The sequence below is a fragment of the Mixophyes fleayi genome, chromosome 8 (assembly GCF_038048845.1).
Source record: "Mixophyes fleayi isolate aMixFle1 chromosome 8, aMixFle1.hap1, whole genome shotgun sequence".
Classification (NCBI taxonomy): domain Eukaryota; kingdom Metazoa; phylum Chordata; class Amphibia; order Anura; family Limnodynastidae; genus Mixophyes; species Mixophyes fleayi.
Genome location: NC_134409.1, coordinates 37,821,105 through 37,965,283, shown reverse-complemented (window position 1 = coordinate 37,965,283; position 144,179 = coordinate 37,821,105). Strand labels below are relative to the sequence as shown.

Here is a 144,179-nt window from a genome sequence, read left to right as displayed (position 1 = left end):
TTATTTAAGGTTCAGGTTGCAGGAATTGTGTCATGTTTAGTATCATTTTAATCCCCTATTCATCAGCAGCTGTCCGGTTCATTCGCAGAAGAGATCGCACATTGCATACTCTAGTTATTGATGTTAGGGAATAAATGATCAAAGTGATACCAGCTATAAAATGCTAAATAGACTAGTTGAAACTGGAGTCTTGGTGGGAAGAGTCGGAGAACAACCCCTGGAGAGATGACCCCCACCTTTGGATATTTTGGTTTGAACTGGCCTATGACTTGCAGCACTCTAGACCTTCCTGATACCTGGACCAATAGAAGCAAGCCACACCATCTGCATTATTTTCACTGTAACACTGAGTGTATATAATACAGCTCTAACGGATACCAGGGCAGTCTTTCTGACCACAATATTCTGGAGTGAAGTACTGTACGCTGGTACCATTGGGAGAGCAGCTTAGCGAGCGCATGCTGGCGCGGTATGTATGTATCTTTTTGGTATTGGCTGTACTGTGTTATAATTAGGTATTGAACTGCTAAATTTTACATCTGCTAAAATAAATTACTTTGTGCTTTGGAAACACAATACAAGCGCTTGGGCAATGCTTATTTGAAAACGATAAAATTACTTTAATACTGGACATGATTATAGCTATTCCACGCAAGACACGCTGCCCAAATGGACTTATGTTCGAACATAAATCAGGCCCTCCGTGGTCCAAAGACCATGTTCTACCATATATGGTGAACTTGTCCAAAGTTGTAGCTCTCTGGTCATTGATTTAATCACGGACATCACAGGAATCAGACTAAATATGGACCCACTTTTATTCCTCCTACGCAACCCTATGGAACACATAAAAAAATCTACTGACAAAGTAATGTCTCACATAACGAGTGTGGTTAAACTTTTAATCACTCATTATTGGAAACGGTACAACTGCCCTTGACGTCCAGGAATTATTAAACACGTGGTTTGTATCTAGCATGGAATATATTTCTAGTTTACAGAAAAATTCAGTAAAGATATTTCAGAAAATATGGGAACCATGGTATTATTATCTCTTGGTACCTTTGCTGGGAAGCACCTAAACACCATTGAATATTGTCAGTTCAGAAGTTATTTCCTTGCCACTTACCCACCTATCACATCCTTAATTTAATTTTATTTGAAAGGAACATTATATAACCTGTGTGAGTTCTGTAACTCTGATATACATATGCATATTGTTGAATGTGTCTAAGGGGTCTATTTATTAATATTGGGTCATTTTGAAGATTTTCTATCATGATCGTAGAAAATCTTCTACAGCACAACTTAACAAGAAAATGTCACTTGGGCAACTGAGCAATGCTCTGCTCCTGTCAGAAACGTAGAGCTACCTGCTGATATCGGCACAGCCTAACTGGAGGCACAGAGTCTAACGCGCCTCTGTTCTTCATCAGGGACCCCTGCAAGAGAGTTTGGGTTTAGCTGCGAGAGACGCAAAGGTCGTGGTTCTCCAGGAGGGTAATCAGTGCGTTAGATGGAGGTAAACGGATAGTTAGGGAAGCCGAAGTCAAGCCAAGCGGTCTGTGAAGTATACAAGGAGCATCCAAATGAATGGTCAGGCAGGCAGGAGTCAAATACCAGAGAGGACACTCAGAGCCATAAGGAGAATCCAGAAGTCGTTTCAGATCAAGCCGAGTCAGGAACCGTGGAGACAGAACAAACGCAAGGAGATAGCATTAGTGCCTGGAGCTGGTTAGACCTAATACTCTGGCACCCTACTGGTGCCAGAGTGATCCTTATGTAGGGTCAGGAGGATGTGTATTTACCAGTTGCGGTGACGTAAGCAGCCGCCGCCGGGTCCCTGAACAACGTCCTGTTGCCTAGAGATGGGATGCGCATGTGCAGAAGAAGCCGCCAGGATTAATGTGTCTGGTTGCTAGACACATTCAAAGTTCCCTTGTGATACTGACTGGTAGCAGTAAGAGGAGACTTACTACTTGCCAGGCCAGTTAGGGCTCAATCTGTGCAGGCTGGAAGATTCAATTTTTAAAAAAGTTATTAAAAAAAAATTACTTTAATAAAGACGGGAAAAAAATAATAGAGCATTTTTTCCTTTGGTAATAAGGAGTGCAGCAGCTGTACTTGGTAAAGAGGCTTACCATGCAAAAAGCTCTGCCGGAAAGTTCTTTGTTAAATAGGAAAAGCCTGTTATTGCTGTACCTAGGGCTTTTTACCTTAATATATAGACCCCAAAGTCATATCATCTATTCTATGTGACTAATAAAAGATTATTATTATTATTTTATTTTGTTATATTATTGTGAAAATCAACAAAATATTGGTTATTAACATTAAGTCATTAGACTACAATGGAAATATCCTTGATAATATATACAGTTTATAATCTATGTACAACCAGTTATTATATTTTAATGTTAACCTGTGTGAGATCTGTATCGTGCATACCTATACATATAGCTGAATGTTCCTTTGTCATCCATTATATGTGACTTGTATTATATTGTTCTATTACTGTGAAAATCAATAAAATATTGGTTATAAAAATTGCATTGCCAACAAAAAGTATTATTGATTTTTGAAACTATTAGGTTTGCAATGTGGAAGGGTCATAATTATTGGTTTGCTTCTTTGTTTGTTTTTATCATTACACTGCTGGCTTGGCTCTGTCCAAGATGCGGGGGGCTGATCTAACTGACTCCCACTGTCTTTATTCTCATAATAGAGTAGTCGGCACATTCCCCTGTGACAGGAAGGGCTTTTTTTAAAAAAAATAAAATAAAACACCGTATACATATGTATGTAACAATAAACACGATTGAACATTACTTTTGGTGGTTTGTTAAATAACAATATTCACATATTTACAACACCCGTGAGGCGGTTCGTACAATTAACTGAGAAAATAAACATCAAGTTCTGCATTAAAAATATGCATGAATACACCAAGAGATGCGTATTTGTTTAATGACTCTATTGGATAGAGAATAGCGACTGAAAGACGGGGAAGGAAGGAAGGGGGGTTGAGCTTCACTTGTTCCACTGAATTGATAGAGTTCAAAGGCAGCACATTGTACATTCAGACCACAGCAGGTAGTTTACTCTATACTTATGAGCCAAGGAATAAATGATCTCATCCATTGACATATAGAAGTCCAGGTGTGCAAACCATTCTTTTATAGAAGGAACTATTGGGGATCTCCAGTGGACCGGTATCACAGCCTTTACTGCACTACTGAGGTACTTTACACAGAACTTTTTATATTGGGAAATTGGTATTTTGATATCGTTGAGTAACCAGTATTTTGGACAATTAGGTAACTCAATTCCCACAGTTGCTTTGGAGATAAGTAAGACTGTATCCCAGAAAGATCTGAGAGACGTGCATTCCCACCAGGGGGTAAATGTATCAAGCTGAGAATTTTCTGGCGCGTTTGAAATACCAATCAGAATCTAGCTATCATTTATTTAGTACATTCTACAAAATGAAAGCAGGAATCTTATTGGTTGCTATAGGCAACATCTCCACTTTTCAAACCCGCCGGAAAACTCTCAGCATGATACATTTACCCCCAGATATGTAATGGAGTGCCCGATGCCATTTGACAACTCCAACAAAAATCTGAGACCCCATGGAACATTTTAGCTAGTAGGCTGGGACACCGGTACCACCGAGTCAATATTATATATTGCATTTCAATCACCCTCACATAGACTGAACTTCGTTGGGTACGCTGGAGTATGTCCCCCCCATTCTGGTTCAGGTATAACTGTATCCAACTCCCATTCCCAGTCCTTAGTGAATATTGTATGGAATGAATGCTCAATGAAGAGTCTATATGGAGGAAAAGGTATGTCTAGGGTATTGTGGATTGGTGCATAAGGACTCAGATTGCATGAGTGTCCTTCCCACCATCTCGCGAACACAGAGGGAGCATGTGAAGTGTCTTAGTACTGCCGGGGTCTTATACAGTGTTTGCGGTTTTGCTTGCCATCAGTAATTTTCTGTTACTGACCACTGCTGCTGGTGCCTCTTGGGTACTAAATGTTCGCCAATCATGTCAACTGCGCACCAAAATGGTGTCTCCAGTTGTAGGTGAACAGGTAATGAGAGGCACAAATGTTGGGTAAAGGTTTCCAGTTGGTAGATATTTTGAGACAAGTAATGAGAGGTATAATGCTGCAGTTTTGTTAGTGGCTTAGTATATTAGTATATTAGTAGAAGTTTTTATATTGGATTCTGTAAAATACAGGCTGCCAATGATGGAAAGGAAAAATTTATTTAGTTGCTGTATTTAAAATAGATTATATGGATGAAAATGTGGTTAGGGGAAGACAAGTAAGAATGACATTGTAATAGTCAATATGAAAGATTACAAGTGCATGCATTAAAATGTTTGCAGTGTCTTGTGTGACATATGTGTGTATTCAGGAGATGTTTCTTAGATGCATGTAACAGGATTTGGATAGAAATTGGATGTGGGAAACAACGGAAAGTTCTGAATCAAGAATGACACTTGGAACTTGAAAGGTTGTTAGGGTTCAGCTGGTTGCTTCCTGCTTCTTGCCGTCTATTAAGTGTAGGCTGCCATGTAGCTCAGACTGTCTCCCTCTGGAGAACTGTTCCCTGCATCCTTGATTTTGGTAAATTCTGAGCTGTGGTGTAGGTGTGCCTTCCCTGAATAGCTGATTGGTGAGCTGCTCTATTTAAAGACCTCTCCTGGTTTCATGCCTTTGCCAGTGATAAAGTTGGAATACATGCAGCTTGTCTCATATCTTGTCCGGTTTATCTTGTCCAAGTTTATTCCTGACCTTGCACTAATACCTGGTTCTGCATTATTTGTATTCTGATGTCTGGATTGCATCCTACAAATCTGCTGGGTTCGGGCTCTGCTGTATTGGACTCCTTATATTGTGTGGCATCAGTCAAGTCTATTTCTGTTTGTCTTCTGGCTTCTGTCTACTGGTCTGCATCTACAAGCTATTCCCATATAGCTCAACTCAGAATCCCCACACATTGTGGTAATTATCCTTTGCACTCTAGAGGGGCTTCTCTGTGATTACTGTACCCTGTGTTAATTTACACCAGTCTTGCTTCAAGAGACATTCTATATTATCTTAAAATGAAAAGTTGGGGTGCTCCCATGTTTGCAGTCTTATTTAAATAAGATTGTACTGAAATATTATCTTCATATACCAAATAAGAAAACAGGAAAATTGAATAATAAACGGTGCATACACTTAGATCAAACAATATCAAGTCAGATAAAATATAGTCTTTCAAAATATAAGAAAAGTGTTAGATTCCACTGTCAATTGGCACACTATATGAAGTGAAATCAAACAATACAATCTTTGTTGTTTAAAGTTGATGGTGAAAAGCAATTCACCCAATTGTTAAATTGGGTCACACCGCAGTCCCTATAGAAGTCTATGGGGACTGCAGTGACCAACATTAAACAGGTTAAGGATAAAGAAATCTCTGGTTTCTCCTGCTTGTACTCCTTGATAAATTCAAAGTAGAGCTGTGATGGCCATTGTCTGGAGAAATCAGCTGTATTCTCCAGATGTTTGGCTCATCATAGCTTAGTAAATAGACCTCTGAGATTGAGGTGGTAAGAGGACAGCCAAGATAAAATGGCAGAAAGGAACATGGCCCAACACAGATGGTGAGAGATCTGGAGAGAACAGATACATTTGGGTATCAACAGTGCCTGTAAGTACCAATTGCCTAGTGCCAGGCTGTAGAACTTTTTAAAACTGAGTTCCAATAAAGAGCTGCTTATCATGTGTGCAAAATGGAAGTGGTCCACGGCATCAAATACCTGTTATATTGATTTCTATGGGGGAGGGCATAATATTGATATATTTGGATGGACATCTGCTTTAATTTACCAACCACTACCAGTTTTTCTTTCTTCAGTATTTTTCAAGGGTAACATAAAGTGACATTGGTGTATTGGTTTCTATATGGGGAACTTATACAAGAACTGAAAGTCAAAATGGGATTTCGCTCCATATGCGTTGGCCCACCACTTGCTCAGAAGAGCATAGAGTCTACCTATGGGGACTACAAAAATTCACCCTCAAAATATGTTTTGCTATAGGGCCCAACAAATTAGTGTTCATATGGATTATTTAATGTCTCTGGAACTGTATTAATTTCAAACGTGTTTTAGTTGGTTTAGGACAGTGTCACGCAAGGCTTATCTATGGAGGTGATACCACTCCTCAAGAGGCGACAGGCCTATATGAAAGTGAACCGCTCCTCCTTTTATACAGAAGTAATTAAGATGCAGCATGCAATCTTTATTTGAATCACACTAGTGGAACAGGGGAGAAGCATTTCCCCTTCAATCCAACCAGCCAGCACAGGAGCCAGTAATTGCTATGAATTTCTGTGTACAAAGCGCCAATCCAACACCTCACTTGTCTTTCAAACTACAACAGCTTGGAGTTTGTTCCAAACATCTACTACTCTATTAGTAAAATAATATTTAAACCCCTGAAATTTCCCTACCTCACCAAACGTTAATGGTTTTCCCTTGTTCTAGGACTTGAATTATTCTGGAAAATACTGCTCTCCTGAACCTTGTTGAAACTTTTTTTGTCTTGAGACAGCAATGCTTCCCTTCCAACTTCTGAAAGACCTGGGGGTAAACGATTTATGATGGCGGCCCTGGTTTTCACTGTTGGTTTCAGGCCTCCCTCTATCCATACTGCTAACTGCACACTCTACTAAGCACTTGTAGTTTTGGAGGGTTACAACTGCTTACAGTGGCTGCTTGACCTGCTCTATTGAACACTCTTACTATCAGTTGATATGTAACTATTTTGCTAGTTTTTATAAGTTGCTCTCACATATTTACATTGTATCTTGTATATCCAGTGTATTGAGAGGAAGCTGCCAGGCTGTGTCCTGTTGGAAAGTGTAAATCTGTTTTGGGTTCTCCCCATGAATGCATATTACCCCAGTCTGGTTAAATATATAAATACACATGATTAACAATATTTCAATGGTTGTGCTGACATAGAACTTACATGGACCACTTGGATGGACTTTCTGGCAGTGAATTGTTTTTGGACGAGAGCTATATTCAGGATTGTCATCGTGGGCATGTTCTTCCACAGATCAGTCTCCCTTTCCCTCCCTGCTGTAGGTTATAGTCTCACTTGGGTTTGTTCTGCCATAAAGGATAGGACCTGGAGTTTCTCCCCAGTGTTTCTATGTTTCTAGCCTTTAGTATTTAAGCTAGTTTTCATTTAGACATTATATACAGTGACAGCCGTCTGGTTGGGATGTGACGTCCTTTCTTTACTGCATAGTTTTATACTTCACTAGCTACCATCTATTACTAGTTCTTCTGATCCTCCTGGTAATAAACGTTTATTGTTTGAATGCAGATATCATTTTGGGTATGTAGACACTACAACATATTTTATTTGTGTACTTTTATTAACTTTATGGCACCTTTTTCCCAGGTGATGGGTTGCTGTGAAACTTGTTTGCATATTACAAACTTATTAAGTATATACAGTACCACCATAGCACCAATGTCATATACACTCCAATTGTAGCCCTATAGTCCTCCTTTTATCTGGTCTATGTGCACAGTAATAGAATCCAAAGTGATTACTAAATGAGAAGCTTCCTATATTTTGTTATTTCCCACATTTAATAATAGCCTGTGTCAGAATAAAGGCCCTGTACCAGTCCGCACACCTCCACAACAGCTCATGTTTTGAGGATTTCTGTCTGTAGAAACAGGTGGGATATTTACTGACCCGGCCAAATAGATTAACTCACTTGTAATGATTAAAGAGATCCTGAAAACATGGGCTGTTGGGGAGGAGTGAGGACTGGAGTTGAGAAACGCTGCCCTATATGCTGAACACCACTGTATGATCATTTACAAATACAATTGTTTTTTCCTTACATTCTGACCATGAGTTACCTGTGTTTTGATGAAGGATAAAATGGACAATGGACAGTATAAAGACACACGGGAGTTTGCATCTGATGTTCGGTTAATGTTTACGGATTGTTACAAGCACAATCCGCCAGATAACGAAGTGGTGAACCTAGCCAGGACGTTACAGGTAGGTGACTTGTGTTTATTAATATTACATAGTCTCCATAGGCCCACACAGGAGAGGGTTACGGATGTCTTGTTTCCCTCTCTATACCCCATATATTGAATGGGTGGTTTGTGTTTTTTGTTTTGTTCCCCTCGTGTTCAAGTACAGCTGATACATGAGCATTTCACACACTGGCTTCTCTTTTCAGGGCAGTGTGATTTCTAGACTGTCCTGCAGCCTTGTACTCTTACCATGGAACATCTCAGACTTCTACTATCCTTATTTTACAGTACAAGAAATTAACACTGATATGTCTATAGTAAAGCATCGTACACTGTCAAACTCTGTACCTTTTGTCACATTACACCATGGAAATTGAAATAAATTAAATCAAACCAGCTTTATTCACACATCTTGCCTTACAACATTCAACTAACAGGAAAAAGGGAAACTGTTTTGAAAATTAATAAAAAATGAAAAACTAGAATAACAGGGTTGGAAAAGTATCAGTCCTCTGATTTAATACTTTGTAGAGCCACCTTTGCTGGAATTATCTGTTTGGATACGTCTCTACCCGCTTTGTGCACCTAGATTGGGGAATACTTGTACATTCTCCTTTGCAGAATTGTTCAAGTTAAGTTACATTTTTTGGTGTGGGGTGATGGCCTGGTCTCCAAGGCCATCCAGAGACTTTCTTTGGGATTTAGGGCAGGGCTCTGACTTCACCAGTCAAGGATATTCACCTTCCTCTCATTATGCCACTGCAAGAAGTTCTATCTTGGTCTCATCTGACTATATGCTAGATGCTTCTTTCTTGTCACACTGTCATACAGGGCAGCTTTGTGTAAAGCTTGTCATATAGTTGTCACATGCACAGACTGACCAATCTCGGCCATAAAGACTTATAACTCCTTCAAAGTTGCCATTGGCCTCTTGGTATCTGATCTATATTCTCCTGGCTCTGTCATCCAGTTTGGAGGGGCGGCCTGATCTAGGTTAGGTGTTGGTGGTTCCATACGCTTTCAACGTCTTAATAATGCTTTGAACCGTGAGGGAGAGTAAAAGCCTTTAAAATCTTTTTGTTTCCTTCTCCTAAATTGTGCCTTTGCACAACTTTATCCCAGAGCACTTTGGAACAGGGCCGGATTTACCACTAGGCAACCTAGGCAATTGCCTAGGGCCCAGCGGTCCCCAGAGGGCCCTCCCAGGGGCGGCAGTGAGACCACCCTTTAAAAATGGACCGCTACTTATGGTCCAGTGCTATATGCTTGCCCCCTCCCCCGGGCTAAAGTCTGCCAGCCAGCCCCTGAATAGGGGTATATGTTATGCTAAAAAACTATAGTGCTATGGATTTTTTCAGGGAGGGGGCCCCAAACCAGTATCTTGCCTAGGGCCCCATGAGGTCTAAATCCGGCTCTGCTTTGGAAAGCACCTTTTTAACCATGGTGAATTCTTTGCCTTTACCGGGCATTACTAGTAGTGGAATCCTCAAGGAACCGCTGGTTTTATTGTGAAGTAATCAAAACCATTACAGTGGATGTCAGGTGGTGGCCAGTTAGCCTGTTGTGTAATATGCAAGGTTATTAGTTGTACCTGAGCAAGTTTATAATGGTTAATCTAAGGGTATGATCACTTAACCAAACCAGGTAATTTACTATTTATATTATTTATTAAGAATTTTTGTAAATATCTTTACTTTGTTGAGGGGATTACTTTCTAAATACAGCTGGAAAAATTTTGATTTAATCTATTTCAATTTCCATGGTGTAATGTGACTAAAGGTAATGATTTTGATTATTATACTTTCTCTAGGCACTGTATCTCACCACCCTTAGGTAAAAGTCCTGTGAGCACGCCAGAAAAATGTAACTTTTTAGTAAATTCCATCCATGTTGAAAAACAAAGGCAAATTATCTCAGGGTGTGTGGTGTGGTTTTCTTTTTTAAGGAAAATATAGCTCCCTACCCAAGAATAAAATTAAGAGCCTGATTCATTAAGACGCTCAAATGAATGTATTGTGCATTTAAAAAAAAAAAAAAAATGCACGCAATTTGGGCAAACATATCCTGTTTATTCAACTAGTAATGGATTCTGAGAAACGTCTCTTGAATACGGTCGTAGGTACGCTCTGCATATACAGCACTTGTCGTATTGAGACAGACACCATACACTGCAGGATACATACAATACATATGTGGAATATAAAGACCCAGCAGAACACAGAGGAAAAACGTATGCAGTTATTATCACCTGTTAATCATATAGTCATTAATGAGAAAAACATTAAAATTCCCCCCATGAAATACATTACATCATAATGTTGGTAATGTCTACTGTACATAAACTGCATTGTTACAGTTGATTGCAAACCCATGTTCTATCATACATACACATCCATCATCACTACCACTCTACACTTACACCTGCACTGTAGCTGGTGCAAGTGATACGACTGATAAACCTGTACCTTAGAGATGCCCAAAGACGCTGCTGTGTGTTTAAGCTTGGCAGGACCTTACTGGACTTCTGACTCCGTACATACACCCCTTCCCTCCCTCGTTTCACCCATGCAGTTTAACACAAAATACGGCTTGTATCGGCATTTACGTTCCTTAATGAATCGGGCCCTGTATCTTCTCTTTTTTTATATTCTATTTGAAATGAATTTCTGCTGACACCTTTTTCAGTAGTTGAAATGGATTATACTCTGTATTAATTGATATACATGGTATTGAGTATATTGTTTTTGAGTGGGTTTAATTTTCAGGATGTTTTTGAGATGATGTTTGCCAAAATCCCAGATGAGCCTGTTGATAAGGCCACATACCCACAAGCCACGCTCAGTAGATACAAGCCATCCTCCAGCGACAGCACAGGCTGCTCAGACAGCTCCTCCTCAGTTTCAGAAGACGAGAGAGCCCAGCGACTGGCCTTACTACAAGAGCAGGTCAACTTGTGTTCTGGGGAAAGGGATTGCATGCGGGCTTTAATTTGGCGGAAAAACTACCTTATAAACCTTTTCATACATTGTCAGAGTTCAAAATAAATTCATTGTATAAGGCTAGTACAATTGATAAAGCTAACTTTACCCACCTGAACCTTTTCTTGCTTGAGGCAAGAACTGGAAAGCATCCCTCATACTAGTGCAGTGTACACTGTCCAATCCGATATTGTCATGTTAATAAGTATCTCTAACAAAGGAAAAGCCAGACAATTAGCTCTTCTGTAAATTAATACCATATATTCTGTTGCCCCTCTGACACAGCTGCATGGCCATAGGTCCACCGCAGCTTGAGCCCCCATTTTCTCCACCTTTTTGTATCTTTGTTTCCCAAACTACCTGTGGGACATAACTGTCTCTACCATAAATCCTGGTGTTCCTCGTTCTACAGTCGCTTCTGACGGTGTCTTAAACATTTTTATATATAAGATGTTCTATATGTGGATTTAATCTGTTGTGTTTGTATACTTTTATATACTGTGGGAAATATTTATCACATATAGGTTTTCACTGTTCTCATGTTCACCACCTCCAAACCTTTTATTACTTGTTCTTTTGTATTATGCTCCAATTGTTTGCTCTTAAGTGTACATTAAATCTGAAGTGCAATTTCCCTTTAAGAACTACTAATATTTACTTTAATCATTTGTTCCTGCACGTTGGCAGAACTGAAGATGTTTTACCTTTACTCTGGGGCTGAGTTCTGCTATTCGTAATTATCTGCAGAAGGTGGCTCAGAGGCTGACTGCAATGTCCTTTAATGTGATTACTGATGGGCATTTTTCCCTACATACAGCACATTGCCTAACGATCACAAGCTTTATCTTCAATATCTCTTGGTTTTCGTAAGCTTGTTACACTTTTACATGTGCTCTATGGCCAAAAGTATGTGGACCTAATTAGTTGATTTGGCCATTTCAGACACACCCTTTACTAATGGGTGCATAAACACAAGCATACAGCCATGTACTCTCCATAGTCTAACATTAGCAGTAGAATGGGTCGTACTGAAGAGCTCGGTGACTTTCAATGTGGCAGTGTCCTAGGTTGTCACCTTAAGTCAGTTCGTCAAATTTCTGCACTGCTAGAGATGCCCTGGTCATCTGTAAATGCTGCTATTGTGAAGTCCAAATGTCTAAGAGCAACAGCAGCTCAGTGACAAAGAGGTAGGCCACACAAGCTCAAAGACCGGGACCGCCGATTGCTGAATCACATAGTGCGTAACAATGGTCTTACAACATTCACTACTGTGTTCCAAACTGCCTCTGAAATCAACGTCAACACAAGAACTATTAAACGGGAGCTTCATGGGTTTCCATGGCCGACCAGCCCCAGACAAGGCTCTGGTCACCATGCGCAATGTCAAACATCAACCGGAGTGGTGTAAAGCACACCGCCATTGGGTTTTAATGCCCATGGTTTTGTAATGAGATTTTCAACAAGCCATATGTATGTGTGATGTTCGGGTGTCAAAATACTTTTAGCCTGATTCATTAAGTAAATTTGAGCAAAATATTGAGTATGTTTTCTTACTCAAGTCGTCTGGACAAAACCATGTTACAATGCAAGGGGTGCAAATGAGTTTATTTTGCACATAAGGTAATTACTGTTTTTTTTCATGTAGCACACAAATATTTGATAGCTTATTTGTACACTGAAATTTAAAGTTGATCTAGGACATGTCCTACCCCAACTATAAATCTGCCATCACATTTTAAATGTACCTCCCCCTCCAATGCAACATGGTTTTGCCTTACTTGCTTACTTTTGTATAACTTTCCTTATTGAATCAGGGTCATAGTGTATATATTTGTGAATGTTATTCGTAGTCCTGTCTTTCACCTTTGCAAGCTTGTATTATAGGTTTAGTGGTCTTTTTGAAGGTCTTTGTGATGTCACTGGTTTGTTATGCATCACAGAGACCTCCAGGTGACCATTATATTGTGTGTTCTAAATACACTGGTGGAGACTTCTGCCTTGGTTGTACATGAGCACCTTTAAGCTTTAGTAGAAGGACCTCCGACTAAAATTCAAAGAAAGACAAGAAAAATAAAACCTTAAAGGAGAAGAAAAAGAAGCTTAAAAAGAAAGCTCTCCAAAATAAAAAAATAAATAAAACAAACGGAAGGAAATGAAGAAGAAATCTGTACTGAAGTAAGTTGCACTTTGTCCATCCAGATTATATTACGAATGGTACATTTGTTTTCTTTTCTTTATTTTTTTTGCCTTATTTTGTGTATAATACACAAGTCATAATAAATGTGTGTTAATAATATCTGAACAAATAGTGAGTTTTGATGTCATCACTTTAGTGTTCATTAGGGATACTTATGTATCATGTAGGATGATGTGCCCTCAACTGTACGTTATTAGGATGTTAGAAGTCGCTACTGATTTCCATGACAATATAAAAAGCATACGAGTGTCCAGATTTCCATGACCTATATAAAATAACTCTGTGATCATATGGGCACAGAACTCCTCAGTGCTTTCTGTTTTTTCTGTTATATGGGTGTAGTTTAGGCAATCATTCCGGTTGATAGCCTCTTATGGGATATGTTTATTCCCTTGGACACTCCAAATACATACTGGTAGTTTAATCGGGTGCTATTAAATTGCCCTTAGTATCTCTGTGTGTGTGTGTGTATGTTAGAGGATTTAGATTGTAAGCTCCAATGGGACAGGGACTGATGTGAGTGAGTTCACTGTACAGGGCTGCGCAATCAGTGGCGCTATATAATTAAATGATGGGATATATATATATATATATATATATAATATATAAATATTTTATTTTATTTTTTTTACACACACTGCGACAGGATATAAACTATTGGCCTATTAAAGCGGCATTGCCACCCATAAAAATATCTTCCTAAGGTGGCCCCTCCACCTCTGGCCGGAGTATTTGGGGCTGATGCATTCAGTCATTTAATTGGTTTGTGTTAACCAACATTAAATGACTGTGGAGGGGGTGTGTGAGTGAGAGGACCAGTCACAAGCCGCAATCTCTCTTTCTCTCCACCCCCACTCCAGATTTTGCTCTGTACAGATGGTACATTCAGAAATGTAAAGGTAGCTACACAGATTTACATAATTGGCCTAATTGCTGAAAGACTGAATCTGATCCCATTAGTGGGTGTGTTGCCATAGACAGTGGTCACCCACTGTCTGCACTTTTGTCAGAGAATGATTTAAATCCACACTGAGCTCAAACATTCTTGGTCATCTATTGTGATCTGGGAACCCCTCTCTCCCCCTCAGGCATGATTCTTGGACACTTGGGGGTAAATGTATCATACCCCGGTTTTCTCAACTCGCGGGAGATCAGCGTTTTCGCAGCTTTAAATTTAAGCTACAAAGACGCCGATCTCCCGTGAGTTGAGAAAACCGGGGTATGATACATTTACCCCTTGGAGTTTGATCTGAATCATCCAAACTGACTAACAAAATTAACACATGTGCCCATCATAAACCACATTAGGAAACTTTCAGTGAAAATGTTTTTGTAGAATGAAAACTCTTGTACATTTTTTTTGTTTTCTATTATATTTTTGATCTTCATTCACCACATGAAATAGTTTGTTTAAAGAGCCAAAAGATGGAAATGTTTATGCACTCTTGGGGCTAAATTTATCAAGCTGCGGGTTCGAAAAAGTGGAGATGTTGCCTATAGCTACCAATCAGATTATATTTATCATTTATTTAGTACATTCTACAAAATGACAGGTAGAATCTGGTTGCTATAGGCAACATCTCCACTTTTTCAAACCCGCAGCTTGATAAATGTACCCCTTGGTCTTTGTGTAAAGTAGAACACAGTTGTTTTATGTAAGTCTACTAAATATAGAACTGAAAGGCTTGCAATCTATAAGTTTTCTTTTATGTTTTAGCGATTCAAAGAAGAAGAAGAAAAAGAAGCCGTCAGTATCTGACGATGAAGATCACGTCAAGCCTATAAGTTATGATGAAAAGAGACAGCTAAGTTTGGACATAAACAAACTGCCAGGAGATAAGCTGGGTCGCATCGCCCATATCCTCCAGTCTAGGGGGGTGTCTCTGAAGGACTCCAATCCTCAGGAAATTGAAATAGATTTCGAGACCTTGAAACCATCAACTTTGAGACACTTGGAAAGATATGTCATGATTAGTCTCCGAAAGAGACCCATAAAATCAAATGGTATGTGCAATGGATAGAGGACCTCTCTATGAAAAGGAGAGAATTTAAACGAATATTAATCCTATTTATTTTATTTGCAGCTGAAAAGTCCTCAAAATCGAAAGATCAGCTGAAAAAGGAAAAGAAACAGGAGCTGGAGAAAAGACTTCTAGATGTCAGTGGGCAACTAAACTCCGCCAAGAAACCTAAAGTCTCAGGTTGGTTCAGCTTGTGGCTATTTCTTATCTTTCAGATAATTAAATTGTAAAATTCTAAGTTACTTGACTAGTATGTGTTATGTCTTTGTGGAGGCCTAGTACTGTAGCTGCTTTTTGTATTCAGTATTCGTGTCCTGGTTAAACGCATGTCCCAATTTTGAAGTTGATGAGGATTGAACAACCAGTTGTAGCCAATGCAATCGTAGGATGATCACAGCAGTATAGAGTATTGCAGGAGAGGAGTGTGGTGATCTTATGGGAGGCAGAGTGACCGGTCTACTTGTGTGATTCAGAACTGGGCACCATTGGCATGACATGAGGAACGGTGGCTACCAGGAAGCCAGAGACAGCATTTGATGTTGGAGGAAGCTGCTCTGGGAAGTGATGTGGGACTGCTCCTAGTACTGATGCAGGAAGATTGTGATGTCAAACTCGCCAATATATAAAACAAAGTTCATACATTTTACCTGTTTCTATTTATGCGTTAAACAAAATGTAAAGAAAGAAGCATGTGACATACTGTAAGCGCTGGTCTATCAGAGCTTTGTCTCATTAATACGTACTTTTAAAAATACAAAATGGTGATCTAGGTGCTAAACTAACAAAAAGGTCTGTTTGTGAGAGATGCAACTCAATTTGTCTACTAGGTCAAGTTGTTATTTATCCTTGTTCCATAGGGAATTGAATTTAAGTTGGGTTTTCCACCTTCAGAAAATGTTAATTTTGTTTTTCTACCTGCTCATTTGTGACTTTCTGGCCTTCTTTGTATTTCACCAAGATTATTGTATCATCTAATCATACTGCCAGGGCCATCTTAACAACATTATGGGCCCGCGGGCAAAGCAGTGCACCGGGGCCCCTAGATATAGATATAGATATATAGATGTATACAGATATAGATATATACAGATAAAGATAGATAGATGTACTTGCTCAGTGACCCTTGTAGGTTTTTTTTTGCAGGTTTTTTTCTTTTGCAGGATTATTTATTCTCATTAAGAGCCGTGCCTATGGGGCCCCCTTGCACATAGGGCCTCCGGGCAGCTGCCCATTGTGCCCAATGGAAAAGATGGCCCTGCATACTGCAGTTTGTTTTTGTGTGTGTTTTTTATTGTTGCTCTTGGAAGACCCAGAACTAATCTGGGGATGCATTTGTGCCAATGCCCACAGCAGTGCCCAAGGGCAGACATTAGCATGTGCCTGAGCGTTATATAAAGGACTTGCTGAAAAGCACACAAACAGAGGATATGTATTCGGTAAAAGTTGCAGAAACCAATAAATTTAAAGCCGATGGAAGCTGCCAAATCTATTTTAATAGCATCTCAACAGTTCACAAATTATCAATTGATTTTGCAGGAAATTGAATGCATTGGTTGTATGGTAGGGAAATTAATTATTGCAGAAATTAATTTGAGGGAGAAATAGACCCAACAGTCATAATTGTCCATATTAACTTTTAAGCTCCAATCACTGACCCCGAGCACAAGTGCTGCACCTAGGGGGGGTAGGGGGGGTGGGGGGGGGGTGCGGCGGCCCTGAGCACATGTGCTGCACCTAGGAGGTGGGGATGCGGCGGCTGCCCCGAGCACAAGTGCTGCACCTGGGGGGATGCGGTGGCGGCCCCGAGCACATGTGCTGCACCTGGGGGGATGCGGTGGCGGCCCGAGCACATGTGCTGCACCTGGGGGGACGCGGTGGCGGCCCCGAGCACATGTGCTGCACCTGGGGGGATGCGGTGGCGGCCCCGAGCACAAGTGCTGCACCTGGGGGGATGCGGTGGCGGCCCGAGCACATGTGCTGCACCTGGGGGGATGCGGTGGCGGCCCCGAGCACATGTGCTGCACCTGGGGGGACGCGGTGGCGGCCCCGAGCACATGTGCTGCACCTGGGGGGATGCGGTGGCGGCCCCGAGCACATGTGCTGCACCTGGGGGGACGCGGTGGCGGCCCCGAGCACATGTGCTGCACCTGGGGGGACGCGGTGGCGGCCCCGAGCACATGTGCTGCACCTGGGGGGACGCGGTGGCGGCCCCGAGCACATGTGCTGCACCTTTTTTAAAATTTCAGATACTCCAAATGGTATGTTAGTATAATGTTTAATCTCTACACAGTGAGTTGTGTATCAACTTTCCAATTGTTTGTTGCTTGTCCTGCAGATGAATCGGCTGCCGTCCCACAGGTGATTGGAGGTCCAAGTCGTCTGAGTGAGAGCAGCAGCAGTTCCTCCTCCACCTCTGACAGCAGCAGTGATTCCAGCTCCTCTGATAGCAGTGACTCTGACTCAGGTTAGATGACAACCTGGCTTTATTTAGTAGGCAATGAGCTGATCTATCTAAAATGGGACTTGGGAAAGGCTTAAATGAAATCTCAGTATATACTTTTCATGCCGGTTATGAGTTGGTAAACCAGATTTTCTTTTCTGATGTTAACTATATTTCACTCTCTGGACCATAATGTACAAGTGCATGTTTGGTAAACCTCTGCGTACATAGCCATTAGGCGATTGCAATTCATACTTTCCAACTAAAGATAACATTTCTCAGAAGTTCAACTTGAACCTAGGACTAAGCTTCTGTGTTATTGCATAATACATGCAAACTGGCGTTAAATACATGTGATTTACTAGTGTTTTTAATGCTAATAAAATGCATGTAGATACCTAGAACAGTAGAAACCGTTGTCTCTAGTGTCCCAGTATCCGTTGCCACCGTTACAGGTGTTTTGCCAGCGTTAGTTTTTGGAACCCATCCTGTTCTATCCACATGTGTTTACTGTGGATAAACCTATTCTGGAACTTTTATGTGAATTCCAGATGCTACTAAAAGCATCCTCACAATGCTTTATCACTTGTGTTAGTATTTTGTAACAGTAAAAACACAACACCAATGGGTACTTGGCCAAAGGGTCAAAATCTGCTATTTACAGCCCAAGAGCATTTGCTTTAAGCCCACTCCTATTATATAACATGACTTGCTCTCACAAGACTGGGCAGGTTAAATGATGTTTGGGACAATTCTCCTCCTTTTTGTAAACCACAATAAATAAATATTTTGGTATATAAAGTTTTTCTGTAAAACTGTTTAAAACCTAATTCCACTGCTAGTGATTTCATACAGATTCCACGTACAGCAGAAAAAACTAAATCTACATACCCATAAGTATACCTCTGTTTCACCCCTTCTGCATTAAAACTGCTTAGAATAATTGGTTTTGACTGTGTCATAGCAAATGTAGATCAACACCAAGCTGCCAAACATATTTCATCTTTAGTAAAATGGGATAATATATATATATATATATATATATATATATATATATATATATATATATATATATATATATATTTGTTTATTTATAATAACTTGGCGACAACCTTTTGACTATTGAGCGGTGTTAGGACAACGAGGCCCAGTTTGAGAGATACAGTTTGCTTAAGAGTGCATTAACTAATTCAAAATATCACATTGTAACCCCTAGCTTATAAAATAGGCATTATGAAATGTCCCATCTTGTTAGGCCATTTCTTTTTTTTCAATGTCATTCCAAGCTTTTGAGTATATTCTATTTGGTTTATGTTAAAATTTTAGTTGCTATATCATTTTGTAATTTCATTTTTTGTTCTATTGGCGAACATGTTGGGTGCATTATGTTAATCATTAATTGTTGGCCTCCTTCATTAAAGTGTTTATGATTGTTTTTATTATTAAACTTAGATGCAATCAACATATTGGTGTCCTTTATTTTTATTTATGTTCTATTTTTCACCTGTTGTATTCTTTATTTTAAGACTAAAATGTGTTTTTTGTAGATTCTACTATTTTTCAGGATCTGACATCAAGATGGTCTCAAGCTTGCCATCACTGAAATTATTTAATTTGAAATCTAAGAAAACCTCTATTGTAACCTGAAAAATATTTGGCAGAAAACCCAGTTTTATAATGATTGTGTGTATGGGTTTGTAATACTGTTCCGTGTTCGGCATTTTAGGGTCCCTAGATGGTGCTGTTAACTAAGCTGTTCAGTTTTATTCTCTTCTGGTCTTTTATGTGATATCCTAAATTGCAGCTTTCAGTTATTTTATCTTTAATATGATCTACCTTGGGGCAAGGATACAGACAACCTTTTTAAAATTACTTTTTTAATACATAAATGATTTAACTGTTACGCTAGGAGGAATCTGAATCATATCAGCAGGGCAGTGGTGCACGCAGGGGGGTGTTTCTGGGTCTCCAGAAACCCCTCCCCTCCGCTAAAGAAGTGCCCCTACCTAGCGGCACTGTACTATATAGCAGCCGCGGCGCTGTCAAAGAAGCGTCTTTGACAGCGCCGCGGCTGCTGTATAGTACAGTGCTGCCGAAACAGCTCTCTCGCTTATTTTCTTTTTGGGTGGGGGGGAAACCCCCCCCCTTAAAAATCCTGCGTGCGCCCCTGCAGGGGTAGGTAAATCAGGATGATCACCAGGCAGTGCATTACTAACCATATTGTAGAAGACCCCAGGATACATAGTTGGATGCAAAATGATTGTAAATTACGCTACAAAACAGTGTATGACAAAATAGCGCAACAACTCTGCATCGGCAGCATATGCACCCCGTTTACTCCAAGTCATCAGCTGCAATTGCCTGAATACGTCCTTACTGTACTCTGCATACGTTAGACTGCCCCTTTCCTCCCCGCGTTCTGCCTCTCCAGTCGTAAGGAGGCGCAAGTGCCAGATACGGCCTAGTCTGCATTGGTGCATATGTGGGCAGAAGAAGAAGTCCTGTAAACGGGAATGGGAGGATGTAATAAGAGTGGACGAGAGACGCAGATCTTGTGCAGAACGGAGATGTTGAGTTGGAAGATATTTTTGCACAAGTTATGAGATGTATGTTGGTGTAGCATTGTTGATGGCCTTGTAGGTTAGTAAAAGTATTTTTTATATTGGATTTGGTAAAAAACGGGCAACCAATGTAGAGACTGACAAAGTGTTTTAGCAGAGGAAGAATGATTTGCAAGGAAAAGTAAATCAAACTATCTTAGAGAGGCAGATAGCGGGATTCATGTACGATGCAGTAAGAGCAGATGCGAGGTCAGCACTCCCCTTTGAGATGCATCTTATTTTTGTCTCTTTGAAATACATTCCTTAAAAATCACAAGTTCTGCGCCTACACCGGACTATGTAGTTTTCGAGTTGGTAAAATGACTGATTGCACCTGATGCATCTGTACACTAGATTTATGGATGCGTCGATATTAAGAGGTGTATAACTCAACATACAGTAGTCAGGGCCGGATTAAGGGGGGGGGCACAGGGGGCAAGTGCCCCTGGCCACCCTCTCTCAGGGGGCCCCCCGGACCAGGTGTGTTGCTGCCCCCAAATGTCGGCAGCACAGGGTTCCGAGTGTAAGTGCTCTGTCGGCACTATCAGCACAAGTAAAGCTTTTGCTTCTTTTTTTTTTTGAGTGTTCAGGGCTTCCGTAGCTGCCGTGTAGATGACAGTGTGAGGAGGAGCAGAGAAGAGCTGCCCTGCCTGTCAGGCATAAGGTAAGTTAAGATCTGGGGGGGGAAGGGAATGTGTTTGTAAGAATGAGTAATGTACATAAATATAGTGTGTGTAGATATTGAGTGTGTGTGTGTGTGTGTGTGTGTGTAGTATATAAACTATAGTATGTGAGTGTGGGGGGGCAGTATATATATAAAGTGTGCATGGGGGCGGTATGTTAATATATGTAAGGGAAGAGGGTTCTTAATATAGTGTGGGAGGTAGGCTATTTAATGGCGGAGTGCTGGTGGGGGCTCATTATTTAATGAGTGCGATTTTATTTGTGGGGTGATGGTGGGGCAATTTAATTTAATATTGGGTCCTATTAATTTAAGATGAGGTGGTTTGGGGCTATTAATTGAACATGGGACTGATTTTGGGAAGGAGGGCTAATTATTAAAGGGGTTGCTATTGATTTATTAACAGGACTGTTTGGGGATTCCTAAAGTTTATGTCCCTTTTTTACCTTTTGTTTTTCAAAACAGGGCCCCGACATCACAGAATCTACACAAGCAGCAACTGAGCTTAAGACACCAGCAACCACAAGTGGTGAAAAGTGACAAGAGCAGGTAGGAGAGAGCAGGACCATCTTCCAACTGTCCTCATTATAGTGGGACAGTCCAGAATGTGGGTCACTGTCTCACTTAGTCAGGATTTGGTCTGACTACAAGGACAGTTGGGAGGTATGTATTAATTCACACTCTTATGCTGTGATGGCAGAGCTGGGCGCACCTAACAGTAGTGCACACAGTATTGCCTGTTTATTTGTCTAAAATGAAGACCATATTACACAATAGGGGGCCCCCCTGTCGTAAGTGCCCCGGGCCCCCCAGAACCTTAATCCAGCTCTGACAGTAGTGGAACCGGAAGTGCTCAGATGTTTGTTTGTGCATAGACAAACAGACAAGTTTACATTCAACCCTAAATCTCCCTCTGCAATGTTTTACAGAAACTGAGGCCTGAAATAGGGGATGATTTGTCTCCATTAGACTCTAAGTCATCATACCCACTGATGCGCAAGAGTGTTTTACATCAAGGCAGTTGGATGCACCCATTCTGCTGTGGACACAGCTGGCAGTCTACAGCGTTTATTGGTTCTTATGGCAAATGTGACCTCCATAAGTGCTAAACCGTAGGATGCACCTAAATGGTACATTCTACATTTCACGTGCATCCTATAAATGCATACAAAGGTCTCGTTTACTGTAATGATCTATAGTCAGGCGCACCGAGGAGGGGAGCTGTACATAATACCGGGGGCCCCGACATGCCTGGGGGGCCCGGTCTTCACCTGAAGCAGCTAGGTATATTTACACATAAGGTGGCGCACACACCTGGTGGAGGGAGTGGGGGGTGTACGGGTTTGGTTAGGGGAAGGGAGCTGTCATCTGCTCCCAGTCCCTGGACAGCCTGCAGAGTGCAAGATTTCATAATCTTACGCGACTAATAGTTTCCACTCTGCACCAACACAGTACAGGTAAGGGGAAGGGGGTCATAATGTGTCTGGGGGGTGTGGCGTGATGTGTCTGGAGAGGGTGTGATAAATGGGCTGGGCAGGGGGCATCAGCCCCCCGGGCCTGTGTTATAGCTGGGTCACTGGGCCACCTGCGTCTTTTTTTTTTTTTTTTTTTTTTTTTTTTTTACCCTTTAGGCTGCTGAGTCGAGTCTTGGCCCCCTGGGCTAAAATTTGCCAGCCCCCTCCTGCCAACATTCCAGGATCCATACAAGATCCAGTACAAAGTTGTGAAAGCTGCAATATCAGGTAGGTGAGAGCAACACCGTTTTAATACATAATATGTGCTGTATAAAGAGGCACAGCCATGTCCCATGTTGACCACGCCCCCAACACTGTGACCACGTCTCTTTGGCAACGCCACAGCCACACTGCCCTTTCCCTGCTCTTCTATGTATGGAGGGGCGCAATAACTTACTGTACTGGGGCCCCAGATTCCTTTTGGCGGCCCTGTTTGTAGCTATATTCATGCTAGCTGCATCCAAGTGCAGTTGACACTTCTGCCGGCACTGGGAACTGCAGATTCATGTAAATTTATGTGTATTTATGACATGTTAAGATTCTTGCAGACCGCAGCATCAGATCTAGTAGAGTCATTGACCCCCTGTGGAGTAGTATACACTGCACCTTATTGACATGTAGACATTATTCAACATCTGACTTTTACACATAATTGTATATTCTAGTATAATCTATTTACAGGGCCGGATTAAGGGAATGGAGGCCCCTGGGCTAAGGGGGCCTCCATTCCCCCGTGAGGGCCCCCCCCCCCCCGTGATCGGAGCTGCCCGAGCTGCCCGCGCGCCTTTCCACCGGCACTTACCTCCTTCTCCGGCGCGCTGTGCTCTCTTTACTGAGGAGATCTCGTGAGAGTGAGACTCACGAGATCTCCTCAGTAAGGAGACTACAGCGCGCCGGAGAAGGACTGCAGGGAAAGTGCTCAGCAGCACTGATCACACCAGGGGCGCCCCCGACCGATCAATACTGCTGCTGAGCACTTTCAAGGGCCCCCTGGATGCCATAGGCCCCTGGGCTGTAGCCCAGTTAGCCCTATGGTTAATCCGGCCCTGTCTATTTAGCATTCTCCTAGTCAGACTATATGACTGCACTTTTTTCTGCACATTGTGGTCTATTGAATAGCTGACAAAATTCTCTATGTGCAAATTACAAACCGATAATAAAAATCTGATTGTGGGTTCACTTTCCAATTTTACCTCTCAATTTATATCAAGCCTGACCCTATTAATTTGCGCTGTGTCTGCTTTTGCTTTTCTTCATCACGACTGCTGTCAGCGCCTTCGCTTGCTGGAGGAAAATGCGTCTCAGTGTTATTTAAAATGTCACAAAAATATATAACTGTTTTGGGTAAAATTGAATAATTTATTTGTTTTCCACTGTGCAAACGTCTGCCCTGGAATGCAATTAATTTTGATACACTGATGTATGGCACAGTCATTATGCGAGCCAAGAGAATATTTCTGCCTAATAAATAGCAAACGTTAAGTTTATTTGTTCATGGAAAATGTAACATTTGCTTATTTGTTGCACTGCCTGCCATTAATACTGCAGAGACAGATGGAAAACTATTTATAAAACGTGTTTGTCTATTTATTGAAGGGGGAAAAGCTCCATCCCCAGCCAGGGCTGCAATCAGGGGGTACAGGGAGTACAGCAGTTGCTCCTGAGATGTGAGGGGTGGCAGGGGCGCATGGAGGATTTTTAAGGGGGTGTTTCCCCTCCACTCCCCCCCCCCCAAACAAAAGGCGAGAGAGCTGCCGCGCATGCGCTGCAGCTCCGTTTCGGCAGCACTGTACTATACAGCAGCCACAACGCTGTCAAAGAAGAGTCCGCAGCAGTGCTTTATACAGCACCGCCGCAGACACTTCTTTGACAGCGCCGCGGCTGCTGTGTAGTACAGTGCCGCTATGTAGGGCACTTTTTTTAGCGGAGGGGAGGGGTTTCTGGAGACCCAGACACCCCCCCTGCGTGCGCCCATGGGTGGGGTGTTGAATCTGTGCTGATTTAAAGAATGCGGCAGCGGGCCCCTTTGCAGACAGCACGTCCACCTCCACTCCCAATATGTAGGAGCCTCAAGGTTGTCACCAATTGCTCCAGTTCAAGGCCCCCAGGTGCATAGAGAGAGCGATGGCTTACTGATAGAACAAGGCAGAAGGCTCCCTGCAGCATCAAGGATGTCATGTAATTAATAACGTCACAAAGATGGCAATGGAGAGGAGCCGAAAGGAGCCAGCAAGAAGTAGTAGAGCGGTAAGTAAACTACTGCAGGGGATAGATAGGACCAGGGATGGGGGGCAGAGCCAGATTAACATAATCGGATTGGGGGCGGCTCTGCCCCTATCTGTGACAGTCAGGGGCAGTGAATGAAGGGGAGGTAATGGCAGTGACTGCCATTGCCTCTCATTCATTCAAGTTAGACAGGTGCAGCTAACAGCGAATCTGTTGCTGGTAGCTGCCCCGTTGTCAGTACGGGCGCAGCATGCTGCTTACTGAAGATGTCTCGTGAGACTATTATACTCTCGCAAGCAGCACGTTGCCCACCACACCCGCTCAGTAATGCCACCCGGAGCCTGCAGGCAAGAGGAATGGACCAGGTAAGTGCTGTTTTTCTATGTATTTAGAGGGAGGAGAATCGGAGGTGATACATTGGGGCTGAGGGGGGGTATCGTGTCTGGGGGTTTGGAGATGAATTTGATGCAGGGGGTCGGGGGCCTTTACAATTACAGTACCCTTAGCCCAGGGGCCTACATTGTCTTAATCCGTGGGGTGACTGAAGAGAAAGGGGGGAGACAAATGTTGGTTAGAGGATCACTTAAAAATGTGGATGGGGTGAGAGAAGGTAGGAGGGGGCCCTACCAGTTACATTTTTACTTTGCCCTGTAAGAACTGGTGGCCACCCTGTCTCTGGCAAAAACTGGTGCTTTCGCTGGAGACAGTGCTTCACCTTATGAATCAAAGGGTCACCGCTGGCAATAGAGGTGCCACAGCCGATGGTAGCCTCTGCTGGCGATAAGATTCACCAGGTCTCACCAGCGACAGCTTTGCATGAGGGAAACCTATTTAACAGGTACTGCAGCAAGTCTTCATCTGTTATCGCCATCTCAGGATGGAGACAACAGAAGTAACAATAAAACTGTAAATAAAACATTTTTTTTCCAATGATTGTAAAAAAACAAAAAGGAATATATCAAAATTAACCCAGACTAGGGCTTTCAGTGCCTTTCATTTCATTTCAACAGGGCATCCGAGAACTGGCTCTCCAGGTGACACATACGTATAGCACTTCATGCGGTCAGTGTGAAGAGATAAGTTAACCCTTACTGCTTGGGGCAAGCTCAGTATTCCTCAGCTTTCTCTGCGAGATTTGTAAATAGATTTAAGGTGATAGAAAATCATTCTTATCGGCACATTTTTTGTAAATAGCCTTTAACCATTTATATGTATATACTGTGGTATGTTCTACTGCCACTTCTCCTATTGCCATCTGACATTATTGTAATTATAGATATTCACTGACCCCTGTGTTTTGATTTTGGTTGTGGATCTGGATTAACTTTGTGTTTTGGCTTTGGTCTTGGCAAAACCGCCCTCGCAAGTCTTGGTTTTGGATCCCTATTTTTTTTTTCTAAAATCCCCTATTTTTTTATTTTTTTTGCTAAAATCACATAATTTGGCTTTTTTTTTATTTATTCATTTATTTTTTGTTCCCACATTATTATTAACCTTAACATTAATTTCCAGTCAGTTTTTGTCAAGTGACAAGAACACTACTACCCCTTCTGTTTCTGTATGAGCAAAGGCACTGGAGAGTGACAAGAACACTGCTACCCCTCCTGTTTCTGTATAAGCCATGGCACTGGATCTCCTGGGGAGGGAGGTACTTATGAAATCCAAAACCCATGAGATCCAACAACCCAGCAATGATGTTTTGACTCGATTCAGATCTGAGGACGCGCAAAAGTACGGAGTCGGCTCGCGAGCCTACTCGGATCCCCTAGGTTCGGGTGGGTTTGGTTTTCAGAACCAAGCCCGAGCATCTATAATTGTAATGTTATCCCATTCCATTCACTTACTATATATACAGTGGTGGAAGTGGGGGTGTATCCGGTGGTATGTCATACCGCCACTTCTCCTACTGCCTTCAATGTAATACTATCACATTCCAGTCACTTACATTCCCATTATATTTTTCATACAGCCACTTCTAAATTTCCCCTTCAACCACTGTGTATCTATGTAACAAATGCCAGTCCCATGACTATATAAAAGCACAAGGAGAATGCGGTTATACAGGAAACAGACTTCTAATATCCTTTTTTATTTTACAGTAAACCGGGTACATTATTCCTTTATGATACACAAGTTTTAGTTTGAAACCAAGCAACTGGTTTGTGTGAGGAGATTCTCCTGTCCAGTTGTGCATTACCTTCATTGACCTTCTGAAAGTGTTCTATGTTAGGATGCCATAGGCAAAACGAGGGGGTTTGCCCCTGGATGCACAGCCTAGTCATGTGACTCTAGTAACACCATTACTCTCCAAATATAAGTGGTGACATCACTACTTGCCAAATAAAAGGTTATATTTGACATATATTTTATGCCACTTGTTTTTCAAAATATCTATTTATCTATATTAGATATCTATCTATATTAGATATCTGTGCATATTCTAAGATCTTATTTATGTAGGATTTAAGTATATAATGTCATCAATGCTTATAATGTAATTTTGAGACAGATTACAGGAGCAAACAATGGGATATTCTTGGGGATAGGGAAGGCAGCCTGTCTGTGTCTTTTTACCAACTTTTGTGGTACTTCAACAAAACTGTTTACCACATTTCCCAGCAAGTACAATAACTGGAAATTGTATAAACACAGGAGACCTTGACCATGAAGCATAACTACTATAATTTATTTAAAAACCTGTAATAAATGTTTACTCATGCAGTTCATAGACTGGAAATGCCTCTATATTTAAAAGCTGTCACTTCTTAGAGACCGCTCTGTAAACTGTGACAGTTGGTAAGTATATATTCAGTATATCTGGTGGGGACGCCTGTCCTGTGCTTGTCTGTGGTTTTCATTTTCACAGTTGAAAATGTATTTTACATTTTTAGTCAACAGTCCACTATCATAATGTTATGGTTCATCGCTGCTAGGTAAATATATCAATGAAATAAAATACAGCATCAGAAACAAACAATAAACTTATAACACAAGCTGTAGCTCATAACGATCAATTGGTCATTAGCACTAACCAATCTACTGTCAAATTAATGTAACTATATACTTAACTAATATGGGTTACATCTGTGCTACTTGCATGCATCCAATATATGTTCATGTGGGGCTCAAACTCCATCCTAATGCCCAGGCTACAAAGCATTGCGGATGCTAACCGCGTTAGACACTTACCTTAATTTTGATAATTTAACATGTTCACTACTAAAGCACTTTTTTTTTTTCATTTAAACAAATTAAATTTTTATTTGAAATTTTTTGGGATGAAAGCAAAATAAGGAACATACACAATAGGGGAAGTAAGGGTAGGGAAGACATCAGGGCCTACTAAAGCACTTTTTGACACTGATAGTCCAAAAATGAATGGACATAGTTTCAAGGAAGCCTTTGCTTGTCTGCTTGTCGTTGCCTGCATTCAGAAGTATTAAATGGGAATGCTCTATAAATACATGACAAACTATTTATGCTGATGCACATTTAACATATTGTTGAGGTTCTTTTTCATTAAGTGGCATATTTTAATACAAGCCATTTAAAAACCCAAATCAATTGCTCAAGATGCCTGCGTTTGAATTTGTAGCCATGTCATTCTGGGAGGAAACCACAGATTATTAAGTACATGGAATAGCTTCTCGGTACATAATAAAGTTTCTGCAATTAATCTTTTACTGTGTGTATATATTCTGAAGATGGGGAAATATTTCATGGGCAATCTGGAAGCCTTCTGCATAGCAGGTTTCTAGCACATAAGTAATATGATCTCTATCTTTTATTTGCAGAAACGCCATACCCAAAAGAGAACGTCCCTCTTGTAAAACAAGACCAGGTAAATTCTAACCTTCAGCTGCCTGCAAACATGTTCTTTGAAAAACAGAAAAATCTCTATATAGGCTCCTAATAATTAGCAAGCAGTTGTAAAAAATGTTTTGGTTAGAGGGCTCTTTCCATACAGGGTGTTCTGTACTTCTATAAGTGTTTTATAGCTGTGGTACTCACTATCCCGATGAAAGAAACCCTGACAGTTTATGTGCGACTTGAACACTCCGAAGCTGACGTGCCCGACCGAGTTATAATTGCGACTGTTAAATAAAAAAATAAAAAAAGATGTTTCATAGCAGGGTCTATGCGCGAAACGCATAGACGCAACAGTCGCAATTATAACTCGGTCGGGCATGTTGGCTTCGGAGTGTTTAGGTCGCACATACTACTGTCGGGGTTTCTTTCATTGTTACAAGGTCCCCCACCCTTTTATAGTACAGCTGCTAGTATAGTACACAGCTACAGCTAGCAGTATGATACCCGGCTTTTGACAGTGATGCAAAGGCCTAGGAAAGCTAATTACTATTGTCGCAGCAATACATCCTCTGTTTATTATCTGTTATCTATTTTTACTATGTGACCTCACGTTTCCGTATATCAGCAAAAGCTTGCCTGGCGAAGGGTTAAATTATTTTTGCCAAGGAGTCTACGCGGTTTTAATATAAAACCTGCTTAAAAAAAGAGAACCTTTGAACATTATCATTCAACTTGTAGCTTCCTTACCAGTTCAGCTTTTAATGAATGTTTGGTGCCTGGGTCACAAGGACAAAGTCATCACAAAAAGCTGTCACTGATATTTGAACCAGTGTCTCAAGTTTGTTACACAATCCCTGATTTTAGATTAACTTCTAAAATGTATAATGTTGGTATCATGGTATGTTAAGGTTTCCAGATATAATATTTGCTTACTAGAGCAGTTAAAATAGGTAATAAAAACCACTGTGCGCAGCTTAAACATCATATTTCAATTTTAGAGGAAAGCTTGATTTGGAAATGCATAAATACCCTCAATTTTGTTTAATGCATTTTACTTTAATATCCTTTTAGTTAACTGACACTACAATATCCAGAGACTTCACCTTTGCCATGCCTTCCTGTTCTAAACAAGTCCCATTGGTCGGCCATCCATGGAAATCCTTATTGCAAAATCCAGATGAATTTCCAGATGAGATCCCATTCTCACCATTACGTAAGGAAAACCTTGCTTGGATAATTATATGCTCTCTGCAGATGTTTGATAAGCTTGGATCTTATGTTGCTATGAGTAAAGTATATACTGGATGAAGGAGTGTCCTTTTACTTTTATCCAGACGTACTTATATATTGAAAAAATACAAAACCAAGAAACAAAACAAAAAATCAGTGATATTGGCAAGTAGTGTAATGGGCAGACATCCAGCCAGTGTACAGACATCCCGCTAGTGTACAGAACAGTAGAACCACTGCTAAAAGCAGGCACCTAAACAGCCTGCATATTTATTTATCTCTCTCGCGCACCCTCGTTTGTCTCACGTGTTTAGGTGTGACAAGCGGTTAAATACAGCAACCTCATCTGGTCTATCTAGTAATGATGGTTTTTTTGTTTTTTTTATTTCACACACTTAATGTTCATCCAAAACTGCCACCACCAACGCTTGGTTTCAGCGATCACACTTTGAGGAAGTCCCCTTAACGTTAAATCAACCAAAGTTATCATTAAACAGACAATACCCTGTATTTCCGTTTTGTAGTGCTTTTATTAACCAAACTATCGAGCATTTTAAATTTAAGAACATAAACGCAGAACATCGTTAAATGGAATTTAATATGGCAAAATTGACCCAATGCTTAAGATAATATAACCTACAATATTAAATTGCAAACAAAGTTTTCTAAAATAAAAAGGAATAAATATAGAACCTGAAAACTCACTTTGTTTCGTGTACCTGCACCTGGGAGCGGTTGGAAAACTGGTCAAATCTTCATATAGTGACCTAAAAACTTGAATCTTCAACTCAACCCTCCTATCCTGTGAGGTAACTAGAAGAGGGCTGTGGGGTTTTCAACAGCATTTTATGACTTCCACTACACACACAATTCAGCATGAATTCTTAAAAATGACAGATTTCTTGGCCTATACATCCTAGAAATATTTTACCTCTAATCAATCAGTGCAGTTGTCATAAACAGCAGCCCTTCAGTCTAGCAGACTACACACACAGCCTGTTGACACCTCCTTGCTAAGTGGCAAGACCGACGCAATGACAAATAGCATCCAGCTTAGAAGAAACTGCGCAAATGCATAGGAAAAAAAGGTAGATCAACACAAAACAAAATTTATTGGGGAGGGTGGGGGCACACATTCATATAGTTATATTTTTAGGTGATTAACCATGGCATGTGACTTTACCAGTTTCAATGATGGAGCTAGTAAGTCCGAAGACAGAGCTCACCATTCAGTACAGTTCCATTGTCTACCCTTTCCTTCCACCATAATCCCCTATATCTTCTCTCCAATCTTAATCAGCAGAGTTAAAATAATCTCCTAACTTTAAAATATGTTCATACCTTATATATAAATATGTTTATACCTTGGCAAAACCATGCTGTATTGAAGGGGGAGGTAAATAGAGCTGTCAAGTATTTGTGTGCTTCATGACAAAAATGCCAGCATTGTCTTTATGTGCAAAATAATAAACTAAGTTACACCCCTTGTATTGTAACATGGTTTGTCCAGGATCAAATTTACTCTTTTTTTTTTTTTGCCCTGCTCTGCTTAATGACTCAGGCCCCTAGTGTACAAAATGTGCTAAAATCCTTGAAGGTGTGCGGCTTCCTTTGTTTTATTGGGCGTTAGGAAGAACAAAAATGTTTCCTATGGGTAGCACAATCTATAGAGAAAAAGGGGGGCTCCATAGTGCAGTCAATCTTTTTTTTTTTTTCATTCAATAATTACCACCCTGGTTGAACATAAGCCTAGCAGATTACCACAATAAACTCCTCTATTGTATTTGCCTATACCATCTCTGTGGGGAGGCTATACCACCTATCTGTTACCATTTTGGTGATGTAATTTTTTCTCAAACCTACAATCCTCCGGTTTCAGTGTCCTGTTCTTCTAAGACTTATTTTCCCCTTTAGAATGTTTTCCTCCTGTACCTAGTTTAAACCCTTAATATATTTTAAAGCTTCTTTCATCTTACCTGCCTCCTTCTCAAGCCATATACCTTTAGATCCCTGTACTGTTAAGTCACATTACTAAATCTCAATTACGTGAACAAAAAGTATAAGGGCAGGACTGTGGCACACTTGTTAATTTTGTTTCTGCACAGCCCTGGGGCAGGGGTTTTATTTCAACCAGGGTAATATATCCTTGTGGAGTTTGGTTACATGGGTTTCCTCTGGGTAGTCAGGATTCCTCTCACAGCACAAATATCTCTAGTTATATAGTGTCTCTGTGTCACACAAAGGATAATAAAATAAAAGGGAGACAGGGGAACTCTGTGTCATACTATTTTTATAGGAACTTTGAGTGGAAGAGCCTGGTACTTCCAGGGATGCTTCTGGACTTGAGTGAAGGTTCTTAATGCTCAATACTCAATGAGAAAAAGGCCAGAGAAGTCAATGTCTTTTATAAAGTATGAAACGTGAACAGCCATCACAATGCAGTCAAAGGCTTTCTGCGTGTCCAGACATAGTAATAACATGGAAATTTGTTCCGTTTTTTTGCAGTATGAATTAAATGTATTCCTGGTAATGGGACATGCCTATCTCTCGGGTACAATACCCACGTGGTTAATTAACAAGTATTTAGTCTATAGTCAAAAATTAAAAGAATTTGTTTTAGTGTTTTGATGACTTAATATCACCATTGGCATATGGAGGTGTTAAAACCATCAAGTTAAAGATAGGAGACTTTTGGTAATGAACATGGAAATAGATATTTTAAAGTTTGGTTGTGTATTTTATGAAGGTTAGAATGTGGGAGATTTAGTTAGAAATTTGTAATAGTTTCCGAAGGTTTCCATACCAGTGATTTATATGAGAGAGAGCCTTGGTTAGTTTTTATTGAATAACTTCTAGACAGGCATCTCAGTTTAGTCACTAGGGGGTAAATGTATCAAGCTGAGAGTTTTCCGGCGGGTTTGAAAAGTGGAGATGTTGCCTATAGCAACCAATCAGATTCTAGCTATCATTTTGTAGAATGTACTACATAAATGACAGCTAAAATCTGATTGGTTTTTCAAACCCGCCTGAAAACTCTCAGCTTGATACATTTACCCCTAGGAGTCTGTTGGCCGTATTGCTCTCCGTAAAATATTTGTTTGGTCTATTTCAAAGACTTCTCAATTTGTTGAGCTTCAGTCAAGTTGAGTCCCTCCGTTTAGCAGGCTTTGAAGCTTTAGATTGGTGTGAATGGTAATAAAACAAGTAATATCTTAAGTGAGGATTTTGTGGATTTCATATATCAATTAGGGAGTCTTGTTACACTTCTAAGATGTTCAATATGAGATCAATAAAGGGACTGTGAGGTGTCTGTTGTTGATAAAGACTGATCTGTAGGTACATTCTGTTGTGGTAAAGGAGAGCGTCCTTAGTAGACATCTCAAGGCCCCAGTGATGACTTATTTCTCAGGCTGTAGGTATGATTACCAGCTAAGGTGAATTCAGTGTTTTACTCCAGGAATTGGAAAAGGCACCTTAAATAATCTACTAGTTTAAGGGGTTATATGTTCTGAACTATCTCTGATGCAGATATTCCTTCTGCTGCAATATTATTGGTTCTCTGCAGCGTTTCTCTATAGTGTTCTCTGAAATCACTCGAGTCACTTCCTTCATTTAGGACTGAAATTTGGTCTATTCAAGAAATTGCCTTTTTTCAGATAACTTTCTAGTCCTTTAAGTCTACTTTACCAAGTCTATCTGTCTGAGTTGAAATTGGAATCCGGGGGACGAGACTTGAAAAGTGGCATCATCTTAATACTAAAATAGAAATTGACCCTCAAACTCTAGTTAAGTGTTTTTTTTGTACCTCCTTTTCGCATTTTTTGGAGGTTGTGTGGAATTTCGGGTGGTGCACACTAGTATGTACTTTTTTTACTTGCTGTCGGTGGCTATCAGAACACATAGTTGGACAGATGTTTAAACAATATACCGTACTCCCTGTATTTCTAGTAATCATATATTTATTTTCAAGCATTCAACCTCCAGATATGCTGAGCAACACCTTACAGGCAGATATGAAGCTCTTGTGATGACCAACTAATTAATTAATCTGTCACTGACTCAAAATGTATGTTTAAAATATATGTACCGTATTTCCCCATGTATAGGACGCTCCACTGTATAAGACGCACCTATATAAATCATGTGAAAAAATTGAGGATAAACATTATCCTCAATTTTTTCACAGAGTATTTGTGCAGCTTATACAGAGGAGAGACAACGCTATAGTGAATTCTGACTTACCCTGTCAGATGCTTCCTCTGTCTGGTAAAGTCTTCTGTCTGATCCTGATGCTGGAAACCCGATTAAGGTCCTCTCTGCGATGTCCGGATGACCTTTCAGGACCTTGTCAAGGTCCTGAAAGGACATCTGGACATCGCAGAGAGGACCTTAATTGGGTTTCCAGCATCAGGATCAGACAGAGAGAAGACTTTACCAGACAGAGGAATCATCTGACAGGGTAAGTGCTACTACCCCTGTATAAGACGCACCCAGTTATTAGACCCAAAATTTTGGGGAAAAAGGTGCGTCTTATACATGGGGAAATACGGTATTTCCAGCCTACTTCTCCTCCTTTCTAAGTTAACAGGGCTGCAGGGATCACCAGTTCATCATATCAGACTCTCAAAATCAAATAGGAAAATAATCTAGTGGTCAGTTTTACTTGACGGTTTGTTAAATAAAAAAAAGCCAGTTAAGTAATTATTTTTTTTATTTTAGATCCTGTCTCAAACGGTTCACGTAAACCTGATGCAGAAAATAGTCCTTTGGGATCCAGCATTCCATCCAGCCAAGGATATTGCAATGTGAAGCCTCTACCAGACAAGGTATTTTCATTTAAACTTGTAGGGCCTGAGCCATTAAGGAGAGCAAAGCACAAAAAAAGAGTATCTTTGCACCTGGGTAAAACCATGTTGCATTGGTGGGGGAAGTAAATTGAAAATACGAGAAGAGATTCATAGTTGGGGGTAGGGCATGTCCTAGATCAACTTTAAATTTCAGTGCAAAAATAAAACTATCAAGTATTTGTGTGCTATATGAAAAAACAGTCAGTATTTAACTTACGTGCAAAATAATAAACTAATTTACACCCCTTGCATTGTAACATGGCTTGTCCTGGAGAATATTTACTCTTCCTTAATGACTCAGCCCGTATAGTTTTTGCAAAACTGGTTCCCATGAAATTCTTTGAGCAACTAGATCTTGATATGTATGAACATTGTAAAACGTCATTGTCCTCCGTGCAAATGAGCCAATCCTGTGCGATATTACACAGAAGTATATACAGGACATCAGGGGATAATCTATGACTACAGTGTCCATTTAAAGACATCAATATTTATCAGAGTCAGGCATCGGGAGCAGACTGAACCTCATAATTTGTCCAACGCTAACACCATCATCTATCGTGATCAAACAAATCTATGAATGTGTGATGCAGAATGTATTGTCTGTGATTAAGTGAAGGGTAGAGTGATGAGCAAATATAAGAGAGAGCAAGTTATGAGTGAGCATAAAAGTGTTATGATGGAACTTCACCACATCATGTGTCAATGAGTTTTTACTTTTAAATAGAAGCTTGTTGCCAAAAGGAGCTGCTTGCTGCTGCTATTTCCACCATGTAAAATGCATTTTTCATGGTTTATTCTCCAGCCAATCAAAGAACAGATAATAACAGAACATACCAATCTATTTTTCATGTGGGTCACAGAAGATGATTGCATACAGCGGGTTCTTGCTGCACCGTCTGTTTCATTAGATTCCCCCTCCAGCCAATAAATAGAACAATTGACAAAAACAAAAAAGGTGATATGTGATGTACAATGCAGTAAATTACAGCATCAGGTATCGCTCATCATTCTGACTTGTTATAGATGGGGATAGTTATCTCTCTTTGTAGATAAACTATTGAAATCTCACACATTCCTCATAACTTGTCACTATTACTCCTCAGTTGTCGTTACATATATATATATATATATATATATATATATATATATATATATATATATATATATATATTTATTTCACTGTCTACATATCCTAATTTATTTTTTATTTTTTTTCTCAAGACAACAAAGGTGAAAACCCCCTTATGCTGGGCAAGTTTTTCAAAAGCTCCTATTACCACCCCTGTGGCCATAAAGTCATCAGGCGAAATCTTCCAGCAATTCAGAAAGGCCGCATTGGCCAAAGAAGAAACACAGAGAGCAATGAAAGCCCAAGGAGTAAAGAGACCGCGGGAATCACATGTTGACACTGGAGACAGCCCCTGGGCTGGAGTCGGCAAAAGTTAACCCTTTCCTTGCAAAAAAAAATAAAAAATTCCAACATATAAACAAAAGAAAGTCACAATTGTCCTGGAAAAATTACAAATAATATTTGCTGAGAATACAGTGAAATATCAAACACCTGAAAAATAGGTTTGAGCATTCAGGTATTTAATGCCTCCAGCCAGTAGAATGTTAAATAAATAAATTGTTCAATAAAAATTGCACTGCTTCACCAGACACGAGGCAGGATCATTGTCATCCATAAACTAGAGAGAGAACGCACAAATTGTTCTAATAATTGCTCAATTTCATTGATTACTACAGATCTCTATTTTTGCAAAGATCAATATTTGATTTTGGCACTTAATCGGGATATAAGGTAAATGCTAATAAATCTGAAATCATCCCACTGCACCTATTGGAACATACAAAATCTTTTCAAACTATACTTTAATTTCCAGTGGAAAAATGAAGTAATAAAATATCTAGTGTTAATAATTACTAAGACTTGTGAACAACTTTTCAGAACATATTTCACACCTCTCATTGCCAAAATGAACCACGATTTAAATGCCTGGGTAAAGCAACAAATATGGACAGTAAAAAGAAATGTGATCAAGATGAATGTGCTCTTGTTATAATACTGGTATGTTTTCTTTAAGACCTACAGAACCTGTTTGTAGTGGTCTTCACCTATAGCAGTCACCGTTCTTATAGAGCATGAGTTCCTCACCAATACTTGGGTGCCCCAAGGTTTAAAGCTCTAGCTAGTGCATGCTTAGATTGACATGTATGGTAGAGGGTAGAACATGACACTAGGAGGACCAAGGAGATCAAGCACCAGTGTCTAGGAAATGTCCAGAAAGAATGGTGTACAATGGAAGTCCAATCCAAAATTGAAGTTAGGGCAGGCAGAGTTCTAGAAAAAGTTTAACGGTCACAGCAGGCTGAGTTCAGGCAAGATTTAAATGCATTTCAAAGGTCAGTTCAGGCAGAGTACGAGCAAAAACAAAAAATCCAAGCTAATGTCAAAATCCAAAATATCCTAACGGGACTATAGAGAACAGGGAGTAGATGTATCAAGCTGCAAGTTTATGGTGGGTTTCAAAATTGGAGATGTTACCTATAGCAACCAATCAGATTCTAGTTATTTATTTAGTACATTCTACAAAATAATAGCTATAATCTGATTGGTTGCTATAGGCAACGTCTCCCCTTTTTCAAACCTGCCACAAACTCGCAGCTGGATACATTTACCCACAAGACACACCAGTAGAGATAAACTATAATCAGCACAGGAAGAAGGAAAAAGAAGCCTTTTAAAGAACAGGTATCCAATTGCAGCAGCCTAAACAATGATTGACAACTGTGTCTAAGATGCAAATATTAAACAATTAAACAGCTGAATCCAATGATGAAACTACCTGATCACCAAGAAAACAATCTGAATTCACATTAATGATGACCCTTAGATACATTGTGGCACCATGGACTGATGATGCAGCCTGCGTCTCTGCCAGATCCTTCAGCTACCGCATTTCATATGTTTATTTCAGAACCTCCTGATCGATGTGTCCAATCAAGAGATAGCCCTCAAAAGACATGTGTTAAAGTTATCTGGGTCAATAGGAGACCAAGTCTAAAAATATCAATGCTGGCTAAATCATGGGTATTGGGCGGCATGGGTTTCTCCTTGTTCCAAAGATGGTATAATATTACTCGATTTCGCTGTCTTTTAGCTTGGCATACTACACACAATGCAATCAGATGGGCAGACACTGAGAATGCTCTTTTTTTTTGCAAAATAACTCCCTGTAATACATCCCATGGCTTCCCAAGAAGCTTAGACCAATAACCACAATGCAAATTCCTGCTGTAGCCCTTAATTTGAAGATTTAGGATAGACTGAACTGTAATCTCCCTCTATCAGAGCAGCCCTTTCCATTGATACCACATCTAAGGGATCACACTTTTGTCTTACCAAGAAATGGCTAAAATATGGATTGAGAATGGGGTCACACAACTTCATCACCTAGGGGTAGATTTATCCAATCTTCTAGAAAGGAAAAGTGGAGGTGTTGCCCATAACAACTAATCAGGTTCTAGCTGTAATCTGTGTAGTGCATTCTAGAAAATGATAGCTAGAACCTGATTGATTGCTATGAGCAATCCCTTCCCTTCTCTTTTTTTACTAGGTTTGCTAAATCTGCAACTTGGAGAGTTTGGACTTCTGCAGACTATGGGGAAAAATATACATTTCCAAACACTAAAATTTTACCAAATACCTAAAAATCCAACACTTTGTATTTTACATTTTAAATGAACAGTCCATGAGAAAATTATGACCAATCAAGAGAACTTGCACTTATTACCCTAATAATAGAGATACAATTTCTCTTCTATATCATACACATCTGGCACCAAATGGAAAAACAGCTGGAAACACAAATCTGCTAGGGAAACAAATTTAGGGAGACTATTAGATATGGAGATTAGGGATACAATTAGACTCAAGGGATTTAAATGTTCCATAAGTGGTCTCGTCTCAGAATATTTGCATCGCATTTCCCCAAATGTATCTGACCAATGCTAGAGACTCTGGGTATGACTCGTGTCCAAATACAGCTTGCACGTTGAATTTTAAAAAGAGCAATGGAACTTGTGTGTACTTCTAAAAGTATTCAAATTTCAAGACATGTTTCAATTTGAATCTCGTACCCTCTGCCTAAACAGTACTCACTGTACACAGAACAGACGCAGCATACGCAACAAATAAAAGTTCACATTTGAATGCATAAAACTATATCATTTGATCATAAAACAAAATAACCACTGTTATCAGTGTAATCAGTTATATATATATTAATTTTCATATTTTTACATTAAATGAATAAAGATGGTTTCAATGCGTACTGTACATATAATGCTTTTTATAATCTGTCTTAGTTGCATACAGTTGTTCTGTGATAGCCGTCTATGCCATGTTAGTCATCACTATCAGTTGGGATTTACACCTGCCCTGTAGTGGGTGCAAATTATACGGCTGAAAACAAATGTTCTTATGACCCAGGACTTGAACCAGCCACATCCGCGTAGGAACGCCCTTACTGTACATGGGCTACTCTACGCTACTCCTCCTCTATCCGACTCTCAAATCATAGGCAGTCGCAAGTGTCTTTTGCCTTCAGGGATGAAATGTGTGCAATTACTTTCATTGGCATAAGGTCTGTTTCTGGACATGATTACAGCTATTCCACGCAAGACACGCTGCCCAAACGGACTTATGTCCCAACATAAATCAGGCCCTCTGTGGTCCAAAGACCATGTTCTACCATATATGGTGGGGTGTAGAACCTATTTACGATACTGACTACCCCGACAGATGACAGCACGACATGAGGAGCCCGACTGAAGAGTAGTCCAACCTGCAAAAAGAAGTACTTACGGGAATGCAGATGTCTTTAAGGCGGCGATGGAGGAAGCCGCCTGTCATTTAGGAATATTAAGGTTGATCATTAGGGTTAACCCTAATCTTAACCCTAATATCCCTAACACCCGTAACCCCGAAAATAGTACTTACGTGTCATAAATGACAGGCGGCCCCCTCCATCGCTGCCTTAAAGGCAAGTCTCGCTGGAGGATGACGTCATTTTCGGGAGCCGGCAACACAGCGAGTCGTCATCTGAACACATCTGCATTCCGGTAAGTATTTCTTTTTGCAGGTTGGACTACTCTTCAGTCGGGCTCCTCATGTCGTGCTGTCATCTGTCGGGGTAGTCAGTACCGTGAAACTGACTACCACCGATATGGTGACCTTGTCCAAAGTAGTAGCTCTCTGGGTATTGGTCATTATTTAATCACGGACATCACAGGAATGAGCCCAAATATGAACCCACTTTTATTCCTCCTACGCAACCCTATGGAACACATAAAAAAATCTACTGACTAAGTAATGTCTCACATAACGAGTGTGGTTAAACTTTTAATCACTCATTATTGGAAACGGTGCAACTGCCCTTGACGTCCAGGAATTATTAAACACGTGGTTTGTATCTAGCATGGAATATATTTCTAGTTTACAGAATAATTCAGTAAAAATATTTCAGAAAATATGGGAACCATGGTATTATTATCTCTTGGTACCTTTGCTGGGAAGCACCTAAACACCATTGTATATTTAAACCCCTCTCAGTTCAGAAGTTGTTTCCTTGCCACTTACACACCTATCACATCCTTAATTTAATTTGATTGAAAAGGAACACTATATAACCTGTGTGAGTTCTGTATCTCTGATATACATATGCATATTGTTGAATGTGTCTAAGGGGTCTATTTATTAATATTGGGCGATATTGAAAATTTTCTATCATGATGATAGGAAATTTTCTACAGCACAATTTAACAAGAAAATGTCACTTGGGCAACTGAGCAATGCTCTGCTCCTGTCAGAAACGTAGAGCTACCTGCTGATATCAGCACAGCCTAACTGGAGGCACAGAGTCCAACGCGCCTCGGGTCTTCCTCAGGGACCCCTGCAAGAGAGTTTGGGTTTAGCTGCGAGAGACGCAAAGTTGGTGGTTCTCCAGGAGGGTAACCAGGCCGATAGATGGAGGTAAACTGATTGTTAGGGAAGCCGAGGTCAAGCCGAGCGGTCTGTGAAGTACACAAGGAGTATCCAAATAAATGGTCAGACAGGCAGGAGTCAAATACAAGAGAGGAAATTAAGAGCCAAAAGAAGAATCCAGAAGCAGTGTCAGGACAAGCCGAGTCAGGAACCGTGGAGTCAGAACAAACGCAAGGAGATAGCATTAGTGCCTGGAGCTGGTTAGATCTAATACTCTGGCACCCTAATGGTGCCAGAGTGATCCTTATGTAGGGTCAGGAGGATTATTATTATTATTATTAATATTTATTTATAAGGCGCTACAAGGCATCCGCAGCGCCGTACAGAGACAAACAAAATCACAATACAATGGGAGACAGCACAGTACAGTAAACACAGCAACTCAGTACGCTCAATGCACAGCTAGAGAGGGCGGGGAAAGGGGAGGGAGGATCCGAAAACGACGGGGCCCAAGAAGGGGGGCGCGGAAGACAGGGAGACCCCCAGGGGGGAGGAGGGAGCGAAAGTGGACGTGGGGTGGAGGACCTTTGAGGAGGAGGGCTAAGTAGCTGGAGAGCAGAGTTAGAAGTGGTGGAAACAGGAGGAGAGATGGCCCTGCTCAGAGGAGCGTACAATCTAAGGGGAGGGGTGGACAGACAGAGAGACGCAGGGGAGAGAGGGAGAGTAGGGGGACAGAGGCAGAAGATAAGGTAGGAAGTTAAGTGGGAGACAGAAAGGCTTTAAGAAAAAGGTGGGTTTTTAGGGCCCGTTTGAAGCTGGACAGATTAGGGGAAGTTCTGATGGAGGGAGGGACCTTGTTCCAGTGGAGGGGGGCAGCGCGGGCGAAGTCTTGGATACGCGCATGGGAGGAGGTTATAAGGGGGGAAGAGAGGCGACGGTCAGAGGCAGAACGGAGAGGGCGGGATGGAGCATGAATAGAGAGGAGGGTGGAGATGTAGGGCGCAGTGGAGTTGGCGAGGGCCTTGTAGGTGAGTGTGAGGAGCTTAAAGAGGATTCTGAAGGGGAATGGGAGCCAGTGAAGGGCTAGGTAGAGGGGGGAGACAAAAGAGGAGCGGCGAGAGAGGAAAATAAGCCTAGCTGCAGCGTTAAGGACAGATCGAAGGGGATCGAGATGAGAGTGGGGGAGGCCAGTGAGGAGGAGGTTGCAGTAGTCCAGGCGGGAGATGATCAGAGAGTGGATAAGGCATTTGGTGGCATCTTGGGAGAGGAAGGGCCGGATGCAAGCGATGTTGCGCAGCTGGAAGCGGCAGGATTTAGCAAGAGAGAGGATGTGGGGGCCAAAGGAGAGAGAGGAGTCGAGGATGACACCAAGGCAGCAAAGTTGGGGGACAGGTGAGATAGAGGTGTTGTCGACAGTGATGGAGAGGTCAGAAGGGGATGGGGTATGAGAGGGAGGAAAAACTATGAGCTCAGTTTTGGCAAGGTTAAGTTTGAGGAATCGAGAGGACATCCAGGAGGAGATGGCAGAGAGGCAGGCGGACACCCTAGAGAGGAGGGAGGGAGAGAGATCAGGAGAGGAGAGGTATAGTTGAGTGTCGTCAGCGTAAAGGTGGTAGCTGAAGCCGAAGGAGCTGATGAGTTCACCCAGGGAGGAGGTGTATAGAGAGAAGAGTAGGGGCCCAGAACAGAGCCCTGAGGGACCCCAACTGGAAGGGTGGATGGGGGGGAGAGAGACCCAGAGGTGGTGACAGAGAAGGAACGGTGAGTAAGGTAAGAGGTGAACCAGGACAGGACTGGGCCGGAGAGGCCGAAAGACTGGAGGGTGTGAAGGAGGAGGGGGTGGTCAACGGTGTCAAAGGCTGCAGAGAGGTCAAGGAGGATGCGAAGGGAGAAGTGGCCCCTGGCTTTTGCAGAGAGGAGGTCATTGGTGACTTTAGCCAGGGCAGTTTCAGTGGAGTGGAGGGGGCGGAAACCAGACTGGAGAGGATCAAGGAGGGAGTATTCAGAAAGGTAGGAGGTGAGACGGCTGCAGACGAGCCTCTCAAGAATTTTGGAGGCAAAAGGGAGAAGAGATATGGGGCGATAGTTCGAGAGAGAAGTGGGGTCGAGATTAGGTTTCTTAAGAATGGGGGATACGAGAGCATGTTTGAAGGAGGAGGGGAAGATGCCAGTGGAGAGGGAGAGATTAAAGAGGTGAGCGAGGTGGGAGCAGGTGGTGGGGGAAAGGGAGCGAAGAAGGTGGGAGGGGATGGGATCCAGGGGGCAGGTAGTGGGGGGGAGGATAAAATGAGAGAGTGGACTTCCTCGCCGGTGGTGGGACGGAAGGAGTGGAGGGGAAGGTGGTTGGGGGGGGAGGACAGAAGAGTGGGAGGGGTGGAAGAGAGAGTGGAGGAGGAGATTTCAAGTCGGATGGCCTCGATTTTAGAGGAGAAGAAGGAGGCGAAATCAGAGGCAGTCAGGGAGGAGGGGGTGGGGGGGAGGGGAGGGGGCCAGGAGAGTGCTGAAGGTGGCAAAGAGGCAGCGGGGGTTAGAGGACTGGGAAGAGATGAGGGATTTAAAGAAAGATTGTTTAGCGAGTGAGAGGGCAGAGCTGTAGGATGAAAAGATGAATTTAAAGTGGAGGAAGTCAGTCAGGGAGCGGGATTTTCTCCAGTGACGTTCGGCGGAACGGGAGCATTTTTGGAGGAAGCGGGTAAATTTGGAGTGCCAGGGTTGGGGTTTGGAGCAGCGGGGGTGGACGGAGTGGGCAGGGGCGACCGCGTCCAGAGCGGAGGTGAGGGTGTGATTGTAGAGGGAGACCGCCTGGTTGGGGCAGGCCTGGGAGGAAAGGGGAGAAAGGAGGGTATCGAGAGAGGAGGACAGAGAGGCAGGGTCAAGAGCATCGAGGTTGCGTATGGACAGAGTAGGTTTGGGCAGGGGGGGAGCAGGAGAAGAGGAGAGAGAGAAGGAGAGGAGATGGTGGTCGGATAGAGGAAAGGGAGAGATGGAGAAGTCAGAGAGATTACATAGGTAGGAGAAGACAAGATCAAGGGAGTGACCAAGGCAGTGGGTAGAGGAGGAGGTCCATTGGGTGAGACCAAGGGAGGAAGAGAGGGTGAGCAGTTTGCTGGAAGCAGGGTAGGTGGGGTTGTCGATGGGGATATTAAAGTCACCGAGAGTGATCGAGGGGAGATCGGAGGAGAGGTAGTGAGGAAGCCAGCTAGCAAAGTTGTCAAGGAAGAGGGAGGTGGGTCCAGGGGGGCGGTAGATGACAGTGACGCGGAGATGGATGGGGTAGAAGAGGCGGATGGAGTGAGCTTCAAAAGAGGAAAAGGAGAGGGAGGGTTCAGGGGGAATGACACGAAAAGTACAGGTGGAGGAGAGGAGGAGGCCAACTCCACCGCCAGGGCGGGCACCAGGCCTGGCGGAGTGGGTGAAGGAGAGGCCACCATAGGAGAGGGCAGCGGGGGAAGTAGTATCAGAATCGGAGAGCCAGGTTTCAGTAACGGCAAGAAGGTTAAAGGAGTTGGATAGAAAGAGGTCGTGGATAGCAGTCAGCTTGTTGCGGACGGATCTGGCATTCCAGAGGGCACAGAAGAAAGGGGGAGAGGAGAGGGGGGAAATGGGGATGAGGTTAGCAAGATGAGCAGCGCGCGAGGGATGGCGGGGAGGAACGGGAGAGGTAGGGCGGGGGGAGAGTATGGGTATGGAGTGAGAGCGGGGAGGCATAGTAGGGAGAGAGAGTAACAGAACAGTGAGATAGTGGGGACAGTGAAAAACAGGTAAGAACAAAGGCAGGAAGACAATGAAAAGGTGGAAGATAATAACGAATTAGGGGCGTGGAGGGCATGGAACAACAGTACAGTGAGAAAATAAGGACAATGAAGACAGGTAAGAATGATAGCAGAACAGTAAGATAATAAGGACAGCGGATAACAGGTAAGAATAAGCAGGGAGACAATAGCAAGATGGAGGACAATAACCAAATAGGGCGTGGAAGGCAAAGAATAATAGAAGGAGAGGTAATAAGGACAATGGAAATAGGCAAGAATAATAACAGGTAAAACTAGTTGCTGGTAAATATAAAATCAGGAAAAACAAGATAAAGGCATATAAATAGTAGAATAATAACAGGTAAAAAGTAGAAACTTGTAAATGTACAATCAGGAAAAACAAAATAATGGCATATAAAATAATGTTTTATATGCAGTTGATGCAGTTAAGCCAGGGATTCAGCAGGAGAAGGGTTAACTGACAAGCCGGGTCGGTACACAGTAGATCAGTTGGTGCAGATAAGCCAGGGATTCAGCAGGAGAAGGGTTAATTGACAAGCCGGGTCGGTACACAGTAGATCAGTTGGTGCAGATAAGCCAGGGATTCAGCAGGAGAAGGGTTAATTGACAAGCCGGGTCGGTACACAGTAGATCAGTTGGTGCAGATAAGCCAGGGATTCAGCAGGAGAAGGGTTAATTGACAAGCTGGGTCGGTACACAGTAGATCAGTTGATGCAGATAAGCCAGGGATTCAGCAGGAGAAGGGTTAACTGAAAAGCCGGGTCGGTACACAGTAGATCAGTTGGTGCAGATAAGCCAGGGATTCAGCAGGAGAAGGGTTAATTGACAAGCCGGGTCGGTACACAGTAGATCAGTTGATACAGATAAGCCAGGGACTCAGCAGGAGAAGGGTTAATTGACAAGCCGGGTCGGTACACAGTAGATCAGTTGATGTAGATAAGCCAGGGATTCAGCAGGAGAAGGGTTAACTGACAAGCCGGGTCGGTACACAGTAGATCAGTTAGGATGTGTAATTACCAGTGGCGTTGACGTATGCAGCCGCCGCCGGGTCCCTGAACATTGTCCTGTTGCCTAGAGACGGGACGCGCATGTGCAGAAGAAGCCGCCAGGCTTAATGTGTCTGGTTGCTAGGCAACCAGACGCGGCTTCCGGGCAGAGAGAAGGCGGCCGTCCCTGTGTGAACGGGCAGACACAGGGACAGTGCCTGACGGTTCCCTTGTGATACTGACTGGTAGCAGTAAGAGGAGACTTACTACTTGCCAGGCCAGTTAGGGCCCAATCTGCACAGGCTGGCAGATTCAATTTTTTTTAAAAAGTTATTAAAAAAAAAAAGGACTTTAATAAAGACAGGAAAAAAATAATAGAGCATTTTTTCCTTTGGTGATAAGGAGTGCAGCAGCTGTACAGAGGCTTAAATTTGGATACTCCTTGTGTACTTCACAGACCGCTCGGCTTGACCTCGGCTTCCCTAACAATCAGTTTACCTCCATCTATTGGCCTGGTTACCCTCCTTTACTTACTGTAAAGAGGCTTACCATACAAAAAGCTCTGCCGGAAAGTTCTTTGTTAAATAGGAAAAGCCTGTTATTGCTGCACCTAGGGCTTTTTACCTTAATATATAGACCCCAAAGTCATGTCATCTATTCTATGTGACTAATAAAACATTATTATTATTATTATTATTATTATTATTATTTTATTTTGTTATATTATTGTGAAAATCAACAAAATATTGGTTATTAACATTAAGTCATTAGACTACAATGGAAATATATGCATTTACCATCACCTTACTGTCTTTGAAATATCCTTGATTATATATACAGTTTATAATCTATGTACAACCAGTTATTATATTTTAATGTTAACCTGTGTGAGATCTGTATCGGGCATGCCTATACATATAACTGAATGTTCCTTTGTCATCTATTATATGTGACTTGTATTATATTGTTTTATTACTGTGAAAATCAATAAAATATTGGTTATAAAAATTGCATTGCCAACAAAAAGTATTATTGATTTTTTAAACTATTAGGTTTGCAATGTGGAAGGGTCATAATTATTGGTTTGCTTCTTTGTTTTTTTTTATCATTACACTGCTGGCTTGGCTCTGTCCAAGATGCGGGGGGCTGATCTAACTGACTCCCACTGTCTTTATTCTCATAATAGAGTAGTCGGCACATACTCCTGTGACAGGAAGGGCTTTAGTTTTAAAAATAAAACAGCATTTACATATGTATGTAACAATAAACACGATTGAACATTACTTTTGGCGGTTTGTTAAATAACATTCACATATTTACAACACCCACGAGGCGGTTCGTACAATTAACTGAGAAAATAAACATCAAGTTCTGCATTTAAAAATATGCGTGAATACACCAAGAGATGCGTATTTGTTTAACGACTCTATTGGATAGAGAATAGCGACTGAAAGACGGGGAAGGAAGGGGGGTTGAGCTTCACTTGTTCCACTGAATGGATAGAGTTCAAAGGCACCACATTGTACATTCAGACCACAGCAGGTAGTATACTCTATGATTATCAGCCAAGGAATAAATTATCTCGTCCATTGACATATAGAAGTCCAGGTGTGCAAACCATTCTTTTATAGAAGGAGCTATTGGGGATCTCCAGTGGACCGGTATCACAGCCTTTGCTGCACTACTGAGGTACTTTACAGAGAACTGTTTATATTGGGAAATTGGCATTTTGATATTGTTGAGTAGCCAGTATTTTGGACAATTAGGTATCTCAATTCCCACAATTGCTTTGGAGATAAATAAGACTGTATCCCAGAAAGATCTGAGAGACGTGCATTCCCACCAGGGGGTAAATGTATCAAGCTGAGAATTTTCTGGCGCGTTTGAAAAACCAATCAGAATCTAGCTATCATCTATTTAGTACATTCTACAAAATGAAAGCAGGAATCTTACTGGTTGCTATAGGCAACATCTCCACTTTTCAAACCCGCCGGAAAACTCTCAGCATGATACATTAACCCCCAGATATGTAATGGAGTGCCCGATGCCATTTGACAACTCCAACAAAGATCTGAGACCCCGGGAACATTTTAGCTAGTAGGCTGGGACACCGGTACCACGAGTCAATATTATATTATTATATTATATATTGCATTTCAATCACCCTCACATAGACTGAACTTGCTTGGGTATACTGGAGTATGTCCCCCCCATTCTGGTTCAGGTATAACTGTATCCAACTCACGTTCCCAGTCCTTAGTGAATATTGTATGGAATGAATGCTCAATCAAGAGTCTATATATATATATAAGGTATGTCTAGGGTATTGTGGAGTGGTGCATAAGGACTCAGATTGCATGAGTGTCCTTACCGCCATCTCGCGAACAACGAGGGAGCATGTGAAGTGTCTTAGTACTGCCGGGGTCTTAAACAGTGTTTGGGGTTTTGCTTGATATCAGTAATTTTCCGTTACTGACCACTGCTGCTGGTGCCGCTTGGCTACTAAATGCTCACCAACCATGTCAACTACGCACCAAAACGGTGTGTACAGTTGTAGATGAACAGGTAATGAGAGGTAAAAATGTTAGGTAAAGCAAAGGGTTCGAATTGGGAGATATTTGAGGCAAGTAATGAGAGGTATGATGCTGCAGTTTTGTTAGTGGCTTAGTATATTAGTAGAAGTTTTTATATTGGATTCTGTAAAATACAGGCTGCCAATGATGGAAAGGGAAAATTAATTGCTGTATTTAAAATAGTTTATATGGATGAAAATGTGGTTAGGGGAAGACAAGTAAGAATGACATTGTAATAGTCAATATGGAAGATTACAAGTGCATGCATTAAAATGTTTGCAGTGTCTTGTGTGACACTGTCTCCCTCTGGAAAACTGTTCCCTGCATCCTTGATTTCAGTAAATTCTGAGCTGTGGTGTAGGTGTGTCTTCCCTGAATAGCTGATAGTGTCATATCTTGTCCGGTTTATCTTGTCCAAGTTTATTCCTGACCTTGCACTAATTCCTGGTTCTGCATTATTTGTATTCTGATGTCTGGATTGCATCCTACAAATCTGCTGGGTTCTGGCTCTGCTGTATTGGACTCCTGATATTGGGTGGCATCAGTCAAGTCTATTTCTGTTTGTCTTCTGGCTTCTGTCTACTGGTCTGCATCTACAAGCTATTCCCATATAGCTCAACTCAGATTCCCCAGACACTGTGGTAATTATCTTCTGCACTCTAGAAGGGCTTCTGTGTGATTACTGTACTCTGTGTTAATTTACACCAGTCTTGCTTCAAGAGGCATTCTATATTATAATGAAAAGTAGTATAGTTATTTAGGGTGCTCCCATGTTTGCAGTCTTATCCAAATAAGATTGTACCTAAATACAATCTTCATATGCCAAGTAAAAAAACAGGAAAATTGAATAATAAATGGTGCAAACAACAACATCAAGTCAGATAAAATATAGTCTTTCAAAATGTTAAATGTAAGAAAAGTGTTTGATTCCACTGTGAATTGGCACACTATATGAAGTGGAATTAAACAACACCATCTTTGTGGTTTAAAGTTGATGGTGAAAAGTAATTCACCCAATTGTTAAATTGGGTCACACCGCAGTCCCCATAGAAGTCTATGGGAACTGCAGTAACCAACATTAAACAAGTTTGGGCAGGAGAAATCTCTGTTTGCTCCTACTTAAACCCCTTGATAAATTAAAAGTAGAGCTGTGATGACCATTGTCATGAGAAATCAGCTGTATTCTCCAGATGTTTGGCTCATCGTAGCTTAGTAAATAGACCCCTGAGATTGAGATGGTAAGAGGACAGCCAAGATAAAATGGCAGAAAGGAACATGGCCCAAAACAGATGGTGAGAGATCTGGAGAGAACAGATAAATTTGGGTGTCAACAGTGTCTGTAAGTACCAATTGCCTAGTGCCAGGCTGCAGAAATTTTAAAACTGAGTTCCAATAAAGAGCTGCTTATCATGTGTGCAAAATAGAAGTGGTCCACGGCATCTAATACCTGTTATATTGATTTCTATGGGGGAGGGGATAATATTGATATATTTGGATGGACATCTGCTTTAATTTACACTACCAATTTTTCTTTCTTCAGTATTTTTCAAGGGCATCATAAAGTGACATTGGTGTCTTGGTGTCACGAGCCGCGGCGGTACTCACAGCCGCCACGGCTCGCCTCTGGCTCCCCCTGGCGTCCCGGCCGTCACCTTGACGACCGAGACGTCATTTCCACTTCCTGCCTCCTGTGTAGCGCTGCGTCCCGGCAGTGCTGCAAGCCGGGCGCATGCGCGCAAATGACAGCCTGTGGGCTAATTAACTAAGGGGGCTTGGCCCTTTTATTGGTGCCTCCTGTGGGCATTTGCAGAGCTAGGCTCTGAGTGGCTACCAGTATTTAAGGCAGTGAGGTCTGCAGCCTCACAGCCGGTTACAGCTTCTGTTACCAGTCTGCTGACCTGCTCTGCTCTTAGCTCCTGTCCTTTGGATATTCTGTTGGATTGCCCGTGTATGACCCCTTGCCTGGATTTGGACCCTGCATGTGTTTCTTATGACCCCGACCTCTGGCATGTTAACCGACCTTCCTATTTGCTCGTGACCCTTGACCTCGGCCTGTTTATTGGATTTGCAGTCTGCTGCCGGCCCTTGATCCTTGCCTGGACTTCACTTCACTTACCTGGGTTCTCCCCAGCCGGTACACACTTCACGACCCTCTGTCAGTCTGCGGCCAAGTCTGTCCCCTCCACTAGGGGCTCCAGTGAACACCTGACTGACGGAGCAGACTCCGGGTTGTGCTGTAGCGGCTGGAGGGGTTCCTAACACTTGGTTTCTATATGGGGAACTTATACAAGACCTGAAAGCCAAAACGGGACTTTGCTCCATATGCGTTGGCCCCCCACTTGCTCAGAAGAGTATAGTGTCTACCTATGGAGACTGTAAAGCTTACCCCTCAATACATTTTTTGCTATAGGGCCCAACAAATTAGTGTTACTATGGATTATTTAGTGTCTCTGGAACTGTATTAATTCCAAACGTGTTTAGTTAATTTAGGACAGTGTCACGCAGGGCTTATCTATGAAGGTGATACCACTCCTCAAGTGGTGACAGGCCTATATGAAAGGGACCCGCTCCTCCTGTTATGCAGGAGTAATTAAGATGCAGCATGCAATCTTTATTTGAATCACACTGGTGGAACAGGGGAGGGGCATTTCCCTTTCACTCCAACCAGCCAGCACAGGAGCCAGTAAATGCTATGAATTGCTGTGTACAAAGCGCCAATCTAACACCTCACTTGTCTTTCAAACTAAAACAGCTTGGAGTTTGTTCAAGCATCTACTACTCTATTAATAAAATAATATTTAAACCCCTGAAATTTCCTTACCTCACCAAATGTTAATGGATTTCCCTTGTTCTAGGGCAGTGGTTCCCAAACTTTTGCAGTTCGCGGCACCATTAGAGTCTCCATAATTTTTTCAAGGCACCCCTCCAAAATAATTACAGAGCAGTCCTGTTTTAGACGTAGTTGGGTCAAAAAAACTTAATAAGTATTTAGGTCAGAACAGATATACTTATTTAGTTGTATGCAAAAATAATACATATAAATCCAAGGGAAAAGAATATTTTTATATATTTTTTTCAATTATATTTCGGTCAAAGAATAATTGACAGCTAACTCACACTGTGCCTCCTTCATCTCCACACACTCTGCCCCCTCTCACTCTGCCCCCTCTACATCCACTCACGCTGCCCCCTCTGCATCCTCTCATGCTGCCCCCTCTGCATCCTCTAATGCTGCCCTGTCTGCCTCTTGTCACGCTGCCCACTCTGCCCCTTGTCACGCTGCCTCCTCTGCCCCTTGTCACGCTGCCCCATCTGCCCCTTGTCACGCTGCCTCCTCTGCCCCTTGTCACGCTGCCCCCTCTGCCCCTTGTCACGCTGCCTCCTCTACCCTTGTCACGCTGCCTCCTCTGCCCCTTGTCACGCTGCCTCCTCTGCCCCTTGTCACGCTGCCCAGTCTGCCGCTTTTTCACACTGCCCCCTCTGCCCCTTGTCACGCTGCCCCCTCTGCCCTTTGTCACGCTGCCCCCTCTGCCCCTTGTCATGCTGCCTCCTCTGCCCCTTGTCACGCTGCCCTCTCTGCCCCTTGTCACGCTGCCCACTCTGCCCCTTGTCACGCTGCCCCCTCTGCACCTTGTCACGCTGCCCACTCTGCCCCTTGTCACACTGCCCCCTCTGCCCCTTGTCACGCTGCCTCCTCTGGCCCTTCTCACGCTGCCTCCTCTGCCCCTTGTCACGATACCCCCTCTGCCGCGGCCAGCTGCAGCATCCTCCTCTCTCCCGCAGCTGTCAGCTGCGGGAGAGAGGATGATGCTGGGTCCCGGACGCTGCGAGGATTGGTAAGGTTTTTTTTTTGTTTTTTTTTGTTTTTTTGTTTTGTTTTTTGTGGGTTTTTTTTCTGGCTTGCCTGCGGCACCCCTGTGACAGCGCCTCGGCACCCCTGGGAGCCACGGCGCACACTTTGGGAACCGCTGTCTAGGGCTTGAATTATTCTGGAAAATACTGCACTCCTGAACCTTGTTGACACTATTTTTGTCTTGAGACAGCAATGCTTACCTTACAACTTCTGAAATACCTGGGGGTAAATTTATCAAGCTGAGAGTTTCTGGCGGATTTGAATAGTGGAGATGTTGCCTACAGCAACCAATCAGATTCTTGTTATTTATTTAGTACATTCTACAAAACGACAGCTAGAATTTGATTGGTTGCTATAGGCAACATCTATCCCTGGTCTATTAAGGATAGTGGGAATTAGTAGATTTAAATGTTTTATTGCATTTCTTGGTAGCTCCTCACTTGTCATGTAAAATAGTTCATAGATGAACAAAAATGTAATCTGAGATATTAGTTCAGTTATTCATCCAAAACTGACTGCAAACACTATACATATACAAAATAAAAAAGAAAGAAAACCAACATAGCATAATAACGTAAACATCAAGTATAGTCCACCACCACTATGGGCATGTATGGAGTGTTCAAAACTTGGTGATGATAATAAGTTTCAATACAGCACCCGTGATCCTTCCTCCAATTTCCTCCCCCTCAGGGTATGAGCTTACATTCAGGAAGTCAAATATAGGCCTGTAGAATAATTCTCCGTTTCCTTACAGACGTCTCAGTACGTGTGTTGTCACACTCCACTCCAAACATATAGAAATATACAAAAGAAGGAAACAAAGCAACCGCACTGGTGCATTATCTCACAAATACATTTATTCCTGATAAAACAGTGCAACTAGTAAAATCAATGAATATGATCAGAATCAATAAAAATGGCTCCGTACCAAATATCCAAAGATAAAAGTGCCTGTATACAATAATTATTTATTGTATACAGGCACTTTTATCTTGGACATTTGGTACGGGACCATTGAATTATTCTACAGGCCTATATTTGACTTCCTGAATGTAAGCTCATACCCTGAGGGGGAGGAAATTGGAGGAAGGATCACGGGTGCTGTATTGAAACTTATTATCATCACCAAGTTTTGAACACTCCATACATGCCCATAGTGGTGGTGGACTATACTTGATGTTTTACGTTATTATGCTATGTTGGTTTTCTTTCTTTTTTATTATGTACCTCACATGATGAGAGGATTGAGGGAGTGTATCTCTCTGATTTAGAAGTTCTCTGTGTTTCAAGAACGGGAGCGCCAGTGTACGTACCATTTTGTGTATTACAGTGCATTTTATTGTGGAGTTGTGTGTGGAAACTCTGAGGTATTTACACAGCTGCACACCTGAGTGAAGCGCCCTATTAGATCTTGTCTAAGTAGATTCACTATACATATACAACATTAACAGTGTCGTTATCTAACGCTGAGCAGCCAAGTTCTACTCATGAAGACACAATGATTTCTATAGGTAGAACTGTGACTGACAGCACTGCAAGTGTTTTAACAGCTTCTGAGTCCTCCCCGTCTGCTGAGTGGACGACATGTCATTGTACTTGTATGTCATTGTGAGGGCTAAGAGGTTTAACATATACTGTCTGATGATAATTGTATTTTCCTACACATATAAAATGAATGTAACCATATTTTCTTTATCTGTGAGTCTGTCCTGTCCAAAGATACCAACATTTAAATAAATGCATTTGGTGTCATATACAGACTTGTAAAATGAAGCAGGGCTGTTACACACACTAGATGCAGTCAAGGTTGTACCCTTATCATATGTCCCCTTTAAGAGGCAGCATCATCTCTCATTGCACTGAGCTCGTCACTGCCTCACTCTCCTCCTCTTGCTTTTCTTCCCCTTGTTTCCATGACTTCTCGCACAGCTCTCCTTGCCACTTGAGGGTGTCCTCGCCAGTTGGATGCCTAGGCACAGCATGTCGCTGTTTGTAGACAGCATGCTTGCCCTGCCGGGCTGCCTGCGCGCTGCGGCTTTCTGGACGCTGGTGTACTCCTATTGCCTGCTCTGCGCCTGCACTGCGCTTGTCAAACTTTTCTGCAGCATTCTAATCAGACCAAGGAGGACCTTCCAGAGGATCCCCAGGGAGGTCACCCCATGCTGCCTAAATGATCATTTCCTGGGCACACACTGCTATGTGCGGATCAAGGTAAAAATATTTTCCTGGACTTTATCAGTTATGTACACATTATCAGTACGCCTTAATGGTCATACGTATTGTGCATCATCCCAGACTTTCTATCTAGAAAACATTGGAGTAACTTCAAACTTGTATTCATCATGACTGCAATTAATTCTCACTTCCTTGGAGAGGCTGAATGCAGTATTCAAACCCTCACTTAGTTTTATATCGCATGACAGCTGAGTGTTATAACACAATCTCTGTCGCTGCAACACACATTACCAGACACTGTATCAATCATTAGGAGTTGTTATACTGCAGAGCAGACAATAAACGACATTGGAAGCACTGTAATAAATCAATATAACATTGATACAATAAACTGTTTCTGCTGTGTTAGTAGAGGTAACTCTTCAGAGAAGCCAATATACAACATGTATTATTATCATACTGCAAGTAATATATTCTGATGCCAAATTATAAAGTATTATAAAGTGTATCTTGGGTATAATAGTGTGTTACTTTGCATTTATAAATCTTAATGTAATATTGATAGCCTATTGTGTTATTTCAAGAACAATTATGCCACTACATCTTTCAGAAATTGCTTTTAAGAGATGTGTAGCAAATTTGTCATTCAATCCCCCTCAGTAATTGCAGTTCACTGCTGGTGTCTCTCATGTCTGTAAAGAGATAATCAGTACTGTGTTACTTTGTGCTTGGTAGTCATTCCTGGCACACAACAATGGCTCAGTCATCCTACTGGATTTTCCTGTATCCTTCTAACCTATGGCCATGTGTACTTTGTGTTGTTAACTATGTGTGCGTGGATGAGGTTGCAATATAATGTTTTTCCCTATTAAAACTAAATTGTTTTCTGTGCTAGGATTTTCTTTATATAATATTTTATCCTTTTTCTTTATACAATATTTTATCTATTTTCTTTATACAATATTGTATCCTAAATATCACCACTGGCAGTTTGCAGTAGCTTAACCCTTTAACATGCTGGATGGAGACGTTCTGCTGACCCCCTTTAGAATATAAAAGACCATTAATATAAATATTGGTGTTCTGCCTGTTTCACAGTCTCTCCATCCATTATACGGTATTTTTGTATCCTCTGAGCACGTAGTGGTTTTGCAGATCACCTTCTTTCACTGTGTGTTCAATGCCACGTTAGTAGAATAACAATTCATACAGCCTAGCTGAGTGTAAACATGCAGCTCGCTTTGTCATTGAGGCAATTACTGCACCTTAGTAGTAATTATCTCTTCAATTGGCATCACAGGTGGAAGCTGGTGTCCATGACATGATTAAGCACTTGACCAAAATTATTAGGAGATTTGGCTCTGTTAAGGGGCACTTAGTAAACGCATGCCATTTTTTCAAGGTTACGTGTTACTAAGCAGCCCATTGTTCACAGTTAAAACATCCGTTGAAAGAAGTGGTATGTCTGCTAAATATTCAGCATATCAATATTTACTCAGAGACTGCTGGTAGTTCTGACATCACAGATATAGAGTAACACAGAGAGTCACAGCTGGCAATCTGATCTGGCCACAAGTGTAAAGTGTACTTTGGGCAGTAGAACAAATTACTGGAAGTCATAATAATCTGCTTACATTTTATGTTCTCTAGGAAAACCCAGATCAGATTATTATGTGGTGACTCCTGTCAAAAGTATATTGTTATTGATAAATAACTTGAATTATGTGCCTGCTGTTTGAACACTGTATTGTATTATGTAAGACTCTGCTAGTGTGTATGGTTTACCAAAGTGATCTGATGCAAATTTTCGATTATTTTGTAATCATTTGTATATTACTAATCATATTAGTTTGTATTTCTGATTTTATACAGATTTTATTGTGGTATAGAAAACCTTGACAAAGCAGCTTTGATTGATAGGCTCTTTTTATTTCATTTTCAACTCAATTGGCAAATAATGCAGTTAGTTAAGCAATTTATTCTATCATTGGCATATTTGGCTGGGGGCACTGGTACAAAATTGAATTTTTTATAAGCAAGCTTGGGTTTAGGCTAAATGTGACCAGGGCAAAGGTCAGTGATGGGGTCCACCTGTGCAGATACATTAACCATTGCAGCGGACACCAATAGAGGGTCTACTTATCAAAATGAGCTGATATTAAAGATCTTCTATCACTGCAACAAAAATCATCTGTCGCCCAATTTAACAAGTAAATAGTTTTATGCTCTATATGATAAATAGACCCCCAAGATTTCTGGGTGTTGGTTTTCAACCTTGTGGAAATGATTTTACTTTGACAGTAGAATAAGAGAAACAGTGCAAGAGCTTTAATCAAAGCCAACAGAGCCCAATCTTACCAATATAAAATGCACCGCTCCTATCTAATGTCCAGTATACCAAGGGCATTTCTATGTTGTTATAAGATCATGAGTCTGACTCAACAACCAAGCTAGTCTCCAACTCTGCACACAAATCCATTATAATGCATTACAAAATGCTAATAAAAGTGGAAATTCCTGGTTATTGTAGCTATATTGTGGCTGAAGTTACATAACACTTTAAGGGGTCTATTTGTATTATTTATTTATTTTTATAAACATTTTATTTACTTTTTTTCAAGTAAAAAAACAGAGGAAGGAAAACCTACATAACATATGAGTCAAAACAATAATCAGTTTCCAGGAGCATAGATAACATATAGCTAAAAACATTTTGTATCAAGGGGAGTGAAGTGTAGAGAGAAATGGAGGGAAAGGGAGAGAGGGGGAGAAACTAGTCAAGGGAATGAAAGAAGGAGGATAAAGAAGCTGAAGAACAGAAAATGACTGAGAGAAACAGGAAAAGGCCTAAGAAAGCCGGGGGGGGGGGGGTGAGGTGAGGTGAGGACCCGTAACACTCCGTCCAGGGACTTCAGGCACTAGTGAATAATTGGACAGGGGGTGTGGCGGAGAATGCTGGTGATATATTCGATATGATAAACCTGCCATATGCGATTAATGATAGATGGGAGAAGAGCCGGATCTGGGTTTTTCCAGAAGAGGGAAATGTGGCATCTTATGGCACAAAGAATGTGTGTATTGAGTTTCTGGGTGTGTTCCAGAACCTTGGGAATCCATCGAGAGGAGTGGAGAGAACAAAAAGACACCAACGGAGAAGAAAGATGATATCAACAATTGTGTGTTGGATGATGTCATACAGGTGACGAAGTTGGAGATGCTGTAAGAAGCAAATCGATTGGATACGAAAATGTGTCTGCATTTTGGCAAAGATGGGGAAAATTGGAGAGAGGAGCTAGATCAGTGAGGCATCTAATGTCATGACTTGTCCAGTGAGGGAATTGGACTGCGTGGAGTCCAAGAGAGAAAGAGGGCTGTTCCATAAGGATGTCATATGCCAAGCGTTGGGTGCCAAATTATAAGAGGAGATTGTATGGGATCAGCTAGAGAGCAAAAATGCCAGCGGTGGGGGTGGTGTGAGGAGGGGAATCGATGTTGTGGTTTCAACCATAGAAGCGAACAGGGTGAATGGGTGTCGCTGAGAGCGGGCTAAATGTCTACCCAAATCCGATGTCCTGGGGGAGAATGAAGGAGAACACATTGAGTAAGATGAGTGTTCGATAATATTTGAGGAAGTGGCGAACTCCAAAGGGGATCTATTTATTAGTAATAGGTGATATGGAAGATTTTCTATTGCTGCTTATCACTACTTCATATATCAGTTATACATTTTCAAAGTGATCAATGGCCCTGTGTTTGAGACACCAGGCGGTAAATGTGTCAACTGCTGATTTTTTTCAACTTTCCGCTAATAGGCGAGTTTGCAGTGAAAATTTAAAGCGGCAATGGCTTTAAAGGTAAAACAATGCCTTTAAAGCCACTGCCGGTTTAAATTTTCACTGGAAACTCGCTGAATAGTGGTGAGTTAAAAAAATCGGCAGTTGATACATTTCCTCCCACAGTGAATGCTGCAGGGCTCTTTCTGATGGCCGCAAAAAACACAGCAAGCTACCTCTGATGACCAGTATACAATGCAGAGCCCCCTCTTCAGCCAATCAGAACAGCTGTTATTCACCACTGCCCATTCAGCAGTTCTTTACTGTTTTTCTGTGGATGACATCATTTATTACAAATACACAGCACTACCAATGAGAATGCTGCTTGCACTGGCTCATTAAACATTGTTAGCCAACTAGATCAGCGGTGGGCAACAGGCAGCCCACGGGACTTCTCTTGAGGTCCCCAGCTGGCTGCTCCTGATCTTATTATAATCTGGGCAGCCAAATTCACCTTCATGTGACCTCCTTTGTGCAGTGCAGGGAGGTCACGTGGCATACCCAGAGGAGGAGTGAGTGCACTGTGCTCTCCTTCCTTCCTCTCTGTGGCCCCTTTGAAGGCTGGATGGAGCTCCTATGGCCCACCAGCTACTTCAAGTTGCCTCTCACTGAACTAGATGGATGTTTAGTTAACTCTGATTGGCTGCTGAAGTTCACAGAGGAAAAGCAGGCAGAGTTGTAATTGGCTACTCTGCTTGGTATTTTCAGTGAACTGCAGCAGCCAATGTTACATTCTCAATCTTGCACTATGTTATGAGCAATTGTACCAGTAGGGAATCGCTGGTATGGACCAGACCTAAATAATAATTAAATACAACAGATTTGTACAGGATATTCCAGGTATTTGTTGTTAGAAAGAAATGCGGCATAGCGATTCGGAGGCATAGTGTCAGTATATATGGGTATGGTTTTGGTGGTCTGTTTCCTGTCCCAGTTTTCTGCCCAGGAATGTTGGGAGGTATGAGCCGTGTTGCGTTCTTCTTTATTGCCTCAATGCAAATTAATGAGGTCTTTGCGTCAAGCCTCAGGCGATGTTAATTGATCTTTTTTATTTTATTTTTAAATAAGGTTAAACTCATATAAGTGATTTTTGTTGTTGCTTACACTGATCTATTACAATTTAATTCATAAGTGCTTCAGCATACCAAATTTAAAAATCAGGACATTTTAGACCCCATCCCGTTCCACACAGGCTATCCATTTACCCCTTCACAGTTCCTCCTAAATCTTTAGGTTATTGTTGATTTACCTACGTGTGCAATTCTACACCTTTACACAAAATAGTGCCACTACTAGGAGGTAGACGGTAACCTGTGGCTGTATCTTCAAGTAGCACAGAGACTTGAAATGTCAATCTGCGATGAGTGTGCAAAATAATTAGCATTATACACTTTCCCGGCACTTTACAGGCAGTACAGCTTGTCTTATTCCTGTTAGTATGCAGGTCACATGTACACGTTTCCCTCATGTACTTCCTACTTCAAAGCGCAGCACTTTAGCCTGGAGGCATCTACCACCTCCCATTCTAACAGAATCACAATTGGGATCTGACCTACATATTAATATGATAAAATGAATGATTTAAGCTCATTATCATATTCCTGTAAATTATATAGAATCATCTGCAAGATATGAGATAAATGAATGAATTCCATTTTGGAACATTACTATATTACAAAGACTTAACTGGTAGCATTTAGATAAAGTCATTACATTTCATCATTTGCATATAATATATAAAGTAAATACTCTTTGGGGAAAATGCAAAGCAGTAATATAAATAAATATCTTTTACTTAAAGATTAGTAAATGCTTGGGATAAACACCGGTCTCTACCTTAATTAGAAATATTGGCAGACTGGATGGACCATTGCTTTTTGTCTATGGGGCTGATTTATCAAAGGACAATAAGCCCCATTGCGGGTGAAAACTGGAATTTTACCCTGTACATCAAGTGGTTATCGCTGCCAAGAACCTCTGGCGGTGATAACATGGGGAAGCCTATGTAAGTAGTATTGTGGTGGTAGTTGTACCACTGAAATACTTGTTCTGTTACTGCAATTTCAGGATGGTGATAATCATAAAAAAATAATTTAAAAAAAATGCTTTATTTTTTAAAATAAATCATTCTTTAATTATTAAAGGTTTTAAAATATATATGGCACAGAAAGTCTCCAAGGCACCAAGTTGTCAATATCACAGATAAAATTCCCATGTGGGACATCAGACTATTAGGAATATTGATAAGTTTAATAAGTGGATCAAACACAAATGTTAAAATGAACATAAGAACATGAACATCTAGTCCTGGCCAGAACACAGATATTGAAATCATACAATGTGCACAATAATATCATAAGGCCTCTCTGTAATATTACTGAATAATAATTTATCTGTAGCACAAACAGGTAAAAAGAGTCCAAATATGTTAAGCAATCAGAGAAGAATTAATAATGTAGGGTTATACAAGTAGGCAACGAAAATAGTCTTTGTACTGTTTACTGTGCCTTGTATCAATAGGCAATTGTTTATACAGTGGACCTTATTCCAATCCAAGGAAGATCTGTATTGCAACTCTCAAATGTAAATATATATGCTCCAGGTGGATAATGGAGCTCCAGAAAAAATGTTAATAAACACATTAAAAAAAAATTGTGTTCCAAAGGTTTTAAAATATTAGCGTTTTTTTAAATTAATTTTATCTATTTTAACGTTTTTTTCAAGTTTTTTTCCCATATTAGTGGAAATGAAAGGCCAAATCTGGGCTTTCACCTTCACAGCGCAAACACAAGCCAGCAGACAGGCTCACGCATGGGCACATCTGCATAGACTGGCGCAGCAAAGCGATAAGTTAACTCTATATATATTTTGCATAGATCTAAATATTATAGTTCTGGAAGGATTTCACTAAGAAAAGAAAATGCATTGCTTTACTTCAGTTCGGCATTCAGGGCTGGCGCTACCTTTACAAGAACTAAGGTAGCGCCTAAAACACTGAATGAGTGACATCACGTGACCTTATTTAGTGCTAGGAGCAAATTCAGCTAAAGGGTGCAAATTTGCACCTGGGGAAACCATGTTAGGTGCAGGGAAAATGACTGGCTGCTTTTTCATGTAGCACACACCTATACTGGTCAGCTTTATTTTTACACTGCAGTTAGGGGTGAACCAAGGTGCGCCCATAAATCTGTCCGCACATTTTAAATTTACCCCACCATGGCAATAACAGATGAAAATTAATTTTAAAAATGCTTTATTATTGAATAAAGCATTTTTTTAAATGTCTAAAGAGTTAATAAAATAATTTGTTTTAATATTTTTTAATCTGTTTTTAACTATTTAACTGAAAGACCAAGTTTGAGTTATTAGTTCCACAGTCCATGTGTGCACTGGCTTGCTGGGTCATGCATACACATATCCCTGACACTGGCCTGTTAATGCGGTAAGTTAATTGTTATCCTTCCGGGCCACTATCAGCTGAACTTAGCTGCCCTGGTGATATTCTATTGATAAATTGCAGCGATAAGGGATTTTTTTTGATAAATAGGTCCTTTAGATTATTTATTTTTTCTGGCGTCTGAATATTGGGGAAGAGAGATATGCATAATTATTTAAAACAGCTTGACCACGTATGGTGCACTTCCTAACTTGTGCTGTCTTGCCATTGCCTGCTGCTCCTCCCTGTCAGTGATAGGCTGGGAGTTTGGCACTATGCAGTGATGTCACAGAATAGTGCCACACTCACAGCCTATCAAAGTCCTAGAGGAGCAGCAGCCAATAGCATCACAGGCAGCGCTGACTCAGCATCCTCTCCACACTTGTTTCACATAAGGTAAGAAGTGGGGTGTTGGGGGTGACACAGCGCCTGAGGGGGAGGTGTCCTGAGGGAGGAGCGGCACCTGAGGGGGTTACTGGGTACCTAATACCTCTTCACCGGCCCTGTTGGCAATGCCCAAATTTTGCGCATTTGTGCTGATTGCTGCTAGTCTAGGGACCTCTAACAGCCAGTGTGGGTTCACTTAATTCAGTGAACTCTGATTGCTGGAGGAGAAGCAACCACCATAAACAAGGACAGCAGTGGTTGATTGTCTATGCGACAGAAGCTGCAAAGTATCGAGGTTGGGTTCAACTGTCGTCTGCTCTTTGTATACTGGTAAAATGGGTGAAGCATTATTTAATGGTCAGCCCTAAATTTGTGATCTAGCCAACGTCAGCAGATTTAACTGGGTAGCACAAATGCTACTCAATTAATGTTGTTGTGATATTTGTAATCAATTTTATGGGGCAGATTCAATTTGGCTGCAATATGTCCAGGGCCGCCTTCAGAAAAAATCGGGCCCAGTACGGGCCCCCGTGCCACCCGGGCCCCCCCCCCATGAGCGCCCCACCCCCCCCATGAGCAACACATACTTACCTGGGGCCCGCCGCTGGTCTCCGCTATTCTGTCTTCAGCCTGGCTGTCACCGATTCATTCCCCCTGCGATCATGTGCTCTGCCTGTGACAGATCACATGATCGCAGGGGGAATGATTCCTCCACCCCTGCGATTGGATCCTGGTGCCTGGCTGTCACGGTGACAGCCAGGCTGAAGACAGAATAGCGGAGACCACCGGCGGGCCCCAGGTAAGTCTTTGCTGAGCTGTTGTACCGGGCCCCCTGGTGAGCCCGGGCCCGGTACAACAGTACCCCCCGTACCCCCCTGATGGCGGCCCTGAATATGTCTCCCGAAGAGTCCACGGGGACACATCACCTCAATGTTTTTACTCGCATCGCCGCTCATTATCCCTTCTGTCCCATAGTGATGTGATGAGAAAATGAGCTGAGATTTGTTACCGTATTGGCCAGCAATGTGCACAGCCGGAGATCAAGGCGATGTCCGTCGGCACCTCTCGGACAATTAAATCTGCCTATGTGTAATTTCAGTGATGTAAGAAATGTGATGTCATCAGTGACATCATTAACTACTTAAAGCTCAGATTGGTTGGCACCACTACTTTCAGTAACATATTGAGATATGTGTGTGTGTATGTATATATGTATATATGTATGTGTGTGTGTGTGTGTGTGTATATGTATATATATATATATATATATACATATATATATATATATATATATATATATATATATATATATATATATATATATATATATATATATATATATATATATATATATATACAAAAAAGTGAGAAAAGCATTATTAGTGAAAATGTGATACCAAAACTTCAAAACCCCATGTGTACAAAATCCATACCATCAGAAGTATAAAAGGATAAATATAACATACAATTTATACAGCAGGCAGCTCCTTAATTTTTAGCACTTATTTGCAAGTGCCCAAATAGATCTACAAAACAGTGAAAAACAAGTGAAATGGCCTCGTACCAAAAATAAAATATTAAGCAGCTTATCTGATGTAGTCACTCCAAAGGAAGATATATACGATAAGAGTCCTCTTGTGTATATTCTTTTTGACATCAGATAGTTAAACTGGAAACTCAGAAGAAAAGTATTATAGTGTAGTAGGTCTGCAATAACTAGTATCAGACTACTACACAATCGAAACAGAGACTAGGATAAACATCAACATAAACTCATAATCTTTACAAAAAGGATTTAATAATAACAGTAAAAATGTGCCCGTACAATAAAGTAGAAGCAATGAGGATTATTTGTGCAAGTCCAAGATAGAAAGTACAAGTTCCAATATTCCATCTGGCCAGGGTAGTTTCAGGAAAAACACAGGAGAGAACAGAGAGCCTCCTCCTCCTCAATGCGTTTCATCGTCCGACTTTGCTGACCTAAACGTGTTGAGGTGGAGGAGGCTCTCTGTTCTCAAGTGACAATTGTTTATGTCAATACATTCTTTATATTGAGGCATTTGTGGTTTTTTGGGAGTGGAGTGGGGTTTACAGAAAGGAAGAGATGAGGGAGAAGAAATGCACATAGAAGAGTTCTTACCCAAATGAACTGACACATTTTACCTTTCACTGTATGACGGATTTAATACAGTATGTGTCAATTTTAGCTAGGGGTTGTAGCTTGGAAAGTGTTCCATTTGGGCTTCAGTATAACGGTAGGTTCTGTGTAAAGCAGCCAGAGCTATGTACAAGGTTGAATAACATTTCCATGTGTTTGCAGCATTTAGAACCCTTGAATACAGAAACATACAGATTGGACCATTCCTAGGTCTGACTGCTTTTATATTGCAGTTTATATTGCAGTTTAGCGGGTTGGTCTGGTGCAATGAGAAAATTATACTATTTGGTGGTGTTGCCTTTATCTAGTGGAGACGCTAAAACTATTGGCCTTACTGGAAAGAGCATGAGCGCCTCTGGCCTATGATTAAAAATAATTAATTAAGTTATGGATCTGAATGTATTTGTAAACATCTTTTTAGCTAAGTGTAATTTGCCTGGAGTGAATAAAAGTAATTTCAGAACCTTGGAAAATATCTCCTATCGTTATAAATTCCCACCTCTGTCCAATTGCTAAGGACTAAGTTAGGTATTGTATGATTGGAGAAGGCTAAAGGGAGAATGCATGGGGGAATATGTATATTCTATCAATGACATCCCAGACTTTGAGAGCGTATTGTCATAAAGAATTCTTTAAACATCGGACAGTTTTTTTGGGGGTATACCGTATATACATCAGTCTAGCCAACTGTGGGAAGCTGCTATAGATTCGATTGTTGAGCTGAGACATTTTATATTTCTTGCCATCCATATTGGCTTTTTTCTTTTATTTAGTAAGATGAGTGAGGAATTCTAATATGGAAAGCTTCAGTTTACCATGACTTTACATGACTCAGATTTTTCAACTTATAGTAGGATCTCGCTAAACCAATTCAATAAAGTGTGTAAGGCTGTCGGGGAGGTCTCTGACGGGCTCAGCAAATAGACATATATTGTGAGACATAGCATTGTGGGTGCTATCTTACATGGTATCAGCCATCCTAATTGCCATTTCCAGAGGTCCCTACGATAAGGCAGAGATCAGTGGCGATATGGGGCAGCCCTGCATCATACCATTGGTTATTCTATAATGTTAAGAGAAAGCCACTATTAAAGACCCTGGCCGATGGAGAGGAATAAAATTAGAGAATGGCCTTTGTAATGTTCCCCTTGAAACCAAATTTGGACAAAACCTGCTCTATTTAGCACCAAAGTAGGCAGTCAAATGCCTTCTCAGCGTCAAAAGAAATATGGATTTTTGGCCTGTGAGGAGAAAATCTATTTAATCAGACACCGAGTGTTATCTGAGCATATAGCTTAAGATCAGTGTTGTGGAAAGATATGGGGTGATAGTTATGGTAGTGAGGCTAAAACCCTAAGGACCTCCTCCTCTGACCAAGTTAAGGTTATGTAAGACTGCCTAGGTCCCCTGTCCTGAAGAAAGGCTACTATGCCCCATTTCAGTTGGTGGGAGAGTATTAGAATCTTCTTTCAGATTATATCAGAATAATATGAGGCAAGCCTATTGGCTATTTCATAAGGCTCTGAAGTAGATATTTCTTGCTCAGTACTTATTTTAAAGATTCTCCCTATGGCTCTGGAAATATGTAGCTTGTGGGCTGTGGAGATACCGAGTTTATGTTGCTCAAATAAATTCACTTCTCGCTGGCTGGACACCCAGGGGTGCCTTATTATGCCTACCTAAGTTCTTATAGTCATTCAAGCAAATGCAGTTAGAAAAGTACAACAGTACTTTTAATATAAGAAAATCAACACTAGAATACTATATACAAACAGTACATAAATGTCAGGCAGGTTCAACTCATTGTCTGTCGCTGTACCAGCAGAAGCCTAGACCTCAATGCTGGAGTTCTACCCAGGAACAAATCAACAAAAGACACCACCTCAGACATTCTCTGGCTCTCCCTTTTTTCCTTCCGTCCACAAGATTTCCCCCTCTCCAGGGGTATATATACCAATTTTCCAATAAAACAACTCCTCCTCAAGATAAATGTAACTTACTTCTTATAACTCCATTAGTCTGCTATTCATGCTGAAGCTCTAAATAATCCTTATTGAAAGCCAGTTGGTTGGTGTGGCACAAAATTAGAAAAGGTGGGGAGTTTGCTCACCATTTCTCTCATTCCTACCACTTCTTGGTGATCTAAATTTGTAAAGATTCTCACTCTTTTACTGCATGAACTGAAACTGGTTTTACATCATATTTATTATAGTATTTATACATTTTCTCTGACTCAAAGAAAAATCCCTTGAACTTCCAGGACTTGAAGACCAACTTTGAAGTTATACAATCTCCTACTTTACCAGTTCTACAGGTCCAACACTACAGTATACAGCTACAAGCCTATCCAAACTTTCTGATTCAGAATGGTGCATTCTCTCAGATGTGTCCCTCAGGAATATTAGGCTCTCCATGAAAGCTATATCTTCACTTTACAGAATCCTGTGTATCCCTCACCCCTTACAAAGGTCGGTGCATCTCCCAGAACTTCAAATCGAAATGTTGAGGAATCCACTTTTATACTCTATCCATACCCTAACTCTTAGTTTGTACAGTAAACTTTTTTTGGGCTCTTTTACAGGGGTTTCTTATCACCCTCCTGATGCTGTGTGTATTCCTCTACCTCTCCCAAATGTGTAAATTCTGACACTTCTCTATTCCGTCGCTCATGGGACTGTCCCTCTTTTAAGAAATTTTGGCAGAAAATTCATAAAGTATGCTACACTAATTTCGATGATTTTTGTCTTATTGTTTCTGGAGTGGGCTTCAGTATTTTGGGCATTCCTATAAAATTAAAAAAATGTTTACAATACAGATATGAAAACTGTTTTATTAGAGGACCATACCATTCATATTTAATCAATGCAAGAAGAACTTAACTGTTTTGGACTTGTGAGCCACGCTGGAGGCTATCACACCATGAAAGCCAGTCATTGGTTAACTCCAGACACCTTTTCCCTCTGTTTTACCCATGATCATCATTGTTGTCATAATCTGAATGTACTGATTATGTGTAACATGTTTAACAGCAAATGCATACAGTATATAAGAATTATGGGCCTGATTCATTAAGGATCTTAACTTAAGAAACTTCTTATTTAAGTCTCCTGGACAAAAGCATGTTACAATGCAAGGGGTGCAAATTAGTATTCTGTTTTGCACATAAGTTAAATACTGACTGTTTTTTCATGTAGCACACAAATATCAACTCTAAATTTCAGTGTACAAATAAGCTATCAAGTATGTGTCACTGTATTCTCCATTATATTTTTCTTCCCAAATACTAACACCTTTGTAACAAATATATATGCAGGATTCTGGATTACGGTTCCACTATGTTGCTGCAGGAGAAAGAGGAAAACCACTCATGTTGCTTCTACATGGCTTTCCAGAGTTCTGGTAAATATAACAGTGTGACACTCATTCTCCTTCATTTTCCTGATGATCTTGTAATTGTATAATGGAGTTTAAAGTACTATAACCCTGCTCATTCCAATGCTAAATACAAATCTATCATGATTCTAAGTGTAACCAACCTATTGGCAGATAGGTGGTTACATTTATTGGAAGGTTCACCTTAGGATGGTGTCAAGATACAGAAGCTCTGCATTTTAAACACTTAGGGGTAAATGTATCAGACTGCGGGTTTGAAAAGTGGAGATGTTGCCTTTAGTACATTCTACAAAATGATAGTTAGAATGTGATTGGTTGCTATAGGCAACTTCTCCCCTTTTCAAACCTGACGGAAACTCGCAGCTTGATACATTTACCCCTGAATCTTCTAACGCAGTTTTGAACACTCAGTCTTCAAATGTGAACGCAACTTCAGCTTATAAAACCCCTATGTAGCTTGTGCACACGTACGTCCGTATTCAAATACAAGTGGATCTCAAGAAACATTTCCATTTGAATATGGGTGTTAAATTTGCTCTGGCTGTACGTTACTTGCTATATGTAGAGAGGCTTCAGGATAGCCTCATGTACATGTACAACATAAAGTCCCATCAGAACATATGTAAAACCCAAAAAAATATTTTATAAAATAAATGTACTCTTAATACTATAATAATTGATAATAAAAATATAAGTTAAAAAAAAATATCTTTTTACATGAAATACATAAATCAGGATGTTAATGCGTACTGTATTTAAACTGTATTTTTATAGTTTCTCTTAATTGCAATCTCGTGTTCTGGCATACATACATGGAGTCATCACTATCAGTCGTCAATTACACCTTGCCCTGTACTGAACCTGAATCAGCTGCATCTGCCATCTGCATAGGCACGCCCATTCTGTACATTGCCTACATCTGTCCACCCCTTCCCATTCCCACCCCTGTTCCGCCCTTCAGGTTGTGAGCAGTTGAATTACATACATGAATTACAGGTAGTTGCGTTCATTGGTGTGAAGTCCATTTCTGAGCTTCCGCAGATTTTGTGCAAGATATGGCGCACGAAGGGGCTTACAACCTAAGATGAATCAGACCCAGGGTATCATATGAGCAACTTAAGTGTTGGAGCAGTATTTTAAGAGTCTAACTCAGTATTTAGGGAAACTGTAAAAAGTGCTCATATCAAATGCGTATGTTTTCTTATTGCAGACCCTGATACACAGAGCGCACTTTGCACTCAGTAACAGCCGTTTCCTTTTTCATCAGTGATTATATGTATTGTAAAATCTGACGTGCTGCTAGGAACACAGCAACATTTATAACGCCGATATTGCTGCACGCTAACACATTGAAATTGAGGGAGTAACGGAGCTCTCAAGATGCCGCAACGAGCATCTTCGTATGACGGGGGGGGGGTGAGCATTCCCCATTCACTTCAGTGTGATATGAGCATTGTGATTGCTATCACTTTTCTAGCTGAAGAAACGCTAGCATTCAAAGTGCACGTCTGACACCAGCCTATTACTGACACCAGCCTATTACTATTTTAACGGTTACAGCAACATTGTTACAACAAAGTTATCAGTAATCAACTTCTATTGTAGTCAGTAGAGAAAGAAAGATATAAGACCTCAAACTATCTTTTTAGACTTCGAACCTTTTTTTATATGCACTGAAGAGAGTGTGCATTCTTCTCACTGGAGAAGCTATGCTGGATACTGTGATTTTAGAGACTTTTTCCTTTTGCCTTAAGAGTAACAAATGAGATTGATTTAGCTGCAGTATATAAGTCTTGTGAGGGTTTCTATGTAGTTGTGAGTGATATAGTGATGCTCAGTTAAGTATCCCCAATGCCAGAGGTCAGCAAAGAAAATCACTGTCACTTGGGAGATGAGATAAGCAAGATAAGTTATTACTGGTTACCTGGTAATCACATGCGGATCATGCTGGTAATTTTACCTACCACTTATACCAATACCCATTCATTCCTATTACCAGTACAGCATGCTCAGCAGAAAGCTACAAGTTTATGTGCACAGTCTCAGCCCTGCTATGTGACTGCATACACCCTCTGTCCCCCCTACCGCCTGTCAGGAGAGAATCCTAAAAATAGTAATAGATGGACCAGTAGTTGTTTTACCTCTGTAATCCATCAAAGTTAGTGTTTTGTCATATTTTGCTTTCCAAAACTATCTAATGCAACACAAAAGTATAATTGTTTAGCTTGCTTTATTTTATCCCCATTCAAAATACTTATATCATGTTAGTGTTGCCTCAGACGGGATGCAGTCAAAATGGCGACAGTGAACATATTGACATTTAGAATGTTGACACCATAAAGTTGACATTCAGGAACATATTCAATTCTAAACGTTTTCCGCGGCGTTAAAACTATTACTGTTATTACGGTAATAGTAAGCTGGATTTCAGCTCGCGGCTCAGGGAGAAAATAATGGTATTTATGCGCACTATTATAGTGTGTGGAGCGTGAGGTTTTTGGCGTTTCCGCCAACAATTGAATATGCCCCTCAGAATGTTGACATGTTAATCTGGTCGACAGGGCTAAATGTCAACATTTTCAACATTTTAACCCAGTCGACTTAATGAACACGTTGACATTCTGAATGTCGACATTATGGTGTCAACATTCTAAATGTCTGATGTGAGTTTGCAGTATGGCAGATCTCTACTGAAGCACAAAAACATGTTTCACTCATCTTATATATTAAATTGTTTACCTTAACTAGCATAATATTACAATGCCATAGCTTTCACAATAAAGACCCAGACAGCTCCCTATTTGAGGTTTGCACAATTTGTAAAAGTTATCAAGTCTTTTTGGTGACAGATGTATTAAACCAATTTTTGAGTTCTAATCTAGAATAATAATGGAGTTAGTAACCCAAATTGTTTATTTCACCTAACCCACTTCATGTTTACCTTATAACCACTATTTAATGATGACCATCACAGCTGCAGACTTTGTACTGTTTCCATTTCCTTGGTGTTAGAACTTAAGCATTCGTTCCTGGCTTCCAGTTTCATAATGCTCCCCAGACACATAAAGCTGATTATGATGTGCTATACTATGATTGATTGTTGTATAGCTCATGTCATAATGTTCTATCAGGATATAGCACATTATAATGAACTATTGGTGGCAGAGAAGTGAGAACAGCCTTGGAACCCTATCAAACACTGGAAGGACTGCAGCTGACAGGCAGGACCCGCGTACAGTGCAGATAAAGCAGCCAGCCCTAGATAGCCAATGTAAGCTGCAGTAAGTAGGGTTATTATCCAATATTAAAATGCGGCCTAGGTCAGCACTGCTCTACCCAACAAGACACTGCAGTATACGTCCAATACATATATGGAATATCAAGTTCCAAAAGGAAGCACAGAAAGAAAAAAAATCAGTTATTGTCAACTGTTAATTATAGTCATTATTGACAAAACATTAATATTTTTTTTATTCCCCCACAACACATAAACTACATTTATTATAATATTCTTAATGTCTACTGTACTAAAAAGCATTTCTACAGGTGCTCCTGACTGCAAACACATGTTCTAGCGTACATACACAGTCATCATCACTAGTAATCGTCACTTACACCAGACCTGTAGCTGGTGCAATTGATACGAATGAAAACCACGTCCCTTTGAGATGCCCAAAGCTGTGACTTTCTATAATGTGTTAAAAATAAATCTCATTTTGCAGTAGACAGAGATCCAGATTTCAACAGTTTACGCAGAAAACTTCATTTCAGATTGATGTGACATTCTGTGTGATGGTGCCACATCCTCTACTGCACATCACTGACATTCTGACCCAGTAATAACTACTGGAGTGATTGGTAAACACTGCAAATTACATCTGATATGTTTTATGGTGTTTGTTTTTACAACAGTGTGATATTTCTGAAGAAGAGAATGCAGTGTTGTCAGGCAAACTGAATTTAAAGGAGAACTCATTATATTTACTCCGTTCATAATGTCCACAATTAGGTCTTACTTGCCTACCTTTGGCAAGTAGTATCCGGGAGAGGGACGTGTCTAGAGGACGGGAGGGGGTGGGGCACGGTGAATCGCGTCATTTTGGCCCCTTTCCCGCGTCAAATCTGCTGTTTTGTTGTGGGGGCGGGGCCAAAATGACATGAATCGTGTCATTTTAGCCCCGCAATTGCGGGATGCGGGAGATTTGCCAGCTCTCCCGAGAGTCCATGAGACCGACCTGAATTTCGGGAGTCTCCCGGACATTCCGGGAGAGTTGGCAAGTATGAATTAGGCAAGTGATTATATTTGATTCACTGACCTCTTAGTGCATTTTTCTGCACAGACTGCTCTCTTCTGTGGCCGAAGCGCCATCAACATCTCTCTGCACCCCTGATAACACATATTCGGCCTATTCATGACAATCTCCAGTAATGTAGGGAAAAAGCTATAAATCATATTTGTTTGACATAAGTTTGTAAACTATCGGACCATGTAAGCTATTGTACTTAATTTAAAATACCATCACTCTGTCGTTACGTTCTATTACATTCCTGTTATTGATGTTAAGTAAGCATAGCCATAGTTACCTCAGGCTTTAATATTCCACACATACATAGGCCTGCAAGATGAGTCACTTATACAGGGAACAGAACTCCTAATTGATTATTAATATATGGGATAATGCTCTCACTTTTATACTAGAAATATAATTAGTCAAGTTAATTATTGGTTGTAAAGTTGGTGGCAATAAATTTTATTTAAAAAAAGTGACTGTAATAGGAAGGGATATAGGGCTCTATTTATTAACACTGTATAGTGACAATCATTATCATCATCATCACCATTTATTTATATAGCGCCACTAATTCCGCAGCGCTGTTCAGAGAACTCATTCACATCAGTCCCTGCCCAATTGGAGCATACAGTCTAAATTCCCTAATATAGACACACACTCACAGACAGACAGACAGAGAGGGAGACACAGACAGAGAGGGAGAGACTAGGGTCAATATTGATAGCAGCCAATTAACCTACTAGTAAGTTTTTGGAGTGTGGGAGGAAACCAGAGCACCCGGAGGAAACCCACGCAAACACAGGGAGAACATAGAAACTCTACACAGATAAGGCCATGATCGGGAACTCATGACCCCAGTGCTGTGAGGCAGAAGGACTAACCACTAGGCCACTGTGCTGACAATCATTATGCATCGCAGCGATGTATAATGAAGCACCGCTGTAATGTATTGCACCGTGGCTGCTTTGGGAACCCCGAGGAAGTCCCCCCTCCTCCACAAAATATTCTTAATATTTACTGGGAGCCTAGTGCTGTCGGTCAATAGAAGAAGTGCTATAGGCACAGCTGTTCCACGGGTGAGAGAGCCAGCAAAGATGGAGAGGCTTTTGATATATGGGGACTGCTTTAAGAAACGGTAAATGGGTTATGACAGGAGAAAACTTTGATTTTAAAGCATACTCAATCCCTTGTACTTGTTGTGTTCTCAAAGCACATGTACCCTTGACATAGGCATTTTCCTTCTGCTTGTTTACATACTTCTCCTTAGTGCTCTGTCCTCTTCAGAATCTTGTGATGCTATTAATAATCACAAAGCATAGAGATATTTTATTGCCTACAGTGTGAATCATGCTGGGCTCATCACAAATTTTACACTGGCTATATAATGATGCCCCAGTTTGCAAAATAGTAGACCTGACTTAATAAGATTCTATTCAACACACATAAAAACATATCTGTGGTACATTAGTCATGTGATTTGTGCACCAACTTTCATTATTTTTAAGACTATTATTATAATATTACATATCTGATAAATCGCAAAGATATTTATTGAGGCGACGCTTTGATGTCACATGACACTGAAACTGAGTGCAATAAATACATATACATTGCTACAACTTCATCTTGCCTTAAGGCTTTCTCCTACAGCTTTGTTGCTGCCTGTGCTTGCTTCTGTTAGGTTGATCAGGTATCCAGACAGCTTTTGACAACTATAAAATAAAAAGTAAACAATTAATGCTACTTGGCGGGAATGTCAAATGCATAGAGATGATCATTACCACTGTAACTTCCTACAGTCACTGGGAGGAGCGCTGCTACTCAAGGTACTCTGCAGGGAATTATCACCCATACAGACAAATCATCCTCGCACCCTTTCTCCTACAGTAACTTTAAGTAGGGTGGCCACACAAGATGATGAGGAAGGGCGGGCTGGGGACACACTCAGTGCCTGTCTGCTCTAGGTTTGCCCTGAATGCGCGACTGATATTAAGATCTGCTGATTGGCAGCCACCAGCACGGTGGAGATTGCCTTAGTCTTCCGCCTTACTGACTTCATTGTAATAGGCTTTCCCAAGGCTTGTGCAAGAAATAGTTGCTAGTCAATGCAATAAGAAAAGTCTTCCCAAGACAATTAGTGCTAGTGGTAGAGACATGTCCAGTTGTTTTGTCAGGTTGACATCCATCCTTTTATATAGTCTACAGCAGTGGCATAAGTCCTTCAAGAGTTCTGTATCCAGCATACGTTTGGTATCAATCCCAGATGAGTGATGTTTACATTTTAGTTGATTACATGAAACATTCAATATATATATGTAAGAATTTACAGTACATTTCTCATTATATATTTCAAAAGTTTTCCTAATGAACACTAACACTTTGACATCAGAACTCACCAAGTATAAGAGATGACATCAGAGCTTGCAGTTTTTATACAACTATTTACATATGTTTATATAACAACATCTATTACGTATTATAATAGTAATAATTATAAGAAAAGTAAAGTATAAGCTACAATAAATGTACTGTAATGTACCATACAATTAAATAATTGTTTTTTATCCTGTTGTTGATGTTTCCAATTCTGATATGTAGATAGTTTTGCAACATCACCAAGAAACTCTCTGCTTGTACTTGTATGGTAAAGAGGATTCTATTGCCATTATTTCTGACTCTGGACAATTTATTGTCCTTATCTCTAATAGGTGGTGTCATAAACGCCCAGCTTGTCCCAGATACAGCAATCTGAACAGCTGGCATCACCTTAGTCACTTAGTAATTAATACACCTTTTCTGCCACCACATAGGATATATTATGGTGTCCTTGCGTTCACCAAAACCACTTATTAATGTTTCACACTTAAATCACGTACACATGTAGCATGAGCCTCCCTGGCCTATGTAAGTTCACAAAGAATCACGGAGAACACGCTAGATTAAATTTATATAACCTGAAAAATGTTTCCAAGGCTTAAATATTGTGGAAATAAAGAGGTTGTGTTATGTTTTTTATTGTTTTGTTTTTTTTATTAAATTTGTGTGGTTTTAATGAGGGTGTGGAACTACAGGTCTCAGCCAGCCATGGGTGTCAGGCCATGTTGGCACTTGTGGTTCTACAAGTGCCAGCATGATCTGGCTGCAATAGGTATGGTGCTTGTAGTTATACAATAATCAGTATTCCCATTAATCGCCGTTATTACCCTAACCCACCTCCCAGGGGTGTAGGAAGAGCTCTAGTGCTTTCAGCACTGGGCTGGTTATGCATAGAGGGGGGGCCCGAACGTTATTTTTTTGCAGACCCCACTCCCTAGGGAATCCAGCCCAGTGCTGAACAGCCTGGGGTTGGTTTGTCATTATGGCAGAGTGTGAAGATACCGGGTTTATCTGGCCCAGTGCTACCCAGTACCTTCTAGGATTCGTATGGTCACTCAGGCAAAATGCAGTTATAAAAATACAACAGTATATTTATTGTTATACAAACAACACTAGAATATTATATACACACAGTAAATAAATGCCAGTCAGATTTACCACATCATCTGTCCCTTACCCCAATAACTTAAGGAGATATAGTCACCTGCTGTCCAGACTTCATGACCCATGGATCCCTCTCAGCTGCATATATAGACTTGAGTTAGAAAACGACAATTCAAAACTCCATCTTGCACCTTCCTGAATGAAATCCAAGCATGAGCACCCCTCCCCCCTGGAGTTGTTCCTTATATATCACAGGTCTAATTTCCACAGTCTTTCCCCTCCCTGGGCAAACCCCTGCGTCTATTCTACTTAACCATTGGTCAGTGCTGGACTAAAGGGGGGGGGGGGGGGTTGGACAGGGGAGTGAAGATGAGCTGTCCTTTCAGAGAACCTCCCCTGTTAGATGGCCTGTCTTGACTAGCCTGGTGAGAACAATGGACACTAATTAGTTTTCCTACTCAGGCACATGGCAACCTGATCCCTACCCATAATCCCCCTGGCTTTACTTTAAATACAATGAATAGCAACCTTACTTCAAGTTATCAATATACAATAAACAATATACATATGTACACTGAACTACAATGTCCCCTTAGCCACATGTTATTGGACAATGCAGTTATAGTCTGGTGAGCTGGGGAAACAAAAGAAGGCTATAAAAAGTATTTGCTATAATTCACATATCACACTCGTTTTGTCACATTCCTCCCCTACTTTTTTTAGCCCTTGTTTCCCAGTGGCTCCCTAGCCCCAAGTAATCATTTCTTACAAGTCCAAAGTTTCTGGCCTGCTGTGGTTTCTCCTGGGTCTGAAGGTAAGGTAGACAGCAGTACACAGTTCCTCTTTCTCCCACCAGGGTCCCATGGCTGCAGGCATATCTTCCCACCCAGCTGGAGTGGGGGTTTATGCTGCCCTGTGTCATAAGATGAGTCAACAATAAAACTGGGCCACTCCGGTGCACACATCCATGGTAGGAGAGTTGTAGTCCACCATCCCTTGTGTGCCTTGTCCACCCTTAATTGCCCAACTGAAAATAGTCCCTTGGCCTGTCCTTTGTTTCTGGAGGCCATGCTCCCCTCCCCCACATATCCGAGGGAAAACTGCCAAGTGGCAGGAAAACTTTCTGGCACCTTGTCCGTTTGTTTCTGGCAAAGATCCAATCCCCCCTCCCCCAAACACTCAAGAGACAGCTGCCCAGTGGCAGGCAAGCGTGGGGGCTCCATTAATTCTTTGCTTATGGGGAATCCTCTGTCCCCCTCCCAAACCACATGTGGGTGCCCCTGTAAGTATGTTGGTGTGCATCTCCCCTCCCCTGCTACCACATCCAACTGTTGCACTACTTCCCTCGCCTCTGGCGCATCGGGGTAGTGTGAATCCTCATTGGACACAGACTTGTCCTCCTGGCAGCAAAACAAAGTGGATGGTCCAGTGCAGGCCTCTGGTATTGGGTCCTGGATTCCCAGATTTGGAGCTGGAGTGCGATGCATCAAAGCTGGTGGGGCTGGTGAATCTTGCTGTACTGGTGCCCTCTCAGACACCCACTCAGTCAACATCTCCTCATCTGCCAATTCTGCATAGGGGAAGGCATAAGTGTAATTTTCCCAGGGCCCCATGGTAGTGGCCTCTGACATGACAATTCCTTTATCCTCTCCCATTAATTCTGTCCTACAGTCTGTAAACATGATTTCTGCTGAGATCATATGTTGCGCAAGTTTATGATTCTCTTCTGTCACAATTGGGTAAAGCTGTACATCACTTGCCCCGGAGAGCACACATGCGGTATCCTGCGTTACTTCATTAAACAAATTCTTTTCAGGCACAACAGGGATGGATAACTGGTCTTTTCTGTAATTCTGTTCTAACTCAGACACAGTCTCAGGTTCCAATAACACTGGCAAATTATCAGAAGATGCTGCTACATGGTACTTACTTGGTAGCTCTTTTCGATCCAAGTCACCAAATGGGAGAATTTCTCCTAATCCTTTCTGAGTAGTCGGAGGTACAACATCCTCACCAAGCAGTTCTTCTCCAGTCTCCCCCAAGATAGTAGCTTGGGCAACTGTATTTAATCCACTGGGATGGACCTCCCCCTGATTAACAGACTGAGCAGCCATCTTTTTAGAGTGTGACAAAAGATATTCCAATTGGCATTTTTCAGTATTCACTCGATAACACTGATCCTGCCACATTTCAGTGTCTGTAAATCCTTGCCGCCATACCTCATCCTCTGCTTCTTCAAAACTCTGTTGCAGACATTGCATTTGTTCCCAGAGAGGTATGTGGGGACCTAAAGTGAGCATCCATTTTCTATAAACACTAAAGGCATTGATGGGATTCTCCTGATCTTTTAACAAACGTTTCAGGATATCCATGTGTGTGCTGTACAGGTAAGGTACACCCCGGATCTGGCATTCCACTATCAGCTCCTCCATACTCATTGTCTCTAGTGGATCTGTAGAATCTGCTAATGGGACAGATTCTATTAATACATTTGCAGGGGATTCATCAGGCATGTCCCTGTGCTGTAATAGTCCATTTACGTCTTGTTTGTACTGCTGATTATTGTTGTATCTGGATTCTCCCTTGGCCAGATTCTGCATAGTACAAATAACTTCATGTGTAAAATCATCCCATGCTGGTTCATCCTGAAAATTACAGGCACTTGCCTCCTCTTTCAACATTAGGAACACATCCAACAGGTTCTCCAATTTCTCCTGTAGACTGGCTCCTTCCCACATAATAATCTTTGGGCACTCCTCATCCCAATAATCCAAAATGTGCTGCATTGTGGTGGGGTGGTGCAACACATCCATATCCCCATCCTGCAGACACTCCCACAGTCCTTCATCCCAGTACACCTTTCTCCTGGTTGTACTGGACTGCTTCATCCCTTCCTTTGGGAACTTTTTCAACACTGGGCTGTGATCTGCTCTCTTGTTCCTAGAGCTCACACCCATTTTACTTCCAGGGATCACCTCACTGTGATTTCCTCTCTTTGAGACACGGTTCCATCTTCCGCTCTCCTCTGGCGGGGTGCGCTTCCCCTTATCAAATCGGCACTTAGGCGGCATCTTCCCTCGCCTAAAGCCCACAGCGCTTTTCGTGACACTTTCTACCTTAAAGCCTTTAGGAGTAAGTTCAGGATAATGTGGTAACTGGTTTCTAGTGCTAACTGCTTTGCAGAGCCCTGGAATGTATCACGATACAGTTCCCCTGCAGCTCTACCCAGAGAAGACCTGGGACTGAGTGACCCCACTGCTTGCCACCAAAAATGTGAAGATACCGGGTTTATCTGGCCCAGTGCTACCCAGTACCTTCTAGGATTCGTATGGTCACTCAGGCAAAATGCAGTTATAAAAATACAACAGTATATTTATTGTTATACAAACAACACTAGAATATTATATACACACAGTAAATAAATGCCAGTCAGATTTACCACATCATCTGTCCCTTACCCCAATAACTTAAGGAGATATAGTCACCTGCTGTCCAGACTTCATGACCCATGGATCCCTCTCAGCTGCATATATAGACTTGAGTTAGAAAACGACAATTCAAAACTCCATCTTGCACCTTCCTGAATGAAATCCAAGCATGAGCACCCCTCCCCCCTGGAGTTGTTCCTTATATATCACAGGTCTAATTTCCACAGTCTTTCCCCTCCCTGGGCAAACCCCTGCGTCTATTCTACTTAACCATTGGTCAGTGCTGGACTAAAGGGGGGGGGGGGGTTGGACAGGGGAGTGAAGATGAGCTGTCCTTTCAGAGAACCTCCCCTGTTAGATGGCCTGTCTTGACTAGCCTGGTGAGAACAATGGACATTAATTAGTTTTCCTACTCAGGCACATGGCAACCTGATCCCTACCCATAATCCCCCTGGCTTTACTTTAAATACAATGAATAGCAACCTTACTTCAAGTTATCAATATACAATAAACAATATACATATGTACACTGAACTACAATGTCCCCTTAGCCACATGTTATTGGACAATGCAGTTATAGTCTGGTGAGCTGGGGAAACAAAAGAAGGCTATAAAAAGTATTTGCTATAATTCACATATCACACTCGTTTTGTCACACAGAGAGACCCCTGCCGCATGTCCCCCTGCTATAGTGCCAACCACCGCGGCTGGTTTGCCTAGTGCTGGTTGCTTGAAAATCGGGAGGACCCCACACAAATTTTTCTCCGATTTTCCCACAACCTGCAGTAGGCTGGCAGCACTAGGGTTAATTGTGCTTGGATGTGGGGACCCCACACATATTTTTTTTTCAATATTTAACTATTTTTAAACTTGAAAGCCGCTGGGATCTGCGACTCTATAGACAGTCAGTGTAACAGTGATGCGTTTACAAATCTCGCAGCTAGGGAGCAGTGTGTTGTCTATGGCAATTTTAACCTAAACATAGGAGAGTTGGCTAAACACTGGCGTGTTTAAAATTTCAGCAAATCGCGAGAGATGACCAGCGATTTTTAAGATCAGAGTACAAAACGCTACTTAATTCATTTTGAGACTTGAGTAATAAAATAGCTGGTTATCACCCGTAATTTGCCACGATTTTTAAACTCTGAAAAAATCAGCGTTTGATACATTTACCCCCTGGTCTAATTAAAATTATTCAAAATGTCCTTGTCTATGCCACACACTAACATTGCCTTACCAGTTATGCCATCACCAAGGTTTATTGTGAAGAGCTATAACTTAAGAAGCCTTCGGTTCTCCCATTAAACTAATCTGTCACAATTTACTTTCAACAGTTGTTATAAGCAAATGATCGCCTCTATTTCAACTATGTGTGTTTCTGATTGCAAACACATGTTATAACATGCATATAAGACTGTCATCACTACTGATCAGGACTTAGACTAACTCTGTAGCTGGAGCAAGAGATACGGCAGAAAAACAAGTAACTTTGAGATGGCCAGAGCTGGATTTAGATGGGCCTGCATGCGCTTGAGTTTGGCACACTCCTGACTACGGCAAAATTCTCTGCCCCGTTCACGCCCAGAAATCATAGGCTTTAGTAAGTGTCCTCTTCGTTTTATGATGCAGCGGACAGTTCCTGCTTTCATGGATATATCGCCCGGTTCTGGGCATGTGCAGAGTGATTTTGCGTACGATAAGCTCAAAATCGGCACATACATGTCTTGATGAATCAGGCCCATTAACTGTAATTTATTATTGAAAATAAATCCACAATGCTTAATATAAAAACATTTAACAAAATGACATAGAAAGATGTAATACAATAGTTTCTGGTGAAATAAGTTTCTGCCTTGCTGGGAGAGCACGAAATAAGGACACTTCTCAATATCAAATTAACTCCCAAAAAAAGTGACAAATTACTTAGAGTTACAGGATATTTTTAAACATGTTACAGATACCCACAGCCACCATTTAACTGTGATGGTAGAACTAGAAAGTCTGTGTAAATGCAAATTAGTTGTTTATAACCTCTGTGCAAACACCTTTCAAGTCCACATGGGCCTCGATCCCCACCAGAATGTCATACAAAGTTTATTTTACCTTCACAAAAAGGTAATACGTTCCCCTTCATTTGCATACCAAATAGGACTCCTCTAGGTATGATATTTGAGAAAATATGATATGACATTTTCCTGTGTCCTTATTTCCCTTCTTTCACACTTATCCCGTTCGCTCTGCCCCCCAACTGCCAATGGCGGGAGAGGGTAGCAACAGTCTTAAAAAAGAAAAGTTGAAAAGACACTATCGGGCGTATTTAATTGTTCCTCCGGCCGCCGGAAAAACGAGCGCGTTAAAACTATTACCGTTTATACGGTAATATTGCGCGCAAAAAACGTTAATACGGTAGTTTACTCGCTGAATTTCTGAGCTGCGAGATGAAATTCAGCGAGTAATTACCGTATAAACGTTAATAGTTTTAACGCGCTCGTTTTTCCGGCGGCCCGGAGGAACAATTGAATACGCCCCTATAAATTTAAGTAAATGGAGTGAGTGCTGAGCAGGGGAGGTTTGGCAGTTGTTATCCCGGGGGGGGGGGGGGGGGCGCAAGACTTGACAGGTGACCCAGCCCAAGGTAGCCCAATATGGGGCACCGTCCCGGGGAAGGGGGGGCAGATGCCCCCCAGCCCAGCCTGTCCCTGGTGCTGAGACTCGAACAATAACATAGTCCAGAGGGTAGCAACGGTTTAAGAGCCAGAGGGGTAGTTGTCCATATCCAGGGGTCAAGTGCCAGGAAGTTGCAAGATTCAGAATGTGGGTCAAGCATCAAACTCAATTAACTGGCATTGAGTTGCACAGAGGAATCCACTTATATAATCCTGAAATTGAGGTAACATTATATTATACATTATAGTTATATGTCCATAGCCCTGGAATGCTGCTTGTAGTAAGTTGCTGTGGTGTTGTGAGTGCCTCTTACCTTAGGTTGATGTGATGCAGTTGTTCAGGAATTGTAGTCCTTTGAAGCTGTGTAATAAGATGCAGTTGCAGTATTTTTTTCTATGCTATTTTAAATGTATATATCATTTTTATTTTTTTATTTTTCTAGCTATAATACAACAATTTAGTTATTGATAATAGAGCTCTGTGTAAAATATGTATGTTGGGACCTTTTAAATAAAGTAGAATAATACTATAAAGCATTTTCTACATTATTGAAGATCCTTATCTGAACTAGAACCCAAAACCTCTAACACTTCAAAGCCCAGCTTAAATGCTATGGAGGAAACATTGTTACAATAACAAATGAATCATCACTTCACCAAGAATTGATGGTGGTGTCAGGTGATATGTACTTTATCACTAAAACATTACTGTAACTTGTAGGGCAGTAGGGTGGCCATCACTGCCACCTCACAACATGGGGTCCCTTGCTCAACTTCAACCACGGTAACAATTGCAATGATTATAAATTGCCATCTCACCTAAAGGCGGTGAAAATGGAAGTGGGAGAGAAGCTGGTCAAGGAGATAGAAGGGACTCGCCTCAAGAACAGCCATGCTCTGATCTGCATCTTTGAAAGTAAATTTCACAGGCTTTAGATTAGCACCCCCCATTCTTTAACACTACCATATGACGCAAGGAACCTCTGCACTAGAGATAGAGGGAGCAACCTACAGACACACAAGAGGCCCTCCAGGTCATAACTTGAAAAGGCGCTCAAGTCAAACCGAACAGTACACAGTCCTACTGCATAGGATCTGCAGTAAATCCTTAACACCCACCTCATCAGATATCATCATCATCACCAGCTATTTATCGCCTCTAATTCCGCAGCACTGTACAGAAAACTCACTCACATCGGTCCCTGCCCCATTTCAGCTCACAGTCTAAATTCCCTATACACACACAAACACATAGAGAGAGAGAGACTAAGGTCAATTTCATAGTAGCCAATAAACCTACTAGTATGTTTTTGGAGTGTTGGAGGAGACCATAGCACGACCACACAAACCATGGTCGGGAATCGAACTCATGACCCCAGTGCTGTGAGGTTAAGTACTAACCACTAAGCCACCAAGCCACCATGCATATGTATACAAAATTAAATAAAATATAAATTGTATATAAATGTTCTTTAATGTAAAAAACACAACTGCTACTTATACTATACTTAATGCTGGGTAGAATGAAAATAAAAGTGAAATTCAAATGGTGCACATCTAAGATCTTTCTTCTTAGAGGTTTTATCTGTTTTCCCTTTCAAATGTAGGTATTCCTGGCGCCATCAGTTACGGGAATTTAAACGTGAATATCGGGTGGTGGCTCTTGATTTACGAGGATATGGTGAAACAGATGCACCATCGTGTAAAGATAATTACAAACTAGACTACATCATTGTGGATGTTAAAGAAATTGTGGACTCATTAGGTAAGAAACACATGAAATACTTTTTCATTTTCAAAATTACTTCAAAATAAATATGTGCCTTAGTATAATGTGTCACCCGCACACAGCTGCAATCTTCCTAATGCTATTGCCATATCAGGGCTTCCAGTTCCACTGCCCTATGTGAGCCAGCAATGCTGAGTAATGCATGCACAGATGGACCCAAGACTGGCCGGCAAAGCGGTTCCCTTAGCACTACTATTTAAATCACCAGGCAGCTTGAGTATCACTCAGCTGCTCTGGTGATATTGTCTAAGCAGATTGCGGAAATAACAGATTTCCTATCTGTACAATATGCAGCAATAGAAAATCTTTGTTAGTGCTGCATAATAGCAAATAGTTCTGATAGAAGCAGAAATTCTGAGAGCTTTGTCAGAACTATTTTTTGACCCAATGAAGTGCAGTTCAGCAGGGACAAGTTTTTGGTACTAGCACTTTGTTAGACTCTATGGGCCTGAGTCATTAAGGCAAAAAAGGAGTAAATGTTCTCTGGGACAAACCATGTTACAATGAAAGGGGTGCAAATTAGTTTATTATTTTGCACATAAGTTAAATACTGGCTGTTTTTTCATCTAGCACACAAATACTTGATAGCTTTATTATTACACTGAAATTTAAAGTTGATCTAGGACATGTCCTACCCCAACTATGAATCTGTCCCCACATTTTAAATTTATCTCCCCCTCCAATGCAACATGGTTTTGGCCAGGTGCAAATGTTACTCCTTTTTTATGCTTTGCTCTCCTTAATGACTCAGGCCCTATGCTTGTACAAAAGTGAAAAGTGGATAGTTTATTATGACCTTCTGGTTTTTTTTGCCAATGACCGCATCATATGCACACAATGCTATTGAAGGCAGGTACCTTAGAATTTTGTGCATGTTCCTAGAGAGAACCAGAAATGTAAAGTTAGATTGGAGTTCTTTCTGTAGTTAGATTTGTACATTATAACATTGATTAACAGGGATAAATGAATTTAGCTAGGTAGGTGATAGAGAAAGTTCTATAGCTATGTTTACTCTGGTTATCAGGGGAGGGCTGGCAAATGTTAGCCTGGAGGGCAAGACTTGAATCTTCAGCCTATTTTAAAGGTAAAAAAATGCAGGTGGCCCAGTGACCCAGCCCAAGTTAGCCCACTATGGGACCAGCGCGGGGGGCAGATTCACCCCTGCCCCCCCCCCCCCCCCCCCAGCCCAATCTGCCCCTGCTGGTTATGTCTATAAAGAACTCTACCTTCACTGGAACATTTTCTAAATCCATATGTTCCTATATTTTGTAAGAAATTCAGACTCTTACATCCATCTCTGATTCTCACCAGATGGGAGTGGGGAATATATTGATGAATACTAAACTGCAAATTTAATGGCCGCTAAGTTATATACTAAGACATGTGTAATGCCAAATAGAGACTTCATTATAAAATGTAAATGTAGATGTGCTTTTTCTTAGAGTACATACACAGTAGAGTTTAGCTTGGGGAACAGCTTGAATACATGAAAAATAGATGTAACTGATATAAATGTAATGTCAGTACACACTGACACATAACTGAACGCTTCATGCCTTTGGTTTAGCAAACATTTGGAGAAGTGCCAGTGCTTACATGCACTGTGTTCTACAAGAAGCAAAGCTCCCCATTGTTACAAAATAAAGCAGGGTATATGCTTGACTAAATGCCATTGTGTAACATTGTCAAAGTGTGCGCACATCAGTCAATCAATCAATCAAGACAACTTTGGCCTTGTAAATAATAGTCTGCTTATATTTTTGTTTTTGAATGCTCCAACCATCAATTACGTCAGCACAGGTCACTGTATTGTAAAACACGTTGCATTGCCTTTCTCTTCAAATGAATGCATAGGTATGGGCAGCAAGGTGGCTTAGTGGTTAGCACTTCTGCCTCCCAGCGGTAGGGTCATGTGTGTGTTTTCTGACCATGGCTTATCTGTGTTGAGCTTGTATGTTCTCGCCATGTTTGCATGCTCTGGTTTCTTCCCACACTCCAAAAACATAATAGTAGGTTAATTGACTCTTATCAGAATTGACTCTAGTCTGTGTATCTGTGGGTGTCTGTGTGTGTGTGTGTGTGTGTGTGTGTGTGTGTGTGTGTGTGTGTGTGTTAGGGACTTTAGACCTTAAGCTCCAATTGGGCAGGGACTGTACAGTGCTGTAGAATTTGTAGTGCTATATAAATAAATGATGATGATGATGGGTCATGGTGCATACACTTTTGTCCTTTGTTGCTGACCTTTCTCCCTTGGGGTTCCATGCTGGAATGACCCTGGAGACTGTTGCTTGTGAAACTTGTTAAGCTGTTTTGGTCATTGGAACTTCCGCCAAACAGACCCCAAAATTCACCCCTCTTTCAGTCACTCAGATCTCCCTTTGCAGCCATGATACCTATAATTAAAGGCAACCAGGGCAGTTCAGCATGTTATACATGGCTGGGACTATGATGGGATGTTATTTGATTAATTTACACAAGAACTGCACATGTGAGAAAGCCCTGTCTTTTAATATGTTTGTTTGACATGTTGAATATGTTTGTTGTCTCTCATTTGATGAGGTGATTCCACAGTGGCCTTCGTGGTTAGCACTTCTGCCTCACAGTACTGGGGTCAGGAGTTCGATTTCCGACCATTGCCTTATCTGTGTGGAGTTTGTGTGTTCTCCCTGTGTTTGCGTGGGTATCCTCCGGGTGCTCAGGTTTCCTCCCACACTCCAAAAACATACTGTTAGGTTAATTGGCTGCTATCAAAATTGACCCTAGTCTCTCCCTCTCTGTATGTCTGTGTGTGAGTGTGTGTCTATATTAGGGAATTTAGACTGTAAGCTCCAATGGGGCAGGGACTGATGTGAATGAGTTCTCTGTACAGCGCTGCGGAATTAGTGGCGCTAATAAATAAATGATGATGATGATGATTATTTTGTATTAACTGTTAATAATATATTAATATAATTTTAACATGTCACATATAAATAACCAACCTATTTTTGAAATACTTATTAAAATAAAGGCAACACAATTACGCTGTGCTGTGTTTTTTACTTATTGCTAATAGCAAACCTAAAAACACATTATTATTTTTTTTTACAATTGCCACACTTGGTGATTTCTTCCTGACAAGGAAAAGTTAAACCCCTTGAAAAGAACATTTCCTTCAATCACTGTGGTCAGACAGAGAAATAAATCTAACACAAGATAGGACCCCGGTATCTAACATATCATTTTCCTGTCCTTGCTCTACTTATTATCTCTGTCTCCTCAGCTTCCTGTAACTTGCTATCTGGGAGGAGGTTGAAAGAGAGAGTGTGGTGTGAACCAGGAAAGGAGAGAGTTGTCGGTGAAGTGGTCCATTGATTAGTCAGCGTAAGGCTGGGTACACACTATGGTTTTTCACCCTATTCAGACTAATCACACAATAAATGACCAGCCTGATATCGCATTAGTGTGAACGTTCCAACAATGAACGATTATTGTTCCAAAGCACATTGTATCATTTGAATTTTGTTCAACGATGGAGCGATGTCCTTCCAATCCTGCATTGTGTATGCACTCACGATCAGGATCTCCATAGAGTTTACAGAGTCACGATCTTTTCAGCAGATGGTTATGACAGATGAAGAGCACAGATCTGAAGGTAAATCGTGTAAAACATGTATAGTGTGTACACATGAATCGACGTACTGATCGGGACTTTCAGTCGTTGGTAAAATCGTTAATATCGCATCGGGAGATATTTTCTGTAGTGTGTACCCAGCCTAACTAGCGAGTGGGTACATAAAGGAGGTGAGCTTAGAAAATCAAGAAAATGTTTTTTTTTTTTGCTGTGACAAATTCAGTCCAATCTTATCAGCTTTGATTTACGCACGGATAAGATTGCAGGGACCAGACAAGAACAATGGGTTTATTTATGAGCAATAGGAGAAGTATGTGATTGCTGCAGTTTACCATCAGAAGTTTCGCTGGAGCAGCTGAGAGATGCCCAGCTCACTGGTGATGCTGGTTGGCAGTGGTTATCTGGCTCTTATCGCTGCGCCAGTCAGTCTGATTATCTCCACGCAGGCATCACACACATGCACAGTGGAATTGGAAGCCTGGACTTGGGTTTCCAGTTCTACTTTTTATTTAAAATGATTTAAAATGTTAAAAAATAGGTTATAATTATCTCACAAAGAAGATAGGTGAGAACATACATCTCAATAAAAATGTATATTATTCAATTAATGACTCAGGGCCTGATTCATTAAGGAACTTAAATTAAGAAGTTTCTTATTTAAGTCCCCTGGACAAAACCATGCTACAATGCAAGGGGTGAAAATTAGTATTCTGTTTTGCACATAAGTTAAATACTGACTGTTTTTTCATGTAGCATTGTGGGAAGGTGTCATTTTTGTAGATACGTCAAGGTCAGTTATGTTTTAGTTGAGCATATCCCTCTGTGAAGACATTAATTTAGGTAATTTTGCCTCATTTATACTTTTTTGATGTAGGTTTGGGTTATCTGCGTAAAGCTTTTCATAATAAGATTGAAACTTAATGATAATGTCAAAAGTTGAAGTGACTTTAGTATGATTGTCCTGGTCTCAGATTGTTAATATATGTTGTTACTTTTTCTGAGATTTACACAGATTACCTCATAAACTGATTGTTTTATTACTCCATCTATAAAGCCCGTTCTTGGAGTAGTCCACCTTTATCTGTACATTGGTCAGAAGAAAACTTTCAAGGCTTTTCTTCTGAATGTGCACCAAAAAGTGTACGGTGTTAAATACACCCAAAGACAAGAGCTCCATTGCTCCATTGCTAATTGTCATTGCTGAAATACAAATACTTGAATTTTCACCAAAAAGTGTACGGTGTTATCCAAATGGATTCTGAGCAGTACACAGACTAGCAGGAGCAGCAAGCAGCTGCTGCCACCAGTCCTGATGATAGTAATCCCTGTATGTCATCTGGTAAAGCCTATGTGAAAGTACATAGTCTTTTTAAGTCAGGGAAACAAACATCTAAAAAAAACACCTTTTACCGTGGTCAAGAAAAAAACAGCTGTAATCCAGGCAAAGTTATCTGCCAGAAAATAAAAAGTGCCAACATGTCATTCTACACACGCAGTAGCAAAGAAAGAATGAGGCCTTTGCCTTTCTCTATCAGTGCGAGATCTAAAACTGTTACTGAGGCATCTTCTTGTAAGGTCACTCGTGACCAAGCAAGACCAAGTAATTCGGACTCCAAAAGTGATGCCCAAATACAAAAAAAAATAGTAAGGCATTAGAGGAAAATGTATGGTCAGATTCAGAAATGACACCAATCCCTGAGGAGAGTCCATCCACGAGTGCTATGTGTAATCGTGACCATTCTGATATTGTACCCATAAAGAAGGCCCCTTTCAGCATTGCTGCTGATGTGTGCCTGAACAGTCCGAGTGTAGCCGGTGATACACAAATTGAGGATGGCACTTTGGAATTGGAACAGAATGAGGGGGATATTTGTGTAGCCAACGAGGGCGCTAATGAGGATGTTGATGAGGATCATGTTGTTTGTGTAAGTCCTTCACCAATTGTTTCTACCCAAATACTGCCAACAGTTGTCTAGCCATTTGTAGTATATGTAAAGCCACAGTCAGTCGATGGAGGCACCTTAACCATCTAGGAACCTCATCCATGTTACGCCATTTGACGCGAGTTCATGGCAAGGTGTTGGGAAAATCAGAAAGTTATGATAAAAAAAATAACAACAAGCAGTCCATCATCAGCTAGGACCCTTCTCTCGCCTACATCCCGACATCTGCAAACTACACCCACAACACAGTCATCATCAATATCCTCAGTAGCGATCGGAGTTAGTCCTGCATCCAAGTTGCTAAGGCTAGATGACTGCGGCTCTATCCTTGATTCCTCTGAAGAATTCTTGAGCGTTAGTCCCACTGCCGCTTCTGTTGCTGCTGCTGGGGGTGAATCTTCATCCCAGAAGCAGACCATGAAGAAGACTACTAGTAGGTTACAACAACTGACTGTTAAACAATTCTTTGCAAGAGGAAGCAAGTATGAAGCTGTCACCCAGTCGCAAAGCGGATCACAGACGCCATGGCGACTATGCTCCTATTAGATCTGCGTCCAATATCCACTATTAATGCAGCTGGTTTTAGACAGTTACTTGAGGTCTTGTGTCCCCATTACCAAATTCCATCACGACACCATTTCAGTAAAAAAAAAAAGCTATTCCTCACCTCTACCAGAAGGTTCTTAAAAATGTTATTATTGGGCTGCAAAATGCCATTCTACACACTGTACACTTAACCACAGATATGTGGACAAGCAGAACTGGGCAAACTAAAGATTGTATAACTGTGACACCCCACTTGGTTGGTGATTCGCCTTCAGCAGCATCATGTACCCAAGTACGTCACATTTGTCAGAGGCAGGCTACTCTCTGTATCACCGGCTTCACTAAGAGGCATACAGCTGACAATCTGTTACAAAAACTAAGTGATGTCATTGCAACATGGCTTACCCCGCTTAGACTCTCCTCAGGATATGTCATTTCTGATAACGCCACCAATATTGTGAGAGCATTAAAGCTGGGTGAATTCCATCACATTCCCTGTTTTGCTCACACAATAAACTTGGTGGTGCAGAGCTTTTTATAAAATGACAGGGACGTGCAGGAGATGCTGTCTGTGGCGTGTAAAATATCTGGACATTTCCGGCATTCGGCAACAGCGTGTAGGAGATTGCAGAGGCTGCAAGAGGAATTTAATTTGCCTTGCCACCAACTGAAGCAAGAGGTGGTGACAAGGTGGAATTCCACCCTGTATATGCTTCTGCGTATAGAGGAACAGAGAAAAGCCATCCACGCTTACTCCACAGGCCATGACATTGGGAAAGGAAGGGGGATGTATTTTAGTCAAGGTGTTGTGCAAGGTGCTGAAACCATTTGAAGTAGTCACCTGTGAAGTGAGTTCAGACACTACGAGCTTGAGTCAAGTTATACCCTTAATTAGACTTTTGGAAAAGCAGCTTGAGAAACTGAAGGAGGAGATTAAACAAAGCAATTCCGCTAAGTATGTCGGACTTGTAGATCAAGTACTTTATTTGCTTTGCCAGGATCCAAGAGTTTTCAAAATCTTGAAATCGGATCACTACATTTTGACAACTGTGCTTGATCCTCAGTTTAAGACCTATGTCTTCTCTTTGTTTCCAACTGACCCAGATCTGAAGAGATCCAAGGAGCTCCTGGTGAGCAAGATGACAGCTCAAGTGTTACGTGACAGGACGGCGTCTCCTCCTTCAGCTTCTCACTCAACTACTGCTAGGAAAAAACTTTGCTTTCCCAAGACATCTAGGGATAATGTAGATGACTCAGCACTGATCTGGTCTAAAAGATTTGACCAAAAACATGACACCTCTGTTGTAACTCCATCTGATCCTACTATCAGCATCCAAAGGATGGTGGAGAAGTATTTTCACAACAGCATAGAAATAGACACATCAGACAGTCCCTTTACATACTGGGAGGAAAAAAAGGGAATTTGGAGACCCATGTACCAACTCGCTTTACACTGCCTAAGCTGCCCACCCTTCAGTGTGTACTCGGAAATGCTATTATCAACTGCCCTGTAGCAAAATACCCTGGGCTACTAAGTCTCTTAAATCCTTGGGTATAAACTAATCAAAAAATATCCACAATATGATCACAATATGAGATTAACAATCAAGGAAATATTAGAGCAAATATATAGTTGGAAGCAATGTATGCTTTTATATATAGGTTGTGCTAATCTAGTCTAATCAAAATGATATAATTTACTAAATTGCTTTTTCCACTTCATATGCTTCCCATACTTCTTACCTCTGCTAATTGAAAACTCATAAATTTTATATGGCAATATAAATGCCCTAGGATAAGCCTAATGAAATTGCAGCAAACCACAACACAAGGTGAAATGAATTACCCTAATTTAAAATTTTACAGCCACTCAGAGATATTCAGATTTATTAGAGATTGGCTACACTCAACTGATTAAACACTCTGATTGAACAATCCTTCCTAACCAGTAAACATCTGATTTCCTTTTTACATACCCACAAGCAGGAACTCCAAATCATATACTACATAATTCTTTATTACTATCTGCTAGGAAGGTCAAGCATTACACTAGACACAAACTAGCTTTACATAGTCACCACTCTTTGATTTTGCCACTTTTAGCCAATCCTGAATTTCAAAAGAGCCATGCACTTTACCCATTTACCACATGGCTAAGTAAGGGTATTAACAGCATAAGAGCATTGATGAATCAAAAATATTACATTATGACTCAAAAAGATCATCAAGCCCAGCACCAACCTAGCGCAGTAATTAAATTAATATCACCTACGAATTGGTCCAACACACTAGATGCAATGTTGTCTAAGCCTCTTGCGGGCTATAGTCCGCTCACTATAAATTGCTACATAGACCTATTCACTACATGAGTGAAATCAGGACTCTCTTCTTGGTTGTACACATTCCCACATGTAACGCTAGACAATATTCTTAAAACTGTTCCATTACAATTCTGTTCTAACATCCAGCATCTATAGAGGGATATTTTATAATCTCTTTCACAGAGGATATCTGTCTCCTCAATGGAGATTCCTAATTGTCTTATCAGAAACAAATATTTGTCTGAAATTTGTATCAAATATGGTTTTATTTAGGCATTGCATGTGGGACTGTCCTCTCACAAACCGATTCTGGAGACAAGTCAGAACATTTCTTCTACTCATCTTTTTAATTATGTACCCTTCTGTAAAGAGTGGGCAATGTTAGGAGTGATCACCATGCTTGCAAGCAGAGCGTGATTACCCAATATGGTGTAGCCTAGGGCACAAAGTTGTTGGGTTTTTTTTGGGGGGGGGGATGCACAACATTTTTTGGGGCACACAATTGTGACAGGAACGAAACTGAAATTAATTTTAAAATAATCAGAGAATAGTTGTTCTCCAAAGTAAAAGGAAAATATGAAAGAAAAATGTTGTTAGGTTTTAATCTTAGCATTTTCCCATGGTAAAGGCTGAAGACAAAAAGGGGTCCTTGGGCGGGTGCTTGAGGTTAAGTGAGTAGAGGAGACAAAGATGGTGACAGGCACAGAAGTGAAAGCCCCCTACCCATAATAGCGCTCATTCATGTCTCCGTTCTGCTATACAGTTCTGATTTTACAAAATGAGTGATATAGATTGCTGTAATCCTGTCACATTTCAATTGAGATTCAATTGCTGGCGATGTGGAGAGCAGACATCACGGCGATGTCCGGTTGTGAACATTGCAGCCATTATGGTAGGAATCTCTGCTCCTTTTTCAGCACACCTCTATGGGGTGCGGAGATTCCTGCCTTAACATCGGTGCAATGCGTCTCTGTGGAAGTTCCAGAGACACATCATGCTGAATGGAATCTCCCCATATTCTCTCTGTCATTGTGTACTTTGGCCCTCGTGGCAGCATGCCATGGACCCCCTCCCTAGATTGCCAGGGGGATCCTCCTCTCCTTCCAGAGTCCTTGGTTCTCACTCTGTGGGTTCCAAGCAGCTCATATCTGTTAGGGCCCACGACCACCAGGATGAGCTTTTAGAGCAGTAGTGTAGAGATCTTCACCTTTAGCAGCCACCTTTCCCGTAGAGCTTTATGTGCTCACAGGTACCCAGATGCTCCCAGGTCTTAGGCCTTCAGTAGTAAAAGCTCATCCAGGATGGCCGCAGCGCAGATGGAACCGGGGGCGCTAGCCCAGACTGGAGCGGGTGGTCAGAGGCAGGCCTAGGTCAGAGGTCCGTAGCAAAACAGCGAAGTTCAGAATACAAGCCAAAAGGTCAGGAACACAGGCAAACAGGTAATGTCCAAGGTACAGGCAAGGGTCACAACAGCAGATCAGGCAAATAGAAATCCAACAGCAGGTCAGCACAGGACTGGAACGCTATAACCGGCAGGGAGGCTAAGCCCTCCCTGCCTTAAATACAATAGGTAGCCAATCAGGGCCTTGACTTGAAACAACCCCCAGGCACTGCCTAATAAATTAAATGAACAATTAATTACCCTGCAGGCTGTATTGAGTTCTGCGCACGCGCTCGACTGCCCTGTATTGCCGGGACACGGGGCTTAGAGTCTCGGTGTCCGGACATTGCCCTAGCAATGGTTGGCCTGAGAACCGGAAGTGACGTCCCGGTCGTCAAGGAGACGGCCAGGATGACAGACAGTGAGGGGAGTGAGCTGCGGTGGCTATGGACACTGCCGCGGCTCGTAACAATATCAGCCTTGAGTTACTACCATTTCTGCTGTGTTTCCTCTGGGTCTAAGTGCTGGGGTCACTTTTTCAGTTGCCAGGATCCTTCTTAAATAGGAACTCTGTGAAACTCGACAAAACTGTTCTCCAGAGGAGAATACCACAAGCACCCCTTGATTTATTATGAGAAGCCCTTACTCCTTACTGCAAAAACACCCATTTTCACTGCAGACAGTTCTTATCTGACAATGATAAATAGGTCCCTTAGACTATGGACACTTGTCTTGAGACTCAAGACCTGGGACTAGTAAATCCCAGGAATAAGACAGTGATTTTCAGCTTAATGAGGACCTATTCACTGGGGCAAATGTTATTTAAACAAGTTGATATTAGTAGCCGAATGCCATGTTTCCCCCTCCCCATCTTCATATATGTGTAAGATTGTCTTTTAGAAAGCCCAGATGTATCTCTTGATAAATTAAGCTAGATTGACAACACACAATCTCTGTACAACCCAGAAACTTTCCCTAACTGTGCAGGCTTGGTTATGGAAACCCGGAAAGTGAAAAAATACCCACCAAAAAGATGCAACATTTAAAGACTATTTTTTAAAATAAAAGATTAACTCACTTCTGGCTCCCACATGGAATCCAATATGACGCCAGGGGAGTAGGCCACAGACTCTTCACTGGAAAAGATCTCACAAGCTTTAAAAGCTATTTACTTGAACTTCCAGATTACCTGTTATCAATGAAGGAAATACAAAAAGAGCTGAATTGCACAGCTCATGCAATAAACCTCAGGCATCAGCACTGGGACTAATGCTCTTGGATCCAAAATGGATGACATTGTAGATGTGTACTATACCAAGGAGAGATATGATCTATAATTGTTCCATTGGCAGTTTGAAGAATGGGGTACCCTTATCTACCTGAGACCCTATTGAAGATGAATGAGAGTGTAAATGCCCAAGAATACCGTCAACCACAGCTTCCACACTTTTCCACACTGATCAGCCTCCCCTAATCGCCCACTCTGGTCTATAGTGGGAAGCCCTGTGCCAAGCCCTGGGATTGCAGTATAGTCCTTGTGAATTTCAGGCTGTCTATATCACACAATGGCCTATACCCCTAGAATTCATCTACTAGGATGTAGATTCTGCAATAGAAATACTGTATATTACTGTTTGGCACTAATAAGACTTGCTTTCATGTTACATTTTTATATGACTCTCTGACAGTGGGGTCCTTTTTGTAAGAATGTGCTTTCACAGTCACCTTTGTTCTGATCTTGTTTGATAATCCTTTGTTCTAGCTATAAATAACTTCTTCTAATATGACATATTAAAGAACTGTTAGTCACCTTTGCTATCATTTATTTAATCAAAAATGGAGCAACAATAATTGAACTTTACGCATTCTTTATTTGTGAGTTGTATAATAATTAACAGTAGTCACCACTAACAGTTCCAGAGAACCAACAAAGCAATTCAGCAACATACATTTTTTTTTTCTTGTACAAAAGAAACATATGTCAACAATGGGGGGGGGGGGGTGACGGACAGACAAGGGGGAGGTGGGAATGAGGGAAAGAGGGAGGGGGGCAATATGAGGGATAAGTGGGTGTAAATCAAGGTGCCAAAACCCCCCCAAAAAACTACAGCTTGCAATTGGAAATCACTCCAGGTTAAATCAGCTTATTGCCATCTCGGTGTAAAAGTTGTTACTGTGGTGTGAGAGAGGATAAAGCTCTTATGCGGTAGTCAGTCATTTCTTTAAATTCCAGCCAACTGAACCAAGTGGCTGTAAACTCAGAGTTCTGATAACTGGCCGATAGGGTCAGATCCTCCATGGACATATAAAAATGAATGCGTTTGAACCACTCAGACATAGTAGGAGATGAGGGAAACTTCCAACGGACCAGGACTTCGCTGCATTGTTTAGGTGTTTAAGGAGTGATTGTTTATAAGAGGAAATGGGAATGTTGGACAACGACAGGAGCCAGATACCAGGATTTAGAGTTAAGAGAGGTGAATTATTTTGTTCCAGTAAGGAGAGATCTTAGGACAGGACCACCAGATGTGGAGTTGAGAACCTACATAAGAGTTACATCTCCAACAAAGAGGGGATACGGACAGGGAAAATGTATTTAATAATTCAGGACACCTGTACCATTGTGTTAAAATTTTGTATTCAACAATAGTGGTGTTTTGTGAACAGGCATGAGTAGCCATGAACACTTTCTGCCACTGGATTGGCCCACTAAGCTCTTTTAGATCTCTCTCCCATGAATCTGTGAAACAAGGTTTTTGTGTGAATTTATCCTGAATGAGTAATTTGTAGATTGATGAAATAGTATGTTTGGGTGTACTTTGGAGACTACACAGAGTCTCAAAAGGCATAAGCGGCCTGTTGATCTTAGCTAAAGTACCCTTCGTCTGGAGAAAAGAACGGAGTTGTAAATATCTCCAATGTTCGTCTGTGGGATGCGAGACTTCTGATTGGAGTTCCCCGAACTCTCAGATGATACCATGCTTAAGCAGGTAATTTAATCGTTGGATACCTCTCTGAGTCCAAGCAGCAAACTGACTGAACTGAAGTCCAGGTGAGAAGTCCCTGTTGCCAAAAAAGAAGACAAGGGGGATATAATCGTGGAGATACTTTGGCTCGCTCTAATCTGCTTCCAACAGTCAAGTGTGGGCCCAATAGTGGGGTGTGTGAGTTTGGGTATAGTCGGGAGCTACGGCATCAGGTGTAGTGGGGTTGGCATTCCCTGACCTTCTATGACAATCCACTGTTTACTTTTCACTTGTCTTGTCCACTCCAGAACTCTAGTGAGCATAGAAGCTTGGTAGTAACACCATAAGTGTGGAAGCTGTAAGCCTCCTTGGTGTCTTCGTCTATAGAGTAAATCATGCTTAATTCTCGGCCGTCTAACCCCCCAGACAAAGTCTCTAATTAAAAATTGCAGATTCGCAAAAAAGCACAGGGGCACTCTAATTGGAACCGTATGTAAAACATATAATATCTTAGGAAGGATAGTCATTTTGATTCATCCTCACAAACTAGGAGAGTTTTAGTGTGGACCATGATTGCAAATCCTTGTGTGTTTTATTTAAGAGAGGAGTGTAATTCAAACCAAATAATTTAGAGGTGTCGTCTGACAGCAATACCCAGATATCGGACAAAGGCATTGAAGGGAAAGGAAGCCTTCAGGGAACCCGCTATATGGTCTGGCAGTGAGATGTTAAGTGCGACTGATTTCGAGTAACTAATTTTGAAATTTGACAGATTGGCAAACTTTGTGAATTCGGTCATCGGGTTCGGGAGGGAGATGATTGGATGTGTGACAACAGATAGCAAGCCGTCTGCAAACAGCGCTAGTTTAATCTCCCTATCCCCCACCTGCACACCGCTTATATCTACATTCTGGCGAATCGCCCTGGCCAGTGTCTCTATATAGAGAATAAAGATTAACGGAGAAGAGGGCAGCCTTGACGTATGCCGTTGGAGATCGAGACGGGTCCGGAAGCATCCCATTGATCCTGATTTTTGCACTGGGTGATTCATTTAGGGAGAGAATCCTGTGCAAGCAAAGAGGGCAATACCCAAATGCTCCAGTACCCCTCACATGAATCTCCAATTAATTGTATCAAAAGCCTTCTCAGCGTCTGTGGAGAGGAGAAGTGCCTGGGCCTTGGACTGAGAAATGAGATGAATTATATCAATCATTTTGGTTGTGTTATCAGGAGCCTCTCTATTAGGAACAAAACCCACTTCATCATCATCATCATTTATTTATATAGCGCCAACATATTCCGTAGCGCTTTACAATTGGGGACAAACGTAATAAACTAATAAACAAACTGGGTAAAACAGACAAGAGGTGAGAAGGCCCTGCTCGCAAGCTTACAATCTATGGGACAATGGGAGATTGACACATGAGGTTAAGTATACATTTTGCATCTTGGCCCAGCCAGACTGCAAAGGTAGGGTGACTCATAAGCTAAATGATTGTAATTAATTAACTTTGGGAGAAGCAAATTCAGGTGGTTGGCAATGAGTTTAGCAATTATCTATATATCAATGTTGAGGAGGGAGATAGAGTGATAACTTGAGCATTGAGATGGATCCTTTCCTTCTTAATGGATGACAGTGATGTGTGCCTTCAACGCTTGACAGAGAAGTAGGTTAAGTCTGATACAGCGTTGAAGTCAGACAAAAGAATGGGAGACACTCTACATTTAAAGGTTTTTTACTACGCGATCGAGAACCCGTCCAGACCCGGACTCTTCCCCGACAGAGATGATTTAATAACTTCATCCAGTTCCTCACCAGAGAAAGGCTGTTCCAACATCTCCATTTCTCTAGTAAACCTAGGAAAATGTATCTCTTTCAGGTAATTTTTGACGGCTGCAGAGTGTCGGAAGATAGAGAACTTTTGTGCTTGGTCTCTAAAGTAGCAATTCGGGAAAGTAGGGACTCCCCGTAAGCCTCCTTTTGTTGTTTGAGGAAAGATCCAAGTTCTATACACTTTCCTCTAATAACACATTTGTGAGCCTCCCAAATTGTGATCTTGGAAGTCTCACCATTGTCATTTAGAGTGATATAGTCATCGAGGGATTGTGCAAGCTGAGATATTGGTCCTGCAAAAATTGTTCATTAAATCGCCAGGTCCATTGTCTAGGGGAGGGGCCGGCCAAAGTCAAGCCAAGATATCTGGGGGCATGGTCTGAATCCACTATTTGACCTTTTCGAAAGTCCAGGAGAAGATCCAAATGTCTATGTTCAATGAAAAAATGGTCAACTCTGGAGTAGCAACAGTGTGGAACAGAGTAGTATGTGTAGTCTCTGCCAGTAGGATGTAGGAGACGCGAAACATCTATCATCTGATGCTCATGGAACTTGTGTCTGGTTTTCCTAGCCTCTCACAAGGGTAGCCTGGGACCCTGTCCCACCGTGTCTACTAGAGGATCCATAGCCCAATTAAAATCTCCGCCTACTAGAAGGACATCCTTTTTGTATTCATCAATTAAGTCCAAAGTACGTACTAGGATAGCCGACTGACCCTGGTTCGGAGCATATAAGTTAACAAAGATAAAGAGTTGACCAAATAGTTTTCCCTTCACCAAAAGGCCCCTAGTCTCACCAATTTTGATCACGGTATTGTCTGTGAATTAAAGCCTTTGGGAGAATAGGATTGCTACTCATTTCGATTTACCAACAGGGTTATCATTAAAAAATCCCATAGGGTAATGGCGGTTATGAAGTGATGGGGCAGATTGTCTTTTAAAATGTGTTTCTTGAATGAATGCAATGTCAACTTTCAGTGTGTGAAAGGTAGTTAACATTCGTGAACGTTTTTCAGGAACGTTAAGACCCCGAACATTAAGAGAAGAAATTTGTAATTTATCCAAGAGGTGGCAGGTCAGGAGGTGGATCGCGTTGCTGGCAGGCATCAGCATCATAATAATAGCTAGATGACCTATTGTCTACATATGACAATAAGACAGTAAGTAGATTTCTTATTGATTAGTATTAAATATGCACCTTTCACCTCACTATAAAAATGGTGATTTGATAGCAGGTAGCATATATCCTCCAAAGGTTATATACCACTTCAGTTATTAAAGCATGTCCCTTCTCTGCTTTTATTGGCTAAATTGAATCATCTCTGGCAGAATACATTGTTTACTGACTACCTGATGCTTCCATCTTGTGTGATGGCATGCCAAGCTAATCATGTACTAATTATGCAAATTACATCAACCCTTATGACACTCACTGTAGGTTCACAGGAATGCAGACAGAAGGTCAATAATTGTGCAATTCGTAAAGTGTGACAATAACAGCTTAGGAAGCTTTATGTATAACTGGTTATTTAGCTTTACAGCAAGTAATGTCTACTTTAACATTTTCAGATTTCCTTATGCTCCTTTGTGTCTGCTTGTACGTCACTTTCCTAAACATGTGCATATAAGGGGCCTCATTTAGAGTTGGATGTATTTTGTGTACCAAATGTACGCGTGTACTGACATGTAGCTGTGCATCTCAAAACACAACACTATTTCTGCACCAGACTTACAATTGCACCCCACCCCGTATAGATGTGGTTTGTCAGTGTTAGTAATGTGAAAGTCACATTAACGCATTTGCACACAAAACATGTAATGAAGTGTCCTGTACACAAGAAACAATAGTGCCTTGACAGTATTATTAATGAATGTTGAGAGGCCCTGTGATTGTTACATACCACACTGGAATGGACTGTCAAAGACAGTCCCTGTTCCAGTGTATTGGCCATCAACCATTAACTGCCTCTGGCTGATCTTTAAAAGGACCAGTTGACTGAAAGAATTTAGCACCTGCATTCCACTTCTATTGACTGCAAGCACTAAGCAGCTGCTCTACTCCTACAGTTCTTGTGTTCCAGAAGCAGAGCAATAGCTTTGTGTCTTCAGTCAACAGAAGCGGAGACCCGCTGCATCAGTTTCGGGAAGTCTGGGCAAATCATAAATGACCCACTGAAGAGGAGGGGTGCACTTTCCCCACTTGATTTTTGCTAGCCATCAAGATTCTGAACAGGAGCTGGAATAGAAAAAGTGGCAGATTGAGCATTCCAATACGTCTTGGCCTATTTTCTCTGTCTACACTGCTTGCCTTGACATCACTTAACGTCACTGACACTCAGGGGCTTAGCACTCATCAGCACTGGGAGGACTGGGCTGATTGACTTATTGGGAATGGTTTCAGGTGGCTTTATAAGCCTGTCAGTCGTACACTCCCATTGCCTATAGTAGCATTTACTAGCTTAGGCACTGTGCTCTGTATCTGTTTTGTTGTCTCAGTTGGATTTTTAGCCTTGCTTGTTTGTTGACCAATCTTGTCTTCCGTCTACACTGACCCCTACTACTCTGTTTGTCACATGCTATTGGTTTGGATTGTACCTGACTATTCTGCTTTTTGTATTCAGTTACCATTACAGTAGCAGACTCAAAAGGACCATCTTGTAGCTAAATGGGTATATCATTTATTTCAAGGGGGTTCTGTCTCTGTGAAATGTGTATATCTCTTTACAATGGGGGTATGTCACTGTGCAATGGATATATCTGTGTAATGGGGAGGTGTCTCTGTGTAATGGGTATATCTCTTATTTTATTGTCAGGTGTCTCTATGCAATGGATATATCTCTGTGTAATGGGGAGGTGTCTATGTGCAATGGGTAGATCTCGGTTTTATTGGAAAGGGGCTTTGTGCAATGGATATATATATATATATATCTGTGTAATGGGTATATCTCTGTTTTATTGTCCGGTGTCTCCCTGCATTGGGTATAGCTCTGTGTAATGGGGAGGTGACTCTGTGCAATAAGTATATCTCTGGGTAATGGGAGTTGTCTCTGTGCAATATGCATATCTCTTTGTAATGGGAGTTGTCTCTGTGTAATGGGTATATCTCCTGTTTTAGTGTCAGCTGTCTCTGTTTTATTGTCAAGGGGCTCTGTGCAATGGGTATATCTCTGTGTAATGGGGAGGTGTCTATGTACGATGAGTATATCTCTGTTTTATTGGAAAGTGTCTTTGTACAATAGGTATATCTCTGTGTAATGGGGAAATGTCTCTGTGTACTGGGGAGGGGTCTGTGAAATGGGTATATCTGTGCATCCATTTGTAGCATCCATGGCTTGGTATATATTACAGACTGTGGCTGTAATATTGGTGGCAACCAGGCCTTATCTGTGTGGGGTTTGTAGGTTCTCCCTGTGTATACGTGGGTTTCCTCCGGGTGCTCCGCTTTCCTCCCACACTCCAAAAACATACTGGTAGGTTAACTGGCTGCTGACAAAATTAACCCTAGTCTGTGTGTGTCTGTGTTAGGGAATTTAGACTGTAAGCTTTAATGGGGCAGGGATTGATGTGAATGATAAATATTATCTGTACAGCGTTGCAGAATTAATTGCGCTATGTAAATAAATTAAGATGATAATAACGATACTGGAAAATGGATAGGGTGCAGTTTATATTTTTTATTTTTATTGACTCTTTATTAAAATGCATCAAAGACCATTATTTCTGTGATACAGGAGATCATAAGTAATAGAAATTTAAATGTAACAACAATAAAGGGGTTTAACCATTTTTTTTTCCTGACCAAGGCTGAGAAATTGCCTTTTTTCTATAAAACTGACAATTAGGCCATATACCATTGCTATGACGAATAACACAGAAGACAGACATTATAAATGGGACAGTGTCAGACCAGGAACGGCAAAAAACAGTCATTGGGATGTAAGGCACACCAAACACAGGCAGGATTCCAGGAATTTAGGAATGGGTGGCAATAGGTGGAGAACAAGAAAAAGAGGCAACTGATTGGGAAGGATGGAACCCAGGAGAAAGATATCTATCTGTCATCTCTTATATATGCTACATCCTCAGACGTTTTACGTAAAAAATAAGTCTAGATTATTAATCTATTCACTCAGTTTCCATACCTTGGAAAGTCAGTGACATTTTACCAGGAATGGTTTCTTGGAAACACACACATCAATAAACTGAATTTTAACAGCTAGTGAACTCTGTGACCTGTAATTTCGTCAGTGGGAGTCACTGGAGCTATAATCCTGAGAATTGAAGTTATGATGGTTGATGTACACATCATAACTGACCTGGAATATTCCCTGAAACTGTTCTCAGGTTATATATTGTAATAGATGCATCTTATGTTCCAGAACGCTGTGCTGAGCCAGGAAGTAATGTGGCATAAATAAGCCATCATCTCCAAAGTTAGTCACATGAAGGAAATATAACTCCCTGAAAATATACACATTCAGGGGAGGGTCTCACTCATCTGTAACATGTTATATATGTAGATTTATTTAAACGATACCACTGAACCCCATTGCCTGCCTCTTGGGTTTGAAACCTGTAATAAAGTGCCAAGCCTCTGAATGCTGCCTGCTGTCCTACTTTCTTTGCTAGAAAGACAATAACCTGCAGCTGGAAACCGCAAGCAGCGCCTACAACCAAGAAATAGAGAGACTTGTTACGCTGCTAGTTACCCCCTTTCAAATTTATTTTCATAGGCACAGATTCAAAACAGTATGGAAAAATACCTATAATGCCTCTTAACAGCTGTTTAACTCATGTGTGCCTCTGAATATGGTATAATTACATAACTACAGAAAGGACGTGTAATATTGATATGGAGCTGCATCTCGTATAAATACCCTGCAATACGACATCCAGGTTCCCTTGGATGTTTTTTTATATATATATATATATATATATATATATACACACACATATACATATATATATATATATATATATATATATATATATATATATATATATGCGTCTATATATATATATATATATATATATATATATACATATGTATAGTATATGTGTATATATATATATATATATATATATATATATATATATATATACATATGTGTATATATATATATATGTATATATTGTCACGTCACCTTAGCCCCGCCCCCACTATAAAATGTCGAAATTCACGACATTGAATAGCGGGGCTTAATGATGCGATTAAGCCTCGTCCCCGCCATTCAATGCCGTGAATTTCGGCAAATCTGGGAGGTTTGCCTACTCTTCCAAGAGTCGGGAGCCTCCCGGGAAAACGGGGAGAGTAGGCAAGTATGATATATAGATGAAAGTAAAGATGTCCTGTTTGCATAAAGGCAAATATACATGTAACCTTATACCTAGAATTTAGATGTGTCTGGATCAGAGATGTGACAACCATCATTAACTCCAACCCTTGTAACCTGTTTATGTAGGCACAGAATTTATGTCTCATTGCTAACATATTTCAAGATCCATGTAACTCAAAATAAGTCACACCTCAAAGTAGGGTGCTTAACTTGTGTCTGCACACCCTTATTATACTGCTGGCACAATGATAATCCAACCCTCCAAGGGCTGAAAGTGCAAGATACATGTGGTGTTTTCATTGTCTCCTCACCTTGATTGCTGGTGTTGTAGCACCTATTGAGTAATTGGACCTGCCAGTCTGTGTTCTACTTTATGTAAGGTTTCTAGATAGTGATAAAGGGGCACAGCCTAAGCTCCTGGGTTTAACTGTGCCTTAGATGCTGTACTTTCAAATTAATCTGGAGGAACAGAAAGCAGACACAATGTTAAAGAAGTGGAAGCTAAGTGGAGGGGTGGATAACACTCGGCGTTGCCAGCTGGGTCTAGTAATGAAACACAATAAATAACATGTCCGGCTGGCAGATGATTGGGCTGGGTGTGTTCACTTACAATAAATTAATGTTGTGCCTTCTGTCTTACAATGAACAATGGGCTTCGTAAGGAAAAGTTATTTTGAAACCTGAATGTGAAATAATTTAGTGGGTAATATTAATGCTGTGGGTTACTGTATATTTGTTATTAAATAAACTCCAATGAGCAGTTAATCCAGTTAATCTGTTTGGTCATAAAGATTGTGTAATTGCGTAAAGATATTTAATTACTACAGATTAAAGATTGTTAATTACTGAGCATTAACTTCTTATCTCTCTCTGTATAGGTTACACCAAATGTGTCCTCATTGGCCATGATTGGGGTGGAATGATTGCTTGGCTAATTGCCATATGTTACCCAGAGATGGTCACCAAGCTGATTGTTTTGAGTTTTCCCCATCCAACGGTGTTTACAGGTGAGTTGGAAAATATACAACAATGAAAGGAGTGTAGTGACTAGAATAGCCGTATACCTGCCATATATACCTGCCATATATTAGCCATATATACCTGCCATATATTAGCCACATATACCTGCCATATATTAGCCACTAGAAGAAGGCTTAAATTCCCATATCTTTTTTAACTCTTTCACTAACTAGTAATTGACAGGAAACATTAAGAACATTTTAAAAAAAAACATATGTACTATAAAGCCACATTGTAACCACATAAAAAATTGGACATATAAAAATAAGTTTTAATAATACCTAGGTCTATAATCCTCCCCTCTTAATATTTTGTAGTCATGTTCAGTTTATTTAAAACATCCCTATAAATGTGATGCAGTGGTCACTACTCTAGTGCATGTAGGTAACCACATATGAAAAGGAACAGTGTTATTAATTGCAAGCGCCATAATAGAGTAGTGTTGTTTATGATTTAAAATGTACACTTGTAACGAGCAATGTCAACTGACATTCTCCAGCATTCATTACTAATGGGTTTCTGGTTTCAGTATCTTCCTGGGAACAATGCAGTGTCTAAAAATTCCCTTTGTATTTATTAATGCTATGGACATATTTTACGAAGAGTACTTGAAAGCACAGCAGAATACCTTAATTGAGTAAAGTTTTCAGTTTTTCTCCCAAAATACTGCTGAATTTAGCCTTCTCTATGGTTTAAATAAGTCATTAGACTGAGAGCATATAAGAACTGTCCTTAGAAATATACTTCTCTGCCAAAGGCTTATGCTTTAATGGGGCCTGTTTGATGGGGCAGCACATTTGCCTCTTGTCCCCAAGTATAGTGTACTGTGTAATAAAAACAGATACAAATAGAATGGTCAGCGAAGTACTGGGACCTCTATGTTGGAGGAAGAAGAGGATAGACCACGGCAAACCGTATTCCCAACCACCTGAAAATCACTGTGGCTATCCCAGATTCACTGGGCTATGTGGGCCAGGGTAATTAATATGTTTGGAATCCCTGGAGTGGCAGCTTTGTCATTTCTGTGTTAGCAGAATATTGGACAGGGGTCACAAAGACTCCTACAGTATATCAAAGGAGTAAAAAAAAGAAAAAAAAAAGACCACACATAAATGATTTTCAAAAAAATCTTAATTGACTAATAGACTCCCCAAGACCCTTGTTTACCAGTTTATTAAATATAAAATAGAATCTTCTTTTGTCAGTCATCATAGTCCATAATGCTAAAATAACAAACCCGTAAAATACCGCAAAAATCTATACCTCTGCACCACTACGAATGACTAAAGAGAAATTATCAATTGTTTTTCCAACTGGTTGCTTGTGATTACTTGATGATAAATAGGAGTCCCAGGGACTTTGAACTACAATATGTATGGGAAGAGATTTGTGTTATTAAAAGTATAGGGCTATTAAAAGTATAGGAAAATGCATCTCCATCAGCTGTCTACAAAAAAATCTAGCAACCTCTTCTTACAACTCAATTATTCTCTTCCACAACAACCTTTTTGCTAACTTCACTTAGTCACAACAAAGTAAAGACATCTAATTCAAATATTTGTATCAATCTGTGTACACTAATATTTACTACATTGTATTTACAATGTTACAAAATCATAGCCACAAACATTTCTGCAAGCCAAAGACAATTCCATTCAAAAACATTATTACTGACTGAATGTGATCTTTCCAAAATACCACCCCTCCATGTTGTCCCAATGTAGCTTCTTTAGTTTATAGCTTTACCAATAAAACACTGACAATAAACACTATAGGACTAAACACTGAATATATTAAACATATTTAACCAGTATATATCCCTCATGATCACATATTACCCTCAGCCCAGATGGGCCCATATATATATATATCTTTTCTGTGTCCAAATAGGAAGAAAGATTTCCTGTGTGAGCAGTCCTCTCCAAATAGGGTCTTTGTCTTCAGAAAAGTTAATTACAAAAACTTCTGTGGGAGTGGCTGACAGGGTCGTAACTAGGGCTGTGCGATAGGGGCGACTGCCCAGGGTGGAATGTTGGAGGGGGGTGCACAATTTATGAATATTTTAGGTTCATTCGGTTAAAATTGAGGGCTAAAGGGAAGGAATTTTTGTTTCTTGCCACAGGCATTAAAATTTTTGGTGGCTGATGTACCTGATTGGAAGACAAGTCTATTCAAATGTAAATGTGTTTGGCCTCACAGCTCTCTTTAGACAAATGCTAGTACCTTTCCATATAAAGTGGGGGAGGAGAGAAACCAGTTGTCTTATCAATGGCTACTAAGGAAGGAAGATGGAATATATATTAATCAATGATATATAATCTTCAGTTATAAAGACTAATACAGGAAGCTCAAAACAACATTATTTTACCTATTTTTCACATTTTTTTTAAATTAAATCCAGATTCAAAACCAATTCCTTTCACGATTTTTTTGCAAAATTAGTTACAAAACCAAAACATGGACACATGTAAGAACCAAAACCACATCCAAAACCAAAACACGGGGATCAGCGCATATCTCTAATTTGTATATCCTATTTCTATGACATTATCCTCTCTCTTTCTCTGTTATATTGGGAAATTTGGATGAGACCTACTAACCACAGACTGCTATATATCACTATTTTATTAGAATATAGACAACATAGTTCTTTACAGATGAGTCTTTTGTATTGCTGTGATCTCAACAGAATCGTTTGTTGTTAGTATATGTACCAGCTGTTGCTGCTCTTGTGTAAAGGGAAATAAACAGATAAATAAGAAATGCATCTAGAGTGTCTCTGAGAACATGGCTTAGAATACATTTTATTTTCCTCCGGCATTACTGCCTGAGACCCGCTTACAATATATAATTTATCAGGATGTCAGTAACACAGCATGACCCACATCTCTTGTAATTTAATGTGCATTACTATGAGATTATTATGAACACACTGAAATCTCTGCATGCGGGGATGTAACAAAGCCCAGGCTCTCTCGCTTGTGCTATTCAATATAACTTGGACAGCAAGAGCTGTCATCTACCCTGGGAACTGTTAAGACAGTGATGTCGTCCTATTTTTTTCAGAAGTTTAAGTAGCACTAAACTGCGAAAAAATTAAATACCTTATTGTATAGCTCTATGTAAATGGAATTTACTCATAAATGTTAAGAAAGGAGAGAGCTGACAACAGAGCAGAATGCCAATTACCCCCTCTGTTTTTTAACTGAGCTGATAGTGCTATCGGCTGTGTAGTTACTGTTCATGAAGCATACATGTCTGTTTATTTAATATAGGTGTACTTAAAATAGATCTCGTAGGGCGCTTCACTCAGGTATGCAGCCGTGTAAATAGTACCCCAGAGTTACCACCAAAAACTCCACAATCAATACACAGTAATACACAAATGGTACGTACACTGGCGCTTCCGTCTTTGACTCACAGAAAACCTGTACAACAGAGGAATGTGTCTCCTCAATCCTCTCGTCATACGAGGTACATGATAAGGAAAGAGACAAAGAAAAAACATGGCATAATAACGCACAACATCAAATAAAGTCCACCACCACTATGGGGTATATGTTGATCCTCAAAAATAGGTGATGTCAGTAAAACTTCCAATAAGCACCCGTGATTTCTTCAATTCTCTCCCCCTTAGGGTATATGCTTACGTCAAAAGAAATCAATATGAGCCTGTAGGGTTATTCTCTGTTCCCTTAACAGTATAGCAGAATGTATTCTCTCTCACTCCACTCCAACACATGGACATAAGAAGAAAAAGAAACAAAGCAACCACAATATACCCTATAGTGGTGGTGGACTTTATTTGATGTTGTGCGTTATTATGCCATGTTTTTTCTTTGTCTCTTTCCTTATCATGTACCTCGTATGACGAGAGGATTGAGGAGACACATTCCTCTGTTGTAGAGGTTTTCTGTGAGTCAAAGACGGAAGCGTCAGTGTACGTACCATTTGTGTATTACTGTTTATTTAATATGGCCACACGTGGAGACATTTGGGCAGTTGGGCAGATATTGCAATGTATTTTGCTGAAAACAGCCTAATTAGTGTTATTCATCCAACTGAAGTACATTTGATCATATCAGGCATGCTGGTAAATGCAGCTGGAAAATGACTGTTATCAGGTCATGTGCGAGGTCATCTTTTGACCACAATACACCTTAAAAGTAAGGCTGGAAGTCATTTGGCCAAGTTGGAGAGACATAGCATGTGCTGAGTGGCTATATCACTATGTGTATACACTATATATATATATATATATATATATATATATATATATATATATATATTTATATATATATATATATATATATATATATATATTTATATACTATATACATATACTATACAGCAGATTTTCCTCTTAGCCACCAGTGAAAATAGCCATAACCATTTTCATCCTTTAAGAGAATTGCTGGCTCATGAATGGTTTCCATTCATTCCTGCACATAGTAGTTTGTCAATGTAACATAAAACCCAACTGTCCAATATAGGTGGGACAGTCCTGATTTAAAGGTACTGTCCCTCCGACCCGTCCGTGGACAGCTTGTCCTGCGATGGAAAAGTTGTGAGGTAGCTGAGCAGCTGTGAACAGAGGATCATCAGCAGAACGGCAAAGTGTTTCAAGTCCACAGAGTTCCATGGCAAAGGTTGATGTGGCAGTAGCAAGTTTATATACTAGGACCACTATTCCTTTAGAAGATGCTTGTTCATTTAAGGATCCTATGGACCGAAAAATGGTCACATTTCCACAGGGACGGTACTTAAATCTGGTGTGGCTGTGGCCTCAGCCTCTGGAGCACTCAGTGTATGGGTTGATACCCTGCATGACGTACAGGATAAAGTTAATGGACTGTATCTCCTTAAGAGGACTGTCATCATGTGCATGGGTATTGAATTCCTTCATGTATACAGTTACTCCTTTCCTCTAGGAGTATGGCCTCAGCTGTAATCACCCTTAGAAGTCTCTGGCTGTGCAATGGAACCACAGTAAAATATTTTTTTACCCACACTACTTTTGAAGACATCTATGATTCAAAACTTCACAGGGGCAAATCCTATTTGGTACAAGATCGGAGGCCAGGGCATTTGTTTGTTATGTTTTTCTCAGCAACAATTCAGGGAAGCTAGAAGCTATCGGCCTGGAAATCAATATTCTCATATTGATCTCTCCAGAGATTTAGGGAAAATAGAGCAGCTATTTGTCTTTACAGGATCCCATCAAGTGCATGCTCCAACCAGACATAGTCTAAAAAGGTGGATCCGGGGAGTCATTGTCCAGGTTTATAAGAGGAATGGACATAAAGTGCCAGAAGTACTGAAGGAGCATTCGATAAGGGCAGTGGCAACTCCATGGGCGTATATGACTCCGGCCTCATCAGACAATCTCTGTAAAGCAGCAGGGTAGTCATGTCTTCACACCTACACAAGACATTATCTTCTGGATGTGTCATCATTTATTGATGCCCAATTTGGAAGGAAGATCCTGCATACAGTTCTTCATAGGTTTTTTCTTTGTATTTTCTATGCAATTTGGTTTTTCAGCCCACCCACTCTCTTATGTGTTTTTTACATACGTCCCATTCATCTAAGACTACCATGGTGTGGAAAAGGAACTGAGCAAATTATATTTACGGTTAATTTAATTTCCTTGAAATTCTCCATGGCAGCGTAATATCTTCCACCTGTGTTATTTATTTATGTTTTCCTGGGACAGCTTGGGAAGTTTCTCAAAGACAAGAGAGGAAGAAGTCGTCATATTATATACCTTCCGGGGTGTTTCTTTTTTTGCTCTAAGCTGAATAGGAAAAGTTGGAATGTGAGTGCATTCACGAAGGGAGCAGGTTTTGTGTCTTACACACATTTGATTTATATTTCAATGGTGGATTGAAATATTTTCTTAAAAACATTATTGCACTATATATTGTTATTTTTTTTTATTGGAGAACTTCTGTATTATCTCGTGCAACCAACTGTCTTTCAGCTGTCTCCACATGGATATCCCAACGTTACCTAAAGCTCAACATATCCAAAACAGAGCTTATTATCTTCTCTCTTGCCAGAATCATCACCTCCCCTCAAATCTCACTCACTGTCAATAACACCACTATTTCATCAGTCTCCCAAGCTCACCGCCTTGGTGTCACACTTGATACCCCTGCATGCATCTCAAATCTCATATCAAAATAATCTCCCTCCCATCCTCTTAGATCTACCTCTAACCTGTGGGCAGCAAGGTGGCTTAGTGGTTAGCACTTCTGCCTCACAGCACTGGGGTCATGAGTTTGATTCCCAACCAAGGCCTTATCTGTGTGGAGTTTGTATGTTCTCCCCGTATTTGCGTGGGTTTTCTCCGGCTGCTCCAATTTCCTCCCACAATCCAAAAAACATACTGGTAGATTAACTGGCTACTATTAAATTCTCCTTAGTCTTTCTCGGTCTGTGTGTGTGTGTATGTTAGGGGATTTAGATTGTAAGTTCCAATGGGGCAGGGACTGATGTGAATGAGTTTTCTCTTGCATCGTCTCTGGTAACCACCTCTCACTCCTGCCTACAAGACTTCTCCCGTGCTGATCCCCACTTATGGAATTCCTTAACACGCTAAATCAGATTTCAAATCAACCTTCAAATCTTTACACGCTCTTTGAAAACCCATCTCTTTTTTAGAAGGGACCTTATCCCCGATAACACTATTCACTTTTATGCATACTCACAACTGTCCCAATCTCCACTCTCAGCCACATTTGCTCCTCTTGTTTCAGCTGTACCCTCTTCTACTTAGAATGTAAGCTCTCAATAAGCAGTGTCTCCTTCATACCCTTTGTTTTCATGTCTGCGTTTATTTTGTCTACCTTGTATGTCCCTGTTTTATGTATGTACTGTTTTCCCTACTGTACGGTGCTGCGGAGCACTGTGGCGCCTTACAAATCTACGATAATAATAATAAGTTAGACAAGTAGATACCCAATTGGAAAGAGTTACATAATTTGCTGTCACAATATAAATAAATGAGGATGCCTAGAGATGAAGATGGCCTGCACCCAAACTACAAAAATTCAAGATTAGGCACACAGTACATTGCCAGAGTTTTCATCGGTTGCCAAGAGCATGGCTTTTGTTACCTTGTATGTAAAGTATGAAGTATGTAGAAGTATGTAAAGGAGATAGTACAGATAGACTCATAGTTGCCCTTCCCACACATGTAAGTATGTATAATACTTACACTGATGCAAATTTGGTTGCCCAAAACATGTCTTGACAATGCAATTGAAAGTCCACATTCTGGGAAATTAACAGGACAAATTTTGGACCTGGCAAAGAATACATGTATAGATGGAGATATGATGGATGATGATTTATGCTAAGTGATGGAGTTAGAGAATTGTAAAGTATTGTTAATTATTTTTTAATTGAATCGGAGAAAGCTATTGCACCAGTGGCAGATTTACCAAATCATTCATTAAGATAACAGTGGGCAACTAGAGACAGCAGCATTAGTAGACATTTAAATGATGATGAAAGGACACAATGTTAATTTGGATTGGATTTGGATTGGATGTTGGATTTCAAAATAGCATTGTCCTTGTAGTGAGGCAGATCTGTGCAGTAATGCTGGGGGACCTGTAAATATTTATGTGGGAGGAAGGGTGGAAAAATCATTGCACCAGGGTAAGCTTCATCCAACCCCGTGGTAAAGGGGACTGCCCGAGACTTGCAGCAGAAGCGGTCCCCAAGAAGGGGTGTACTCACTGTGAAGCCAGGGCAACTGGGACACCTCACACTGCCGCTGTGGTCCAGCTAGTTTAAGGCAGCCAGGGCACATGGCTGTAATTAAATTATTGCTGCCTCCTGAGCTGATGTGGGGGGCATACTCTTGGCCCCCAATTCTCTTATCTCCTTGCTACCTGTTCCTGCTTATAAGCTTTTACTACATTAAGTTAAGTTCTGGGGGCATCCGAGTACCTGTGTGTAACAATCCTGCCCAGGTTTGCTTCTTTTCCTGTCTGCTCTGTTCTCCTGTGGATCATATGACTCGCCCTTAGGGTGGGTCATTCAAAACCTGCTCTATTTAAACTCAGCACTGACACCTGCTCACTGTTAGTGCAACTTGTTTGCTACCTGATTCCATGGACCCTTGTGTATCCTGACCTCGTGTTTTCCTTGTGGATGAATTCCATTTCATCAACCAAGTGCTGGAGCACTATCCCAGAGACTTCCTTGTTGCAAGTAACTTCATGTGTATCATTACAAGACTCTTTCTATTATCAGGTGTGACGTTACCCTTCATTGTTATACACAGACTCTCATTACCTTCAATCTCGCTGTACAAGAACCTTTGTCGTACCTAACAGACTGTTCGCTTACACTGCTAATTCCTATACCCTGCGGTGTATAGACTTTCCTCGCATCTATGTGTAGTGCAATCACGACTTATTATTGAACCCTGTGGTGCCCTGACATTGGTTAGTTTCTATCTTCTCTGTGGCATACAGAGCCCTGACAATTCCCATTATTGCTGTGTTTATCGCGGCTATATCATCTATACTGTGAATAATACTGCTGTGTGTATTTCCTGGCCTCACTCTGCCGTGGCTAATTGACACCTGCATTGTGTATCCACTGCTGCTACAGTCATCGCTACGCTCCGTCGTAGCTTCTCCTCATCTCTGCACTGTGACTTATCGTGGCATTATACAATATCTGTATACTATATTCTAGCTATGGCAGGACTCTGTGTTCAGTCAGCATTGCTGTATGTGGTGTGCGCTCTGGACTCCTCTCTGCCTCAGACTCAATACTAATATCTCTGTGTATATTGATGCCTGCATTCCTATATGTATCATTGTTCTCTTCATGATTGGCAGCACTGCCAGGGGCAAACGCAGGAATTTAAAAAAAAAATAATTAGAGAGAGAGCGCGAGCCATTTCCAGAAATTCCCAGAAATGCGGAAGTCTCCCTGACATTCCTGGGAGAGTAGGCAACTATGCATTAAAGAAAAGCAGCTAATGAATTTTTAGAGACTGAAGTGTCTTTTACATTTCTGTCTCCATTACTGAAGTCATGTTGTCTTACCTGTCAGTCTTTGATTAAATCATGGTCTCCATGAAAATGGCCACCTCCATAGGCCTCAATACATGGACATAGGACACAATTTCTGAACTGTGTCATCATGCCACAGATGGCGAAGCCAACCACATCTTGTACTGGCTCAGCATCAGGGAGAATGCCAGACTCTTCAGGGAGTGAGGAGATCACCCCTATGTCAGGGAGTCTCCCTGACATTCAGGGAGAGTTGGCAAGTATGATCTTATGGCAGTTACTAAGAAGCTGTAACATCATAAAGGATTATATCCTGGGACCAGTGGTGTAATAGCAATCTGACCTTCCACTGTTTGGTTTCGCTATTAGTTGTTAGCTGACTCGCTCTGCTCTTTCTGCCACCTTTTTTGTTTAAATAAAAACTGTGACCTTTGGCCAAATTTATATTGGTGTCCGTGTGGTTATTTATTTAGACAATCACAGTAATAGTAAGTCTGAACATGCAATGAAGGTTTAGGTGCAATGAAAGGGAGATATAATTTTGAATCATATACATTATTATGGTTATTGGTTTCAGTGTATTTCTGTTGGATAATGTTAAGACATTTTCTATTAATGGTAAATATAGTATTGCAAGCCCTAGATATCATCTCCAACACTGCATATTTATTATATCAGTAGCCAATGTTTCTGCTTGATTTGTGTTGCTTTGGCATATGTTGGTCGTGCTGTTAAAATTGCAATGACCTTGAGGTGAAATGTGTTTGCTTTCTAGCTTTTCTGCTACAATATAAAGTATTGATTTTGTAGGAACTAGAGAGCAGGAAAGATTCAACAAACTGTATTTGCTGTAAAAAGATGTGCAAAAGGACACATGCAGTATAGTCATTTGAAAAGAGATATCTTAAATATAGATGATCTTTATGCATTTGTTGTAGCCTTTTTCACTAAAGAATCATGTATCTTGTGTGTCTACAATACTAAAGAATTTGAATTTGATAGTGAGAGCTGATGGGTATAAGATTGTTGCGTTTTTTCTACAATGATACAACAACAATATTGATGTAAACTACTCAAATATTGTCAAGGAAAAGTACATTCATAGTAACCAATGAGGAGAAATGATGTGTCTTTCTCACAAACAGCTCATCGGGTCCTACTAATAAATTGTATAGTAATATAACAGAACATATACAGTATATATGTGAACGGTTTAAGTATGTCGCTATTTGAATTTATTTTCAAACATCACGTGATTTTTTATAACCTTCCCATAACATTAAAGACCTACTTAAAAACCCTTTAGAGACAAATAAAAATTGAAATCAGTATATAAAAACAGTAGATAACATACCACTAATATTTCCATATGATATATACTGAACTTTTATGTTTGAAGATCGTGATGCGTTGAATTAATTGCACATATACATGTTCTTATAACGTTCTTGATGCTATCCCTTTTAAGGAAGACACCTACATTTAGAGTTTGGTAATCCATTTATTTATCATAGAGAACATTAATTTTGTTGTAGGTCAGTGACAGTAGGGCATGGCCACTGGTAAGGTTCATGAACTGGATGCATATATATATAGTCTGTAAAAGGACAAGGTCATCGGTTCAGGTCATTAGCTGGATAGTATGATCTGCAAGAGATGGGCGCTATCACTGATAAATATCATAAGTTGGATAGTGTGATCAGTCTTAGAAGTGCTGGATGCAATGGTCTATGATAGAACAGTATGGCCGCTAGTAACTGTATATTATCACTACAAGAAAAAGAGGAGGAAGTGACATAACCTACAATACAACACATTGCCTTTTCAACAACAGAAGTATATAATAATGAGAATTTAGCATTGTGTCATGAATACATTTATTATATGGTTACACAAAATGAATTCTAGATTTAAAAAAAATCCTATAAACATAAGCAGTACAGATAATGTATATCCTAACATACATAGCATCTGTAGAAACGCAAAGAGTGAGCATGTTATACAAAACTGAATAGTGCTTTACAATAGTTGTCAGCTTCAATATGTATTATCAAAGAACATCATAATTAGCCTCTGTACTCATAGGTATTTCAACATCCATATATGGTGTGTTGCCCTGCAGGTGAACACAGCATAGTGACATAGTTGATCCATGTGTTAAATACATTGAGCCTGAGTCATTAAGGAAAGTAAAGCAAAAAAATGAGTAACTTTGAACCTTGGCAAAACCATGTTTAGGGGGAGCTAAATTTAAAATGTGGGGACAGATTTATAGTTGGGGTGGGGCATGACTTAGATCAACATTAAATATCAGTGTAAACATAAAGATATCAAGTATTTGTGTACTACTTGAAAAAAACAGCCAGTATTTAACTTATGTGCAAAACAATAAGCTAATATGCACCCCTTGCATTGTAACATGGTTTGTCCAGGAGAAAACTTACTCCTTTTTTGCCTAACTTTCCTTAATAAATCAGGCCCAGTATCTGCACTCAGGCTATTTTTATAATGGATGACTACAAATGCTGAATCTGTTTAATCATATTATGCTCAGGATTGACATTACATACACTGATCCCTATTGTCACCGCCATCCAATCAATCTGCTGCAGGTGGATGTTCAAACACATTGTAAGCACAAACATTTGAGTCTTCACTTTATTCCATATACTATTGGTAATAGGAGCCCAAATGTACCCTACAATAAGGATCACTGATCCAATATAGAATGTGTTGTCTGTATATATGTAAAGGCACTAATGGATGTACATGAGCATGTAGAGAGAATATAGCGCATTGTACACCCATGCTTCATCGGGTGCTTTTACAAAGGTGTGAACAATCTGTTCAGTACCAGTGACTCCTATTTCAAGATGTGTTCGTGCTTGGTTTACCACATGGTAAGTAGAACAGAGCTCATGCACATTTATTTTATAACAATGAATTGTTGCATTATACTGTAATACTTCCATAGACATCTCCCTTCATATAAACTAATTGTCCGTTTGCAATTTTCCCTACAATTTTTTATGTACTGCATAAAACTAGTCAGCAGTAGTTTAAAAATAATTCATGGGTATTTTTGTTTCAGAATATATTCTACAACACCCTTCACAATTGATTAAATCTGGTTGCTACTTCTTTTTCCAAATGCCTTGGTTTCCTGAACTCATGTATACGGTAAACGATTACAAGGTGAGCTGACCTAGACTGTTACATTACAGATGTCATTAAAGATACCATTGAAGATGTCATTAGTCAGAGTTATCACAGAAAGTTATGTACAAGTCTGTCTAGCAACAGAAATAAAAAAATAATCAACCTTTCCATATTCATATTACAGCTCACTTAAGTAATACATGGGGGTATATTTACTAAACTGCGGGTTTGAAAAAATGGAGATGTTGCCTATAGCAACCAATCAGATTCTAGCTGTCATTTTGCAGAATGTACTAAATAAATGACAGCTAGAATCTGATTGGTTGCTATAGGCAACATCTCCAATTTTTCAAACCCGCAGTTTAATAAATCTAGCTCATAGTTTGCTTTGGACATGACATGGACATTATAAGAACCCCTTTACATTATTTCTATTTCACTATTTCATAAGTAAATGTTTGTTATCATGTTAGAAATGCACAATGTACGTATGTCTAATTGCCTGTCTTTTGGAAGTGGTTTGTAATGATCTATTGTAAAATTAGAGGAATAATAAATATAAAGAATAAGTGTGTCTCATGTGAATGCTGTTTACCTTACCAAGGTGTTTTAAATAGTTTCACAGCTGTTACTGCTTTTCTCAAGTTCTCCTAAAGGACTTTCAGACTACTAGTGAAACATGGGGGATATGAAGCCATCCTATAATGTGGTTACAAATGTCTTTGCAATTTTACACCATATCTAATGAAAACGACTTTAGGATGTTAAAACGTTTCATTAAGCCATGTTTGAAAAACAATGATTGCCTTTTAACCATTCCTCTTTCTTCATTGACAAACAAACCTAATATTCCTTTGCAAATAAGTGTTGCTGTTATTTGTAATATTGGGTAGTGTTTATTTAAATAGTTTAAAAAATATATATGAAAAACATTTCTGTAACAATAATTTAAAATACTTCATTCTACATCGGTAATGCAAATCATATGACAGCTTACTCTCCTGTTAATTTATACAGATATTGTAAGAAGTGTTTTATGCAGAATATTTTATACCTATCGGCATAATACCTGTTTGGAATCAAAACGGAAAAAGGATATCTTTCCCCTTACAGGAGACACTTCAGATTTAAGATCCTAAATCAGTGGCGGATCTAGGGGGCGGCGACCCCCCCCCCCTAGCAGGGGCTTGCTGCTGACGGCTGCACACTGTGCAGGTCCGTTCAGCATTGACAGTGTGCTGCCCGGCTGCTCTGATTGTGTTTTAAACACAATCAGAGCAGCCGGGCAGCACACTGTCACTGCCGAGCGGACCTGCACATACTGTGCAGCCGCCGGCAGCCTTAGAAATTAGAAAGGGGGCGTGGTCTAAATCCCCCCCCCCCCCTAAAATCGCCCCGGGTACAGCAGTTGCCTAGATCCGCCCCTGCCCTAAATAGTATGATCGTATGGAGCAGTTAGGTGGGGGTCCCTTTCCTGAAACACCCCTTCCCCATTACCTTTATCCTGCATGGTGCAGAAGTGCAGGGGAGGTCCTGTCAGATCAGAATTACTTTATATCTCCCCCAACACAAGTATACATGTCTCCCCTACAGCTGGAGTACTTCCATACTGAATTATTAGCTTTGTTTTATCCTTCATCATGTGTAATAATAGTAGGGAAGACTCTGTCACACTGAGGCTCACCATCTCATGAGGACGGAGGGGGTCAAACCCCAGGGCTTAGTATTCAGAAGGAAATAAAACACGCTTTGAAAGATGTTTGCTATCATATAAGTCACACTTCTTTCTTTTATTCTTCCTACTCCTACTGTTGTTTAATGACCATGAATACACATGTTGTAAAATATATGGGGTATTATTTACAAGACTTTGTACATATATTAGTGTTGTATATATCGCTTCTGTCATTTTTATGACATAATATTAATAGGTGCATTGAATGCAAGGGCCAAAAATGCTTTATTGATATGTAATAAAAAGCTGAGACTGACCTAAGTGCTCTGAATGATAATAGCATCATTAAAGTCTATAGGGGATTTGAAAAAACAATGCTATTGCATATACCCTTATAAGCAGCACTAATTACCTGCAGACAATTTAGTTAAACGGTTGTTCCCTTTAAGGAGTATGCCCAGTGTTGTTTTGGAGGTCTTTTCCTAGAATAATGAATGATCCAATATATGATGGACTGTTGTTGCTCTCATGGGGGTATATTTACTAAACTGTGGGTTTGAAAAGGTGGAGATGTTGCCTATAGCAACCAATCAGATACTAACTATCATTTTGTAGAATGTACTAAATAAATTATTATTATTATTATCTTTATTTATAAGGCGCCACAAAGGGTCTGCAGCGCCGTACATGACACAACATGATACAGAAAGAACAAAACGAATAAAAATATATACACAGACACAGGTAACATGGTAATGCAAATCAAATTATTACTGGGACAATGAGTGAAAATGATGGTAGAAATCAGCGAGAAGTAGGCCGAAGCTAAAGAAAACAGGGCTAGGGAAGCAGGCCAAGAGGTACAGAGGGTGATGGAATAGTAGGAGGAGCACACAAGGAAAGAGGGCCCTGCTCCTGAGAGCTTACATCCTAAAGGGAAGGGGGAGACACAAATAGGGTGGTACTAACTGGGGTAGAGAGCCTGGACAAGGGAGTTAGGAGAAGGGCTGATAGACTTTAATAAAGAAATGAGTCTTAAGGGCACGCTTGAAGCCTTTCAGAGTAGATGTTAACCTGATGGAACGTGGAAGATCGTTCCACAGCTGGGGAGCAGCCCAGGCAAAGTCCTGGAGACGGGAGTGAGAATGAAAGATAGAATCTGATTGGTTGCTATAGACAACATCTCCACTTTTTCAAAACCGCAGTTTAGTAAATATACCCTCTAGACTCATTGATGGCATCGGCTCCTATTTATTTGATGTCTGCATTTTCATAATTAATGATTTAGCCAACAAAATGGCCGCCTCCCCTCTGTGTAGGTGAAAGATGAACTTGTAAAGTCAGCAGCAAGATAGACGGATTAATTACATTAGATTGTTTTTGTGCAATTTGAGATTGTGTTTGTACATTGACTTCTTTCCTAGATCCTTAAAGATCTATTTACCAGTGACGCGACTGGCATCAGAAAACACAGCTGCAGGTTCACAGATGAAGACATGGAGGCTTACCTTTATATATTTTCACAACCGGGAGCCCTAAGTGGTCCTTTAAACCATTATCGCAATATCTTCAGGTGAGGTTTAAAATAAAAAGAATCTTTGGCATCCTTTTGTCTGTCTGTGATTTGTATGCACTTGGTAAATAGAATACACCCATTTATGTAATGTGACTCACTTTAAAAGTGTGCCCATCATATAAATAGGTTCACTCCCTAATTGTGCATGAAATTATCCCTTTGCCCAAATGGTTCTGCGTCCTTTTGTGCTGCACATGGAAGCAGACAGTTCAAAGAACTGAATTACATTTGCCCTAGTCCTTTATTACATTGAATATTTCCATTTTCCTATTAAACAGCTTGTTTGACACTCTTTCAAGAACAAATGAAGGGGAAAATTTTCTTGCTTTTTTATTTTTACTGTCAAACAAAGAACAGCAGAAAAACAAATATAATAGCTTTTGTGTTACTCTATGCCAGTATTACTCTTTGTTATTTAAATAGCTAAAGTATTCTATTAATTATATGTTGCATTTCCATTTCTTTACTACAAACCAGACCAGGGGGTAAATGTATGAATCTCCGGATTCTTCATCTCCGGCGTGTTCAGCCTCTTCAGCGCTTAAATTTAAAGCGGCGCTGCATTGTAAAGGGAAACTTCCCTTTACAATGCAGCGCCGCTTTAAATTTAAGCGCTGAAGAGGCTGAACACGCCGGAGATGAAGAATCCGGAGATTCATACATTTACCCCCAGGCCTGGATTTTCTGAAAGGCCACAGACACAGCCTGCACCTTGTCTCACTATCCATACCCATTTTTTTATCTTATATATGCTCTTTAGTATAAAAATATTGATGATGATTATTTCTGGAAGAAAATGTTTTTCTTTCAAATATATTCTGGTTTAGAATGAGACCACATAGCTCATACTTGCCAACTTTTGTCAAGTGTATTCCGGGAGAAGGGAGTGACTAGAGGGCGGGAGGGGCGGGGAGCGGCCAAACGTGGAATTTTGTCCCCGCCCCCCGCAATGCAAACGCCGTTTTGTCGCGGGGGGCGGGGCAAAAATGCCACGATTCACCACGAATCGCATCATTTAGGCTAGACAGTTGCTGGGATACAGGAGACTTGCCTGCTCTCCCAGGAGTCCGTGAGACCGACCCAAATTTTGGGAGTCTTTCGGACATTCCGGGAGAGTTGGCAAGTATGACATAGCTTAGTAGGTCTTTGAGGCAAAGAGGTCAGTAAAATGTTCTCTTTTGAGAGGCAGAACAGTTTATAGGACTCTAAAATACATAAATACACGTAATTTAACAACTCACACTAATAACTATGTGACATAAACAAACACAATATTGAACTTATAAGATGTGGAAGGTAGTTTGCTTCTCTATAATAAAGAAGCATGCAGCTTTGTAGGTTAAAAATTTGGATGTTGAAGTTCAAGTTAACCATTTTTCTAATCTTTTGCAAAAAAAACCAAATTGAGGCTGAATGATTTATGGTGCAACCTTATGTAGGAGTTTGTACCCTCTTTGTGACACCATTATCTATCTACAATTGTAAAAGTACAATTATTTTTTAATAATGGCTTTTAAATGATTTTTTGTTGACAAACGTTTAATCACATAGACATGTTAAATAGTTTTAGCCCCTGTATTGCTAATACTGCTAAGGATGCATGCTAATGAAAGAAAGAAGTAATAGCTGGATGTAAAAAAAAAAAAATAACAGCACCTTGTGAAACCCACATCAGCAGGGTAGGGGTTAAAGAAATGATTCACTTTAATTAACATTTTTAAGCCTTAAAAGGCAGCAACAGCACCACCAAGAGAGGTAAGCAGTAATGCAGATATTACATATTTGCGCATATGAAGCTACAGAAAAAGCAATTAATACAATATTTACAATACTCACCAGATGCTAGGTGCTGTGCACAAAGATGTAAAGTTGGCAGGATTGAGCTATATACTGTAAGTGTGTGTGGGGCGGGGGGGGGGGGGGGGTTTCAGGTGAAATCTCTTTAAGTTCTCCTGTCAGAACTAATATATCCAGTGCAACCTGTATCTAATAGTGGCTGGCATGTCAGCTGCTGGCAGATCTAGGTTACACTAAATCTAATAATTGCTGGTAATATGCTCTGCTTAGATATAAACAAATAAATGTAACTTTCTCTCTGAGCCCTACAACTGTAAATAAAATACACATACTCTGTATTCCTATATTTCAGAAAACTAGAACTGATTCATTTTCAACATCTTTCTGGGGTTGCACTAATTGGGTCAAAGCAATTGTAAAAGTGTTATCTGTCTATTTTTACATACATTTCGCTTTATAACATTTTAAAACTAAATATACAATTTAAAATGTCATCAAAAGAAAGCCGTATGTGTGCAGAAAAGCGGTCACGTTCACTACGGTACACAATGTAGTTAAAACTTTAAATAAAAAAACGTTGCTCCGACATTTATCTTTTCAGACATCCTTGGATCCTGGGGAAACCTGTTTAATGTGGAAGGCATTAGGTTTTGCTTAGATGTTCTAGACATAGATTGGTTTTTTTTCACCTTACAATTTATTTATTCTCCCAGCTTTTTTCAAATCAATTCATTTCACTGCACTTATGCTATGATTTGATGACCATAGAGTGCACAGAGGTACCCTCTATGATTTGTATCATCCGTACATTGGTTCTTAGAATGACAGATGAATAATTAATCAAAATGTGAGGTAATTTATTGTACTATTGGGAAAATACATTTCTATATGTCGTTTGTGTGTAGAACTATATATGTGTCTTAAAACTCCACTGAAAAGGTTCAGTAATTGTCTCAAGTATGAAACTCTGCAGCCGGCAACACATTTCCACTATGAAAGCCAATATTGTGTTTGTTTTCTGTATTTTTTTTTCTAATACAGCTGCCTGCCTTTAAAACACCACCAGGTGACCATGCCAACCCTGCTGCTTTGGGGAGAACATGATGCATTTGTGGAAGTGGAAATGGCTGAATTGACGAGAGTCTATGTGAAGAATTATTTCCAGCTGTCAGTGTTGTCACACGGCAGCCACTGGCTCCAGCAGGATCAGCCTGAATTGGTTAACACCCTGATATGGACCTTTCTCGAGGAAGACAGATTTCGAACAAAAGACTGATTTTGAGCACTGTTATTTCCATATAAAAAAGGTCTACTCTTGCTTGTAACCTCTTCCCTGCTAGAAAATACAACCCATCTAGCAGGAAGCTGGTTTATCAATAAAAAAAAACAGCAATTACCTAACAAAGGGCCTATTTAGCTTGTCTCAGTGAACATGGTCACGATAATGTGTCTACTATAATGTCACTGTGTATTTTAAACAGAGCGGATTGTCCCGTAAGCTGTGTCAATTGTCAATGCCAGTCTGAATTGTAGTGTTATATTTTGCACATACACATGCCTTAACATCTCTGAGTTTACACTGTACAACAACAAAAGTCATGGAAGTCTCTGATATCTCGCATTCTTTACAATTGTTGTGTGGTGCCTTGTAAAACTTTTTAAAATGTCAATACAGGGGTGCCATTGGCCAGCTGGTCATATGGATATAATTTAATTTTTATTTTTTTACTACATTTTGTAAAACATCACTTAAAATGTTGTCACTGCACGAAATGGCTTGTCCTGACGCTGTGACTCTTTGTACTAAAATTAGTTATGGTGGTACTGTGTGTTTCTGCTATTTGTTGTTGAACATAAGGATGTGAAAATGAAATATTTTACCTCATCTTAATAATTAGCACAATGTAAAATATAATACAGTGCTTTTAATCTTTGGCTGGATTACTTGAAGCAGCACACGCTATACTATTACTGCAAAAGGCTTCAGCAGAAACACTGATTTGCAAGTGGACCGGTTAATTCAAAGAAAATATATATTTTGCTTAAGACTTAATGAACCTGATTTTCTTATTGACGTAAATTGCTAATATTACAGAGTAAAAGTAGCTGGTTCAACCTTTCCAAAAGCAGTTTTTTTTTTTATCTTGTCAAAGTATTAAATATTTTCTCATCAGAGCTGCACGTTTTATTTTTTAACAGGTAAACGATCAAGACACAATTTGTTTTTTACAATTCACTTTAAAAATGGCGTAGTGTTAATGTTATGATACTCCTTATTTTTAATATGTTTTCTATGCATAGCAAATAGGCAATGACTAAACCTAATCATAGATAATAAACACAGGTGTACACCTGCAGCGTGTGGCTGTAAGAAGGTATTACCAAAGATACTATAAAATAAGAGCTACAGAGTCACAATAAAATGAACAAAGAACTTAAGAATAAACCCCTCTTCCCAAAATAGCAGGATAGAGAGGGTCCAATGACTCCTGTTTTCCGAGAGACACGTTCCATTATAATAATCATTCCGCTGCTGATTCCTTCACGTTTTGTATTTTGGTGCTTTTGACACTTTAATACTGAGAGCAGTTGATTGGATTGCCATGGCAGCCAACCAAATGTCTTGGATGCGCCAAGATTCAAATCCTTTAGCCAGCAGCAGTTGGAGAATTTACCACTCCTTTCAAAAGGAGGGAAACCGTACATTTGGACCCCTTCATGTTCAGCTAGTTAAGGGTAAGGGGGTATACTATAAAAAATTTGTGGACTGAACAGTATTAAGCCTATCATGCTTGCTGGGAATGAGTAAGATCACTGAGGCACTGTCTAATATTCATGACTTTTGTTCATAAGTTCAGGGGAGGGATGGCAAATTTTAGCACTGGCCCATAAGTAGCGGCCCATATATATATATATATATATATATATATATATATATATATAAATTTTATTTATTTATTTTTTTCATTTATAGTAATGATTTATTTATTTACATATTTATATATACATTCATTTATATTTATTTATTTATTTTTACTTACTTCATGGGAGCCTCCTGTGAGATTGAGGCTCCCATGTATATCATTAATTGGGGCTGCCCCAATCATATCTAAAGGGCTGTACTAGGGGGAGGGGGAGGCGGGGCACAGGGTGTCAATCTGACACCCTGGCCCTCAGTGATTTGCTGCTACAGGGATCCCATAGGCTATGGGAGGAGCCCTTCAGCACTGCCCCCCCGCCCAGCCCGCCCCTGCATAAGTTGCTGGTTCATGCTAAATTGATGGGCTACATTCTTAATTAGTACATCCCACCAAATGGCTGCCTCAATCATTTCTATAGGATAGGTCCACTGTTATGGTTTATATTTTAAATTACATTATGTTTTTAAACATGTTATAAATGTACATTTTATTTGTAGTTCTCCAATAAAAAAGAGACTATGCTCAAAAGGTATTGTCTCCTTTAATAATGGATCAAACGTTGGCCTCACTGACTTTATTTTAAAGCAGCCAGTAAAATAATAAAATTGTGCTTTGATCAGGAAACATTTGGGGATGGTGTGGTTTTTTTTTTACCTGGGTATAGAATAACATTGGTGGAGGAGATACAAATATAGAATGGATAAAAGTTTGATTGGACTTTATGTTAAAGGTAATTAGTATTGTGTTTGATAATTCTGTCACATATTGTTGATTGGTGTCAGGGTTGTTGTCACAGTTTGTGCTGTTACTGTTCTCAAAGTGTCATAGAAAATGTATAAATGTCTTTGCAGTTTGAAAGGACTAAATCTCAAAGTTATGCCAACAGTACACGAGTGAATATTGTTGTGGAGTCATTCAAGAATGGTATATAAAAATAAAATGGCAATTTTGTTGTAAAAGATGGAGAAGAGATCATGGTTTTAGAAAGAGGTCTTGTTGGGGGTACTTGGAAAATATAACTTGCCAGATGTATCAAATCTCCTTGAATTGTAAGGACATCAAACCCAAGTTCAGATGGAAATTATATTAAGTATAATTTACATTATTGTTTAATCTCCTGGAATTGCTTGAGAGACTCCCCGAATTTCGAAAAGTCTTCCCAGATTTTCGGGAATGTAGGCCACCCTCCCGGATCCAGCTTCTCCTTTGTGTGAAGTGGCCCGAAGGGGAGGTCCAAAAACAGGCTTGATTAAGGATTCAGGCTGCCCTAGACAAATACACTCGTAGCAGCCCAATTGCCTTCCACTCCAAGCTAATACACTGTAGATAAAAACAAATTTTTCCTTAGTTTAAATCTGGATTTCCCCCTCCAAATCAATGTTTTCAAAACTCAGTTCCACTTGTCTTTTTAAAAGGGTCAAGGAAATCTTTGTCACTAATGAGAAAGCGATACAGAGGGTAGAGATGTGAAAAATTATACAAAACGTATTTGTGGTGTATCATAAAAAAGATATTAATTGCAATATTTTAAAAACAAAAACTTTAGTTATATTAAAATTTGTTCTAGAAAATATTCTGTTTTTAACATCCATCAATATATATGTTGTAACTGGGTTAGGGGAACAGGCGCCATCTCCTGGGGTAGTGTGTAGCTGCCGAGAGATAACACAAGTCCAAGGTTTTGGTAAATTGGCCTAAGTCAGTATTATTAAGCAGCAAAATTAACGAAAAACACCTTGCCTGTCCGGCACTAACTAAACACAAGTTGTTCCTGACTGTCAAACTATAAAAGAAAACAGAAGTTCCGGCGGGTATAGTTTACTCAAAACAAATATTAGGCTTTCTCTTATAAAGACTCTGCAGTCGATTCCCCAGGCAGAGCAGCATGGATGTCTAGCCTGACTGCTTTTTAACAACCTTCCACAGTTGCAAGTGCCAAACAGCCTATCCTTAGGCAGAAGGCTCAAAGGACCTGAAATGGGGCCTAATGAATGGAGCCTGCCTTCACTCTCCATACATAACCCCAGGAACCCTTTATCAGTTTTTACCAAGGGCCTTAAGCTCCTAGCAAGTCGTTTAAATGCAAATAAACCTTTTCCTGCGTTTTTTTAAAACATGTAGGACAGAAACCTGGGACAAACATGCATGCCCAAAAACACTATTCCAGTGTTTATGTCACATTGTTTAAACAAAAAAAATTAGATTGGCTTTCATTCTAGGAGGAGACAACTTTCCAGTGCACACGTAATGTCCACTTCTCATTAATAGTCTATAAAAAAGAAAATTAAACAACATTCATTACTGTTTACATACCTGCAAACAGTGGAAGAAGACATTTTGTTAGTTAAACCTACAAAATTCTGCTCATGTTGAGTTAACAAGAAATTATGCAATTTAAAGCAGCAATCCTATAGTTTTTTTGTTTACATAAATCATTGTAGCATGCTATAAGAAGCAGCTTGGTAATTAACTTTACTGCTTGGTTTGTTTCTTCAGACTGCTATTAATGATTGATAATTCTTCAGATTTTTCAGTGTTGTGTGACTACACAGGCAACCACAGTCACATGGCACATGACGTAGTGAGCAGAGAGGCTTTGGAACACCCCTCTGAACTCTGTTTTCACATGAGATGCTGAATGGTGTGAGTCTGTGTCTCTGTGTCTGGCAGCCAGGCAGTGGGCCTGATTCGTTACGGAAAGTAAAGCAAAACAAATGAGTAACTTTCCACCTTGGCAAAACCATGTTGCATTGGAGGGGGAGGTAAATTTAAAATGTGATGGCAGATTTAAAATTGAGGTAAGGCATGTCCTAGATCAACTTTACATATCAGTTTACAAATAAGCTATCAAGTATTTCTGTGCTACATGAAAAACAGACAGTATTTAACTTATCTACAAAATAATAAACTAATTTGTACCCCTTGCATTGTAACATGGTTTTGCCCAGGAGAAAACATACTCATTTTTTTGCCTTACATTCCTTAATGAATCAGGCCCAATGTGTGTTGTGTCACTTCTATGCCCTGTAAAATCCTCCCTCTCCTTCCCTTCCCTCTGCCATCACATGACATGCTGAGAGCTGTGGCCCTATGGCAGCCATATCTGTTCGCCCTCCAGAGAGGTATGGAATACAAGATATTGATTTATAGGAGGAGCGCTAAAAAAAATCAAATACATGCTTAAAGGGTATTTAACTTGCTATGTAAAGGAAATAAAAAAAACAACAAAACTTTCTACGTGTGATTGCTTCTTTAAAATAACTTACATATTTTTATCGTCCAGAACAATGTCACATGATGGCATTCTAGTTCTAAAAATAGTTTATAGATCAATTAGAAATTGTATGTCCTTGTGTTGTTTACCAATTATAAAAGCTTTGACTGTATATTTTTGCTGAATCAAAGGCTGAAATTGTTAAGCAGAAAATGTATCATGGGTCCTAATACTGTTTTGAGAACTAACTCAAAACAGGACTGTGTCCCGTAAGGTTTAATTTACTGCAGTAGCGTACGCACATCCAGATTGCTTAGATCTTCAGATTCAGGGCCGTAACCAGGGCTCTGCTAGAGGGAGCAACATTGAAGGGGGGCACAGTTTATGAATATTTTAGGTTAACTTGGTTAAAGTTGAGGGCAAGGGAGGCGTCAGTTTTCCTTGTCGGCTCAGGCGCTAAAATTTTAAGTTATGTCTCTGTCCAGGGCTGAGGTTCTGCATTGAAGCAGAATTGTGGTAAGCTTATCCACAGTTTCGATGAGTCTCATTACACATTAATACAAAATTGTGGCTTACTGAAGTGGACAATGTGTTACTTTCTGCATTGCTTAAATAATGCATTCAGGAATTCAAACATTAGTCAACATCCTCATCAGCCAAGTAAGAAGCAACATCTTAGTATATCACATAGGTAGAGATCACTATCAAACTTCAGTTTGTTAACAAATACTTGGGTATTAATATGGGTACTAATTGTTAATCTGAGTATGTGAACTATGCATTAATTTGTAAATGACCCCCAGCAAATCTACGATCAGATGTACTGGATGTTACTGTTACCAGCAATATCATAAGCATACAGAACTATAGCAGAGGTCTTCACCTATAGCAGCCACCTTTTCTGTAGAGCTTGATACGCTCACAGGTACTCAGATGCCCCCATGTCTTTAACTCAACGTAGTATAAGCTTATAAGTAATGCTGCAGCACAGAAATAGGAGGGGATGACAGAGGGCAACGATGATCAGGAACAAGCCAGAGTCCAAGCGCAATAGAGATAAGTGAGGTCAAGTTCAGGCAGAGGTCAGGGCCAGCAGCAAAAGAGAGAATCTGAGTCACAAGCAAAGGTCAGGGCCACGAGCAATATCCAAAGTCCAGGGAACAAGCCAAAGGTCGAACACAAGAAGCAATCCAGAGATAGACATAACAGGACAGGAGCAGGTCAGCAGCCAGGAACCGAACGCTATAACCAGCAGGGAGGCTAAGCCCTCCCTGCCTTAAATACATAGGTGGCCCAATGAGGAGCCAGGAACGCTGCTGGGGAAATCAGCCTTAGGAGGCTGCTAATTAATTTACCTGTCCCTGCGCACGTGCCCAGCTGCCCTTACCGCCAGGACGCAACGATTCTTACAGCGTCCCGCCATTGCCCTGGAGATGGCCGTCCCGAAAACGGAAGTGATGTCCCATTCATCATGGAGATGGTCGGGACACATACAGCCCGGGACAGTGAGTCATGGCGGCTAGGGGCAGTGCCGTAACTAGATATTTTAGTGCCCTGGGCGAGACAGGGCACTGGCGCCCCCATCTAAGTGGGAGTGGCATTTAACAAGTGGGTGTGGTCAACCTAATGTGGGGGTGTGGCTAGTACTTTACTGAAAGAATTCTGTTACACATATTTGCAAATGCATGATTATATATATATATATATATATATATATATATATATATATATATATACACATATATTGTGGTGGGATTCAAATAAATTAACTTTATTGATGACTGTATGGAAGGGCAAACCGACCTTCATCAACAATCACTTCCACTGCGAAGGTAAAAGGCAGAAGATAGGGCTAGGTAGCGGGCGGCTGCTGCGCCCCCTGGGCTTGCGCCCTGGGCGACGGCACCGCCTGCACCACCCTTGTTACGGCTCACGCTAGGGGAACTGTGGCGGCTCATGACACTGGATTCTTTGCACTCTGTTTTCTGCAGGGCTGCTGGTATGTTTTACTTATAACCTATTTAATAAACTTGTAATAAAGAGCAAATATAAAACTAAATTTGGACATGAACTGTGTTTTCCTAGGTAAAAGGTAAAGTCTTCGCAAACTACCATTGTAATTAAAGTGTGTAGCTCTGCAGTATCTGTTTTGTGAACGTATATATTCCAGAAGAAAACAGCACTTATTAATTTGTTGCAGTTATGAGCCACTCATGTTTTCAGTACTGTCATATAATAATGACTACGGTGTGTCTCTGTGATTATCACACCATTGATCTGCCAACAGAGAAAGGACCTGCAGGACTGAATGTGAATTAATTACTGGAACTAGGTTTTCCACAATATATGCAAACAGGGCAGATGGGAAATAAAGGTTACAGGTCTGCTGAAGATGTGAACTAGGCAGACATATTTAATGACTTGGAAACCAAGGTTGACAGGTAAGGATACAGGATAGATTTTATCCCTAGGAAACCAACTTTACAGCTTCCCACACAAGAGAGCAGCGATCACACTGTATGACGGTGTCTCTGTACTGCAAGACCATGGCTACATAAGAAGCATCCATCATAATGCCAGAAATAAAAAAAATACAGATCTTATCCAATATGATAAAGCTTTAAGGCTAGCACATTTACATAAAGCCTCTAACTTCAAAATAAAGTAATAAAAGTTTTAATCCAAAGATTTAGACTTTTCATTATGACGATGCTTGATCGTTTTTGGCAAAGAAGTTATGTCAAAAATATCTTTGAAAATGTCTACCCTACAATATGAAACTACCTCTTGATGAAGTCCAAACATTATTCTATCTACAAAGATTAGGCAATTTACTACGGACTGCACTAGCACCCCCTTCCCAGTTCATGACAGGTTTGTGTTAGTTTTACCATTCATCCTGAAAATGTTTAAGTGGAAATGTGTAAAATTACATGATCAACATAGTCTTTCTGCTGCACACTCCTTTGCTACATGGTTATTTGTGTGTAGGGCTGCCCATAGGGGCAGGCAAAGTCTGTGGTCCATCATGTCAGTGGGCCCATGAGAGGGCCCTGCGGCTCTTACTGTAACAGTAATCTAGATGGGCTATTGATCTTATCCACATTGCAAACTCCAGGAGATCCCCTATTATTATGCTCTCCTTAGATGCTGAAAAAGCATTTGATAGGATCTCATGAGGTTTTGTGAGAGTCACCATTGAGGCCTTTGGCGTTACTGGCGACTTCCTTACTGGCGTTTTGGCAATGTACACCGCTCCTTCAGCTAAGATCCTGATCAATGGTACGCCCTCCGACCTGGTTACCATAAACAATGGCACACGTCAGGGCTGCCCCCTCTCCCTCCTGATATTTGCCCTATATCCAGGGGGTGCAGATCGGTAGCACTAACTCAAATCCCTTGAACTATATAAGACAGCACTGTACACTAGATCAGTATCAGAGCAATAGTCTTACTCCCTAGACGTCTGGCTCCTCTCATTTCTTGTTCATGCAAGCTACTAGTGAACTCCCAGTGTATGGCCCGGCTTGTCCCTGATTGGTTTTGGATTCTCCTTCTGGTACTTTGACTCTCTCTGGTATTTGGACTTGGATTGCTGACTACGTTTACAGATTTTCCTTTTATACTTCGGACCTAGCCATCCCTTACTACATCTATCACGATAGTGGAACATTCTGGGGGCTGCAAAGCCATACCACCTTGCGGAAGTTCTTGGTTAAGACTGGAGGGTTCATTAGATTCTGTGTCCTGATTCAGCCTGCACCAACATTATCTGATAGTTCTCACCATCTTGCTGTAGGGGGCGTAACAAACCCTTTGTTTACCCCAGGTTTTCTACAGCGAGATGTCATAGCTGGATCCGAGTGAGCCTTAAATTACCTATTGATTTTACCAGATGGGGTCAATGGATAGCTCTGGCAGTACTTTAGCAAAACCCCCCATCCCAGACAATTAACCCTTTTGAATTTTTCCAAATTCGCCACTTCTTATGTTCCCTGCTCCAGACTCATGTACTTTGAGACCTCACCGCTTTAGAAAACATTTGCAAGCAACACCCCGATTTCTCAACTTTACTCTGTCTTTCTCGATGCTGCCCTTCCCTCTCCGGATCTCATGGAGCTGAATGGGAAATCGCAGGAGATCCAAAATAGATTGATCTTGATGGACTGGTGTCTTTTTTCAACCTCATCAACTATGTTACTATTTTACTATGTTATCTTGGACCACCCCCCACTGGGCCAGGAAGTGTGAGAAGACATGAGATTGGGAATAGCCAAAAGTTCAATCTCCACCAAAATCAAAGATACCTCTTACAAAATTTACTATCATTGGTTTTATACTCCCACAAAACTTCACAAAATGTTTCCTTCGTCTTCTCCTGAGTGCTAGTGGAGTTGTGGTCCCGGGGACATAATGCTACATATATGGTGGACCTGTCCAAGTATCGCCCCCTTTTGGGACTTGGTCCATGGTCTCTTGAATTCTCTCTGAGGCTCCGATGTCAAAGGATCCCTAGATATTCTTGCTCTATTACTTCCATCAAGATCTTGATAAATTTTCTAGGAAACTGGCTGCGCACATACTAGCAGCAGCAAAACCTATAATAGCTCTGAACTGGAAAAACACTTCACCTCCATTTCTCTCCACATTTAAACGCCAGACATGGCATGTTGCAGCTATGAGAAGATAACTTATTATCTTCATGACAGGGGCTATGTTTTCAAGTCTGGGACCCTTGGCTGTTTACTGAATGTAGTCTCGCGTCTCCCCGCCTCCCCATGCGCTGGCCTCTGGGGGGAGGGGCAATGTGAGGTGAACAGTGTACCTTTCAATGGTCCCCCCCTTCACTCCCTATGGCCTATTCTATACTGTTTAGTTTGAGGCTATCCTCATGGTTCTATCTCGTGGTCCCCTTCTCTCCCCCCTCCAGTACCCCCCCCCATATCCAATCTCGTTTCCGTTGATTGTTTTATTCTTGCTAATTATAAGCTCTTAAAGAGGAAACAAAAAATGGTATTTTGCTGAATCTCGTTCTTGATCTTCTTGCAATGTGTGTTTCTATATTTGACCTGGATGTACTATGGCATTTTCCCTGTGATTTATGTATCCTTCTCTCTCTATGCCACAGTCCTGTTCCTCTGTTTTCTGTATTCTCGACTGACCTTTCAAAAGTAACGAATTATAAAAAAAAAAGTTTACATATTTGGATGGGCCAAGCTTTGTTAGCTGTATGAAGTTAGAAGTATGTTGCAAGATTATTCAGCCTTCAAGACATATGTGATCTTTTGATTTCATCTTATATTACATGTACTTTTTGCTTCGAATGTAATGCTTACTATAAATGGCAAAATAACCTCGGAAACCATATTTTTTTCGAAATTTTGTATTGAGTGGAACAAACAACAAAGATTAGTGACACACACAAACACACGTGAAAAGAAACAAAATTATTTGGACTTGCACCCTCATTTGTCCATTGGCCCAACATTCCCTGTGCTGCTCGATAATATCTGCCTCCGGATCACCCAGACAGCAGATGCCACTGGGGCTGGAGGGGCAGCAGATGTCACTGGGGAAGGAGGGACAGATTTGTAAAAAGGCAAGTGGAGATTCATTGTTAAAACATGGGCATATTTACATTGTTGGGGGGCAGTGGCGCACGCAGGGGGGGTTTCTGGTTCTCCAGAAACCCCTCCCCTCCGGGAACCAACGATACTGTACAGCAGCCGCGGCGCTGTCAAAGAAGCGCCCGCGGCAGTGCTGTATTGTAGTATTATACAGCACTGCCGCGGATGCTTCTTGACAACGCCGCGGCTGCTGTAGAATTCAGCCTCGCTGAAATGGAGCTGCTGTGCATGCACAGCAGCTCTCTCTCGCTCTATTTTTTTTTTCCCGGGGGGGCGGAAACCCCCCCTTCTAAACCCTGCGTTCGCCCCTGGTGGGGGTGTTTAGATTTATTGAGTCACAATATTACAGTCATTTGAATAGTTAATGCATGTATTCTGAGGGCTCTCTCCAGTATCAATACGCTCCATGCCTTGCACCAATTGGTCTATGCAGGCCAATACTTTGCGCTCCAGATTACTGAGATCTAAGGACACCATGGGACCACCACCTGTCCCCCTGGCATGTCTGCTGTGGACTCTGTTTGCCCTTAAGGCGCTGCTTAAAGTCTTGTCACCCATGTGAAATGTTCAAAGTGAAGAAAGTTGCAATGTATACTGCCAAAAACAAAAGTTTAAAATACTGTTGCATACATATATATAGTAGATGTAAATGTAATATTTTATTTGGCCTAAAGATCACACAAAATCACAAACTACTACACATCCATAATATTTTTTTTACACTTAAAACAGGTTGCAATGTAAGCTTTCAAATATTTAAATTGCTATAGTTATAAAAGGTTTTGGTATTTCGATGCCTTGCACAACAGTTTTGTGTTTGACAATATTAAAAGGAGGTATATATTTTAATAATGAATGCAGAGCACAACATAACCACACTCCCAAAAAAACATGTGTTTGCCGTTTTCATGACCTCAGTCACAGACCTCTGAATAGGAGCCACGACATTGGCCTGCTCCATGATGGACTCCCAAATGCGGTGCTTTACCAGGATGGATAACTGCCAGTTGGCATGGTGCATCCGATCCACCCCCAGCTGCACACGGATTTCCACCTCACATTGGGAGAAATTTGGTTGCCAAGCTCAGTGGAGGAAGATTGGCTTTTCCCAGCCATCTATTCATCAGAAGACATATTGTCAAATCAGATATAATAGCAAACAATACCAGACAAATATATATATTCTACAGCAATAAATACAGCCTGGATCACAAAATGGCAAAGCACTATGACTGACTTTCCAACCTTATATAGTGTCTGCTGAGGCATATTCTACTGCCATTGGTTGTGTGTGAACGCCCAGGCATTGAAATGCCTCTAATTGCCTGGGAACGGCCCACTATTGTGATTGAATGACAGAAATTCCATTAAGGATAGGTGAGAGGAAATTTGCCATTTTAGATATGGCATAGAAGGGATCCGTGATGTAAGTGCCTCAGCTCACACATGGCCACAGAGCCAATAAATGAGGAGAATATTGAAAACAGTCAGTCACTTGCAAACATGAAGGCAGCAGGTAAAACATTTCAGACTGGAATGCACACCGCCAGAGTGTGCATTTGATAGTGGAGGTGTGTTATTGCACCTCCTTGGTGCATGTCTTAGGTACTCTTGGGAAATACACACCTGCTAGGCAGGTTTGACAGTGACTCACCTGTGTTTGGTTGTGTCACGCTTTAATGCTGGAAGTTGAAAATAACAGCTATGGAGTCCGGGATATGATAAAACACATAATATTTGTTAGAACAGGTATAAATCAGAGATAACAGGAAATGATAGGAACTGAGTATTGCAGACAATAAACAAGGATTTCTGGGTGATGCTGAGAACTAGTAACAAGGAATACAACTGGTGCAGGTGGACTGGATGAATGGAGAGAATTCAGATACAGGGATGACGGCAGCAGCTTATAGGAGTTCCAGAGAACAGGAGAAACAAGTGAGCACAACAATTTGGAACAGCAACATAACAATGACCAGCACAGGTAACTGGGAGAGGCAGGTATAAATAGGAGACAATCAGGTGTGAATGATTAGCTAGTACAGCTAGTAAACCCCTAACAGTGAGAAGAGAAAAGACAATAGCAGTAACTCTGGTAGATAAGAGGTACTGCAGGATACATTTAATGTAACAAGTCCAATATAGTCCCAGAGGCAGGAGCTGCCGATACAAAACAGCATGCATATGCAATGCTGCAATAAAAGGTGAAGGCAGATCCTGACAGATTGTTATAGTGAAAACCTATTTGTGTAATCCCGATTTTGGCACATCCAGGTTTGGCACTTCCGGTTTATGTGGTTCAGACTGGAATGCATCAGGTTTGGAATGAATCATGATGAGCTGCAACTGTTGACAATCTGGGATTGCATAAGTGTCTCGCACAGGACTCTCATGTCCTGTTACTTGCACCTCCACTATCTTTCTTGGCTGTTCCTGTGGTCCGCAGGCTCTGCTGGTCTCAGGCCTCCCTGCAAGATGCTGCCAAGTCTAACTCCACTCCAGTGTTCCCTCCAATAGCAGTGCCTTGGTACCGCCATCTTGGATTATGTCACATGCTTCCTTTCAGCCAGTAAGAGTGCTGCTTCAGCTCATCTGACCGCAGCCTCCAATCAGGGGACGGCAGTTCCTATAAAAGGATTTACTCTAACCCATTGCCAGTGCAAAGTTGATTCCTCAGACGCCAACCTGGTATCTAACAGTCGGCAGTCTATTCAGTTAATTCTGCCCAGACAACGCATCCAACAATCCAGTTCCAGTCCGGTCCAGCAATCCGATTCCAGTCCGGTCCAGTAATCCGATTCCAGTCCGGTCCAGCAATCCGATTTCAGTCCAGTCCAGCATACAGTTCCAGCTTGGTCCCCTTTGCTAAATCTGATTACTGTCTTGCTATTCTTGACTTCTTCCCTTTCTCCAGTGCCATTCATATTTAATAATCTCTCAGCAACCTCCACCTGTACCAGATTTTTTTCTCCCATGCAAAGGAACCCAATAAAATCCCCCAGCTTTGTGCACATAGCCATCAGTTCGTTCCAGAGACATAACACAGTCTGGGTACAGAAAATTCCTCAGACGTGACAATAAGAAGTCAGGTAACTACATTTTTTTTTAATACCTGTCTTTTCTGTTGTTCTATGTGGTTGTCTTAACAAAGGTCCAAATGTACGACCGAAACTTTGACTTATAATGTGAGGTATGGAATTGAATTGAAAGAAAATACAAACAGAAATGGTGATTATATCTTTTAGTAAACTGCCATGTATTTTTGCCGCTAATCTGTCACTTATTGTAGCCAGACAGCTCGTTGCAGACTTTGGTCAAAATTAGTGAAAATTTGGACTCTTTGTGAAGAGATCATTAGAAAATAGACTGTAAATGATTGTAAAAAAAATGTTAATGCTATACATAGTAATACAGGAGCAAAAACAGCTCAAAATCACATCATTTTACATAGTTTTTCACAATTTTTAATTAAATCCAGATCCAAAACTAAAACCTTTCAGAATTTTTGGGCAAAACCTGTAACAAAACCAAAACACAAAGACGTTTTAAAACCAAAATCACATCCAAAACCAAAACCAATATACGGGGGGCAGCTAACAGTTACCTTGAAAAAGTCTCTGAGGAGACGAAACGCGTTGGTGACTAACACAGGACTTTACGATCTCACTTCGGACCCTCCTACACCAGGAAGTGACGTTTCTGCATTCCGGCTTGGAACGCACGCGATCAGCATCGGGCGGACAACACAGACTCTGAGGACTTCCGTCACAATCCTCCACCACGGTGAGCCGTTTCCATTAATGAGATATCTGGATACCACCGACGGACAGTCCCGTTCTGTGTATTTCACCGATGGTCCCCCCTTTTTCTTTTTTCTTTTTCCTTGGCCATTTCGCCTATCCGTGTTATCCGTGCTTCCCCAGCCGTGAACCAACAGAGTGGCTGTCACCTATTCTCTGCTAGTGTTATATGTACACATGGTCATTTTATGGTTTTATTGTATCCTTTATTTAATAAATATCTCCTTTTTGACATATTAGGATTACAGTCCAATCTTTTTTAGTTCCTTATATACTCCTCCAAATCTTTATGATATTAGCAGTCTTAAGGGGGTATTCAATTGTTAGCGTTAATGGAAAAAAAATAAGCGCTCAAAAAATATTACCGTTTATACGGTAATATTGCGCGTGAAAAGCGTTAATATGGTAGTTTACTCACAAGCTGAAATTCCGCGAGTAATTACCGTATTAACGCTAAGATTTTTTGAGCGCTCGTTTTTTTTCGTTAACGCTAACAATTGAATACCCCCCTAAATATCCTATTGCTCATAACAATTAGTTCATTGCAATTGTGTTCTGATTCTCTTTCTGTTTTCTGGCTTGTTTATTTGAGGTATCATCCTTCCCAAGACAACATGGGGACTTACATTTGAAAACCATCAGTATTTACACATGTGACATTTCAACCATTTTTCGGAATATACATTTCTGGACTCCATTGGATTGGACATTAGGTTTTAATTTATTTTAATTTCATTTTTAATTTTGTTCATATTTTTATATATATTTTTTGCCTTTTATTAATTAATTAATTTTGGATTTGTTTGTTGGTTTTATTTGGTCATCATGCCAATTTAATTAATATTATACTATATCTACATACAGTATATGGTATTGTCATTGATACACAATATTACCATCTATTGGTTGTATTTGATTGCATGTTAGATTCCTGCCTCAATCCAATATCGTGTTTTGATTTATAAGAATATTAATATATACAATACTCTCATTTATTGGTTACATATTAGCTCATATGGTTTGCCATTTTTTGGCCTCACTCCTATTGACTTTCACATTACTGTGAGTGCAATTGGGACATAAATTTATGTTTGTTGGTTAATGTGTCAAGGAGGGATACCTTGGTCCCATTGCTGCTATGGTAATGCTGTTTTAGGCCTGTTTAGCGCAGTGTACATTTGCTATTAACATCTTTTTTTTGCCTTTATTCCTGCTGCTCGTTACATCAGTAGTGAGCAGAAGAATGCAGCAATAAGGGCTGCAGAGATGTGCTGGAGGCGGAGGTTTGGCACCAGGCGCACAATTGTGCTCCTAGCAGATCTCAGGGGTAAAATTGCAAGGTGTAGATTCTCAATTAAAAAACATAATTTGAATAAATTGATTACAGTTTGATCTATCTCAGTATAGAAGAGAAAGTACTGTGGCTTGTAATAACCCTCGTTGGAAAAAGGCCTGCTATGTTAAAGTGATGTTTTAGTATCAGTATGTGATTACATTCACTTTACGATACTGACATTTTCCTAAACCTCCAAGCTCACGTCTATATGCAAGTGGTGTAGAGGTGTTTTTATTTGGCCAATGGTGGAGTAATGGTCCATGTGTGGTATTTGATTATTAACATTGAAGCCTAACATTATATCTAGGTATCTATGCATGTAAGAGGGAGAAATAACATTTAATAAAAGACTAATGTGTTATATTTTTTCCAACAGAAGAATATTGGCAAGAACTAGGCAAAATTTGCTATTCTACAGGTGTCTGACTTCATGGGTTTAATAAGTGCTTGTTCTAAAGCAAACCCCACCAATATATCTGCATGTGGCTCCAAAATGCAGTCCGCTGGCTAGTACGGTGTTCACACTAAGGTGAATGTTTCATAGAATTTCTATTAAAGTAGCTGCACTCTGCTATAATCATGTGGGAACAAACTACACCCATAGAGAAATGTCTCTAACATGTAATAATGTTGTGATGTTAAAGTATACTCTTTACATTTTTTTTTTCTGGTGAAGATAAATAAAATATTTATAATTTATAAAGCTTTGTTAATTGCCAATTTGTTGATTTTCATATAAAAATCGTTTGAAAAAACCTTTGTGTGTGTTTTAAATCAAATGTGTAATAATGAGACACATTTGTGAGTAAAATATGTTATAAAGGGGTTTTTGTTATCATAGCATACTACACGGAGTTGAGGTAATGTAGAGAAAGGGTTAATATGATGTCAATATCATGAAACTTGAGTACTTTAAGGTAATAAGGTGAATGGGGGTAATGAAGGAATTGCATGCATGTGTGTTCCTCTGTCAATCAGGAATAAAAAGGTAGTATGCAGTCAGGGGCGGATCTAGACTTTATGTTTAGGGGGGGGCGATTTTGCATAATCACGCCCCTCCTTTGCTCTGATTGGCTGGCCTGCGTTAACCCCACCTTCCGCCCGCGCTTAGCCCCGCCCCCTCCCGTTGTGGTCGCCGGCTGGGACCACTCTGATTGGCTGGCCCCCATTTAGCCCCCTCCCCTGCTCGCGCTTAGCCCCGCCCCTCCCGTTTTAATCGGCGGCTGGGACCTAACTTTTTGCTGCTAGGGGGGGGGGGGCGAATAGCCCGATCACCCCCCCCCTGGATCCGCCACTGTATGCAGTGCAGTTTGGTGCCTTTGCCGTAAATCACATAGAGGAGAAAATAAAAATGCAATGATATGTGTGTTAGATTTTTCATCACATGAGTTACTACTGTATTGATCAAGGAATGTATTGCCTATGTACGCTCTACCTTGAACGTGCATATGCCTTATTAACTCATTATAATTTGTTTTGCTTTCCTTGATGAATCAGGCCCTATATCTTTTACATAATAATAAATGTACATGATGTAAACAATTTGTTGTAGACCTAGTCTTATTCTATTTCCAACAGATGCACTTGTATTGAAAATATCTTTTTGTGTACATATGGGGAAAGACATAAACCAGGGGAAAGTGAAGAGCTTAGGGAGAGTAGAGAGAGGGGAGGAAACTTCATACTATCCCCTGCAGGGGAGGGCTGGCAAATTTTAGCCCAGGGGGCAAGACTCGACTTAACAGCCTATTTTAATGGGAAAAAAATGCAGGTGGCCCAGTGACTCAGCCCAAGATAGATCACTATGGAACTGGCCTGGGGGGAAGGTGCCCCAAGCCCTCTAGCCCAGCCTGCCCCTGGCATTTATTCCCCTAAACATCTTTAGATAAAACATATGCATAAATAACCAGTCATCAGTATCACTTGGAGACTTGGAGCTATGGAATAGCTAGGAAATGCCATATTAGGTCCAAGGTTGAGGACCTTACTCTGGAATTTTTAGCAACAATTCCAATCATCCCCTTGGGATACAATTATGACTATTTTTATATCTATAATTGTGTGGGGTCTGAAATCCTCAAAACAGTGTAACACAAGTCCCGATATTATTATATTTCACGACTAGACTGATTTTCTTGAATAAAGCTGCTGTTGTGACCATACAAAAAATGCATGTATCCTTCAATGCCCCACCCAAATTTTAGGACAATGAATGAATTAAAAACCTACCAATAGCATGCTCTGGTCACGTCCCTGTTTTATGGACTTGGAAGAGTTCCTCCATTAGAATTCCCCCTTCTCATGTCTCAAGTGATGCCAAATGTTGTTCTTAAATCTACATTGCATCTCTTCTTCCATACCAACTCAGCGGAAGATAACTCTCTATATTTTGGTGTACCCTTAAAGCTGTTTTAGTTGGTTTAAAAAACCACCATGGAGAAACGCATGGAAGCAGAGGATAGGATCACTGCCTCAGAAGCTCAGGAACTGGTAGAGAGCAATTATAGACTCTTTGAGAACATCTGCACTCTTGGTCCATTTAGATGTCCACAAGGTGCTTTCCTGTCATAAATTCTATGCACAAGCAGGGCAAACAAAGTCTTTGAGGCCAAAAGGCTAGAAATGGAATCCAGAGGCCAACTAATAAAACTGGAGAACAAACTTCAACCCCTTTAGATATCACCATATACTACTGTAAGGGGCAGATTCAATTAGCTCTAAGGTGACGCGATGTGCCTCCAGAACAGTCCGCAGAGACATATTGCATAGGAGTTTTACTTTTCCCTTGTGTCACATAGACATGCGTAGAAGAATGAGTGGAGATTTCTGTACCGTATTAGCTGCAGCTGGACATCGAGGAGACGTCTGGCGGCACCTCGCGGTTAATTGAATCTGCCCCTAAGTAGTATAGTTTTAAAAAAGACCACCATTATATAGCCCTTTGAAACAAAAAATAATTATTCATATATTTCATTGGCTGTGTAAACCACACCTACATTAGACAAGCCACACCCACACTGTTTGGCCACACCAATTTTTCACTGCTGCTTTCTGCTACAAGAGCATGGGACTTACCAGCCCCTCCTGAATCTTAAAAACTCAAGGTCGCGGGATAAATGTAATACTCTGCCACAAATTAGACTAAAGAAATTGTATAAAGAATTGAAGACATTTACACCTAGAAAACTGCTATTGATAACTGCCTGCTAACAACTTTCATATATTCCCAATTAGATTCAAAGCTAATGCTCCCTCTTTATACATCCAGCTTAAAACACAGATCAAAAGCTGTTTTTATAATTTGAGTTGTGGTATGAATTGTGTGACATATAAGTGAATAACTACTTCTTAATGCAGTTTTGTGCAGAGAATATAGCTTGTAGTAAAACAAGGATTAAAAGGACTGGTATAACGAGAGAGCACTGTAATACTAACTCCTTGTTAAATATGAAAATATATGTGACAATAACACATACACGTGTATGTATAGTGTAGGATTGATAGTAGCTTAGACACAAACATTTATATATAGCAAAATGAATGCTTTCAACCATGCTGTCAGATTCTGTTGCCATCCCAATTATTAACTTTGCTTTAGATTAAGAATTTGCCAATATAAACAAGGCTATTTGTATTGACTGCAAAGCCAAACGTTGCAACTTGCTGTACCATAATATTATGGCATAAATAAAGTCCTTTTGTCTACATTTCATTCCAGTTCCCATAACAAGACTTAGCATAAACGTTAAGAAGGGTTATTTTACGCAACAAGAGGTATAATTCAAGGTCCTTGGATTGACCAGCAGCAGCACTATCTAGCAGCTTCATATTGGCTGCTTGTGTATTGACTTATCAGCTCCTAGTACTTAACTCATTAGCTTTGTGACTATATCATATCAAGTGGGAGATGTTCATTCTCAGTACTTATTTGTAGTTTCCATTTAGACTACTGCACCAAGAGGATTATTCAGAAAAACTGAATGTTTTTAAAAATCCCTTTTAATGTTTCTTAAATGTTCTGCCAATCTCTCATATATGTTCTGCCAATCTCTCTTTTACGTTCTGTAAACCACTTACAAATTCCATGACATTTAAGTAGACACAATTTTTACCGTTAGAGGTTATAAATTCTTCATTCAGGACTCTCGCATTTATTAACAACAGCCAACACACTATTGTTTCTTGTGTATATTGTTACGTCTGTAGTATCGTATAAAATAAGGATTCTCCGATGCGATTACTGTGGTTCCAAAGCACAAAAGTTTTATTCGCAAAGTATTACAAGGCAAAGTTTGGCATGCATACGTTTGCGCTGTTAGCACTAATACAAGCTTCTATCAGAACGCTCTGGTTTCCAGAGCCAGAGGTGAAAAATTTAAACACTGTACAGTTGTAAAAAGCAGTGACATCACAGATACATAGGCACAATATTAAGGTCCACATTCATGTCTATGGGTCTTGACCTCCCAAGAACTCAACATCCCATTGGTTGATTACTCTGATCATTGTTCCTTGAGATAGCCAGGTGTACCTTCTCAGGCTCCCACACCTGGACCTGTATAAACCGGTTCTTTTATGACCTCTCTGGAGTTGCTATTTGTTATATGAAAAGTGATAATATTTATAACTAGCATTCACAATGTGCAAACACTACATAAATAACACTGGAAACGTTCTCATGCGATTGCGAACAGAATAAGACCAAACTCGATGTAATTAATATATTGGAAACATTAATTAGCTTTTTCACCACATTATATTTTATATTAACTACAATAAATAGAATAAACTTACTCTTATGTTATTTGCTAAAATAGTTATTTGATTGTGTACTAATTGCATTGCAACCAATATTAGTGTACATAAAATATTGACTACCACTTTTATCCAATAATTAAACTTCCGGTACTTCATACTTGCCAACATTGGCAAGATGTTTCCCAGGAGGTCCGGGGGGCAGGTGTGTGTGTGTGGGAGCGGGGCTTGAAGAATTGTGTCATTAGCCCCGCTCCCCACTCCCAAAATGGGCATTACTATCCAGGACCTATAAAAAAAAGGGTTGGGGCCACGATGATGTGTCCATTACATCACTAAGCCCCCCCACCCCCCCCCCCTTTGTTTACTTTGCACAGTTGGCTAGGATCAGGGAGAATTGACTGCTCTCACAGGAGTCCGGGAGAACTCCCATAAATTTGAGAGTCTTCCTGGACATTCCGGGAGAGTAGGCAACTATGTGGTACTTCAATACATTACTATATTGTGGAAAAACTAGCATTTACAAATAACAGTGTAAAGCTACATCTCATCTCTGTCATTAGGCATAAGTATATACACCAATCAGCCACAACATTAAAACCACTGACAAGTGAAGTAAATAACATTATCTTGTTACAATGGCACCTGCCAAGGGGTGGGATATAATAGGCAGAAAATGAATAGTCAGTTCACGAAGATGATATGTTGGAAGCAGGAAAAATAGGCAAACGTAAGGATCTGAGCGAATTTGACAAGGGCCAAATTGTGATAGCTAGACGACTGGGTCAGAGCATCTCAAAATGACAGGTCTTCTGGAGTGTTCCCGGTATGCAGTGGTTAGTACCTGCCAAAAGTGGTCCAAGGAAGGACAATTGGTGAACCGGCGAACAGGCCAGCCCATCTGGTCCAATCAGAAGACCTACTGTAGCACAAAGTGCTGAAAAAGTTAATGCTGGCTATGATAGAAATAGTCGACATATCTAGCCCTTGCTATGTATAAGCACCTTGGAGATGAGTGCATCTGATTTTAATTGCATTTTAAACATATAGGTCAGTGTAGGGCCTGCATACAATGAGGTGCTCTTGACGCTGGGATGCAGGCTTAACAGCTTTGATCAACATGTAAACCAATACCTCGTGTTTTCATTTTGCTAGATACACACAGATATGCAGTGTTAGGAATAAGCGCCTGGTGTAAATACTGATTTGAGTTAGATGCATTTTGAGATATGTCCAACTCAACATATACATGTCCTTTTTTTATAAGCATTATTTGGTGCCCATATGCATCCAGCTGTAATAAATAAATGTAAATAATAAAATTAAACAAAGCTCATAAGAATAGATATAATTGCATATACAGAGGAATTTTACCGTGCAGGTGGTAAATATTGAAAAATAGGAATTGCACTGAGAAATTATTTACAAACTGGTACTGTCTCAGATAACACAGGACAGGGGCGGAACCTCCCATCTGCA

The 144,179-nt window shown here is 40.6% G+C and overlaps 1 protein-coding gene across 1 annotated transcript; it reads left to right on the top strand.

Annotated features, from left to right (window-relative positions):
* Positions 1-53,683: 53,683 nt before the first annotated feature.
* On the top strand, positions 53,684-123,803 carry EPHX4 (epoxide hydrolase 4). Its single transcript, XM_075182385.1, has 7 exons — positions 53,684-54,014; positions 67,106-67,191; positions 82,659-82,816; positions 103,658-103,786; positions 115,932-116,035; positions 119,099-119,247; positions 122,089-123,803. The coding sequence occupies exons 1-7, from the start codon at positions 53,769-53,771 to the stop codon at positions 122,321-122,323; spliced, it is 1,107 nt and encodes a 368-aa protein (XP_075038486.1). The 5' UTR covers positions 53,684-53,768; the 3' UTR covers positions 122,324-123,803.
* Positions 123,804-144,179: the final 20,376 nt, after the last annotated feature.

What these genes read in the sequence shown, in the direction of transcription:
- EPHX4 (XM_075182385.1), top strand. Translation starts at nt 53,769, where the DNA reads ATGCCTAGGCACAGCATGTCGCTGTTTGTAGACAGCATGCTTGCCCTG. An exon ending in ACTGCTATGTGCGGATCAAG is followed by an intron (nt 54,015 to 67,105) that starts GTAAAAATATTT and finishes ATATATATGCAG; the next exon opens with GATTCTGGATTACGGTTCCA. An exon ending in AGAAATTGTGGACTCATTAG is followed by an intron (nt 82,817 to 103,657) that starts GTAAGAAACACA and finishes CTCTCTGTATAG; the next exon opens with GTTACACCAAATGTGTCCTC.